Raw genomic sequence first — 144,179 nt, forward strand, 5'->3', positions numbered from 1 at the left:
TAAGGGTTTTTATACTCCCGTGTGATAGGTCACTGGAGGAGGATTTTCACAGAAGGAATATGAACTTGGGAAAAATAGTTTTCTTGAGCTGGGGCTTACAACTAAGACTTGTCAGTTGACAACATTATCTGTAGGTGGGGCATAACATCTTTATTCCAGAATAGAGATTTGGGTGGTATATTACAGTATCACCATGGTTACTTTTACTTATATTTTTTTTCCTATCAAATAAAAATACCTTAAAATTGATAGCCATAATTATTACAGATCTGGAAATTAAAATATTTATTTTTTTTGTATATAAATGTAAATTTACATATAAATGTAAATGCAAATGCAAATTTTGTATGTAAATGTAAAAAATATTTACATTTTTGTAGATTCCACAGAATCTACTGACTAATTGGGGTTAGATAAGTAAGCAGACAATAACTACTGTAGGGTGAGCATCTATAATATCATTTGGTTGGCACCTTTTGTTCTGAAAGTGTGCCTTCTGCCTTAGAAATAGGAGCACCTGTGTCAATATAACTTAAATATTTGTTCCAAGAAATCCTCACCCAGGAAGTTAAGACTGCAAACCAATAAATAACTTTACTGTTTGCTTCAGGAGATTGTTGCAACAAAAGTATCTGAGGAAACAGTTTGCTCATCTGAGCAAAGAGCTGTCAGACAATATTTTTCATATCTGAAGAAACAGCTTATTTATCATGACAATAGTTCCATCCAAAGTTACCTTAAAATCCTCACCCTGCTTTATCTACAGATCCTCTACTATTATGTAACTAATGAACAAACAAAAAACTTTTAATTCTAAAAGTTTGCCCATCTCAAAAGACCCAATTTAAAAGCACTTGAAGTAAGATTTATAATCTTAACTTATTCTGAGACTTTACTAAGACTGTGTCAAGGTACTGTTCTTGGTTACTACAGCATATTTAATCAATTAAGATTGATTTATTCAACAGGTTTTTAAATTTTATTTTGTTTGTTTTGTTTTGTTTTTGGTCTTTGGGGGGGAATATAATTGTCAGTTCTGAAGATCACACTAAGGGCTTCCCATTGTCTTCTTTCTGGCATATATTACTATATTCTACTTAGAATAATATTACTATAATATCACTATATTCTACTTAGAAACAGTGCCTTTCCCTAAGGCCTTATATCCCGTCTAAGGATCTCTATGACCACAGTAGTTAATTAAGCCCCACATTTGGTCTGAGTTCTGATTTCTGTTTGTCTTGATCAAGGATTATCAAGATATGGACCGCAGGCTATATTTGTTTATTTATGTCTATGACTTCTTCCCTGCTGCAATAGCAGAATTGTACAGCTGGGACTGAAACAATATAGTTCCCATAACTGAAAATATTTGCTATCTACTTTTTTTTTTTTTTTTTTTTTTTTTTTTTTTTTAAAGATTTTATTTATTTATTTGTCAGAGAGAGTGAGCACAGGCAGACAGAGAGGCAGGCAGAGGCAGAGGGAGAAGCAGGCTCCCCGCCGAGCAAGGAGCCCGATGTGGGACTCGACCCCAGGACCCTGGGATCATGACCCGAGCCGAAGGCAGCCGCCCAACCAACTGAGCCACCCAGACGTCCCAACTATCTACTTTTTTAATGAACAAGATTATTGATTTATTGTTTAGATCCCAAATGCTAAATTTATCTCCTGAGAATGGGGATCCCTTTTTTATAAGCCATTTAATTATGTGTTCATGAATTGATACCACATATATACTATATGTACATTGTATATAGTTATGTATAGTGTATGTGTATAACATACAGCTATACATATAGTATATAGTTATATATATAGTATATAGGTATATATATATATATAGTGTGTATATATATAGTGTATATATATGACCGTATATTATTATACAGCTAGAGTTATTTCTCTAGCTGTTCTTTTCATCTTTGTATTGAATCTGTAGAAAGAGTTCATAAGACAGAGTGGGCATAGGTCCAAGAATTATTTTTTCAAGATAGATCCAAAGGCTGCAAATATCAGAAAGTCTTATTATATCTGTATTGTAGGATAAACTTTCCCATGGTCAACTTTTCAAAACATTATAAGAAATTCCCTGTCTTGTCTTTGTCTGTTTTCTGTTTGTCTAGATACATTATCACCAAATGATGTTCTGCTGGCCCCACTCTATTTTTGTGAATAGCTGGGAATTGCTTTATTTGGTTGCTTCTATCTAACACTGGGTATTTTTTGCTTTACAGTTGGCAGTAGTAGTCTTTGGCCAGGTTATGGAGACATTTGGTTTTATAAGCACCATTTTTACCAGCCCATTGAAGTTCTTTTAAGGCCTTATCATTTCTGTTGGACCTTTGACCAAATACAACTTTATGTTTTAATTCATATGTGTATCTAACTGGCATAATAGTGAAAATTCACTAGCATTTCATGAATCTTTTGATCCAAAGATAGTTATTCAATTTAGAACACAAAGGAAAGAATCTCCTTGAGGAAATTCTCTTTTTTGTCTGTCTAAAGGGAGATTCCTTGGAGTAACATAGGCAACACCCTTTTTTGTTTCCATGCTTCAGAGATTAATAATCTATCACACTTTAATCTGTATGTCTTTATTTTTCCATCTGTTTTATTTCCTCTTTGCTGGATTAATTTTCTAGTCTGTGGACAGATATCTCTTAACTATAATACCCATAAAATCCCTATCATTTCTTGGTAATAATATAATACCTGACTAAATTAACTTTTGATTTTGCAAAAGTATGGAATGAAAATGACTGTTGGGTTTATTTTCACTTTGTTTTGGGTGAACCCAGCTCCCTCTGATACCACTTTAGTGGATCATATGATTTGTGGAGTAATTGCCTTCAATCACTAAACATCTTTTATAATGTAAAATCCACTACAGGTCAGGAATCTCTAATCCACTATAGTGTTATATCTACATTGAGAGATTCCTGTCCCCATCCTCCTAAAAAAAGGACCCAAGAAATCTTACATAGGAACTAGGCTTGTAACTAAATGTTTATAGAATTAGACCACAAAAAAAGATCAAAGAAGAGAGATTAAATATATAGAAATATCTTTTATAGATCTTATAGGAAAGGGTCACTGTAAGTCAATATTCTATTCATTTATATTCCTATCTCTACCTAATAATCTCTTTCCTTAATAAATATAGCTATTTAGTATTTGATTATTCTTATTAAATAGCACTGAAAAAGATGGTATTCAACAAACGGAAAGAATGTTTGGGCCCAAAAAGATCCCTGGATTGTCCGTAATGACTGCATTGATGAGTGGATTATATGGGAGAGCCCATGTTTGGAAAATTAGTTTGAAAGCTTTCTGTATTAAACCAGAAAGTTATGAAGTTTTGAACAAAATACTGAAAGAATAGGGATATAAGAGGGTGGATGAATCACCAGAATTTAACTGAAAATATGGAAAATATGTAAGTACTTTATCTGTGATCATCTTTTCAAACTAATTTGTTCATGAACCGACACTGGATGATTGAAAATATTGTGAGTGGTTATCCTTCATATCATAATTCAGGGCCATGTGCTTACAGAGATTCTTCCATCTTCAAAACTCTTTTTTCTAAATTAACTCACTGAAAAGAAGGGAGTGACAGTTATTGTAGTGGTGACAAGACATAGGGAAATATCTATAGGAAGATTTTATGGGTTAACTTTGTGTATGTCACGTATCATTTTTATTAACTTTGCAGGCTAGAAATCAGTCCCAGAAAAGGAAAATATAATGTATTTTGATGAGTACATAGTAACCACTTCCAAAGTTATTAACAAAATTTAATCTTAGAAATCTTTGGAATTACGGAGAAAGGACACTCACTATATGCAGTACTATAAATCTAGTCATAGGAAATATTACACTGATCACTAAAATGAGGAAATATTAACACACACAAAAAAAGAATTTGTACCTGAAACTGATTCCTAAATATATTGTGGGATAGATTTTTTAAAAGGTAGTTTGTGAATTTTATAAAGAAATTAATGACCACTAAGTACAATTCGTGTTCTTCAACAAAAAGTCAGGCCAAATTAAAATAAGAACATAAAATGTTGGTATTTTTTTTTTTTTTTTACTATGACATTACCATCAGCACTGTATACTTAGACTTCAGCTTACTTTTAACATGAGAAAAAGAATTGAATAAGCAATGGGCTAAGATATATGCCAGAGAACTCAAAACTAGACACACACCATGAAAGGGCAGATCTCAGCAACAGATACAGTGAAGTTCCCTCAGAGATAGATAACTGTAAGTGAAAATGGGGTACATCTTAAAAGGTATACAATATGAAGTATAAGGTAGAGGTCCAGGCAAACAGAAAGTCGGTGTAGAATCTGAAATCAGGCTGTATGTACCTAAGAGTGGGGGCTGGGTTAGAATGCACTTCAATATTCCTGGTAAGAGTTGGAGAGAATCATAATCCTATTGTATCTTTGGTATTAGAGAACTCCCCCAAATACCTTTCTCATGGCAAGCAAGAGAGAGCCATTTTTAGCCATGTCAGGCTAAAAATGGCTCTCTCTTGCTGCAGGTTCTTTACTTGATGGATAAATGGTTTATTCACATGATTCCTTGGGGTTCTGCTACCATGAAGATGGGCTGCAGATTAGGATACAAACTCCCAATTTATCTTGTATTTAGTGGCTGCTGTAGTGTCCACTTAGACCCTTCATAATGACTGAGGGCACTCATTCCACATCTGCTAAGATCATCGGAAGCTGATGGCTCAAATCTAAGCCTGTTTTGGGGAATTGCTCTCAGCCAAAGAGAGATGCTACACCCCAAATCCTAAGCTTTCCCTAAGTTCAGGCCATATCCAATAAAGTCTAAAAACTTGGTTTCCTTGCATCAAAGATGGAACATCTCTAAAGGGCTAGTCAATGCTTAGCATTCCAGTGGGATTAGCTGAGTTGTTTGTTGCCACTGTATCACAGCTCACCCTCTGCTTCTTCCAGATTTTCTTTGTAAATATTGATCCCAAGAGTCATTCCTAACACATGTCCTACACAGCAATATGCATCTCAGGGTCTCTTTCCCATGAAATGTGGTTTAAGATATTAGTCTTACCAAAAATAAATCCAAATCCTTTTATTTTAAAAGATTAACTTATATTTAAAAATGTGAAAGATTTAAAAGATTAAAAAATTTAAAATATTATATTTAAAAGATTAATTTGCATGGGGAAGAAGGGAAAAAGCATGAGATTTATAAAGATTCTGGTATCTTACTCATAATGTATATTATGTATACTCATAATGCACATTAGGTAATGTATATTGTGAATCATAGTATTCTATAGTAGTCACTATAATGTGAATCATAGTATTTTAGCAGCTCACTTTTATTAAGCTCATAACATAAGCTACATAGGCTCTTTACTTTTATATACACATATAAAGTAATTTAATCTGACCAACCCTTGAAGTCCTGGTTTCCTAAACTGTGTGTCAAGCAACTCATAGTGGGTACTTTGCTATATTTTATAATTTTTGAAAAAAAATTATCACCAGGATGCTTTATATCTGTTGGATACCTTGTGAACTACTGGCTTAAGAGAGAGCAGTTTCAATTTTGGAATACACTGCATTCCTTTCAGTTATATCATACGTATACAAAAAATGATTTGTACATCTGTTGTGTTAAGAATCAAATGCCTTCTTGGATGCCTGGGTGGCTCAGTTGTGGTTAAGTATCTAACCTTGATTTCAGCTCAGGACCTGATCTCAGGGTCCTGAGATGAAGCCCTGGGTCCTGTTCTATGTTCAGCGAGGAGTCTGCTTCTCTACTTCTCCCTCTCTCTCTGCCCCTCCCCACCACTCATGCTCACATGCTCTCTTTCTCTTTCTTTCTCAAACTAATAAATCCTAAAAAAAAATCAAATGCCTTCTGAAAAATCACTATGGAACAGAAAATGAATGTGGCAGTGTCGAATCTTAATATAAGATTTGAGAAGGGCATGGTAATCAACAGGCACACATCAGAATAGTAAGTAATTTTGGTTAAGAATTAAATACTCTTTTTTTTCCCAATTTTTGTGTTTTTTTTTCATGGCTATTAATTTATTAGAACATTAATATGTATTAAATTGTTTGGACCTAACTACTTAATAAGTTAAAATCTAACTACTTAATAAAAAAATTTATTTTGACTTCTGGGTCATCTACATTAAGTAAACATACAATCAGATCCTTATTGAATCTGTTGAACATTACTAGCAAATGTCTAGAAAAGTATGATGATTTGACTAATATTATTTTTTGATCTTTTTTAACAACTGGCAGTTTAAATTCTAAGCATTGCATATGTTTCTCTTGATTTCTTTTCTTTTTTCTTTTTAGTGGTAGAATTATAGTTGAAATTCTTTCTTTTGTTAAAGGTTGCAAAGAAAACTATGTGAGAAGAGCAATTTGTAAAATTATAATTTAAAGAAGAAAGTAACTTCCAAAAGTTTTAAGATTCTCACAAATTAGATTTTTTTTTTCCCTTTAGCCAGTAGAACAGATTAAACCTAAGAGTTTCTGTGATGGGTTAATGAAAGTATCAAATGTGTGAATCCTTTTTTAGAAAAAATATAAATAGCAAAATTGATACAGAAAATGAATAAAAGTCTCAGATCATGGCAGCAGCCATTCTACTTGAAGTAACTCTCTTTCAATGCTATAAATGTTATTGATTAATTTCTTGCTTACTTTTTTCTTTAGCAGCCATATCTCTTTGGTTATCTCTTATGTCACTAGTATATTCTCTGATCTTATATTAAAGCCAGATATATTCTGGTCTTGTGAAAGATAAAATTATCTTTCAGCTTTGTTTTTTGTGGAAAATATACAGATAACTTTTTTAGGGGAATGCTTTCCTTATAGGCCTGCTAAGACCTGATTATGGATTGAATTTATAGAAAAGACCTTGGGAAAAAAAAGAACAAATAGGCAGCTTTATCTTAATGGAATATTTTATACTATTATTTAGCAATTTTAGACAACTTTGACAAAGAAATTATTTACATCCAAAATGCCAATGCATCCTGAAAATACGTAACTTTATGTGGAGATGATTTTTTTTCATTTAAAAGATTATTCCTTCTGAATATAGAAATAATCATAAAATACTACTTTTAATTTTTATTGGGGTAGGTCTATGCAGCCAAAACTCAACTGGAGAATTTCTTTGTAAAGAAATTTTTTTTAGGGGCGCCTGGATGGCTCAGTGGGTTGAAGCCTCTGCCTTTGGCTCAGGTCATGATCCCAGGGTCCTGGAATCGAGCCCCGCATCAGGCTCTCTGCTCAGCAGGGAGCCTGCTTCCTCCCTCTCTCTCTGCCTGCCTCTCTGCCTTCTTGTGATCTCTGCCTGTCAAATAAATAAATAAAATCTTAAAAAAACAAAAAACAAAAAAAATCCCTCTGGTTTTAGTTTCTACTCAGTGAAGAAATTCAGGACCTGCTATCCAAAAATATACCACTTTGGCATCTTGATTGTCTTGAACAAAAACACTTGAAAGACAGGAGGTATAAGAAGAGCATACCGACCTCTCCTTTTCTTCCTGAATGCAGAGGATGAAACTCCCATGTAAAGGGTGCCCTCTCTATTCCAGGAGGAAAGAAACATTTCTATCAACAGAGATGGGGAGTCAAGAGCAAAAGAAATCTGTACTGACTTTGTTACAATAACTCTCATCTTTCTTTCCTCTCCTCATATATTTTTGTTACTTTTGTTACTTTTCCATAATTGTCACTTGTTCAATCTAGTCTATAGGCACTTTAGTTTAGCCACTTCTATCAGTGTTCATTCCCTTGTGGTGACTCTCATATATGTAAACAAATTCTGTATGCTTTTCTCTTGCTAATCTCTGTTTAACAGTTAGGTCAGTCACAGAACCCTGAAAGTAGATGGAAATTGTTTCCTTGTTTGTTTTCTTGCTTATGTCAGTTTTGATGTTCTTTTATTATGGGAACTTCCAGTAATACATGATATTTTCTATCACAATGTGTGAGTTATTGTTTGAAAATGAATTGAAATATGTTTCATAAAATAGTTGCTTCAAAAATTTTCATGATTTTAAAAGACTCTATGAATGGTCAAAACTTAGGTTTAAAAGTTTTTAGTGACCCACTAATCAAAGAAAAATCGGTCCTTGTTGATTTTTAATGTTTATAGTTTTGAAATGAAAATGTCTGAAAGTTCTGAAAATAATTTAGAAAAATAAGTTAACAATTGAAAAATTTATAAATTACACTATATGGTGCTATGTCTGGGTCTCTTTAGTAAAAAAAGAGTGTGTGTCTTAAAAAGTTTCATTAAATGCCTCCTGTTTGTTAGGTTCCTAAATTTACTTAGACAATAATCTTTACAGAATTCATTGATAGGACAGCCTGAAAATCAGGTCTGTTTTGTATTCTGCTCATTTCAAAAGATATATAGCTCAAGTGCAAGCATTCTATTGCAGATGAAAGTGTTCGGTAAAGTACAGAGATATTTAATAAGCTCAACAAGCTTACATTTCAACTCATTAATAACTATAAAAATGGAAAAGAATATTCTGCTGTCTGTCTACCATTTTCATTCTGCAATTTTCCAACCATCTGAGATTACTAAAAATGAAGAAAGAAATTTCAGTGAAAGAAATTTCTAAAATTTTGCATTTTATTGAGCATCTTGCCTTAGTGCTCCATCAAATTATGAGGAGGCCATTTTACCTGATATTTTGGCATAGTTGGAAGATGAATTTGTGATATGCCACTTGTCATATTTCACTTACTGGCCATATTGTCATATACAGATCAGTTGATCTCGCCTCTAGAATAAAAGTTTTAAAATAATTTTTAATGTAGCAATTTGATGGATTTTGCTGCATTGTCTCAAAAAAGAATACTACATTATTTTAAGAGTGGTGGTAGATAACTTTAGTAGGATTTCATAAGTATTTTTAAATTATTTACTAAGATAAAATGAAAATTTACTCTGGGTATGCAAAATCATATGAATTTTATTATGCTTTACTTCCACACAAAGTCATGCATATATTTTAAATAAATAGGTAGAGGTGCTGCACAACTCTTTCTCCATTAATTCTAGTGAAATGTACCTCTTTGAAAATAATTTACAAATAGTTGAGAACCGGCCTTTTGTGTTGATGGAAAATAAATAAAACATGGGAAGACAAGAGCTTCAGTAATGTGATGATTGAGTTAAATCTGTATCTTCAAAATCAAATTTAAGGTTGCCAAAGAGTATGGGAGGCTATGAATAGGTTATAAATAATTAAGAGAAATTAAGGGAGATAGTATCTGTCCTCAGGAATGAAGTACGTTGACCTTTGAACAACACGGGTTTAAACTATGTGCCTCCACTTATATGTGGGTTTTTCCAATAAATACAATAATGTAATGTATTTTCCTTATGATTTTCTTAGTATTTTATTTCTTCTCACTTATTTTATTGTAAGAATATAGTATAGAATGTATAGAACATGAAAAATATTTGACATTGTTCATGTTATCACCACGGTTTCTGGCCAACAGTAGGCAAATAATAGTTAAGTTTTGGGAGAGTCAAAAGTTATACACAGGTTTTCCGTTGCATTGAGTTTGGCATACCTAACCCACCACTTTATTCAAATATCAGCTACATACTGACATAGTCAAAAATATGTAGAATATGACAAAAATTAAAAGACTATCTGAGCCATTATGCAATTAGTTAACAAATAAAAATTTAAAGTAATACTTCCCTGAGTTCAGTGGATATAAATGGCTTAAGTCACTGAACAGTTTTGGGATGACTTCATGGAAAGTAGCAGGACTTGAATTAAGCCTTGAAAGGATCTATAGAATTTGAAGTATGAAATGAAATGGTGGTAACTTGACTTGAAAAAGTGACTAAAAGAGCAGAAGTGCAAAATCAAAAGTGTGGGAAATATTTTGGGGGTTCCAAAAAAAAAAAAAAAGTCGCTGGTTAAGTCAGATGTTTCATGGGAGAGTAGTACAGGATATAGCTTAAAAATAAGTTGGGGCAAAATTCTAGTGTGTTTTTTTTAAAGACTTTATTTGACAGATTGAGAGAGAGAAAGAGAGAGAGAGAGAGAGAGACAGCACATAAGCATGGGGAGATGCAGAGGCAGAAGGAGAAGCAGGCTCCCCTATGAGCAATGGAGCCCGATGCGGAGCTTGATTCCAGGACCATGGGATCATGACCTGAGCTGAAGGCAGATGCTTAACTGACTGAGCCACCCAGGTACCCGAATTCCAGTGTTTTGAATAATTAACTCATTTAGATATGACATTTGAAGTAAAAAACAATAATTAAAAATATTTGAGTAGGTAAATGGCATGATAAAGAAACATACTTCTTTAGGAGCATTGGAAAACAATCAGTTGCATAGGACGAATTGAGTGTTACAATCATCATATACTGTTTTACACTGTTGTGAATTCTATTTCATTGATTGTTATTCTCTAGAGACATGGCAAAGTTATTTATCTTTGAACATCTACTATTTAGTATTGGTATTTTTATATCCTGGAAGTCTAGCCTAAGAATATTAAACTATTGGCAAAAACCCAGCACAAATATGACATGATTAATTAATTAAATTTGTAATTTTTATCCCATCTTTTTCTAGATATTTTTAAACAGCTATAAAAATTTTATTTTCTTTTATTATTATTTTTTTACTTTCCAGCTTCTTTTTTATAAAATATGAATCTTAAATGAGATTCCCCGTCCATTGGTTGGATGGGGAACAAAGTAATACTGGTCAGAAAACTGTGGAAGCATCTCTGAAGAGATAGGCAAGATAAGTGAGTGTTCATTAGATTGGTGGTAGCACTGGGGTGGGGAGCACAGAACTGAAATATGTTGTGGAGTCAAAGAGGGCAGGCTTTTGTATTCAATATATGTGGCAAGAAAGGAAGAAGTGTAGTTAAAGGTGAACTGAAGTATTTCAGTTTGAGTAGCAGATTGAATGGTCTGACACCAAATGACAGGTCAGTCAATAAAAGAAGTTTAGTTTTAGGAAAAATGATGACATTTTCTGAATTTTCTGTGCTTGGAGAGAAGTAAAGTGAGGGGAAAATTATGGGGGCCCTGAAAGAGGTGGCTAAGGAAAAGCCAGGAGGAAGACTGAGGAGAAAAGTTTAGAAAGTTTTGAGGAAAAAAAGAAGAGTGAAGATGTCCTGCAAGCCAAAAGGAGGCGTGTTTCAAAACGAAGTGAGTGATCAATGATGTCAAATGTGGCAGAGATGTCCCAAAACATAAAGTCTGCCAAGATAATGAAGCATTCTAGTAAAGTATTAATCTAATGAGGCCCTTAGGTACAGTTTATAACGAATTGGTGAATGGCTTTCTTTACGGAAAAAAAAAAAAAATCCTTGATTTATATTCATTACAATGCACTGCAAGGATAAGATGCTCTATTTATTGTAATAAATTGTCTCTAGAGCACATTGAACTTCCCAGTTAATTAAATAATGCCATAATTTATTTCTATTTATGTTTTATTATTTTTCCCTGGTGGAATCTAAAGCATTCTTAACATCTTGGGCCAGAATATATAGTGCATTTTTGGAGCTACATTAACTCTTTCCTTTTCATTCAATGCATTGAAGACAATAATATATTAGTATACCCATACAAATATAGGCAAATTGGCTTCATTCATCTGTGTGATCTGGGACAGTTTCACATTAATCCTAGAAATGATCTCTTAATGTAGGCAACCTCTTAATGTGTAAATTACTTTCTGTGAGAAGTGAATCATTTTTGAGTCAATACTAATGTTTGCAGATCATGATTAGTTACTGACATAGTAAGTTTACATAACAGTTTACATAACAGCTACAAAAGCAATGTTGAGAAGGAAATTGTGGACCTTTAATTTATATGGGCACATAAAATGTATAAATGCACATACACATAGACAGACAGATATAATCAGAATATAAGATAACAGCCTTCTAACTTATCTTGTTCTTTCTTCTGAACAAGGTCCTTCCTTCCTCATTAGCTGATTGAATGGTAGATACATTGATTTAACAAATATTCACTGATTGTTTACCATGAGCCAACACTAACATCTAGGGACATAGCAGGGAACATTGCATATATTTTCCTTCTTGTTATGAGGCTTATGGTACTTATTTTATGATAGATAAAATAAGTAAGTGAATAAAAGTAAGTGGTGTGAAGAACCTATAATGAAGGGATTCAATAGAAAGTGAAAGGTTTGGAGAGTCTAACATAAATTGGATGATAGCATTTTTGGTTGTCCATGCAACATCCATTCTTCTCTTACTCCATTTCTCCATAACCACAGTCACTATGTATCCAACCTCCTGAAATCATACAAAAAACTGGTCTTAAGATGATTCCATTCAGAATCTTAAGAGTCTTAACCATAGTCAGTCAGAGCATGCATACCTTTGCTAACTGTAGACATCCTGTGGTGGCTACATAACCTAACTTTCTGCAATCAAGTGGAAATAAAGGACTTTATTTCATGGATGAATGAAAGGTTGAAAGATTCTTTGTCTTACAGGTAGTGATGTGAACAGGAAAACATTTCCCTTAAAAAGCCATTCTGTAGCCACAAAGGAAACAAATCAAGATAAAGCTAGTTGGTCGATGGTGGAGTGGAGAGAAAGACTGAGTGTAGATTTTTACTGATATCATTAAGCCATTCAATCAACCAATTCTGAAACCTATCTGTATCTGAAGATTTGCTTTTAAGTAAAATACATTTTTTTTATTAGTTAGGCCAGTCTGATTTTAAGTGAATGTTACTTGTATCTCATACATGCTAGTACAATACATCCAGCATACTAACTAATAGAGAGATATCCCCTCTGAGGAACATAAATTTAATTTGAATAGTAAATTCAGGAATGAGAAAACCATGCAGACATCAGCAGAAGGAACATTCCAAATAGTAGGAGCAGTGCAAAAATATATGGAATAAATAAATCCAAAATAGTAGAGCACGATAGAAAGAATCCTAATGTGGATGCAGTTCATTGAATGAAGGGAACAGATTTTTGAAGATGTTGTAAAAGTAAGTGGGCCAAATCATTTATAGCCTTGTGATGGTAGTTCATCATATATAGAAGTCATGGATATATACACGGTGTGTGTTAAGTATTCTATATCTTATATAAAACTCAAGGAAGAAGGATAATGCATCAAACATTCTGTGAGACTTGCTGTATTTCATTTTTAAATAGAGAAGCATTACATAAAGAATCGATGCCATTTTTTGCCACTTTTAAAAAATTTTGAATTAATGAAACATCAAGCTACTTGCATAGCTAAAATTATATGAGATCCTTGAAAGAGAGAAAGAATCCAGAGTATGTCAGTTTGACTCTTCACTGCAGATACAGATTCATAAATATGTGGTAGGAAATTATAAGTAAGAACCTAACCAGTTCATTGCATATCTCTGTGAGAATAAGTCCTTATTTCTATAGGAAGTAAGTGAATTTTCTTTATTTTGTTCTTTCTTCCTTTATTCACATTCTCACAATCAAAATCTCCATATTATTGTTAATAATGATGTTATTAATTTTGACTATCATTTAATTCTTGTAATTCACCAAGTACCTTGTATTAGGCCTTCATTAATATTTTAAGAATATTCTTTCTACATTTTTACACATTTTATTGAGAAAATATGTATTGACTACCTACTATTTGTCATTCATAGAAATAGTGAGGTCACAGTTGATTAAAACTCATTCTACTATATTATCAGAGTTTCTTTCCCACAAGAAAGACTAAAACTAACAATGATTGAAGGATGACATTTTATCTACCCATTTTTGTGAGAAGGCAGCTTTCTACCCATTCTTTTTTGTTCCTGTGTGTTTTTCTGAAAGCCCTATAGTAGAAAGATTATACTACTTCTTTTTTAGTGAGAAAGGTAATTTCCACTTGTTAGCTGGATAAATATATTAACCTTATAGTACTTTCTGGGTAATATTTTCTAATATTCTCTCTGCCTGCAGAGAGTTGTGAATTTGCTATTGATTCATCTTGAGTACCACAGAGTATACTAAGGTCTAGAAGAAAGTGGAGGTAACTGGAGAATGAGGCAGCTGTGAACCACTGTACACATCAACAGAGAAAGTGCCTGTCTTTAAAGATTTCATATGAATGTTTCTAAATCTTTAAATCTGTCTGTAAAACTAACAGAGAGGGGTGTGTGTGTGTGTGTGTGTGTGTGTGTGTGTGTGTGTATCTGTGATCTGGCATTTGTAGAGTTAGTATTACAGAGTTAGTATTAACTCTACACACTCCTCTTGCTTCTACTGATAATACATTCTACTTCCAAGACTGCAGGGGTGAGCATGAATCTCAGGGAAGACATTTATTGTCCCCTTCCATAGATGGCATTACTGGCTTCAATGTTTTTAGTTCTTTCTGGTCTGTATTTTTTGCCTTGTGATCTGTGTTACAAAGGGATCTTGAAGAACTATGGGATTTTTACTTATTTGTTTCTTAACTTAGGGATTGACCATGTGAACTGCTTTGATCAATAATAAGACAGAAGGTATAGCGTGTATCTAAACCTAGGCCCAAAGAAGGTTGCATGTGTCCTCTTGCCATCTTGTGCTTCTGCCATCATGATTAAAAACACATTTAGGCTAAGAAACATGGAGCAGAGTTGATCTGACCAGACCTGATAGTGGCCTTCAGACTTGCAAGCTAAATAAAAGTTATTGTTTATTAAGATATTAGGGGGCTTTGTTTTATTTTATGCAGCATTATTTAGGCTACAGTTAAATTATATATGTCTTCTATATACCAGGTCTCAATGAAAAATGAACGTGTAAACGATAGACCCGAACTAGGTAAATTGGAGTCCTTCCCAGGCATTTGCTATTCTAATACATGGGAAAATAAACCTTTATCATCTAGGATAACCACATGTATGGATAAATTCCAAAACTGCACATTTTCTTGTTTGTTGGCAGAAAGAAAAAGAGACCCGCAGTAAAAGAAAATGATGTTGACACAAAAAGATAAGCAGACATTAGAGACAGGAAAAAAGGGATAACTAACAGTGCTTTAGTACCTGGAGTCTGTTGTTCTTAGTATCATCATCTCCACTTTTATTTCAGTGGTGTTAAATCTTGAGTAATATTGCGAGTGGCAGACTTTAAAATGTGAGACTGGTTGGGTTGAGGCACCGAGAGGGGCAAGATCCTGAGGTGGGAAGATGGACTCCTTGCTATGCACTAGCAGGTGTTCTGTTTTTGGGGGTTTTGTTTTGTTTTGTTTTTCCTAAGGGGATTAAAGCAGAGACTACCCAGGCTTAAACTTTGCCCCCTTCCTTTATACTATTTTAATAATATATTATTTCTAGTTCTTAAGAGCAATTAGAATTATATTTGTTTTATTTATATTCATATTGTACTTTCATACAGAAGGTAAAATTTTATTTTCAACACTAGATAGACAATTATCCTAACATCACTTGTTAGTCTGTCCTATCTTTGAAATGTCAACTTTGTTATATATTAAATATCACATATGCTTGGATCTTTTTGGTTTTTTAATATTCTGATTTATTTATCTCTTTACCTTCCCTTCAACTGATACCAGTTGTTTTAATTACTGTATATTTTAAATTGATATATATGTTTACATATTTCACATATATATATATTTATACCCAGTATGACTATTCCACCACCATTCTTCTTATCCATGATTTCTTAAATATTCTTAACATTTTTTCTTTCAGCTGAATTTTAGAGCCAGTAACAATTTATTTAAATGCATTTTAGATTGGATTTGTAAATTAACATGGTTTGGAAATAGATGCCTTATGACATTAAATATTCTCAACCAGGAATATGGTTTTTCTCTCCATTTCATCAGTTCCTCTTATATTTACTTTGGTAGAGCTTTACAGATTTATTTACGTCATTATTACACATCTTTTTTTTAAAGAATATATGTTTAGAAGACTTAGTAGGAAAGTGTCTGGTTGTTGAATCTTGTTTGCTATTCTTTGTGAACTGCAGTAATGTGCTACAGGAATGTAACAAACTTCAACTTGTTATTTTCTGCTTAAAAAGAGTGAGGGATGGAAAAGTAAATATTTGTTTTTTAAGCAGAAAATAACAAGTTGGCCATCTAAAAGCAAAAATAAGGGACACCTTGGTGGTTCAGTGGGTTAAACGCCTGCTTTCAGCTCAGGTCATGGTCTCGGGGTCCTGGGATGGAGCCCCGTATCGGGCTGTCTGCTCGGCGTTCCCCTCTCTCTCACTACCTTCTTGTGATCTCTGTCTGTCAAATAAATAAATAAATAAATAAATCTTTAAAAAAAAAAAACAAAAATAAGAGAGTTATGTAGTTTTTTCTAATAAAGATTCTTTATGCCTCTGGTTAATGCTTCTAGACAGCTGACAAGTGGGCAGACAGAAATGGTGATATTTGAGAAAGCCAGAGGGGTGGAAGGAAACTATTCTTACAGACTTATTTTTAAACCTTCCTCTTGTGAATTTCTCTCCCAATAAAGAAAATCAACTTTGATGGGCTTTGGGAATCAGAAAGCCAATTAGCACTGCTGTTCAAAGGAATATGTTTTTCCACGTTGTCCAAGGTAGAGAGACCAAGGCAGAAGCCTTTGTTCGAGGGCTGGATAGTTGACTAGAAAGAAGGAAATGACAAGTTCAGTATGTAGACTCAAATATTACTGCCTTAACAAGTCTAATACTGACTATGTGGCAGTAGACTTGTTGGAGGAGGGAGAGAGGACATGACAGCTGGTTGACCCCTGGCTGGACCCAGGCAATCAGAGACTCCTCAGCCCCTCCCTTTCCTTGGAATGTGCATTCCTCTTCTCTTCCCTGCTCCAAGGTGCCCCAAGGATACAACTTTGAGATAGAAAGATGGTGTTAAGACTGTTTGGACAGTATATGTAGCTGAACCCAGTTAAGGCCTCTATATAAACTTTTAAGATTTGTTGGGCAGGTATGGAAATCTACTCATTTTGTAGTTGCCCAAAACAAGCCACTGCCTTCAGTATATGGGAAAGGGGTGTGTGTGTGTGTTTGCACCCGGGGTGGTGGGAGGGGAGAGGGGGCTGCTTTCAGGTTAAACAGAAGCTCCTAAAGAGGTTGTAAACCAATAAGAGTCCTTCAAATTGAAAATGATAGATGGCCACCAAGAGTGTTAAGAGACTGATTGAGAAACCCCACTTTGGCAAAAAGGAGCCCGATATTTCTCAACATTTAAAGCATTCTCTACCTGCTTATAAACAGTCCAATAGGAAATATGCATCTAATTGGAACCACCTTCAAAATAAAAATCCGCTGTTCTATTTACTGTCGTTTGGACCGTGCATAAAAGAACACCATAACCAATAAAAACAGCAAAACTGGAATCCTTAGTGTAGGTGTTTTCTCCACCTTCAGGAACATAATTGAAAAAAAACTGATTCACTTGGTGACATCTTTGTCAGTGTATGCAATATGCTTCTCGCTGGTGACCACTCTGCACTGCTTCCTATTTCTCCGTCTTAAATACAGAATTTTTATTGTGATTATGATTGCATTTGGTTGTGAGGTGGACATTTTTGTCATTTATTGGATAGTTTGTCATGTCTAAAGAAACCAAGGTTGTGGGTCCAAAAACAGAATGCTGAGAAAAAATTTTACTATTAAGCAGAAAATCAAGGTTAGGCTATGTAAACAAAGAGTGAGGGATGGAAAAGTAAATATTTGTTTTTTAAGCAGAAAATAACAATCTCTGTTTCATATTTAGGAATAAAGTTTCTGAATCTTTCTAATCGGTTGATAATATCTAGACCAAATGGTGAGCATTGGATAGGTTCTTACTTGATTGTGATTTTTCCAGAAAATCAGCTTTGCTGCTTACATGAAGTAACCAATCTAGGTTTATGTAACTCTGCTTGTGATTTTAGTAGATGATAGGTTTGTACTGTTACCAGTAGATTAGGTAGCTATGTCAAGATTCGTCGGATATATAACAAGTTAACACATCTAAGTCTAATTGAATGGAAGGCTCTTCATCTAGAGCTTCTCTACTCATAGTTATACATATTAGTAGACATGGGTATATCTTTATATCCTTTTATGTGGGGCTGTTATTTTATGTGAGATTTTGGGATTTTTTTGGGAAATGTATAAGAATTCTATTCTGAAATTCAATTCCAAAGAGACAACTAGAGCGATAATTTTTGGGGGGGGGGAGTAGTGTTAGTTTTGTTTGTTGTTTCTTGCTTGCTTGTTTTTATGAATTTTTCTCTTTCACTTACTTCACCTTTACTTTCAATAATAGCACTTGGTTTCATCCTGATCATAGGGAAAGATAAAAAACCTAACCTGAGATAATAATATTTTCCTACTTCTCTGGGCATGAATATTGGGCTAAGAATAACATGTGTCCAGTGACACTGGGATTTTATAAGAGAATGTACTCATTTATTCAATAAATATATATTTTTTATTCAATAAATATTTTTGAGTTTCAACTATATTATAGTGTTTTTGCTATGCTATAACACTATATATGTGTTATGAAAAAAATTAGCCAGGAAATAGGGGTAGGGATTTTGAAGAGGAATAGAAAGTTACAAATTTAAAGGGATTGTCTGCCATATTGAGAAGGTGAAGTATGAGCAAAACTTTGAAGAAGAAAAAGGGCAAGAAATTTTTGGATATTTGAATTTAGGTGAAGTACATCATTCTCCCTTAGTATTCAATGTCAAGAAATGTGATAGGTCTGAGATTTTACCCTATTCGTAAGCTAATGCAGCAGCCTCCCATGATTTTATGAACACTGGTTCAAGATACAGGATTCCTAAGTCAGGAATGAAGGACAATTTGTTATTCCTAGCACTAGCAATAGGCAGAGAATCATTTTTGCACCCTTTCTTAACATTCCAGTCCCTATATGGTAACAGAAATGGGCCAGATTACATATACATGCAAGTAGGCTGTGTTATATGAATGGAACCATGACATCAGGGAAACCACTGATTTTATGATGGTAGGAAGCATGCTTGATGTTTGTTATGGAGGAAGACATGATTTCTGTCTCCCAAGTCTATTTACTATGAAAATACCCTTGAAAAGATTGTCCAAACAAAGAGTAGCTAGTACTTTACTTTGCAAGACATGCAGAAACAGAAGGACAGATTCATACCTGACCTTACATGATTTTAAGGCATGAAAGGATAAAGTGTCCTCCTTTTCTCAAACTCATTGAAACAATCTGCCTTACACTTTCAAATGAATTAGCTTTGACTAATATATACATGCATATACACTTACACATGTGTCTTGAGCAGATGTGTTGAGACTCTTTTTTAGTGTGAAGTTGTGATACTCCCTCATTTCCTATGACATATCACTGGACATCTTTCTATCATTTTAAAAATATCAATTGGATTATTATGTTAATTGTTAATAGTGTATTAAAACTTCCCTGATTCATATTTTATATAATAAATCCTAACATTAAGCTTTTTAGGAAAATACTAGTAACTGAAATGTAAGCTTTAGTTACTGCTTTGATCACATATTAAGTGACTCAAATCTTATAAAGCTAGTAAGTTCACATTATAGTCAACTCCTTTTAGGTACATGAAGTTGAAACTGATTGTATAATTCTAATAAATTACATTTCTCATTTATTTTTCAAATAACAACATTGAGAGATATTTTTATTTTATTCGTTTTATATACTTTAAGGTATTAATAAATACTTAAAACGTCAAATTGATGTAAAAGTCATTATATACATTTATTTATATACTGGTCTTCATATAGAAGCTTCATGGGCATCATTATTAGAGCATATGCTAAATACATGTTTTGCACTATCTTAGCAAAACTGCTTGGGTTAAAATCCCAATTGTGCAACTTACTAGCCATATGACCTAAGACAGTTTATTTAACTTCTCTGTTTCTCAATTTTTTAAAAAAGTTCTATTTATGTATTTATTTATTTATTTATTTTTATTTGAGAGAGAGAGAGAGAGGAGGGGTAGAGGGAGAGGAGAGAGAAAATCTCAAGCAGACTTCCCACTGAGTGTGGAGCCTGTCACAGGGCTCAGTCCCACAACCATAAGATCATGACCTGAGCTGAAATCAAGAGTGGGATGCTCAACAGACTGAGCCGCCAAGGTGCCCCACACTCCATTTCTGTGTGTATCTAAAAGGGATAATTATATTACCTACCTCCTACAGCTACTGTAAGGACTATATGAGCTCCTTTTTTTTTTTTTTTCTGTAAATCAGAACAGAGCTTGGCACATAGCAGTAATGCAGTGTTTTAGTTGTAATTCTCCTATTTTAGCCCATTTCCTTGTGACCATGTGCATGTATCTATAAGATGGTTGACTGCTGTTATAATAACTTATGGGTATTGAAGGCTTTCTCTGGGCATAGCTAAGTAGCCCATATGGAAATCAAATATGCCATTCACTTTATTTGAACCAGGCTAAAACCAGATGAGCAAATTAGCCTGGATACAGAGTTGGCTGCAGTGGGCAAGTCATAAAATAAGGGAATTGATTTGGAACTAGAGTCTCATCCATTCCTGAGCTCAAAGTAAACACATGCATACTACTCTGTGTCACTGTTTTATCCCAGGTATTTCTATGTAGAATTCTTAGTATTCTAGGGAGGTCTTTTCTGTGTAAGAACAGATTTATTTATGTTGCAAAGATAATAGGCCTATAATGGGAAGGGTAATGTAGATCTGTATTGAGGGCATAATGCTGGGATTGTTGTGGCTTGTTAAGATCAGTGGGTGCACACAGAGACAATAGCACTAAGAAAATGATGAGATGATCATTATGTGTTTTAAACCACAGTTAATTACACAAATTACACATATTAAGTGAAAGAGAATTAACCACTCACTTTGTACGTGCCTATTTGTAACAATAGGTGGCCTGATGAATATAAGAAAACAAAAAGTCAAAAAAATACCCATTCTCTCAAAAAACTATCAGAAGAACCAGAACGGTATTGTTTGATTCCTGCTACTATTAGGTATACTCACTGTCTAAAGTTCACTGTAAAAAAAAAAAAAAAAAAAAAAAGGGAAAACCAGTGGGTGTCTAAAATACAGCAAGAGGGGTGCCTGGGTGGTTCAGTGGGTTAAAGCCTCTGCCTTCAGCTCAGGTTGTGATCTCAGGGTCCTGGGAGCCCCGCATCGGGCTCTGCTTAGCGGGAAGCCTGCTTCCTCCTCTCTCTCTCTGCCTGCCTCTCTGCCTACTTGTGATCTCTATCTGTCAAATAAATAAATAAAATCTTTTTAAAAAATAAATAAATAAAAAACAAAAATATAAAATACAAAGTACAGCAAGATAAAAGTTAGTTAATATAATACAGTTACACACACCCACACACACACACGCATACACCTTCAAGTCTTCAAAGTCCCAGAATTTAATACTGACTGGATTGTTCTCCCACACTTATAAATGCTGCTAAAACAATTCTAGAATTAAGTTCTGGACTCTACAGCATATGTAATAAGATGGACTAAAGAGAAATATTGCAAAAATAATCAAAAGTTTCAAAGCTTGAGTTAGAATTTTTAGGGAGAAGGGTATGGAGAATTTGTGCTTCTTAGCCAGGGAAAAAAGGGGGGATTAAATAACAGATTTCAACTATGGAAACTATTACTTTCCACACATATTTTCTATACTTTATGGACTGTGAGAATTTTGAGATATTAGATTAACTACCATTTTGGGTAATTTTTTTTCTAACCTGGAACCAGAATGTAGAAATGTTCAGATACCATATATGTGCAAAATAGTCAATCTTATCACAAGTATTGTGTCACTATCCTCAAAATTTCAACTTTTCTGTATCTTGGAAGTTAGCAAACTTTATTCACAAATTCCATGAGTAAAAGATGCTGAACTCAAGAAAGCTGAAAGTTTTAGACAAATGGGTGCTATGGAGGAATAATCATGGGATTTTAGAGAGGGTAAACGTGCATTAACTAATTTGCTCATATTTTAAGTCCAATTTTATCTGTGTCTTGATAGTGATAGCATAAACTATTTTCCCTGAGTGGCTTGAGGCTTTTTTCCCTTTGGGTTACTCATGGCTTTATATCTTCCCCATAGCTGTGCCAACCTCTTTTCCAAGTGCACCATTAAAGAAAGAGTTATCCTTTCAAAGCAAAAATTAAGTCTCATTGTGACTGTTCTCGGAATCATCCAGTATTCTCATTTATATCAGTGAAAAGATTGGGCTGCCTGGGTGGCTCAGTCAGTTGAGCCTCAGGCTCTTGGTTTTGGCTCAGGTCATGATCTCATGGTCATGGCTCCCAGGGGGGAGTGGGGATTGAGCCCCCAGTTCAGGTCCTGTGCTCAGTGGGGGGTCTGCTTGAAGATTCTCTTCCTCCGTCCCTCCCCCCACTTGGGCATGCTCTATCCCTTTCTCTCAAATAAATAAATAAATCTTAAAAAAATCAGTGAAAAAGTCAAATTTTTAAATTGTCTATTACTATCTATATATTCAGTTAGCCCCATTACATTTCTGAAGTCATCTATTAGTCACCCCAGCCCCTGTTCTCTAGCCAGAGATCTTCTAGATACTAAACAAGCCAAATACATTTCCAGTCACCTTTGCAGGTGCTTTCTCAATACCTAGAATGCTCTTCCTTCTCAAATCCACACAACTCATTCCCTTTATTTTCTAAGCTATTAATCAATGTTTCCCATAAGTAAGACCTTTGCAGATCAGCCTACATGAAATATGAAGATATCACCTTTGTGCGTTCAATACCTTGACCTTCTATACCTTTCTCTACAGAGCTTACCATCATTTGAGTTATGTATTTAAGTTCTGTTTTTTTCTGCTGTACGCTGTACAAGTACAAGCATTTTGTATGTATTTTTTTAATTCTATCATTCTATCTATCTGCCTCTGTATCTCTAGAACTTAAAATAATGTTGGACATAGTATGTCTTCAATATTTATCTGTTAAATGAATGAAGAATTGGAAGCATGAATGAATGGCATCGTCACTATTGATGTACTTGCCCCATTTTCCTTACTAAAATTTAACTCTGAGAGGGCAGTTCCTTCTGTAGTTAGTTAAAAAGATAATCACTGAATTAGCAGTGACTGTTGACATTTAATAGCTAACAGAAAATGGTGGTAATTCATTAAGGAACAGCATGAAAGAAGAAATGGTTTGATTGCATTTTAAGATGTTTCAGATGAGAATAACTCTGGTCCTAATAAATAGACTGAAGAGCACATTAAGATGGTTGTGAGTCAATGTTTGCATCATAGTGTAATCATTCAACAATTAACAAATGGTTATTGAGTACCTATGTTATACCAGACTTTGTGCCAAGACTTGAGGATATAACAAGAAGAAAGACACTATGTTTATTCTCCAAGAACTTGGAATCAGCTGGGGAAACAGAGAAGCAACCAGATGGTGAATACAGTCTGATAAGATACTGTGTAGGATGACACCTAATTCAGTCATGGTATAAAAAGAATATTACTGAAGCATGTTTATACAACTTACCACACAATTTAAGAATGAATAGCATGGCTTTAATTAAGCATAGCCTTAATTAAGCATGGAAGATTAATATATACATATATATTATATTATATATATTATATCATTATATTATATTATATAAATATCACTTTACTAAAATGAAGTTTAAAATACCAATGTGATGGGAGAATACAGTGAGAAAAATATTGAAAAACTGTAAGGCTAGAAAAAGGGTAATAGATGAAGGAGATCAGATAAAGCTAAAAATTAAGCCGGGAACTGGGAGAAATTCTCAAGCAGTCTAACTTGAACAATAGAAGTCCAGAAGGACAGGAATCAGAAGTAATAGGAATCTGTAAAAGTAGTAGTATAGTTAAAATGGAAAATAGGATACTTGGCTAAAGTCTCTATACAAAGCAGTTAGACTTTCTTATTCTCTCCCCAGCCTGAAAAGTTGGAAAACTTCCCCTCCTCCAGTCCAAAGAACAGGATGGAATTGAAACTCAGGAAAACTAGACTTAGCTGAAGAAAGTATGGGTACTCTACTAAAGAAAAGATGGATTGAATTAGTCTATTTAGAAAGTGATGAAACTATTAATTCTTTCCCCTAGTTGACTCTGAGAACATTACCAATTGGACCTATACATTCTATGATGGATTTAATGACTTTCTCTTTGGGTCTATGACAAGATTAAAACAAACAAACCAGCAAAAAACTGTATTTATAATAAATTGAGCCATTCATAATAACCAAGAGTAAAGCATTGACTCAGAAAGGCTTTCTTAACAGCAATCAGATAACAATCACAAAAATGTCTTCAAAATTCAAAATAAAAACTGTTTCTACATAAAATTATACCAAGACAAACTATTATTCATGGGTGAGATTAGAAGGGCATTTTCAGGCATGCAGGTTGTGAGAAACTAACATTCCATTGCATGACTGGCACCTGTGGAATGTGTTCCACCAAACTCAGGGAGACATCTAATAAAGAAGAAGATCTGTGATCCATGAAAAAGGGGATTCAATGCAAAAAACAGATAAAGAAAATCCTCAGGATGATTGAGAATAAAGAGAAGTATGAGAATAATATCCATATATCAGGCTGGTAGAGAACATAGCAAAGATTGGAGCAGGAAGACAGAACTTCAGAAGGGACATTTTGAAGAAGATAAAACTGAGATTATCTTAGAGGCTTGGGTGTATTTCAAGGAGAAGCATAATTCTGGGGGAGAATTAATTCATAGAGACAATGAAAAATATGCAAATGAATAAATATAACAGATATATTAACATAATCTTTATCAGTTTACTTCCCTTCCTGCTTTATTCTACAATCCTCTACATTTGTTTTTTTGTTTGTTTTGGTAAAACCAGCCCATTAAGTTACTTGCATTAAGTTACTTATTTCAGGTTATTTAAGTTACTTATTTCAGGTTCCATAAGTTACTTATTTCAAGTTCTGTTTTGGGAGAATCCAAAGTAAGCAAAAATATATATACATATTGAAATATTGCATTAGGATAGAGTGACAATTTGATATTTTATAAAAATTATTCCTTAATTTGGCAAAAGTTTTGAAAGAGATGCATGGAGAAGACCAAGTACAAAACTTTTGTAGTAATCCAGATGAGAAAGGGAGATGTACTAAAACAAAATAATGAGATTGTGGAAGGAGATAAGCAGATAAATATGAAAGCTAAGTCAAAGGTAAAATAAAAAGGAATTAGCATTTATTTTGGATGTTGTTGGTAAGTGAAAGTAAAAAGTCAAGGGAATCATCCTTCCTTAGGCAACTGAATAAATGGGTAGGGAATACAGGAAGAAGGTCAGATTTAGGATGTAATTTCATAAATTGAATTTTTTCAGGATTGAATATATTCAGTTGAATTGCCTTGTGATGCCCAGTAGGCACTTGTACATATGTGATTTTTAGGACTGGGGTTACAGAGTGTGATACAATGGAAGTAATCAATTAAAGATTATGAGAATTTAAATGGTAATTGGGTACTGATTTAGTATAAGATATCTTAGTATAATAATAATAATAATAATTAATGTTGTATAGTAACATAACTTGCATAGTACTTTCCCATATCAATTTTAGTTATAAATTGCTGAATATAATGCATAAAGAATGTCATTAGAACTCCTTTCAGATTGTGTGGTAGGATGTCAGCAGCTAACACTGTTAGGCTATGGAAACTCTCTGAGTTAAATTTGAATTATCTCAATGATCCTGCTACTTCTGGTTTGGTTCAAAGTGACTATTTTTTTTTAGTATTGCTGAGTAAGCAAAACCTATATGATTGAATAGAAAAAACATACAAATTAAAAGCTTATAAAAGCAGATAACAAAAATTAATTTCAACTATACTTAAAACATACCATGATTATAAATTTGAAGACTGAAGATTTGAAACTTATAGCAGTTTGATAATTTGGCTTAAGAGTGCTATTTCAGCTTGGAGGTGACCTAGAACTACCTAAGCAAATTCACTTTCTTTTGGAAGACTGATTAGAGTCCATGTTACACCACTTCCAACTACAGATTTCTCTGAAAGAAGCCTCTACTTAGGATGAAAGTCACCAGTGGAAACAAAGATTCCTGAACTGCCATCTCCCATTCCTGTCTTTCAAATCGGCAAATCGAGACACTTATCTAGAGCAGGTCTAGCTAGCTCAAATCAGTTCGGACGTAGACTGATTCTGTAGATCATGACCCTAATTTTGTATAGTTACTTTGAAAAGAATGGACTCTCCCTGAATTTGACTGAGCAACTTCTTTTCATTGAACTGCTTTGAAAGCTACTTCTGTGTATAGCACATTTTCCACAATAGAAATTCAAGGATTTTTCTATCTCAATACTGTCAGCCCAAATGACTTCAAGTGGTTTCAGTTCTGCCATCTGTAAGAGATGAATTTGTTCAATCAAGTTAAATCACTGTACCAGCTCAGTCACTGCACCAGAAAACATTCTAGTTTTGTCTAACTGTTCTTACTCCAAGGTTAAAATAATGTCTAAAGTTACACATTTTTGCCCCAAACTAGTCACTTATATATTAGTAAAAATATATTTATAAAAAATCATTTAGGTAATTTAATGAGTGTCATGGAATGAAATATGTCTGGGTTTCTACTAAAAACTTTAAGATTCATTTTTAATTAAAAATATTTCTCTATTAGGGGCGCCTGGGTGGCTCAGTGGGTTGAAGCCTCTGCTTTCCGCTCAGGTCATGATCCCAGGGTCCTGGGATCGAGCCCCGCATCAGGCTCCCTGCTCCGCAGGGAGCCTGCTTCCTCCTCTCTCTGCCTGCCTCTCTGCCTACTTGTGATCTTTGTCTGTCGAATAAATAAATAAAATATTAAAAAAATATTTCTCTATTAGCTGTATTTTAACCTATATACTTTATAACTTTATATATAGCGTGTTCTACCTTCTTAATACATGTACCCACAGATATGAACACTTATAGGCTCATTGGTAGAAAGCCTCAAGTTAGCTTACCTTTACAATTTCCTAATCTTCTTTGTCCTATTCAGGTTGTATCAAATCATTTTACACATCCAACATTCATCATCTTTATTTCTCTTTTCTCACCTACAACTACCTTCACCTGTCTTGAATCCTTATCTAAAGATAGGAGCTCATTTATTTCTCGTTTTATTTTTTTCTCAGGGGCTGTACTAAAATTATTTATCAAGGCACTGATAATACAGTAAGAAGACTTGTTTTAAAATTGCAGAACAGAGTATTTAATGTAGCTATAGTACTCATCTTTGGCACCTCCGAGTATGCACTATGCAAAAGCAACCACCTTACTTTTCCAAGGCCCCAACTTATGGTCTTGCTAATTCTAGCACTCTCAGTTGCCTTCAGTCCTTTACACATGCTCTTCCCACTAGCTGTTATAAATCTTTCTTCTCCCTCCATTCCCTTGATTTATTCCTAAATAGGTTTCTATTCTCAGTTTAGAAACTATTTCTTTGGTTTAGAATCCCCAAACTGGTTAAGTATCTATAATATGTGATCTCAGAGCATGTTTCGTACAGAACTAAGAATAAGCAAGCAGCTTAGTGTTTTGTTTTTTTTTTTCTTATTCTTCTGGATTATTTTGCCATTTGTTCTTAATACTTTCTTTCATTAATTTTGAAATGCTGCATTTTTTAAAGGAAGTTTTTTTTTTTCTTGTAAGTGTAATATACATCCCCTGTGCAAACTTTGGAAAATTATACAAAATAAAATAATTCACTTCTGTGAATGTTTTTAGTCTCAAAAGTGATTTGTCATCAGCATGCACAGGAATAGACATAAAGTGACATAATTAAATGATTATCATTTTGAAATTACAAATATATTCCTATGTATTACCTCATTTAGACTTCAGAACCCTCCCATGAGGTGACCTATCCTGATAGTGTGATCTAAACTTAGACATGAGGGTTTTAGCAGTCATTACATTGCTTTATAGGAATCATTGCTAATCTCTGTAAGTGTCCTTTGCATTTCCTACCCAGAGCTGCTCACTGAAGGGTAACATGAGTTTGACAAGTATGTGTATAAGGGTTTTATTCCCATTTTACATATGAGGACATTATGTTGCAGAGAAATTCAATTGCACAGCTATTGAAGGAGTCAGTAATACAACACTAGTTTTCACATTCAGATTCCTGAATTATTTACATTAATTGCTAAGTAACATAACAAATGGAAGTTTTAGTACCCTGCCTGGAAAAGAGCAGGTATTCATTTATTATAAGCAATTATCATTAGTTTCTTTATTTTAAAAAGTGAAAGAGACTTTGTACTATTCATGAAACTTCTTTTAAAATTTGGCATTATGTGCTTGCTTCGGCAGCACATATACTAAAATTTGGCATTATATTAAAGTAAAAAGTTACCCAAAATGTCCCTATTTTTGTAGATACCAACCAAAGTATTTATAAACATAAAGGTATGTAAAAATTATGATGTCTGGATTTACTTTAAAAAAACGGCGAAACACAACAATGGTAAGTAAAGGTGGTTAGAAAAAGCAACGGTAATAAAAGGTGCAATGTGAATACATTTTGACCTGGGAAATTATTACCTGGAAGTCTATTATACTTTCTTTCTACTATGTATATGTTCATACTTAAGCAAAATAAAAAGTTAAATATACATAAATATGCTAGAACCACCTATATAAATTGCCAAGGTAAAGAATAAAGATGTATGTGCTAACATTAACAAAAAGGAAGAAGAAGGGCTATTTTAAAAATATTTGCATGTAAATACATTGAATATTTGTGATACAACTACAGGAAACCTATAAGATAAATTGTCTCCTGAGAGGAAAACTGAATGTCCGGGTACCTGGCATGAGTGAGGGGCTATTCATTGCACCAAATAAAATATTAAGAATCATGTAAATGTATTGCCTATTCAAAAACACATCAAAAATTAATAGTTTCTGATAAAATAGACATAGGGAATTCTTTGAAGTGCCTATGAAAGTCTGTTCCTTAATGTAATAGGTAGTTAAAACATAAATAGAATACTTAGGTAAAAAGTCATTGATTGGCCTAACAACCTTCTTTATCTTAAGCAGTTATGTAATGCAAATACAAAACAAAACGCTGAAAATTGTTGCTAATTTAGTCAAATTTTTTGTTGTTTCGGAATATCTTATAGACATAAGGTATTAAATTAATTAAATATTGTCTCTGACCCCATACCCCATTAAACTGGTGGGGAAAAACATTGAGTTAAAAAACATAAAATCAAATTCATAATTATCAGTTATTAATGCTACATTAAAATGAGATTCTAAGAGAAAATTATAATAACAGGAGAGAGCTAGTGAAGATCTGATGAAATTACATTTGGTTTCATAAAAACTAGGCAAAGAAGGGGAAAAGAATGTTCAATAACCAATCAAAGGGGCAAACTTAAAAATGCAGATTGAAAGCGAGTGATGCTGGACCTTGTAAATCAGGCTATAGATGATCTATGTTTTCTTAAATGCAGAGGAAATTCCTAAAAGAGTTTTGGAAGCCAACTGATTTTGACAGATGCACATTAAAACTATGCTTCCAAGTAATAAGAAGAGTAGTCCAGCTCTGTGTAATATATATTAAGGCAATAATCGACATGATACATCAGAGTGCAGGGAGTAACGCTAACTAAATATATTTGTAGGTAAAATCAGTAGGATCTAGTGATGATTGACACAGTGTTAAAATAAAATAGAGTTAGGAGGCTATGGCAGTGACTGTTTTGTAGCTTGGGCAATCACCCAATTGCCTGAAGGAAGCCTACCCAAAAGAAGTAGTCTTGTTATTAGAAATAAGGAGGACTAGAAGAGAAACAGATTGGGGGAGGGGAGAACTCAAATTATAACTAACTTTTGAAGGTGCTGTCATCAGTATGGGTGTTTTGGTACAAAATGAAGCCTGTGCTTAACACTAGGAACAAATCCAACTGCAAAGAATGTTCCTACACTTTTTTATTCTCTCCTGCAGGAGCAGTAGATCTTGGTTTCATTACTGTCTGGCACGGACCTCTCTTTTCATTTAGAATTATCTGATATGAAAATAAGCTCAGTGCACAGAAGGAGAGATTCAGACTAGGAAAATTGCCTCCCATATGGCAGGGTAGTGAATACTGTTAAGGAAAAAATGAGGAATATTATCACCTTTATCAGAAAATGACACACAAAATGTCTCAAATTCCCAATGTCAATTAACCTGTTTGTTCAATGTCATTAGCAATTATAATTTACTAAGCAATTCTCATTGTTCATTTGGAACATTTCTTTATTTAGCCCTTTAGAAGTCAATTTTGAATTGGCATGTCACTTTGCCCCAGTAGATACCATGGAAACTGGAATAGACAGGCTAAAAGAAGATTATTTTAAAATTACCTCTAAACATAATTCTCTTTTATAAAAGTATATATGTATTTCTCCTTTAAACTGACACAAGACTGCTGACTGTTTTCCAAATTATTTTGTAAAAATAACATTTTCATTTCATATGACTTTAACACTTTAATAAGGTCGCATAAGAAATTTGTGGTAATGATTTAACATTAATATTTAAATTGATTCTAGCCTCAGATCAAGTTTTGACTTACGTTTAACTTTTTAAATGATAAAAACTTCAACTTATTCTCATACTTCTTGCTGCAGTTTATTTGTAGATATTCTGTGTCAACCACTCAAAGAAGAAAAAGGGAAGTTACAGTGTCACTAAGTCCTGAGCTAAACTGTAGAACTTTATTTTTAGTTTTCATTTCTCAGACCTCCAGAAATGGGATATCTCAGGACTCTGTTGGAAATTTTATGTTCAGAGACAATCCCTTTTACCCATTCTAGGCAGCTATGGTTAGAACCCTAACCACTATCCTTATAGAAATATGGTCTGCTTTTATAAATGCTGGATTTATCTGTACAGTTAAGCTTGTTATTAATAATTATGGGTTGAAATTCTGAAAGGAAATTGTTCTTCAGACTTGGGAAAAGGATCTCTTAGGAATAATGACAAATGAGCTGTTGCGGATCAAAACTATGCCAGCCAATTTGAAAATACTCAAATCATTCTGTGATTTTCATGTATTTCTAAGTGTGCTATGCAAGTGTGTGTGTGTGTGAGAGAGAGAAAGAGAGAGAGTATGTATTACAAATGAAAACTACTTTTAATCTGGAATCATATTGTATAATATGTATGTATTCTTTTGTATTAGAGGATGGAAATAGTGGATATCAAGGCCAAATATTCCTGGCCAAATTCATGAGATACTAGAACAATGAAATGAATTATTAATGCAAGTTAATTATCTACTTTCTGCTTCTCTTGGCTAATATCTGGTAATCTTGTGTGTCTTACCTTAGATGTCTTTTATTTTAAGAAGCTATCCCTATACACACATATACATTAAAAGTTATAACCTTTTAGTGAATACAGCTATTACAGAACTCTGTATTTATAATAGCCTGTTTTATTTTTTGATTCTTCCTTCCTCATTAAGACTATTATAATATAGAAGACAAGAAATATATCTTCTTCCCATTCAAAATATAGTATGATGCTATGGGTATACCAAATCTTTTTCTATATTTTCTTCCTGGACACACAAAAAATTTTAGCTCTCATGTTGTAAAATGCAGCCATGAGAACATTTCTGGGCAAGGATAGCTAGGTGACATTTTCACTTATGGGTTGGATCAGCAAATACCCCCCACCTTCTTTGAAACAGCCACCATGAGAGACATGTTGAGAAAACAGAACATTTATTAATCTAGGTTACTAAGTAAACATGTAGAATGAGGGATATATTACTTTTTTTTGCTAGTCACTGATATTTGGGGTTAATTTGTTTACTATAGCTCATTTTTACCTATCCTGAGTAATATAGTGTCCTGAAATCCTAGAAGAATTCTTGGCTTACAATATATTAAAAAAAAAACATGAATTGCCTGAATAAATGAACATATAACTTCTCAGCTAAAAATCCAAATGTCACTAACTTTAAAAGTAGATATTCGTGTTGTGTTGTTCCCATGGATCAAAGAAGCATCATTTTCATTCATATTCTTCATGATTTACTACACATGGCTCATACTGATGTCAAGAATCTTGAAGGATCTTAAATGTTACCCTAGGAAAAAGCTAACAACTTAGGCTGCTACCGTTTCATAAATGCTGGCAGAAGACATGAGTCTTCTGGGTCAGAGACAAATGGCTTATTAATCACAACAGCAAGCAGCATGTGTCTCATGTTTGCCTTGGTTCTACTTAATCCTAGTCCCCACAGAGTGATGCAGAGTGACTCAAGGGTTGCTGCAGAAACAGTCAAATTGCATTACTTAGAGCTAAGAATAACCTAACCCTTTAAAATGGCTGCGAGCAAATCTGCTTGGATGTTGTTCTGGTCAACAAACAAATCTGTCCTCTGCTTTGGAAGGAGACATTGTAGCTGTCTTCTAAGGATGTACAGTATGCAAGCATCCTTGAAAATATAACTTGGAACAAGAGTTATCAAAATGCCTCTGCATGGAAGACACATAGAAAAAACACAAGAGAATCATAGAAATTTGTCTGCCAGTAATTGAGTATACAGATGCTTATAGAGTTAATCTTTTGTAGGGATTGGTAGACTAGGTATTCCCATCAACATATATTTCACATTCTCATTTAGTTGTTCAACGGTTGTTTCTTGAGACACTTTTATATGAACAAGTACAGGGTTTGGTGTTTAATACAATTTTAACTACTCAAAGTGTGTAACACTTTCATAGATGATATCCTTAGAAGAAAGTTTAAGAATTCCAAGTATGTCAGATTGAGGGCAGGCAAATATAGGCAGGATTGAGATAGTTATCGAAAGAAAAACAAAATAATAATATCTAATGTTTTTGAAACTTTCTGGGTTCCACGTGAACTTTAATAGATCATGCCTTTGATAAACAACAGGTTAGTGATGAACAAACTGATATTCTCTATATTTTATTTGTGATGGATTTAGTTAGTTTGACTTAGGGATGGAATTAGGCTGATACGAGTGAGGCAGGGTCACCAAGCAGAGGCTGGATTCTGTCTTCAATTAAAAATTTAATATTTTGTCCATGTTGAATTCTTGTTGGCCCTGTTCTGTCAGATGTCAAAGAACACTAACATATTTTGGTTGAGAGTTATTTATTTGGATTCTGATGGAAGAGGTATTTGATTAACATTTTTATCCACTTTATCCTAAGCTTGTATGTATATATAGTAATCTTCATAACTGGATTTTATGGATGATCCTGTGAAGTATAACATGTATTTGAAAATACTTACTATACTTAAATTTTTGCTAAATAGTAAATTTCCAATGATCCTTATATTGACCTATACATTTAAAATTTTTTTCTACACAGTCATAACTAAGGATACTCTCCTTGCTGAATAAGAAATTACTGCAGAAAGAAAACAGCCAGGTGGCGTAGAGAGGCTACCTAGCAGGCAGTATGATTGCGCTGGCGCTCAGGATTAATTGGATGTTTCATTCTATTCCTTTATTAAGGCCATGCCCTGGAAAGTTTTTTAAAGTATTTAAGTGGCTTAATATCCTCACAGCTTCCAAAGTTTAACAATGGACCTCTCTCCCCAAGATGGAGGAGGACAGTTCTTTCTAATAGCAATCGATGCCTGCATTTAGGGAGTTAAAGTCATATTAATGTAGCCTCTGATTCTATAAGGAAAAAAAATGAAAGAGTCTTGAAGAAAGTTCATACCACTTAAAATTTTTCTACTTTGAAAGACTACTCACTTTCTTAATAACTTCTTCTACTTTAATCCAATACTTGGTCATTCTGTTAAAGCTTGGGGGCAGGATCAGAATGAAGAAGGAGGAGAAAGGTTGATACTGGGAAGATGCTGGAAAAAAAACAGGAATCCATACAAGAGCAGGCTTAAGAGCAGAGGAGAGGAGAGCAGAAATGACTGTAATGTCTTTTCTTTCATTTATAATTTGTGTACTCTTTTTATTTTTTTAAAGGTTTTGTTTATTTATTTGACAGACAGAGACCACAAGTAGGCAGAGAGGCAGAGAGATAGGAAGTAAAGCAGGCCCCCTGCCGAGCAGAGAGCCCGATATGGGGGCTCCATCCCAGGATGCTGGGACCATGACCTGAGCTGAAGGCAGAGGCTTTTAACCCACTGAGCCACCCAGGCGCCCCAAGTTTACTCTTTTTTTTTTTTTATTAAGTCTATGTTTCATTGATCTTTTTCATAGTTTTTCTATTGTCTATTTATTTATTTGTGCTCTTGCCTTTGTTATTGCCTTCTTTCTGCTAACTTTGGACTTAGTTGTTTATCTTTTTTCTAGTTTCTTGAGATGTAGAGTTAGATTGTTTACTTAAGATCTTTTTTTTTTAAACATAGCCATTTAGTGCTATAATCTTTCTTTTTAGAATTTCATTGCTGCATCCCATAAGTTTTCATATGTTGTTTTTCTGTTTTCATTTGTTTCAAGATATTTTTTGATGTCCACCTTGATTTTTTCTTTAAATCATTGGCTGTTACTTAATTTCCACACATTTGGGAATTTTCCAGTTTTCCTCCAGTTACTGATTTCTAGTTTCATATTATTGGGGTCAGAAAATATATTTGGTATAATTTCAATATTTTCAAAGTTTCTAATATTTGTTTTGTGACCTGGAAAAGTTCTATCCTGGTGAATATTTACTGTGTGTTTGAGAAGAATGTATATTCTGCTGCTATTTGATGGAATATTCTACTTATATCTATTAAATCCATTAGGCCCATTTGGGCTAAACTATAGTTCAAGTCCAATGTGATACAACTGATACCACAAAAATATAAGGATTATGAGATAACTATAAATAAATATATGCAAACAAACTGGACAACCCAGAAGTGAATGTATTCCTAGAAACATACAATTTACTAAGGCTGAATCATGAATAAATAGAAAATATGAATAGGTTATTAACAAGGAGATTGAAGCAATAATCAAAAACCTCCCAACTAAGAAAAACCTAGCACTAGGTGGCTTCATAAGTGAGTTCTACCAAGCATTTAAAAAAAAAAATAATGCCAATATTTCTCAATTCTTCTAAAAAATTAACTCATTTCATGAGTCTGGCATTACTCTGATACCAAAACCAGATAAGGACATTATAAGAAAAGAAAATTATAGGCCAATGTCTCCAATGATTGTAAATGAAAAATTCTTTACAAAATGCTAGCAAGTTAAATTTAGAAACACATTAGCATGAATTATACACCATAATCAAGTGTATCTGTTCCTGGGCTGTGAAGATGGTTTAACATAAGCAAATTAATAAATGTGATATGCCATAGTAGCAGAATAAAATATAAAAATTATATAATCATATGACTATACACAGAAAAAAAATATAAGACTCAACATCCTTTGGTGATAAAAATGTTCAACAAAGTCAGTATTGAAAGAACATACCTCAACATAACAAAGGGCATATATACTAAGCCCATAGCTAACATACTCAATGGTGAAAGATTGAAAGATTTCCTTCTAAGATCAGGAACAAGACAAATGTGCCCACTATCACCACTACCGTTCAATAGAGTAATGTAAGTCCTAGTCACAACAATAGGCAAGACAAAGAAATAAAATGCATCCATCTTAGAAAGAAAGAAGCAAAATAGCCTCAGCTTTCTCACAACATGATTTTGTATTTGGAAAACTCTGAAGACCACCAAAAACTGTTAGAACTAGTCAGTGAATTCAGTAAAGTTGCAATATATAAAATCAATATGCAAAAATCAGTTGTGTTTCTACACATTAACACTGAACTCTCTGAAAAAGAAAGAAAGCAATTGCATTTATAAGCACATTAATTTAAAAAATTAAAACATAAATTAATAATAAACTTAATCAGTAAGTGAAAACTTTAAGCTACAAGATTATCATTGATAAAAAAAAAAAAATTGAAGAAGATGCAAATAAATAGATACCTAATGTTCATGGAACATAAGAGTTAACATTGTTAAAACATCCATACTACCCAAAGTTACTTATAGATTCAATGTAATCCCTATCAAAATTTCAATGACATTTTTCACAGAAATAGAAAAATAAATAAATAATTCTAATATTTGTATGAAACTACAACTCTAGATAGACAAAGCAATCTTAAGAAAAAGCAAAGTATAGGAGGCATCATACTTCCTGATTTCAGACTATACTTGCAAAGCTGTAGTTACCAGATCAGTATGGTGTTGGCGTAAAAAGAGACACATAGACCAATAGGACAGAATAGAGACTCTATAAATAACCACCCAAACTGTCAACTAATATGTGACAATGAAGCCAAGAATACTTAATGGAGAAAGGAAAGTCTATTCATAAGTGGTATCGCAAAAACTAGATATTTGCACGCAAAAGAATGAAATTCTTAAACCACTAATGATTCTGCACCCAATTCTCATCACCAGCATATTTTTTTTTTCTTCCTCAAACCACTGAGCAATTTTCACACACCAGGTGGGTATCCTACAATTCAACTCAATTCTGACCTTTTTAAACTGGATATAGCATCACATTGCACAAGTTCTCAGTGCCATAAGACTGCCCTGACTTTAGGTGACAATTTCAGGTTCAGGTTGTTATCTATGTTTCTGATTGATGACCTATAAATCAGCAGTTCCTGTGACCCCCCTCCTCCTTGGGTTTAATTAATTTGCTAGAGTGCCACAGAACTCAGGAAATGATTTTACTCACCAGATTACCAGTTTATTACAAAGGATATTAAAGGATGAGTCAATAGCCAGTTTAAGAGATAGAGATAGGATGAAGTCCTAAACAAAGGAGCTTCTGTCCCCATTGAGTCTGGACCTCGCACAGTAGCATGTGGAAACATACTGGTTGACTGACCAGGAAGCTCTCCAAATCCCCTCCTTTTGGGTTTTTCTGGAGACTTCATTACATAAGCATGATTGATTAAATCACTAGCCATTTGTTATTGATTCAGACTCCAGCCTCTTTCACCTGGAAATCAGGGATGGGACTAAAATTTCCAACTCTCTATAAATGGGTTCCCACTGGCAACCAGACCCCACTCCTTTCAAGGATTTCCAAAAGCTACCTCATTAGTATAAAGTCTTTTGTGGTTGAAAGGTACTTGTTATAAATATCAAGATATCCATCTCACCTTATAATTCTGAAATGATTTCAGTAGCTGAGGACAGGAGACTAAATATTTTAATGAAGGATATTTTCATTTCTCTTATCACTTAAGAAATTCCAAGGGTTTAGAGAGCTGTGAGCTACGAACTATGAACAAAGACCAAAATATGTAATTATTATAAATCACTAATTTACATTATGGAAAAAAAAATGAAGTGGATTAGCATTTAAATGTAAGACCAGAAAATGTAAAACTCCTAGAAGAAAACAGAAAAATTCCATTGACATTGGTCATGACATGGATTTTTTTGGTTAGGACACCAAAAGAACAAGCAACAAAGAGCAAAAATCAATAAACAAGACTACGTCAAGCTAAAAAAGCTTCTGTACAGCAAAGGAAACAATCAGTTAAGTGAAAGACAGTCTCTGGAATGGAATGAAATATTTGAAAACCATGTATAGGATAAAGCATTAATTTCCAAAAAATATAAAGAACTACAACTCAATAGCACATATATACATATTTGACATATATATACTAAAACACATATATGTCATAAATATATAACATACACTACCACGTTAAAAATGGGGCAAAATACCTGAATTATTTTCCCCCACCAAGGGAGATGAATAAATGACCAACATGAAAAAGTGCTCAACATTGCTAATCATCAGGAAAATGCACCATGATATAACACCTCACATCTTTAAGGATGGATGTTATCAAAAAGGCAAGAAATAACAAATGCTGGTGAAGATGCAGAGAAAAAGAAATACTCACGCATTGTTGATAGGAATGTAAATTGGTATAACCCCTGGGGAAAAGATTCCTCAGAAAGTTCGAAATGGAACTACCATATGATCTTGTAATTCCACTTCTGGATATATAGCCAGAGGAAAGGAAATCAGGATCTAGAAGAGATATCTGCATTCCTATGGCCACTACACCATTATTAACATTAGGTAAGACATGGAAACTACCAACTGTCCATTGACAGTTGAGTAGATTAAAAAATGTGATATATATATGTATCTCACATTATACACACACACACGTATGCATATACACATACAAGTAGATGATAGGTAAGATATAGATATATAGATACAGATATAGTTTATATATACCACACATGCATGCATGCACGCACACATACACACACATCATCCAGCTGAGAAGAGGAAGAAAATCTGTCTTTTTTGACAATGAAGTTGGACCTTGTGGCATCATACGAAGTAAAACCAGTCAGATATAGAAGAGAAATACTATATGATCTCACTTATATGTCAAATCTAAAGAAGCTGAACTCATAGAAGCACAGAATGGAACAGTAGTCACCAGCAGGAAGGGCATGAAGCAATTGAGATGTGGTCAAAGAATACAAACATCTTTTTATATGAGGAATAAGTTCCAGGGATCTAATGTGTAGCACAGTAACTATAATTAACAAAACTCATATTGTATATTTTAAAGTTGCTATAAAAGTATATTTTAAATGTTCAACCATAATAACAACAAAATGGTGACCATGTGACATGATATGTTAAATATCCTATTATAATAATCTATATCAATGTATCTAATCATCACATCGTACACCTTAATCTTATACAATGCTTTTGATTGGTTACAGCTCAGTAAATATGGAAAAAAGATGAAAAATAAAGAGAGAGAGAGCAGCCCATTAGTTACATTTCAACTTGGAGCATTCCAATGTGGAAAACACAAATCTGAGAACCCAGCTGGACTAGGAATCCTTGCAAAAGCTATTGCAGAGCAGCTGCACCTATGGTGATTTTAACTGAGGGGAGAAAAAAAAAATCCAATAATTTGGTGAAAGCTCATTTGGTAAATCATTTGGGAAACTTTCCTTTGACAAATTGGCTTTGAGTAAATTGGTCCTTTGGTGATTTTTGCTAATTGGCCAGTACTAGAACAAAATCAAGATATTGTTTGGTCAGGATTTAGTTTTGATGAACTCTACACAGTGTTAGGTTGCTTCTGTTTGTGGAGAAAAAGTATACGAAGTAAAGGTTACTACCATGTTTGAGGAGGGAATAAAAATAAATAAATATTAAAGACGTTTTTCAAAAAGCTATTACTTTTTAAAAGTCAGCTTAAGTTGAATAGAGTAGCTAGGAATGGGCCTGGATGGATTAGTAAATGGTCTAAGTAACCCTTAAAAAAAAATTCCATGCAAAAATATATTTTTTAGTTTTTAGGAAGATTAAAATAAGGAATACATAGCTAGAATTATTTAAATTATAGAGCTGAAGGCTTTGTTTATATACTTTTCTGAATGAGAAAACAGTAAATTATCTTTAACTTTTCTTTGTATATCACTATTATTCTGAGAACCAAACTAAAATGAATACTGGAGACATCTGAATTTGAATCCTTATACATTAGAATTTTCTTAACATTTTTATTATTCACCATTTTAATGTTGATGATATTATGCTTCTATTTTTTCCTTATTTCTCTGGATACACTGTGATTTTATTTTTAGCCTTACTTAATTTTGTTTCTATATTACTTAGTATTCCTCTATATTTTTGAACAATGTAATTTAATACAGGATTGATCAAATTCCAGTTTTGCTTATGATGAACTAGGAAGTCTTATTGCCATGTCATTTGTTTGTATATTTTGTAATGTTTATTTATTTTTTAACGAGACAATATCAAACATAACGTGCATTGATCACATAGCTTTATTGACACAAAAACGGAGATCATCAAAAGATATATGGGACAAATAACATTGACAATAAGTCAATTTGGAGATTAATTAAGATTTTGTCTGCTGTCCTGCTTTTTGTGACTATAGTGTTTACTATTTTCTTTTATTTTTTAGTGCAAGTTTTTCAGTAACCTTCAGCATTTCCTTTTTTTTTTTTCCCCCTTCAAGTTTTCATTTAAATTCCATGTAGTTAACATACAGTGTAATTTTAGTTTCAGGCATAGAATTTAATGATTCATCACTTATATACAACATCCAGTGTTTATCACAAGTGCCCTCCCTAATAACTGTCACCCATTTAACCTATCCCCATACCCATCTTTCCTTCAGCAACCCTTAGTTTGTTCTCCTACTGTTAAGAATCTGTTTTGTGGTTTGACTCTCTCTCTTTGCTTTCCCCCTATGTTTATCTCTTTTATTTCTTAAAATTCATTTGTGGGTGAAATCATACAGTCATTTTCAGACTGATTTATTTCACTTAGCATAGTACACTCTAGCTCCATCCACAATGTTGCAAATAGCAAGATTTCATTCTTTTTGATTGCTGGGTAATATTCCATTTTATACACACACACACACACACACACACACACACACACACACCACATCATCATTTTGTGAACATTTGGGCTTTTCCATAATTTGGGTGTTGTTACTAATGCTGCTATAAACATCGGGATGCATGTATTCCTTCGAATCAGCATTTTTGTACCCTTTGTGTAAATACCTAGTAGTGTAATTATTTAAATGTGGGATAGTTCTATTTTTAACTTTTTGAGGAACTTCCATACTGTTTTCCAGAGTGGCTAAACCAGTTTGCATTCCCACCCATAGTGTAAGAGGGTTCCCCATTCTCTGCATCATTTCCTTTCATAAGTGGTTCCCATATGATTTTATTTTATTTTATTTTATTTTTTTTATTTATTTGCCAGAGAGAGGGAGAGAGAGAGTACACACAAGCAGGCAGAGAGGCAGGCAGAGGCAGCGAGAGAAGCAGGCTCCCTGCCGAGCAAGGAACCCGATGCAGGACTCGATCCCAGGACCTTGGGATCATGACCTGAGCCGAAGGCAGCGGCTTAACCAACTGAGCCACCCAGGCGTCCCTCCCATATGATTTTAAGACTTTAGTTTGACTTCAAATTTTCCAGGGAATGTGACAGTCTTCGTAAAATAGTGTGCTATTGCTGTCTTTCCATGCTCTTTTTTTTCTTTCCAGGGAATAATATTTAGTATAAACTTTATTAAAGGGAAGATTTTATTGGGCTCAAAACTTGAGCAAATTCATATTTTCTGTTGATATGGTATAACAAACACCAATGTCAAAATGTTAATTTTTTTCTAGTTCTATACCTTAACTTTTATTTGTGTATTTAGTTGTCTTTTTTCCTTTAAAACAAAATGGCATAATGTAGAAGACAAAATCTGTGGATCCTTGTGTGGACTTCAAAGGGTGCACTAATCTCTAAAATTCTTTACATTTTTTGTCCATGCATACATGGGTGAGAGCATTTTTTTTTCTTAGAGAAGGAGCCTATATCTTTCACTAGTTTTCTAGTATATGATTAGAAGACATTTTAAAAAGCTACAGATTAAAATTATTTCAGAAGTATTTAAGTCATTTACCATTTGGCATACAAGTATCCCATGTAAAATTTGGTGGAAGAGTGGGATTTTCATGTTTTCCCATTTTTTAAATTAATTTATTTATTTTAATAAACATATAATGTATTTTTATCCCCAGGGGTACAGGTCTGTGAATCGCCAGGTTTACACATTTCACAGCACTCATCATAACACATAACCTCGCCAATGGCCATATCCCCACCACCCTCTCCCATCACCCCTCCCCCCAGCAACTCTCAGTCTGTTTTTTGAGATTGAGTCTTTTATGGTTTGTCTCTCTCCTGATCCCATCTTCTTTCATTTTTTCTTTTCCTACCTCCCCCCAAACCCCCCACATTGTATCTCCACTTCCTCATATCAAAGAGATTATATGATAATTGTCTTTCTCTGATTGACTTATTTCGCTAAGCATAATACCCTCTAGTTCCATCCATGTCATCGCAAATGGCAAGATTTCATTTCTTTTGATGGCTGCATAGTATTCCATTGTGTATATATACCACTTCTTCTTTATCCATTCATCTGTTGATGGACATCTAGGTTCTTTCCATAGTTTGGCTATTGTGGACATTGCTGCTATAAACATTTGGGTGCACGTGCCCCTTCGGAGCACCACGTTTGTATCTTTAGGATATATACCCAGTAGTGCAATTGCTGGGTCATAGGGTAGCTCTATTTTCAGTTTTTTGAGGAACTTCCACACTGTTTTCCAGAGTGGTTGCACCAGCTTGCATTCCCACCAACAGTGTAGGAGGGATCCCCTCTCTCCGCATCCTCGCCAGCATCTGTCATTTCCTGACTTGTTATTTTAACCATTCTGACTGGTGTGAGGTGGTATCTCATTGTGGTTTTGACTTGTATTTCCCTGATGCCAAGTGATGTGGAGCACTTTTTCACGTGTCTGTTGGCCATCTGGATGTCTTCTTTGCAGAAATGTCTGTTCATGTCCTCTGCCCATTTCTTGATTGGATTATTTGTTCTTTGGGTGTTGAGTTTGATAAGCCCTTTATAGATTTTTGGATACTAGCCCTTTATCTGATATGTCGTTTGCAAATATCTTCTCCCATTCTGTCAGTTGTCTTTTGGTTTTGTTAACTGTTTCCTTTGCTGTGCAAAAGCTTTTGATCTTGATGAAGTCCCAAGAGTTCATTTTTGCCCTTGCTTCCCTTGCCTTTGGCGATGTTCCTAGGAAGAAGTTGCTGCGGCTGAGGTCGAAGAGGTTGCTGCCTGTGTTCTCCTCAAGGATTTTGATGGATTCCTTTCTCGCATCGAGGTCCTTCATCCATTTTGAGTCTATTTTCATCTGTGGTGTAAGGAAATGGTCCAGGTTCATTCTTCTGCATGTGGCTGTCCAATTTTCCCAGCACCATTTGTTGAAGAGGCTGTCTTTTTTCCATTGCACATTCCTTCCTGCTTTGTCGAAGATTAGTTGACCATAGAGTTGAGGGTCTATTTCTGGGCTCTCTATTCTGTTCCATTGATCTATGTGTCTGTTTTTGTGCCAGTACCATACTGTTTTGAGGATGACAGCTTTGTAATAGAGCTTGACGTCTGGAATTGTGATGCCACCAACTTTGGCTTTCTTTTTCAATATTCCTTTGGCTATTCGAGGTCTTTTCTGGTTCCATACAAATTTTAGGATTATTTGTTCCGTTTCTTTGAAAAAAATGGATGGGATTTTGATAAGGATTGCATTTAATGCATAGATTGCTTTAGGTAGAATAGACATTTTCACAGTATTTGTTCTTCCAATCCAGGAGCATGGAACATTTTTCCATTTCTTTGTGTCTTCCTCAATTTCTTTCATGAGTACTTTATAGTTTTCTGAGTATAGATTCTTTGCCTCTTTGGTTAGATTTATTCCTAGGTATCTTATGGTTTTGGGTACAATTGTAAATGGGACTGACTCTTCAATTTCTCTTTCTTCTGTCTTATTGTTAGTGTAAAGAAATGCGACTGATTTCTGTGTATTAACTTTATATCCTGACACTTTACTGAATTCCTGTACAAGTTCTAGCATGTTTTCCTATTTTTGAGAGCTAGTTTGCTTTCTTTATTTCTTTCTTTCTCATCATAACAATGCAAATATTCTCAAGATATAAATTTCTACTTAAGATAAACAAGTATTATGCTACCTAAAGCAATCTATGCATTTAATGCAATCCTCATCAAAATCCCATCCATTTTTTTTTCAAAGAAACGGAACAAATAATCCTAAAATTTATATGGAACCAGAAAAGACCTCGAATAGCCAAAGGAATATTGAAAAAGAAAGCCAAAGTTGGTGGCATCACAATTCCAGACGTCAAGCTCTATTACAAAGCTGTCATCCTCAAAACAGTATGGTACTGGCACAAAAACAGACACATAGATCAATGGAACAGAATAGAGAGCCCAGAAATAGACCCTCAACTCTATGGTCAACTAATCTTCGACAAAGCAGGAAGGAATGTGCAATGGAAAAAAGACAGCCTCTTCAACAAATGGTGCTGGGAAAATTGGACAGCCACATGCAGAAGAATGAACCTGGACCATTTCCTTACACCACAGATGAAAATAGACTCAAAATGGATGAAGGACCTCGATGTGAGAAAGGAATCCATCAAAATCCTTGAGGAGAACACAGGCAGCAACCTCTTCGACCTCAGCCGCAGCAACTTCTTCCTAGGAACATCGCCAAAGGCAAGGGAAGCAAGGGCAAAAATGAACTCTTGGGACTTCATCAAGATCAAAAGCTTTTGCACAGCAAAGGAAACAGTTAACAAAACCAAAAGACAACTGACAGAATGGGAGAAGATATTTGCAAACGACATATCAGATAAAGGGCTAGTATCCAAAAATCTATAAAGGGCTTATCAAACTCAACACCCAAAGAACAAATAATCCAATCAAGAAATGGGCAGAGGACATGAACAGACATTTCTGCAAAGAAGACATCCAGATGGCCAACAGACACGTGAAAAAGTGCTCCACATCACTTGGCATCAGGGAAATACAAGTCAAAACCACAATGAGATACCACCTCACACCAGTCAGAATGGTTAAAATTAACAAGTCAGGAAATGACAGATGCTGGCGAGGATGCAGAGAGAGGGGACCCCTCCTACACTGTTGGTGGGAATGCAAGCTGGTGCAACCACTCTGGAAAACAGTGTGGAAGTTCCTCAAAAAACTGAAAATAGAGCTACCCTATGACCCAGCAATTGCACTACTGGGTATATATCCTAAAGATACAAACGTGGTGCTCCGAAGGGGCACGTGCACCCGAATGTTTATAGCAGCAATGTCCACAATAGCCAAACTATGGAAAGAACCTAGCTGTCCATCAACAGATGAATGGATAAAGAAGAAGTGATACACACACACACACACACACACACACAATAGAATAGTATGTAGCCATCAAAAGAAATGAAATCTTGCCATTTGCAGTGATGCAGATGGAACTAGAGGGTATTGTGCTTAGCAAAATAAGTCAATCACAGAAAGACAACTATCATATGATCTCCCTGATATGAAGAAGTGGAGATGATACGTGGGGGTTTGGGGGTAGGAAAAGAATAAATGAGTCAAGATAGGATCAGGAAGGAGACAAACCATAAGAGATACTTAATCTCACAAAACAAACTGAGGGTTTCTGGGTGGAGGGGGGCAGGGGAAGGTATGTGCTATGATGAGTGCTGTGAAGTGTGTAAACCTGGCGATTCACAGACCTGTACCCCTGGGGCTAATAATGCATTATATGGTAATAAAAAATAAAAAAAAAATAAAAAAAGATACACTAATATTTATCAAGCAAATATGATCCATGGCTAAATTTCCAATGATAACTTCTTAAATTTGGTTGCTCTTTCACTTAAAGTAATTGTTTTATACTTTTTATTTATTTATTTTTTAATTTTGTATTTCATAGACATGTTACTGGATTATTCATGTAAGCATATAGCAAAATATATATATTATAAAAAATATAATGGTCAGCATTTGGGACAAATTACAGCCAATGGAGAGTAGTTCATATGTATGTGTGTGTGTGTGTGTGTGTGTGTGTATACACACACACACACATACTTACATGAGAACAGATAACTCTAAAATCAAGCACATCTTACCAAAGCCATTTATATTTTTGCCCTTTAACTTAATTGACAGTAAAACTGATAAACTTTAAGCACCTACTGGGCTAGGCTTCTCCAACTTTGGAGAACAGAGGGCTTTTCTGTGCAGACCGGATTCAGAATAGGTCTTTACCTTTCATACAGAGTGACAACCAGACCAAAACTCCAAGACAAAATAAATAAATTTTATACACACACACACACACACACACACACAAACACACACACTCTAGGTCCCAAGTATTCCAAGTTTTAGAAAGGCTTTTCAATAGATGACCTGTTAGAAGCAGGGACAAAATACATGTTCATTGTTTGTAATTTTTGACAATAATTCAAAGAATCATTATAGGCCAGGACAATTATATAAACAATGCACACGCTGTACTTGGTAGTATGAAATCAATAAAGTGGTATCTGTGCTGAGTTTCTCTGTCAGAAGTTTGTTTAGTCTATGAATATAAAGACATCATGCTTATAAAGAAAACACATATTTAATAGGTTATTTTGAATGCAGTCATCTTCTACTCCTTGTAATATGTTCCAAATCTTATATTTTAATTGTTAGATATGACATTTTGTAAAATTATGGAAAAGAAGAATAATCATTTGTTCACTTTTGGCTTTCCTATCTCCACTGTGATACTGGGAATGACACTAAATATTTCTAGGAGTAACTGGAGGAGAAAATGTTCTGAAAGTGGATGTCATCCACTTTATGCATTTCAATGCATATTCTGCTTATTTTTGGATGATTATGTACCTTTTCCCAACTTGCATTCATTTAACAATCTGTGTTGCCTCAGGATTGTGTTAATTTGATATTTTATGGCAAAACAGCAAGTTAAAAACAAATATAGTGTAAATAAGCAAATATCAAAATTTATTTTAGGTAGAACAATTTCCTATTTAATTAGACAAATAAGTGATCAAGAATATTACATTATAAGATATTACTTAATTTAAATTTCTGTAACTGAAGTTTTGAAGAAAGAAGGAAACTGTATTTGAAGATTTTTGACAAAATAACATGGCTGATATTTGATTATTTAGTTAAGGATGTTTTGTAAATATTTTTATTATATGTATTAGCCATAATTAATGTAATAAACAGTGGAAATGATATATTCATGGTATATTTGACAAAAATTAATTACAGTTTTGTTTCAGTATCTATTACTAACTAGATAATAGCAGAAATTAGCTGACATAAAGTATGTATAGGAAGTATCTTTAAAAATACTAGTGGATTATAACCAATTCTTATTGGCAAATGAATAATAGAAATGAAATTATAGAAAGTATGTAAAAAGATCCTATACTTTGAATATTGCCATATTCAAAGAATACTAGTCATTATAGCCCCCCAAGTAAAATAAATATCCATGAGTCCATACTGATACTCATTAGGAATGATTAACTGTACAAATAAATTGTGTGGAAACAGAAAATTTCCAATAAAGAATTGTTCAAGTAAGGAGGGAAATAGATCAATATTATAAAACTAATATAATAATTACTATAGGCAAGATCCACTGATGAGTATTAAAATTAGTGGGTAAAATATAAAGATATATTTGCATATCCTAAAGTGTCCCCCCTGAATATTTATGAATTACTATGGTTGTTTTAACATGTATCCAAATATTCCTTTATTTTCCTTGCTCCAGGAGGTTGAGCTGAATTCTCTTCTTCTTGAATGTGCTTTAGATGTAGCAACTTGCCTCTAATGAATAGGGTACAGAAAGGGGAAAGTAGTTAAATTTCCACTTCAGTAGCTTGGTGGACATTATCTTAATTAGGTGATCAAAATGAACATCACCGGTAATGACACATATTAGTATCATGTATCCCCATATATAATGCCATGAGAAAGGTGTATCACCTCAAGGTATTTTCCCAAAATGTCATAATTTAAGTGTAATGAAAAGTATCAAAGAAAAACACCCAAGTTGAGAGACATTCTAAAAAATACCTGATCAGTACTCTTCAAAAGTGTCCTGGTTGTGAAATGCAAGAAAAGACTGAGTAACTTTCACAGACAGAAGGACACTAAGGAGATGGGATGACTAAATGCAATGCAGGATCCTAGATTGAATACTCAAAAAGAAATAAGTAATGTAAAATACATAGATTCTATTGATCTAGTATACAGTAAAGTGTCTATAGCTAACAATACTGTATTGTATGCTTAGAATTTGCTAAGAAGGGAGATCTTATGTTAAATGTTCTACCATACACTTAAGAAATACATACATACATACCTAAAAACAATAACAATAACAATAATAACGGGGGTGGGAGGTAACTTTGGGAGATGGTAGATATGTCCAAGACCTTGATGATGGTGATGGTTTTATGGGTATATATTATATCCAAACTAATTAAATTGTATATATTATAATTATGTACAATTTTTTTACATGTAATCATACCTCAATAAAGTGGTCTATTAAAAAATGGGAAAATCTTAATAAATTATGTAGTTTGGCTGATAGTATTATACCCATAATAACTATTTATTTTTGCTTATTATACCATGGTTATGTAAGATTTTAGTACTAGGGAAACTCAGTGAAGGATATTTGAAACTCTGTGCTAACTTGCTAGTCTTCTGGAAGATCAACATTATTTTAAAATAAGTACTATTCAGAATTAATGCTATATTAAATATGACATGAATCTCTATTGCTTCACTGATACCATTACCTTACTTCATACCTTGAAAAGATACCCTTGCTCAATGTTCCTATATCCTATCTGCTTTATGCCATCTGAATGCTTATAATAATTATCTGTTATGTTTTCTCCAAAGTGGTATACAGTATCTTGGGCAATTACTGTATCCTGAAAGCACCTAATATATAATGAATTTATATATATTAATTATGAAATCCATTTTTAACTATTTAAAAAGAGCTCTAATTTGTTTATCACACTTTATCTTTTACTTGATATCAAATCTGTTTTATTTGGTTCCAATGTATGAAAGGACTATACCAAAATCAAAATGACTTCATTTAATTACTAATTGACTTGAATTAATTTTCCATACATTACTTCATTTACAAAACAACCTGAGAAAGTTTTTCTTTGTATCTTAATAAAGTAGGATCTTTGATTTTCACAATCTCAAATAATTTATTGGAGATACATAATATCTTCTGTATTTTTAAAATTTGCATCTTAAACTCATTACTATTTCAAAAGCATAATAAACTTTTATACATCTACCTTTTTTCCTCAGTTCCAGGAAAACTAATCAAAGTCTTTCAATATAGATCCCTAATCCTCTAGGTACTTCTAACAACTCACTATATTGTAACATGGAAATAATACAGCCATTTTAATTATTTCTAAACCTACTGAGTACTATTACAATTATTTTTAAATAAGCCACATGACAGTGCGCCAATTGTCCTGAGAAATTCAGGTTCAGTAATTTGAGTGAATGAAGTTGTTTAACAATGGACTCATTCTTGCCTCACAGGGAATCTCAGGAAGTAGATATAGAAATTACTCATAGATTCTAGAAGTATTCATAAATCTATATATAATTATACAAGTTTGGTTTTGCAAATATTAAATGATAAACTTCATTATTAGCTATATTCTCTGAAGACTTGATTTGTATGTTTTTAAGTGCAAATAAGTTCTCCATCATTTCTTTCAGATTTTTCTATGTTGAGGAACTATACTTCCCTCATGTATTAAGTTATGGTATTTAGATACATTAATTTTATATATATATATATATATATACACACACACACACACATATATATGATTTTTTATATATGTATATATATATGACTTGTTTATAATGGAAGCAAATTTCTACATAATGTAAAGAATCAAGTTTATGGAAAGGAAATATTTTAATTTGTAGGAAATATACAGATGATAATTTATTAGAAGGAAAGTGATACTAATTTCCCAGTACTTGAAACATGCTATAAGGTTGGTCATGATGCTGATACTGATGCTGATGTCTTGAAGAACATGATGATAACATGTGCACTTTGCCTGATACCCCACTTTTGGACAATAATTTGTACCATAGATAATGATGCTCTCTGTCTACACAGAGTATGTATTCAATATTTGCTGTAGAACCACTGATTTAGTGACTATTGGATAGAGAACAACCTTATTATTAAGGTTTAAATGTGTCTAAGGTTTGTTATTGGTTTTATGACATTTTCAATTAGGCTAATTGTAGCAAATCTAAGGTAAGATTTTTAAAAAGTGATTTCTGATGAATAATACAAATCTGAATGCTGGAATTTGTTGTTAAGGCTGCAAAAATGAGGTATAACTGACATATCATCCAATGGCAGGGTTATTTATTCAATGATATCTGCATGCTAGAGAGAATTATCTGTGTGACAAAGACGCTAAAGATTATAAAAACAGGACCGTGTCATGAGCTTAAGCTATTTCATTATCAGAACTAGTTACTACCTTGGTATGTTTTGGACTTTACTTTCTTCTTAATGAAAGAAAACATGAAGACCTGTTTTGTATGAGGAACTGCGTAAGAACTTTTGCATATTTTATCAATAGGTTGGGAAGGTTCTTTTATTTTATTTGAAGTACTCATGGCCTAGTAAAATTATGATGTCAACACTGTGCCCCATCCAGGGTTAACTACCCTGATATTTTCTAAAGATATCAAGCCTTTTTTTGTATCTTTGGAAACAGGTTCTTGGTCAGATACCCTTTCAAAGTATATCCAGTAAACTTTCCAGATGCTATGATCATGGAATTTAATACATCATTCCCTTAGTAACCTTCCCCAATCATTTTCTGCTTAGACTTTCACAGAATGTAGCAACTTAAAAAGAAGGAAAGAAAGAAAAAGAAAAAGAAAAAGAAAAAGAAAAAAATAATAATTAGTAATAAATCTTGTAAGAGCAAGATCATAAATTCTGAGTGACCATTTTCTTATCATATATTATGATCAATTTCTCTGCTACAACAGTCTTCTATAATTCTGTTTTCATCTCTCCTTCTCAGGAACAAAGCCTAGGAGAAATGCAGAGGAGAGTAGAAGTTTAATAACCCTTTATCTTATCAGTGTGCTGAAGCAGCATGATTCCGTGGGAAGAGCTCAAGCATTGGGAATCAGATATACCTGTCTGTGAATCCTAATTCAGGTCAGTTCCTTAAACAAAATTTTCAATTGTAAGCTTCTGAATGGTATTGCAAACCAGTCTCATCATGCAAACATGCATGCATACATTGAGGTCAAATTTATGGAAAGGATACTGGAGTATATCAAATACCTTAGAAAATATTGATCAGTAAAGATTCAAGAAGCAAGGCAGATGGAACTTGTGAACCTTTATTTATCCACCTGACATTGAGCTAACTTAGATTTTACTTCTTCTTTCAGTGTCTCTCAGATTTTTGAACAAGAGGATATATCTGATTCTTCTTATATGTACATTTATCTATTCATGCATAGTTAGGTGTGTGTGTAATGCAGAAGTTAGATGTGTGTAATCAGAAATGTGTAGGGGTGCCTGGGTGGCTCAGCGGGTTAAGCCTCTGCCTTCGGCTCAGGTCACGATCTCAGGGTCCTGGGATCGAGTCCCACATGGGGCTCTCTGCTCAGCAGGGAGCCTGCTTCCTCCTCTCACTCTCTGCCTGCCTCTCTGCCTACTTGTGATCTCTCTCTGTCAAATAAATAAATAAAATCTTAAAAAAAAAAAGAAATGTGTAATAGAAAAGGGCTTCTTTTTTCTTGTAAAGCATATTAGTGTTTTATTAAAGCCAGTGAATATGGAAAATCATCTAAAGAATCATAAAACAAATATAAACCTGTGAGAGAAAGAGGGAGAGAGAAAAGAAAAGTTAGCATCTTCAAGTTCTGGATACACTGCACTGTTTCAGGTAATTGCGATAATCAAAGAGGGGACTGTACTGGCCTGCAAAAGGGGTTCTTTTACAAAGAAGTACATAGTCCATGGAAATTCTCTAAAAGAAATCCACTACATTTGACTTATTAGCTGCACATCAAACAAGTGTCTCTTCGTGTGTGTGAAGTTCAAAAAGGACTCAAGTTTAACGTGTTCTGACTATTGCAACTGTTTTAGATTATTTCAGGAATGACTACCAATTTGTTCCTGCCTCTTTGTATTTATATCCCTATACAACATGAAGATGACTCTTTTCTCATTAAAAGGTAGAGTCTGATTCTCTACCACTTGAATAGAAATTAGCTTTCGATTTGATTTTTCCAACTGCAAATAGCAAATATGATACATACCAGGACTTGCAATGTTGTTTTGCACTGGTATAACCGTAACTTGATGATGGAATCTCTTCTCAAGTCTGAGCTAGGAGGAAGAGAGATGGCTCTTAAGTCTTCTCAGATATCCCAGCCTCCAACTCCCACAGACGTGATTGAAGTACCCTCACTATTCAGCCTCAGCTGACTTGGATCCGGGTTGAGGAACCACCAAAGCCTACAGATCATGAGAAAATAATAAATGTTTGTGTTTTAAATTTCTTAGTATTGGAGTATTTTTTTTTAATGTAGTATATGTTGACTGATACAGAAGTTGGAAGTGGGATGTTGTGTAATAAAAATTTTCTTAAAAAGTTTGGAAAAGGTAATTGGCGGAAGCTTGAAAAGCAATAAAGAAACATTAAAACCTGGAAAATGGTACAAAATCTGTCAGTAGATGGAAAATTAGTGAGGAAACTTCTATAGCAGGCTAAAAGTAGTGTCTCAGGTTGTGTAATGGTGAAACAACTAGAAAATCATCTCTGTTAATAATACGGACAATGGAAAATCATATCTAATAGGGCTATGGATTTGGGTATGGCTATTTCTAGGCATAAAATTGAAATTTTCAATTGTCTTCTGTTTGACATTTATAATAAGGTATAAGAATAGAGAGATGAACTAAAGAATACCATTTGCAAGCTGCCTTTAGAGAATATATAGAGGATCCAGAATTTACCTGCTCAGAGAGTAAAACCCTTTTACATCTTTGTTCTTTTGAAAACAAAATATTCTTAAAGAATTATAAGATACAGATCAAATCAAGAGAATGGCTCTAGGTCCCTTTTCAAGTATCTTTGAAAGATTTAAAGGAGTAAGTTGTAGACCTTTTAAGCTAGACAAAAGAGTTTTCAGGATTAAGGGTTGTCTCATAGCAACCTGGTATATGAATTGATATATATATATTAATAAAAAATATATGTATATATACATATATAAATCATTTGGAGGAAACAAAAAAGAAATATGTGAGATAAGATAGATGATAGAAAGACAATAGATAGAGCTATACAATTTTTTACTTTAAAAGGGAGAAAACTAAAATGGAAAAAGGATGATCACTAAATCTTAGAATAATGCTAGAGCAAGTTATTAAATACAGACTATATCCCAGCTATCTTTTTTAAAACATAAAAAAAAAAAATAGCCTAAAGCTTTAAAGTTTAAAGTAACCATTTCAGTTAGTTCACCATTTTGTGGGATATAGATTTAGGGAGGGTCTGACTGGAAGTTCTCACTTAGAGTCTCTCATGCAATTAAAGCCAGATGTTGACTGTATAAAAGCTCAACCCGTTTGTGCAATCAAGATAGCCCTCACTCTTGCCATTTACAGTGGTTTTCAACTATAAGTTCAACTGGAACTGTCTACTGAAACACCTACATATGGCTTATTCAGCATGGAGATCTCAGGGTTATCAGTCATGTTACACAGACATTTGCTATTTCAAAATAGAATGTTCTGAAAGAAGTAGGGAGAAGACAAGTGACATTTTATGACCTATTTTCAGCATATATTACTTCAGCCATCACAGTGTGAGTTTTGTGGTCTGGCTTGCTAATCATGAACAGGTTTAAAAAAATCCAGATCAGGGATACTATTCTTGTGTATCACATGGAAACAGTTGGTCATATATATAGGAGTGTATTCTGCAATTCTATTTTGCACTGATGAACATTAACCTAATCTTTATACAAATATCACCCTACCTTATTTAATACAGTCTTATTAAAGCTAATTTTTCCTAAAATCAGAAAATATAAGGCATCTAACTTTGTTCTTTTTTTATTTTTATTTTGTTTTGGTGTGTGTGTGTGTGTGTGTGTGTGCGCGCGCAGTTTTCGTTCTTTATTTTGTTTTTAAACAATTGTTTTGGTATTCTAAATATTTTGCGTTTCTGTATGGATATTTGAATCATCTTGTCATTTTCTGCAAGAAAAGCCTGATTCTGGGGTGCCTGGATGGCTCAGTCAGTTAAGCAGCTTTCTTTGGCTCAGGTCATGATCCCAGAGTCCTGGGATTGAGCCCCACATCTGGCTCCTTGTTTGCTGGGGAGCCTGCTTCTCCTTCTCCCTCTCCCTCTCCCTCTCTCTGCTACTTTGCTCCTGCTTTCTCTCTCTCAATCTGTGTCAAATAAATAAATAAATAAATACATAAATAAATAAAAGCCTGCTTCCATTTTGATTGAAATTGTATGAATCCATAGATCAACTATCAGAGATCTGGATTTTTAACAATATTGAATCTCCAACAATATTGAACAAAATTTAATTTTTAACAATATTGAATAACCAATGAATACAATATCTCTCCACTTATTTAGATCTTCTTAAAATTTGTCTCAACATTAGTCTGTATATTTCAATGCACAGATAGTGTATGTGGTTTGTCAGATATGTGCTGTAGTATTTCATATTTTTGATGCTTTCTAAATATTTTAATTAATTGAATTTTTATATTGACCTAGTTGACTATAATTTTGCTAAATTTGCTAAATGTGAATTTATTAGTTTTAATGACTTTTTTGAAGATTTTGTAAAATATTTTAGTATATATTATCTCCACAGAGACAGTTTTAACTCTTCCTTCTAATATAGATGTTTTTACTTCTTTTCCTTGATCTGGATGTCAAATGTTAAACCAATTTTTCATTTTATGAATGAACTCCACTTCATTGCAACTTATTATCCTTTTTATATGTGGCTAGATTCAATTTGTTAGAATTTGTTGAAAAATTTACATCTATGTTCATAATGGATATTGACCTGTAGTTTGCTTGTTTTGTAATGCCATTGTTTTATTTTGGTATTAGTACAGGTAATTCTGGTCTTAGAGAATGAGTGGGGAAGTATTTTCTTCTCTTTAGATTTCTGGAAGTGTTTGTGCAGAGTTTGTATTATTTTATCCGTATGTATTTGATTGTATTTACCCATGAAACTGTCTTGCCCTGAAGTTTTGTTAGTTAGCTTTAGTAATTTTTATCTTTTGAGGGATTGGTTTATTTTATCTAAATTGTTGAATTTATTGGTATAAACCAGTATATGACATTCTTTTAATATCCTATACCCTTAGAATATTTAGTGAAGTCATCTCTCTTATTCCTACACTTGGTTATCTGTGTATTCTTCATCTTTTCTTGATCACTCTACCTAGAGGTTTGTCAGTTTTATTGTTCTCTATAAACTGTGTTCTTGTTTAATTGATAACTCTATTCTGACAGGTGTGAGATGATATCTTATTGTGGTTTTGACTTATATTTCTCTGATGACAAATGATATGGAGCATCTTTTCATGTACCTTTTGGCCACCTATCTGTCTTTGCAAAAATGTCTATTCAGGTCTTCTCATTTTTAATCAAATTATTTGTTTGTTTGTTTTTCTTTTCTGCTTACTTAATTTCTATTCTCATCTTTTTTTTTTTCTTCCTAGTTTCATAGTTTTAAATGTTTCATTATGTTCTAATTTGAATTGTTTCTAGTGAGAAATCAGCTGTCATTTTGCCTTTGTTTTTCTGAATATACTATATTTTGCACATTCTGGCTGCTTTGAAAAGTTTTTCTTTTATCACCAAATTTAAACAAATTGATAGTTACATGCCATGATATAATTTTTGTCATTATTTTTTGTGTTTGGAATTCAGTGAGATTCTTGGATTTGTGGTTTGTACTTTTTTTTTTTAATTTTTGGATAAACATATAATGTATTTTTATCCCCAGGGGTACAGGTCTGTGAATCGCCAGGTTTACACACTTCACAGCACTCACCATAGCACATACCCTGCCCAATGTCCATAATCCCACCCCACTCTCTCTACTCCACCCCCCAGCAACCCTCAGTTTGTTTGGGGAGATTAAGAGTCACTTATGGTTTGTCTCCCTCCCAATCCCATCTTGTGTCATTTATTCTTTTCCTACCCCCCAAGCCCCCCACATTGCATCTCCACTTCCTCATCTCAGGGAGCTCATATGATAGTTGTCTTTCTCCAATTGACTTATTTCGTTAATCATAATACCCTCTAGTTCCATCCACATCGTTGCAAATAGCAAGATTTCATTTCTTTTGATGGCTGCATACTATTCCATTGTGTATGTATACCACTTCTTCTTTATCCATTCATCTGTTGATGGACATCTAGGTTCTTTCCATAGTTTGGCTATTGTGGCCATTCCTGCTATAAACATTCAGGTGCACGTGCCACTTCGGATCACTACGTTTGTATCTTTAGGGTAAATACACAGTAGTGCAATTGCTGGGTCATAGGGTAGCTCTATTTTCACTTTTTGATGAACCTCCATGCTGTTTTCCAGAGTGGTTGTACCAGTTTGCATTCCCACCAACAGGGTAGGATGATTCCCCTTTCCCCGCATCCTCACCAGCATCTGTCATTTCCTGACTTGTTAATTTTAGCCATTCTGCCTGGTGTGAGGTGGTATCTCATTGTGGTTTTGATTTGTATTTCTCTGATGCCGAGTGATGTGGAGCATTATTTTTATGTGTCTGTTGGCCATCTGGATGTCTTCTTTGCAAAAATGTCTGTTCATGTCCTCCGACCATTCCTTTTTTTTTTTTTTTTTTAATTTAATTATTTGACATAATGAGATCACAAGTAAGGAGAGAGGCAGGCAGAGAGAGAGGAAGGGAAGCAGTTTCCCTGCTGAGCAGAGAGCCCCATGTGGGGCTCAATCCCAGGACCCTGGGATCATGACCTGAGCCAAAGGCAGAGGCTTTAACTCACTGAGCCACCCAGGCGCCCCCTCTGCCCATTTCTTGATTGGATTATTTGTTCTTTGGGTGTTGAGTTTGATAAGCTCTTTATAGATTTTGGATACTAGTCCTTTATCTGATATGTCGTTTGCAAATATCTTCTCCCATTCTGTCAGTTGTCTTTTGGTTTTGTTAACTGTTTCCTTTGCTGTGCAAAAGCTTTTGATCTTGATGGAGTCCCAAGAGTTCATTTTTGCCCTTGCATCCCTTGCCTTTGGTGATGTTACCAGGAAGAAGTTGCTGCGGCTGAGGTCAAAGAGGTTGCTGCCTGTGTTCTCCTCAAGGATTTTGATGGATTCCTTTCTCACATTGAGGTCCTTCATCTATTTTGAGTCTATTTTCATGTGTGGTGTAAGGAAATGGTCCAGGTTCATTCTTCTGCATGTGGCTGTCCAATTTTCCCAGCACCATTTGTTGAAGAGGCTGTCTTTTTACCATTGGACAGTCTTTCCTGCTTTGTCAAAGATGAGTTGACCATAGAGTTGAGGGTCTATTTCTGGGCTTTCTATTCTGTTCCATTGATCTATGTGTCTGTTTTTGTGCCAGTACCATACTGTCTTGATGATGACAGCTTTGTAATAGAGCTTAAGGTCTGGAATTGTGATGCCACCGACTTTGGCTTTCTTTTTCAATATTCCTTTGGCTATTTGAGGTCTTTTCTGGTTACATATAAATTTTAGGATTATTTGTTCCATTTCTTTGAAAAAAAATGGATGGTATTTTGATAGGGATTGGATTAAATGTGTAGATTGCTTTAGGTAGCATAGACATTTTCACAATAGTTCTTCTTCCCATCCATGAGCATGGAAGGTTTTTCCATTTCTTTGTGTCTTCCTCAATTTCTTTCATGAGTACTTTATAGTTTTCTGAGTATAGATTCTTTGCCTCTTTGGTTAGGTTTATTCCTAGGTATCTTATGGTTTGGGGTGCAACTGTAAATGGGATTGACTCCTTAATTTCTCTTTCTTCTGTCTTGTTGTTGGTGTATAGAAATGCAACTGATTTCTGTGCATTGATTTTATATCCTGAAACTTTACTGAACTCTTGTACAAGTTCTAGCAGTTTTGGAGTTGAGCCTTTTGGGTTTTCCACATATAGTATCATATCATCTGCAAAAAGTGGTAGTTTGACTTCTTCTTTGCCAATTTGGATGCCTTTAATTTCTTTTTGTTGTCTGATTGCTGAGGCTAGGACTTCTAGTACTATGTTGAATAGCAGTGGTGATAATGGACATCCCTGCCGTGTTCCTGACCTTAGCGGAAAATCTTTCAGTTTTTCTACATTGAGAATGATATTTGCGGTGGGTTTTTCATAGATGATTTTGAGAATATTGAGGTATGTGCCTTCTATCCCTACACACTGAAGAGTTTTAATCAGGAAGGGATGCTGCACTTTGTCAAATGCTTTTTCAGCATCTATTAAGAGTATCATATGGTTCTTGTTCTTTCTTTTATTAATGTATTGTATCACATTGATGGATTTGCGGATGTTGAACCAAGCTTGCAGCCCTGAAATAAATCCCACTTGGTCATGGTGAATAATCCTTTTAATGTACTGTTGGATCCTATTGGCCAGTATTTTGCTGAGAATTTTCGCATCTGTGTTCATCAAGGATATTGGTCTGTAATTCTCTTTTTTGATGGGATCCTTGTCTGGTTTTGGGATCAAGGTGATGCTGGCCTCATAGAATGATTTTGGAACTTTTCCTTCCATTTCTATTTTTTGGAACAGTTTCAGAAGAATAGGTATTAGTTCTTCTTTAAATGTTTGGTAGAATTCCCCTGGGAAGCTGTATGGCCCTGGGCTTTTGTTTGTTTGGAGATTTTTGATGACTGTTTCAATCTCCTTACTGGTTATGGGTCCGTTCAGGTTATCTATTTCTTCCTGGTTCAGTTGTGGTAGTTTATATGTCTCTAGAAATGTATGCATTTCTTCCAGATTGTCAAATTTGTTGGCGTAGAGTTGCTCGTAGTATGTTCTTATAATTGTTTGTATTTCTTTGTGTTGGTTGTGATCTCTCCTCTTTCATTCATGGTTTTATTTATTTGGGTCCTTTCTCTTTTCTTTTTGATAAGTCTGGCCAGGGGTTTGTCAATCTTATTATTTCTTTGAAAGAACCAGCTCCTAGTTTCGTTGATTTGTTCTATTGATTTTTAGTTTCTATTTCATTGATTTCTGCTCTGATCTTTATGATTTCTCTTCTCCTGCTTGGTTTAGGCTTTCTTTGTTGTTCTCTCTCCAGCTCCTTTAGGTGTAGGGTTAGGTTGTGTATTTGAGACCTTTCTTGTTTCTTGAGAAAGGCTTGCACTGCTATATATTTTCCTCTCTGGACTGCCTTTGTTGAGTCCCACAGATTTTGAACTGTTGTGTTTTCATTATCATTGGTTTCCATGAATTTTTTCAATTCTTCTTTAATTTCCTGGTTGACCCATTCATTTTTTAGAAGGATGCTGTTTAGTCTCCATGTATTTGGGTTCTTTCCAAATTTCCTCTTGTGATTGAGTTTTAGCTTCAGACCATTGTGGTCTGAAAATATGCAGGGAATGATCTCAATCTTTTGGTACCGATTGAGACCTGATTTATGACCCAGGAAGTGGTCTATTCTTGAGAATGTTCCATGCACACTAGAGAAGAAAGTGTATTCTGTTGCTTTGGGATGAAATGTTCTGAATATATCTGTGATGTCCATCTGATCCAGTGTGTCATTTAAGGCCTTTATTTCCTTGTTGATCTTTTGCTTAGATGATCTGTCCATTTCAGTGAGGGGAGTGTTAAAGTCCCCTACTATTATTGCATTATAGTTGATGTGTTTCTTTGATTTTGTTATTAATTGGTTTATATAGTTGGCTGCTCCCATGTTAGGGGCATAGATATTTAAGATTGTTAGGTCTTCTTGTTGGACAGACCCTTTGAGTATGATATAGTGTCCTTCCTCATCTCTTATTATAGTCTTTGGCTTAAAATCTAATTGATCTGATATAAGGATTGCCACCCCAGCTTTCTTCTGATGTCCATTAGCATGGTACATTGTTTTCCACCCCCTTACTTTAAATCTGGAGGTGTCTTCAGGTCTAAAATGAGATTCTTGTAGGCAGAACATTGGTGGGTTTTGTTTTTTTATCCATTCTGATCCCCTGTGTCTTTTGATTGGGACATTTAGCCCATTAACATTCAGGGTAACTATGGAGAGATATGAATTTAGTGCCATTGTATTGCCTGTAAGGTGACTGTTACTGTATATTGTCTCTGTTCCTTTCTGATCTACTACTTTTAGGGTCTCTCTTTGCTTAGAGGACCCCTTTCAATATTTCCTGTAGAGCTGGTTTGGTGTTTGCAAATTCTTTTAGTTTTTGTTTTTCCTGGAAGCTCTTTATCTCTCCTTCTATTTTCAATGATAGCCTAGCCAGATATAGTATTCTTGGCTGCATGTTTTTCTCATTTAGTGCTCTGAATATATCATGCCAGTTCTTTCTGGCCTGCCAGGTCTCTGTGGATAGATGCGCTGCCAATCTAATGTTTTTAACCTTGTATGTATGCTTTCAGGATTTTCTCTTTGTCATTAAGACTGGTAAATTTTATTATCAGGTGACGAGGTGTGGACCTTTTTTTATTGATTTTGAGGGGCATTCTTAGCATCTCCTGGATTTTGATGTTTGTTCCCTTTGCCATATTAGGGAAATTCTCTCCAATAATTGTCTCCAATATACCTTCTGCTCCCCTCTCTCTTTCTTCTTCTTCTGGAATCCCAATTATTCTAATGTTGTGTCATCTTATGGTGTCACTTATCTCTCAAATTCTCTCCTCATGGTCCAGTATTTGTTTGTCTCTCTTTTGCTCAGCTTCTTTATTCTCTGTCATTTGGTCTTCTATGTCTCTAATTCTTTCTTCTGCCTCATTTATCCTAGCAGTGAGAGCTTCCATTTTTGATTGCGCCTCATTAATAGCTTTTTTTATTTCAACTTGGTCAGATTTTAGTTCTTTTATTTCTCCAGAAAGGGCTTTTATCTCTCTGGTGAGGGTTTCTCTAATATCTTCTATGCCTTTTTCGAGTCTGGCTAGAACCTTGAGAATCATCAATTTGAACTCTAGATCTGTCATATTGCCAATGTGTGTATTGATTAGGTCCCCAGCCTTCAGTACTGCCTCTTGTTCCTTTTTTTGTTGTGAGTTTTTCCACCTTGTCATTTTGTCCAGATAAGATTTGCTTTCTCCTCCTCTAGAATTCTGCTGTTCTTGGTGAGTGAAGTTGGTCTTGGCTGCGTTTCCTGTTGATCTTCTGTGGGAGGGGCCTGTTGTAGTGATTCTCAAGTGTCTTTGCTGCAGGCGGAATTGCACCGCCCTTGCCAGGGGCCGGGCTAAGTAATCCGCTCGGATTTGTTTTCGGGAGCTTTTGTTCCCTGAGCGCTTTCCGTAGAGTTCCGGAGAATGAGAATGAAGATGGTGGCCTCCCAATCTCTCAGCCAGGAGGATCCGAGAGCTTGGGGTTCCACTCCTCAGTGCGCCCTCAGAGAAGAGCGCTCAACCGCCCCACCTCCCTGGCCTGTGGTCACGCCAGTAGGAATGTGGTCAATTGCTGGCACTTGGAGAAAAGCGCCCTGGCGCTTCCGTCTCCGTGGCCTCAGGTCGTGCTCTGAGCCCACCCAGCCTGTGACCGGTTCAAGGTAACCCCGGGCTGAGAGCTCACTCCTCGGCTTTGTTGCTGTAGCCGGCTTCCCTGCTCTAATACCTGTGAGCTCTGCGGCACTCAGACACCCCCGGTCCTTCTGTGACCCCGCGGGACCTGGGGTTACACTGACCTCGCCTGGGCTTCCCCCCGGTTTAGCCTCTGGAGCGATTTCCCTCCATGGAGCAGACTTTTAAAAGTCCCGATTTTGTGCTCCATTGTTCCGCTGGTTGCCAGTAGCCGGCCCCTCCCCCTGCCTTCTGTCTTCCTGTCGCTTTGGATTCACTTCTCTGCAGGTTCTACCTTTCAGAAAGTGGTCAGTTTTCTGTTTCTAGAATTGTGGTCTTCTTCTCTTCGATTTCCCATTGGATTTGTAGGTGTTCACAATGGTTAGATAAGCTCTCTAGCTGATCTCCTGCTACCCGATGTCATCTCAGCCTGCTACTTCTCCGCCATCTTGACTCCAACTCCTATGATTTTTTAATATAATTTAATTTTCTAAAAATCAAACAGCAATCTATTAAAGTATATAATTTTTTATTTTTTTATTTATTTGACAGACAGAGATCAGAAGTAGGCAGAGAGGCAGGCAGAGAGAGAGGAGGAAGCAGACTTCCTGCTGAGCAGAGAGCCCAATGTGGGGCTTGATCCCAGGATCCTAGGATCATGACCTGAGCTGAAGGCAGAGGCTTTAACCCACTGAGCCACCCAGGTGCCCAATGTCGGGTTCGATCCCAGGACCCTGAGTCATGACCCGAACTGAAGGCAGAGGCTTTAACCTACTGAGCCACCCAGGTGCCCCTAAAATATATTTTTCTATAGCAATGACTTCTGAAGACTTTTTCCTCTATAGCAAAATCATATGTTCAGTTTCCTTTTTTAAGGATGTAGTTAATCTAATTAAAGTGTATTGATTATTTTTATACTATATATTATTATTATTAATTGAAATTTAATGTAGTAATGCTTTATTATTTTGATGAAATATAGTAGAAAATTATATTTAATTTTAAAATATTTCTTTTTTTTTAAAGATTTTATTTATCTATTTGAGAGACAGAGATCACAAGTAGGCAGAGAGGCAGGCAGAGAGAGAGGAGGAAGCAGACTTCCTGCTGAGCAGAGAGCCCAATGTGGGGCTTGATCCCAGGATCCTAGGATCATGACCTGAGCTGAAGGCAGAGGCTTTAACCCACTGAGCCACCCAGGTGCCCCAAATTTTAAAATATTTCTATCCTCAAATTGCATCTTTTGTCTTTACAAAGAATTTGGGGTCAGATAATAAGCAATTATAAAGAAACAAGCCAATTCCCTGATGAAAATTTGATTTGTACCTCCAAAATCAATCAGAAATAGTAAAGACTTCTGTTCATGTGCTTTTTGATGTTCATGATTGTCACTTCAGTCATTATTGATTTGATTGACAAGATTAATGTTCAGTCAAGTCTGACTGTTATCATGGATAGCATCCAAGAATCTCAGGATCACAATGTGTTTAAATATCATATACACCTATTATCAACACAGATATTGGTTCTATGCTGTATGCTTTATATAGATTAGTTTAAATTCTTTGGAGGAAATAATAAACTTTCCTGTTGTCATTTTTTTTTTTTTAATTTTACATGCTCTAACAGATGAACTAACTGATTTCCTTGACCAAGGTCTTTTTTTTTTTTTCCTTAGAAAATTTTAGACTTACTAAGAATATATATTAAAGATAATTTTTGTCATCCCTTATTTCATTAAAATTCCCTGTACTAAAAAAAATTATGACTTCCTGATTTATATCAGTATGTTTCCTAAAATTCTGGGAGGCATAGATGGATGGGATACTGTTCCTACAATTAAATTCCTATGTATAATTTAAATTTCTTCATTTGTTTTAGCTTTTCTTGTGTCTGGCCCTTGCTCAGAAGATCACATATTTCATGGTTAATTTTATGAACTTTAAACTATAAACAGTCCCCAACTTAAGATGGTTTGACTTCTGATCTTTTTTATCCTACCATGGTGCATAAGTGATATACATTCAATAGAAACTGTATTTCAAATTTTGAATTTTGATATTTTCCTGGTATAGCAATATGTGGGAGGATACTCTCTTGTGATGCTGGGTAGTGTCACTGTGCTGTAGTTCCCAGCCAACCGTATGGTAAGGGTAAACAACTGATATCCTTAAAACCATTTTGTATCCATACAATCATGCTGTGTTTCACTTTCAATATGCTATTCAATAAATTACATGAGATAGTCAACATTTTATTATAAAATAGGCTTTGTGTTAGATGATTTTGCCCAATTGGAAGCTAATGTATTTTGAACATATTTAAGATAGAGTATGCTAAGCTATGATGTTTGGTGGGTTAGGTATAATGAATGAATTTTTGGTTCATGATATATTTTCAACTTACAATTGGTTTATCAGAATGTAACCCCACTGTAAATTGAGAATGATCTGTACTCTTCTAATAGCATGTCTCATGGCTTATTCTCTCTATTTTCCAGAGAGAAAATATACTCATGGTGTTCTGCTTTTCTTTTATTTAGATAATTTCTGCATAGGCCTTTTTTGCTGTTGTTTTTCCTTTTAGTTGAATTTGTTTCTCTAGAGCAGTAGTTCAAAATCTAATTCAAAGATCCCAGTAGTACTCAAAACTCTTTCTATAGGTCTCCAAGAGCAAACTATTTTTGTGTTCATAGTGACTCTTGAACAGCACAAGGATTAAGGGCACTGATCCCCTTGCAGTTCAAAATCTGTATATAACTTTTTGACTCCCCAAAAGCTTTACTAATAGTCTACTGTTGACCGGAAGCCTTCCTGATAATATAAGCAGTCAACTAACACATATTGTGCATGTTATATGTAGTGTATATTGTATTCTTATAATAAAGCAAGCTAGAGAAAATAAAATATTAAGAAAATCATAAAGGAGGGGATCCTGGGTGGCTCAGTTGGTTAAGCATCTGCCTTCAGTTCAGGTCATGGTCCTGAAGTCCTGGGACTGAGCCCTGTGTCAGACTCCCTGTCTACCTTCTCTTCAAGGAGCCTGGTTCTCCCTTTCCCTGTCCCCCCATGCTCTCTCTTGCTCTCTCTCTCTCTCTAATAAATAAATAAAGTATTAAAAAATCATAAAGGTGAAAAATACATTTACAGCAGTATGCTGTATTTTTTATTGAAAAAAAAATCTGTGTATAAGTGGATAAAGACAGTTCAGACATATGTTACTCCAAGATCAACTGTATTTGTCTTTTTGCTTCAATTTTTCACTGACTATGTAGGGTGTGATGTTGCAACAGATTGTATACTCTATCAGATATGAGAATCCAGTTTTCTGGATGCTAAAGAATTATGAGAAAATATAAAACAATGAGAAAATATAAAAACAATCTACTATCCCTGTAATATTTTTATTTTTTTGGAAAATAGAACTATTTTTCATAAAGATTCTGTTATTTATGTGAATAGATAATGGATTGATTATTCTTTTAAAATGAATTTATGAATATTTTTAAAAATTCTATTTTCACTTCTAGTATGGTAAATACATATCTACCTAGATGTAGATCTAGAACTGTGCTAGAACTGGTTTGCACAGACTTGTGAGAGTTGATTTTGCACATTTCTTTCCAATTGCCTTTTCAGTGATACCACATTGGTAGCTTGAAATTGAACATGATAGAAGTATTAACACCATGGAAATCAACAAATGCTGCAAATCAGGGTTTGCTCACACCATCCACTTCCCATGCCTGAGAGTCCATTATTAAATATTTATCATATCAGTGGAAAAACCCACATGATCAAAGGATTTTGGGGTTCTTAAGACCAAAAAGTTTGGAAACCATGGCTCCATTGAACACTTTAATACATTGCTACCTAAAATCAGTTTGGGGAAAAAAAAATGTTTTAGTAAAAAAAATTCTGATTTCCAACTTCCAAACCTCTTTAACAATGTTGTAAAAGTTTATAGAGTACAAGCGTGCACTCTTCCTGATTGTGCTCCAATTTCTTTATATGGGATTGATCAGATTACTGGGGAAATTTGACAATTAAAACTGTGGCTCTTTCAATAAAAGTTTTAGGTCCTTAATTTTTTTTTTAAAGATTTTATTTATTTGAGAGAGAGAGAGAGCATGAAAGGGGCGAGGGGCAGAGGGAGAAGCTGGCTCCCTGATGAGCAGAGGGCCTGATGTGGGACTTGATCCTGGGACTCCAGGATCATGACCTGAGCCGAAGGCAGTTGCTTAACCAACTGAGCCACCCAGGTGCCCCAGGTCCTTAATTCTTGATAGGACAAAAAGAGAAAACCATAAAACTATTAAGATATCACTTTTTTTTTAAAAGGAAGTTTATCTTATTTAACCTTTTCAAAGAATATAGAGATTGTATTTTGTTTGTTCCAATACAATGGTATGCTCTCAGTGCATTATGTTAGTTTGGCCAAGTGTTCCACTAGAAATTAGAGAACTATAAGTCTTAGTTGTGGTCTCATTGCCTACTGGAAATTTGAACTATTTGATGTTTAGTAGTTAAATGCTCTTGTCCAATTTATATTCGCTGGTTGAAAGGTAGGATAATTATATCAGTACTGTCCAAATTATAGAGCTATTTTAAACATCAAATGAGAAGACTAACATTAAAATACTCTCTATATAGAACAGCTCTCAGCAAATATAAAATAAACAAGCATATGTATAATAATATTATAGAAACATAATGGAAAATTAGAAATTATGTAAATGTACCTTTAAAGATCTATGAAAACAGTATTACTCATAGGTGTTTGTTACTACATGTAAGGTCACTTTTTATTAACATAAAATTAACTTAGTATATTCAGCACAAAATACCTCTTTTTCCTTTGTAAATAAAATATGAAATTCTGAATATTTCCTATTTCTATTACAAAATACTAAAATGCGAGTGATTATACAGCTCTCTATCTGCAGGTATTAATAGAAAATAATTATGGACATAAAATAGTTCATATGTAATTTATACATTTATAAACTTACTATAAAATAGTATTTCATTACAAAAGTAGTCAAATAGTTAAGATAAAATTGCAATCAAATTGTCCTATTGTACATTTTAATAACTAGTTTTTAAATATTCTATATTTAAATGGACATATAGACATAAGGTTTGAAATATTCTTTGAAACTAATTCAATTTTATTATCAGAAACTAGCACAGTGGGAAATCGGGAAAGTGGAAAATTGTAGATTCAACAAATTGTAGATTTGTTGAATTCAGGAATGGATCTGGTTATACTAACGTCTTATTTTTAAAATGAATATTTTGAAGTATGGAAACTATATTTTTAGGATGCCAAATAAACACACATTTTGAAATGGTAAGCTAAGGTTTACAACACTTTCCATAATAAACCTCATTTTTCAGGGAATGACAGGGGAGGAAATTGAAATCTGCTGCTCATTTTATAGCTGAGCAAACTTCTAAGAGGTAAACTTATTCATGTATTTCATGTGATTCTCTTTATGAATAACTTCTTTGGGACTTACAGGATTTAGCAATTTGTATCAATGAATATGCATCCTTTATGAAGTGATTTTATTTTATTGTGTCCCACTTAAATATTGCTTAACTTTAAACTCCGTTTTTCTTCTGTGTTCATGTTGTGGCTCATTCAGGTGATTTTTCTAGTCTTGGACAAATCATTAAAATGTCACCAAAATTATAGTTCCAAATATTTATTATTAAGCATCAAACACACAAATTGCCTTTGCTTCATAAACATATCACACTATGACAAACTATGTATTGATAATCTTTTTACCCTAGCCCTTTATCTTTGTTTTATTTTTATATGAGAACTAACTAATTTAATTTAAAATGTCTTGGAAGACTACTGGGTGGCTCCGTATGTTAAGTAACTGCCTTCAGCACGGGTCATGTTCCCGGAGTCCTGGGATCGAGTCCTTCTTTGGGCTTCTTGTGCAGCAGGGAAACTGCTTCTCCCTGTGCCTGCTGCTCCTTCTGCTTGTGCTTTCACTCTCTCTTTGACAAATAAATAAATAAAATCTTTAAAAAATAAAAAAAAGTAAAAAAATAAAATATCTTGGGGAAAGAAGGAAAAAATGTTTTGGAATTCTAATGATATAGAATTCCCATTATATAAGTCAAAGTAATTCTTTAGAAACAGTTTCAATATAACACAACTATATATACAAAATATATATTCATATACAGATATGAATATATATTAAAATCAAATTTATATTAAAATTATAAAACATTACTTACTTGCTTATTTGTTTTTACTACCAATTTTCAAAAACAACTGTTTTCCTAAATCTAGTCTTTATTTTTTTTTAAGATTTTTAAAAATTTATTTGGCAGAGAGAGAGACACACACCGAGAGTGAGAACACAAGCAGGGGGAGTGGGAGAGGAAGGAGCAGACTTTCTGCTAAGCAGGGAGCCCGACTTAGGGCTCCATCCCTGGAGCCTGGGATCATGGTTGGAGCTGAAGGCAGATGCTCAATGACTGAGCCACCCAGGCACCCCAAATCTAGTCTTTAATGTAAGATTATAACATTATTATCTTTTACTGGTGGTATTTATTTATTTGTTTATTTTTAAAGATTTTATTTATTTATTTGATAGAGATAGGGAGAGAGGGAACACAAGCAGGGGGAGTGGGAGAGGGAGAAGCAGACTCCCCAGTGAGCAAGGATCCTGATGTGGGGCTTGATCCCAGGACCCTGGGATCATGAGCTGAAGGCAGAGGCTTAATGACTGAGCCACCCAGGTGCCCCACTTACTGGTGATATTTAAATTGATTTTTTTTTTTTTTTACATTAGGAAAATCACTGGTGAGACTAATACAAGTGAACCACAACAACTTATTTGTCATATGTGGTTTACATTTCATGAGTCAAATTTTAATTTTCATTCTATTAATTGATTTATACTTTCACAAGTAAATCTTATAACAGTCAAAAACATTTACTTGAATCAGATTACAGCAGCATTTGTCTCCCAACATACTTGTTATTTTTATTACAGTTTTACAGTCATCATTATTTATACTACATTGATTGCAGCCTCTGTCCTGCCATATTATTGCTGTCAATTACTCCTACACTTCAGTTTACTAATTAGTCTACTCAACCCATTCATCTCTTTCTCACCGTCCTGTCCAATTGCTATTTTGTGGAGTGCACATTAATGATCTGTATCCATTATAGATTGCACATCACAGTATTACTTTTTGTACTTGCTAATCTTGCTGCTGACTAAAGGACATAAACAAATTTATTAAAAAATATTGATCATCGATTTATCTAATTTTTCCAACACGAATTTATCTGATAGTGTAAAATGCCTATAATTCTACATTTGAGTTTGTGTTTCATTATTTTTGAAGTGTTTGTTAGAAAGTAAAGTCCTTAATGGATTTGTGTCTGTGTGTGTATGTATAGGTTCAGATCCAGACTCCTTTAGTTTCTAAGTTTATGATCTTGGACAAATTAACCAATAAACTACAGTCCCTCTTTCTAACTCAAGAATGCCACTTCTTTGAGTTTATTGGAGTGATATATTATATCACTTATATACTAATATATATATAATATATATAATATATAATATATATATATATAATATATGTATTATATACTATATACTAAAGCTTTATACTATCCAGGTTGGCAAATTTCAAATTCAAAATATGCTATTAATTATTTTTATTGTAAGTAGTCAAAACAACAAAAAATTTTCTTTTGTTTATATGGTAAAATATAGTGTCTTTAGCTCTTGTTGAGTGACGTTAAAAGATTTTTTGATAAAACATCTAAGGAAAATTTATACCTTTTTTTTTCTAAGTTAGATAACAATACAAATCAAGTTAATAAGCTTAATCTTTATGTATTCATTAATTTATTAACTTCAAAAACAATTATTGGATTTCTGCCACATGTCAGATATACTCTGTACTGTGAAGACAAAGACATCATTAGGGCCCTAAGAAGTCTACTGGGAAGAGCACCTGGGTGGCTCATTCAGTTAAGTATCCAACTCTTAGTTTAGGTTTAGGTCCTGATCTCAGGGTTGTGAGACTGAGCCCTACGACCAACTACACACTCAGTGAGGATGCAAATATTTTGTTTTCCTTTTAGAAAATCCTGATTCAATTGCAAGGAATTATACCTTTTCTTTTTTTTTTTTTTTTAATGTGCATCATTTCTTGCATTGGAGACTAGTATTTATTAAGTTTACATTTCAGTTTGAAGGAACCCATGTTAAAATTTAACTACCATTTGGTGTAACATAGGTTAGCCTCTAATAATGTCCCAAAATTTTAATCATTTGAAATACTAGAGTTTCCTTATTGAAATTCTATTTTCTAGTAACAATGTTCCCAAATGATAACTGAAAACCAAGTTATAGTATTATGCTTTTTATCCTGTTGATCTAAGATAACATAACAAGTTCATTGAACAGGGATGCACATTATACTTCATTTTACATAGTACTGAGTGAATTATCAGAAGCCATGAAAAGCCTGTGTTGGAGACATATGAGGTAGAGGCTAGAGTCACTAACAACATTGCTCTAGGCAATTAGTGCTGTTGGCCGCATTGCTGGGTATAACTTAGAGATGTACAACTTTTGCCAATTCTGGCACGCATCTTTTAATTCTTTATTACAAAAACTTAAAACCAAATAGCAGAGATTAATTAACACCCATGTACTCATCATCCATTTCAACAATTATCAACTCAGGACCAATCTTTTGAATCTTACTTCATCTCCTTCTTTTCTCTGTATATCTTAGAACAAATCTTAAATATAATTTCATTACATTTCAGCTTACATCTGAAAATAACTCATACTAGTTACCTTAGAAGTCTGCAAAACAGAAGATACAAAAGACACCACAGTTCAGTTAAATTAAGGATAACCATCAAACATATATCCAATGTACTCCCATATTTTACTGTAATTTTCTGACTTTATATATAGGTATAAATAAAAGCCAATGATGGCATCAAATTTTTATGGAAGGATAACAACATATAACAATATGCTTCAGTTCTACAACATAATGATTCAATATTTGTGTATATTGCAAAATGATCATCACAATAAATCTAGTAAATATTCATCACCACACATCAACTGTGGTATTTATTTTTTACATTTTTTCTATACTGTTATTCACTCACAAAAATGATACATATACACATATGTGCAAACATACACAGACACTATCACATACATAAACACTCCTTTTAACACTTCAGATACTGTAGAACAGTATCAGAAACCATAATAGATACTCTATCAGATCAGATACTATGAAACTATAACACTAAAACATATACTAAAAAAACTAAACTAAACTAAAACATTTCTTAGATTCCTCTTCTCTTGGAGCACTGGATAACAATTAAATTGAGATAATTAGCTGTACTTTAAGGAGATTTGGGGGACAAAAGACTGCTTTGTCTTTTTCCAGTCCTACTGACATCCATAGCCCCTTTCTTTCTTCCCCTGAAAGAATATTTTAATGTTCTGGTGTCTCCTCTATGAAGATCAAGATGATATTGTGGTAGTTTAGTACCTTTCTATACCCTGGATTTTTCTTGAAGTCATCAATGCTCAGGGTAGACTTCTGTTTTCCTGGCTTCCTCACTGTGTGGTATGATTGGGAGTCAAAAAACAACCCAAAGTCTACTCCTTAAAGTTTCTAAATCTCAGTTGCTAAAGTAGATAAAATGATTTGGAACTTCCACAACTAAATCCTTACTGATGAGCAAATTGTTGTAAAGAAAAAAAATAAACAAACTTCTAAGAACATAGTGCATATTATATTACAACACACCTATTATACAGAAACCAAGGCACTAAAAAGTACAGTATTAGAAAACTAATTACAGACATTGGCTATCAAGGATTTTAAAGTTTCTAAACTTCTCTTCTTGAGCTCCACCCTCTATTTGAATGTGTTCCCTTTCTAGTTCTGATTTTTATTCTTCTAGTTTTATATCAAATTTTACACTTTTCTTAAGAGGTTTTATTTATTTTCTTTTGCTGATTTTTTTTTTAATTTTAATCCCAGTACAGTTAAACACAGTGTTACATTAGTTTCAGGTGTTAATAGTGATGGTGATCCAACAGTTCCATACATTCCCCCAGTGCTCATTCAACAAGTACATTCCTTAATCTCCATCACTGATTTCGCCCATCCCTTCAACCACCTCTCCTCTGGTAACTGTCAGTTTGTCCTCTAAAGTTAAGAGTCTGATTCTTGGTTTGCCTCTGTCCCTCTTTCTTTTCCCTTGTACTTGATTGTTTTGTTCCTTGAATTCCACATGAGTGAAATCATATGGTATTTGTCTTTCTCTGACTTATTTCACTTAGCATTATACTCTCCAGCTCCATCTATATCATTGCAAATGACAAGATTTCATTCTTTTTTATGGCTGAATAATATTCCTGTGTGTGTGTGTGTGTGTGTGTTTTCTTTATATATTCATCTATCTATTGATGGACACTTGGGCTACTTCCATAATTTAGCTATTATAGATAATGCTGCTATAAACATTGGGGCACATGTATCCCTTTGAATTACTGTTTTTTGTATTTTGGAGGTAGATACCCAGTAGTGTGATTACTGGATTGTAAGGTAGTTCTATTTTTTAATTCTTGAGGAAACTTCATACTGTTTCCCACAGTGGCTGCACTACTTTCCCTTCCCACCAACAGTGCATGAGAGTTCCTTTTCCTTCACATCCTTGCCAACGCCTTTTTTTGTTGTTGTGTTGCTGATTTTAGCCATTCTGACAGGTATGAGGTAATATCTCATTGTGGTTTTGATTTGCATTTCCCTGATGATGAATGATGTTGAGATTCTTTTCATATGTCTGTTGGCCATCTGTATGTCTTTGGAGAAATATCTGTTCATGTCTTCTGCCCATTTTTAAATAGGATTATTTGTTTTTTTGGTGTTGACTTGCATCGGATCTTCATATATTTTGGATACTAAGCCTTTATCAGATATACCATTTGCAAATATCTTCTCCCATTTGACATGTTGCCTTTTAGTTTTGTTGATTGTTCCCTTTGCTGTGCAGAAACTTTTTATTTTGATGTAGTCTCAATAGTCAATTTTTGCATTTATTTCCCTTGCCATACGGCTGATGTCAGAGACATTACTGCCTGTGCTCTCTTCTAGGATTGTTAAAGGTCTTAGGTCTCACATTTAGGTATTTAATCAATTTTGAGTTTATTTTTTGTGTATGGTGTAATAGAAAATTTCAAAAGACCAATTACCAACAAGGAGATTGAATTAAAAACTCCCAACAAACAAAAGTCCAGAACCAAATGACTTCACAGGCTAGTTGTACCAAACATTTCAAGAAGTTAATAACTATTCTTTTCAAACTTTTAGAAAAAATAGAAGAGGGAGAAAAATTTCCAGATTCATTCTGTGAGTCAAGTATTACCTTGACAGGGAAACCAGGTAAGGTCACCACAAAACAAACAAACAAACAAACAAACAGAAAGAACTACAACCCAATATTTCAAATGAACATAGATGCAAAAATCCTCAACAAAAGACTTGCAAGCTGAATTCAACAATACGTTTAAAAAATCATTCACCACAATCAAGTGGGATTTATTCCTAAGATCCAGGTGTAGTTCAGTATTCTCAAATCAGTCGATGTGATATATCACATCAATAAGAGAGAGAATAAAAAACCATTTGACAAAGTACAACATCCATTCATGATAAAGGCCCTCAACAAAGTAGGTTTTTTTTTTTTTCTTAATTTTTGCTAGTTATAATCCAATTTTTAAATTTAGTCATAGAAAATTTTTGTGTTAAACCTTAAATTCTCAAAGGCATGGAGGTATATAACCTTTAGTTAGTTTTGTGCCATTAAAGTTACACAAAATCAACCAAAATATTTCCAAATTAATACACAAAATTAGGCAAAGAATATGTAAATACTATAGTTTGGAAACCACCCCCAAAATGTTCATAGTATATACAGAAAACTGCCATCCCCTCTATTAATTCTACTCTTTCTCCCATCAGCTATATGATTCATCTACTAAGCCCCATTAATGCATTTATAGATGAGGAAGGGAAGTCCCTAATGGACAAGGACAGGCATGAAAGTGGATTGCTGCTGAAGTGAGAAAGAAAGAAAGAAAGAAAAGAAAGAAAAGGAAAGGAAACGATAGTGTTAATGTGCTATATCCCAAGGAGGATTTTTAACTCAACTTTAAGGATCTGAGGACTAGAAAGAGAAATGAAATAGACAACACATTTTGATACCATGCAAGGGACTTTTGGCACTTCAGTCATGAGAAACAGTACCTTTCAAAAAAGATATCTACAATTTAGTATTGAAAATAGTATTTGACATACCATTTGAACACTTGCAGAGTTAAATGGGTTAAATAGAGTATGGACACAAATATTCTGAAAATGATAAAAGAAATAAATATAAATATTAGTTTAAAGAGAAATGTATGGTGTCTGTCATGGCTTCATTTTTTTCTTTTGTCTGGGCATTTATCCATCTATTTTTCTTTGTTATCAGACTATCAGTATATAATGTAGTGGTAAAATGCTTTTCTACTTCTTTTTTTTTGTTTTCTTTTTCCCTTTTTTCCCCTCAGAGATGTGAAATTATCCTTTACTAAATAAACTAACTTGGTTTAAAGAATATTTTTAGAACTTTTTAAAAAATTTCTTTAGTTGAAACAAACAAAAAAAATGCTGATTTCTCTTTTTCTTCTTATACTCTTCACTCTTGTTTTTTAATTTTTTTTCCAACCCTTAGGAATGTGGGGAAAAAACAACAGCAAAACAAAAACATTCCTTCCTTTTGAAAGACAGTTTGGCTCTCCTTCCCTTTGAGATCTGGGAGGAAAGCTCCGTCTCCTCCCAGTTTCCACCTACAACATGACTTCTTCTCACTACATTTGAATACAGAAACCTGTAAAACACAGAGTCTTTTTTTGCCAACCACATACATTAATTTTTATATCCTTTGATTGAAAGGACTTAATGGAAAGACAAACTTCCATAAATTGACTAATATTTTAAATGATCTAACACACCTTATATATAACAGCATTAGCATGTACCTAAAAACAAAGCAAAAGAAACTTTGCATTGATACATGATCATCAACCATCTAGCATTCACTATATAGAACCACAGAAGATTTCTGACAAAGGAATGTTTTAGATCTACTTTCTAAGTAAGAATGGAGGAAAATAAATGCATAATTATCGCATTGGGCCATTTTACTACCTACTGCATTTACTGTTTTGGTAGTTTTTTTTTTAATTATTAATTTTCTAAACTTCACTAAATGATAAGTTAAACAACAATGTCAGATTTAGAGAATATACAGTTTCCCTTGTAATCCTCAATGGAATTTAATATATAGCTCTATGTGTCCTAAAACTGGTTGCTCTAAACTAAGAATGTCAGGGAAGCTCTGGTTTTTGGAATGTTGGAAGCCAATGGGAAAAAGAGTGACATTTGCTAACACAAAAGAGAGCATAAACAAAGTTCAGTGACTGCTAAACAGTAGGATACTTCTCTCTCTAACAGAATGGCAAAGAGGCACACAAAACCCCTTCTGCACAGCAGAATAGCACAGGTCACAGGCAGAAGGATGGAATCCCTGAGTCACATGGGCAAAGCACCAAAGAGTAGAAATCATTATGGATACAGTAAACTTATGTCCAACATATCTGCCAAAACAATAAAGGAATGACAATAATTATGCTTCAGATTTAGATAGATTTCTTATTCATAAATTGAGAATAAGAGTTGCATAGACTAAAAAATTGCTTCAATAGATATGAAATCACAGATTCAAAAAGCAATCCAATGAGTCCATTCTATTGCAGACTGCCTGAAACTTGGAAGAATATGGAGATTATCAGGGAGACATAAGGAGGTAAGAATAACTTTAGAATCACTCTATTCCCTCTTAAAAATTCCTTAAGCAAGGTTATCTGCTTTTGTCCAGTAAAATCTAGAAGAAATAGCTAAATGATTCTTATAGTATTTATAGTTTTATACATACATGTGTATGTGTTCCATATACATGGAACAATTTTATATATTTTCAATTAATACAATATTGATTTAATAACAACATTTTATATTTACATCCCATTTTGGAAAAGTAAATGTACTTATTCAAATATGTACTTATTCAAATTCAAATATGACCCAGGGTCACCTAAAAAAGACTTTTCACAAGATGGTTCCTTACAAGAATTATTATTATCTGAGTATACTAATATATACTTTGATAAAAGACATAGCAGAAAGCATTGGGTCAAATAGATTGAAACATGGGTTTAATGAGTCAGTGGATGACTGAATGAAAAAAAAGACAAGAGAAAACATAATTTGGCACAACAAAAAAATCATTGCATTGATTTCATTTATTCTTTGAGGAATATTTGAGTTCACAGTTATTAGCCTTAAAAAAATCACCCTCAATATTTCTTTCAAGGTAAAATGAACATTTTAATAATAAATGTGAAAGTCATAATTGTTCAAAGGAAACTCTGACTTTAAAAAATGCCATTAAAGAGAAATACTTAGGATGCCTGAGTGGCTGTGTTGGTTAAGTGTCTGCCTTCTGCTGGGGTCATGATCCCAGGGTCCTGGGATGGGGTCCTGAGTCCGGCTTCTTGCTTAGCAGGGAGCCTGTGTCTCCCTCTGTCTGCCTCTCCTCTTGCTTGTGCTTGTACTCTCTCTTTTTCTCTCTCTGACAAATAAATGGATAAAGTCTTTTTAAAAAAAAACAATAAAAAGTTTGTTACCTTTAAAAAAAGAAAAAAAGAAGAAGAAATACTTGTGGGTGCTTGGGTGACTCGGTCATTTAGGCCTCCAACTCTTGGTTTTGACTCCAGTCATGATCTCAGGGTCATGGGATCAAGTCCCATGTTAGGCTCCACAGTGTTCAGTGTGGAGCCTGCTTGTCCCTCCCTCTCTGCTCCTCCTCCTCTCTCTCTCAAATAAATAAATAAAATCTTTAAACAAAAAAGATGTATTTAGGCCGTGTCTCTATTGTTACATGATTTTGTAGAAACATTTATTTTTGCATATATAAAAAATACCATTGGATATTCATCCTTTCTAATGGAGGTGTAATATTCCATTGTATATATGGACCACATCTTCTCTATCCCTTCATCTGTTGAAGGACATCTTGGCTCTTTCCACAGTTTGGCAATTGTGACCATTGTTGCTATGAACACTGGGGTACATATGACCCTCCTTTTCACTACATCTGTATCTTTGGGGTAAATACCCAGTAGTGCAATTGCAGGGTCATAGGGTAACTCTATTTTTAATTTCTTAAGGAATCTCCACACTGTTTTCCAATGTGGCTGCACCAACTTGCATTCCGACCAACAGTGTAAGAGGGTTCCCCTTTCTCCACATTGTCTCCAACACTTTTTGTTTACTATCTATGAATACCCAACTTTTGTATCAAGAGGGACAGGACTGGAGGAGATTATGCTGAGTGAAATAAGTCAAGCAGAGAGAGTCAGTTATCCTATGGTTTCACTTACTTGTGGAGCATAAGGAATAACATGGAGGATATTAGGAGTAGGAAAGGAAAAGTGAATTGGGGTAAATTGGAGGGGGAGACAAAGTATGAGAGACTGTGGACTCTGAGAAACAAACAGGGTTTTGGAGGGGAGCAGAGTAGGGGGATAGGTGAGCCTGGTGGTGGGTATTACGGAGGGCATGTATTGCATGGAGCACTGGGTGTGGTGCATAAACAATGAATCTTAGAACACTGAAAAAATAAAATAAAAATACAATTGGAGACAGAAATTTCTACCTCTTTTTTTCCTTAACATACTGATTAATAATTTTTTTGGTCTGTAATTGAACCATTTGTTAAAAATAGAAACATCCTATATCTTCTATTTTTCAACAATAACTGATTGATTTTTAAGTGGATGGAAATTTGCTACTAAATTATGTCATAACTTTTCCATTATTGGTAGATATTATTGAAAGATAATTGTAAATGTCTATTATGACATTTATAGCAAACAGGGCATTTCTTTCATATGGCCTTTATATTGTTCTCAACCATGACATCTATTGAAACCATGTATTTAAACCAACTCAATAGACATTATTTTTCTTAGTATAATTATTATTCCAACTACAAATATTTTCTAATAAAGGCAAATTGGAATTATTATTCCAACTACAAATATCTCTAATACAAGCAAAGACAGGAATCTTGAATTATAAAATAAGAAATTACATCTACTGTTTATAATATTCTCTTCATTTAGTTTTTAGGCATGTTGTACAATGTGTATAATGTTTGTGTACATGTATATATATAATAGAATTATATAAATAAACATATATTTGGATTCATGCTAGAAAATGAATTTATTGATGGGGTAAGTAACCAAAAACTTTGGTGATTACAGGACTAATATGTAACCTAAGTCTTTTTAGGAGTCAAATTCATGTAAGTTGTGTATTAATTCCTATACAGTGAAAAAGTGGGATGTTTTCAACAACCAAATATCCTAAGTACCTTCGATAAACTAATTGAGGAAACAGAATAGGAGGTCAAATAAAATGCTTCAAGGACACTGTGTCAGCCAGCCTGAAGCAATGGGATATCAGGCAGACAGCTGGGAAACAATGGTAGCTGACAGTACCAGCTGGCATTTAACAACCGGGAAAAGAATGGTTTATACATTCTAAGGAGCAAACAAACTGAAAGTATTAACATGGAGAGCAAATGAAAGGCATATAGGCAAGGTCTGGCCTCTGATGCAGTCTCCCTGAGTAGGGAAAGATTAAAAATTACATAGATTCAGTTTTTGGTCTTTAAACTCAGTTTAAATAAGAAACCTGTAATGTATACTAATAGTTTTAATTTAACTTGCAGTAAGAGAAGAGTTGTCAATAGCTTCTTAGAAATATGGTCTAATAGTAAAAAGACAAATTAAATAAAACATTCCCTTGTTCCCTTTATATAAAAATACGGACTATTTCCTATCATAGCAAATTCAATACTGTTTCATAGAAATCCATTTTGATTAAAAAAATCAGTAACTGGGGTGCCTGGGTGGCTCAGTGGGTTAAGCCTCTACCTTCAGCTCAGGTCATGATCCCAGGACCTGGGATCAGGCTCTGCATCAGGCTGTCTGCTCAGCAGGGAGCCTGCTTCCTCCTCTCTCTCTCTGCCTGCCTCTCTGCCTACTTGTGGTCTCTATCTGTCAAATAAATAAATAAATAAATTTAAAGAAAAAAATCAGTAACTATCAAATAGTATCAACAACTATTTGTCATCTCTTTTATCTGATGCTGCATAGTTTGTGGAGAAAATACTTGAGATGTTCTCAATCCCAGGTTTGGATTATTGAAAAGAAACGTGATTTTATTACAATATGAAATAATAGAGATAATACTAAATGCTAAACTTTCTAATCTCAATAGATTTCAAAAAGAAGGTTTATGTATTGTGCAGGCAAGAGGCCGGTGTGGGTATTCCTTGTTGGATGGTTCTCCTTCAGGTAATGATATGGGAACACAGATTGCTGCCATTTAAGGTTTACAATATTCGACACATATCTCCAAATATTAGTCAGGGAAGAGTAATCCATTAAGTCAGAAAGAAGTGAAAAAACAAATGGAGAAATGTGTTTGAGAATGTTTCTGGGACAGTCTTGAAATGGAGTTCATTATTTCTAGCCACACTTCTCCGGCTAAAAATCAACAATTTTACCATATCTAACTTAAGGTAACTAGAACATGTCTAGATTATGCACAGGCAAAACAAAACAAAACAAAACAAAAAAACTTGTCTACCATTTAGCTCTCTTTTCTTCATATTTTTAGAATTTCTTATTTCAAACAGATTTATTTTCCTATAATTTATTACATATTTTGATTCTTACTAAATAGTTAAATCTGTGGTAAGGACTCTGAAGATCCAGGGTTTTCTTATCCAGTAAGTTTTAATTTAATTTTTAATATTTGAATTGTGTTCTGCCATTTTAACTGCAGACTTACTTAATTGTTTTCACTCCATGAACTTCTTTGTTTTTGCAAACTTGTAAAATATATCTTAATCATCTTAAAATATGTATTTCTTACATAACTTTTTATATTGAAACAATACATATGGCCTTGGATTTTTACAAACCTAAAAAGTTCTTGTATTAGTCTATTTGAACTGGTTATCAAAATACCTCAGACCAAGGTTTACATAACAGAAATTTATCTTGTCACAGTTACGGAGGATAGACATCTATGACCAAGTTTCTAGCCAATTCAGTTTCTGATGAGAATTCTCTTGCTGGCTTTTAGATGGCTTCTTTCTTCCTGTGTCCTCACATGACCTTTCCTATGTAAATAAAAAGCATTAAAAGAGAGGGAGACAGAGAGGGTTGGGGGCATTCTGGTGTCTCTTCTTATAAAGACACTGGTCCTAATGGATAAGGGCCCTTCTTCATTTAACTTTAATTACTTCCCTATACCAAATGCCAGCCCCACTCACTGGGAGCTAGGGCTTCAACACTTAAATTTGGGGGAGACAGTCAGTCATTCCATAACAGTCCTGAATTCATATAAAATGAACTTCTTAAATACTTACATGTATTCTTATTTTTCTTAAAACGAACTTAAATGGGAAACCATTTTATATATCATAGTGTGAATTACTGGATGTTTTAAAATGAGAAAAACACATTATGGTCTTGATACCTTTATAACATTTACCTTAACTTTTGGAATTATTTTATTACATCTTAATAATTTTCTATATTTAAAAATGTATAAAAATGTATAAATTACTTCCTCATTTCTCTAGAATCACCAATGCACTATTTCTAGTGAAAAAGGAAAGATTGTTGTTTTATTTTCAAATTTCTTTTAAAATGTACATTTTCTTTGCTGCTTTTGGAAAAATAAAGTGCTTGAAAAGAATAGGCAAATATTATATTCACTGATTTTTGTATTATAGTCACCACACCTTACTTAATCTTTTAGAAGCTGTGTTTTCTCGTTTTAAAATTGGGGTTTTGCTTACATGGTCTCTGATGCACTACCAACTCTTAAAGTACTGGTTAAGGGCAGGACTTTTTGTACCATAGTCCCATATCGAACCAATACTAAAATTAAAATAAATAATTTATCAGTGAAATACTTTAAGGAGGTATGTATAAAGATAAGGAAACTTATTGAAATACTTCAATTTAATATTAAGTCTCTAATTAAGCTTCTGAAGGTTTAGAGCTTCATGCTAATGCATTGGCCAGTATCTTTTTCTGCAAGCAGGGGATGCATGTCTCTCCAAAGAGGTTAGAGACAGAGCTAATAAAAGAGGCAGAACATGGTTGCGTGTTATTATCCAAGGAGTACTTTCTCAGAACATTCTGATAGACCATGTCCACGACAGAAATTCACCTTTTTTTTTTTCCTCAAAAAATTGGAGTAAGGGTTTTCTTTTTTTCTCACCGGTAGTCCCCATTCCTCCAAAAGTAACATTTACCTAATTCTTTTAGGAAATAAAATTGGGGCACCTGGGTGGCTCAGTTGGTTAAGCCTCTCATTCTTGATTCTGGCTCAGATCATGACTTCAGTGTCCTGGGATGGAGCCTTGCATCAGGCTACATCAGTCTGCTTGGGATCCTTACCCTCTCCCTCTGCCCTGCATCCTCTCTAAAATAAATAAATAAATAAATAAATAAATAAATCAATCTTTAAAAAAATAAAGAAAATAAATAAAACTAATACCTGCAATTTGTGTAAAATTTTCTCATGTAATTGGTAAACTGCAAGGTAAGAAAAGCATCAGAGCTTATAGATAAATGAAACTTTAATGTGAAATATTAGTTAAACTAAATCACAATAAAACTATAGATGATTAACAGAAATATACTGTATAAGTTAAATTATTTAGTTTTCCAGTCTGAATTAACAAAAAAAAAAAAAAAGAAAATTTAAAATAATTTCCTTGTGAAGTAATACCTGGTTTAGTTGGAATCATTTAACCACTAAACCAAAGCTTTGAACAATTAAAAGACTTTCCCATGAGTTGTCTGAACAGTGACCCTAACTCTTTCTTCTATTTGACTGTGAGAGGGGGAAAAAAAAAAAAAAGAAGAAGAAGAAAGAGAAGAAAAGAAAAGATAAAAAGGAACAAAAGTTTTATATTGTGATGGATATTTCCTGATGCCAAATTGGCTGCCTGGGGAAATACATGGGAGTATATTGCTTTTAACTAGAATGGATTTCTGTCTATTTTTAGGTGATTTTAGGTTAATGAGAGCTTGTTCTCTATAGCAGTAACCATATGAGCTTTTGAGGTAAATGTGATGGTCGCCTGTGAGCATTTGAGCAAGTTTTACCAACTGATCATAGAGGGGTTTAGCAGCTTTTGTTGGTAGCTGTCGTGATTGTTATGGATAGTGATATAGAGCCTTTTGAATTTTTAGAAAACTGTTAGTAAATCAGGAACCACATTACAGTGTTTGTGTGTGTTAATTATGTCTTCAGGGATATCAAAGCGCCAGCGAAATTTAACTGTGTGGTTCAAGACAGAATTCTATTCTCAGATCCTTATCCAGGACTATACAGCTATATTCTGATCTTTAGAAAAGAGAAAGAAAAATACATACGGTAAATTAAAAAAATGGTTATTTCTGTTCTATAGAATATCCTATAACCTGTACATATCTATTATAGTAAGGCTTAATCTTTGGTATGTCAACAGGCATATGTGAAAAATAGAATACTTGAATAAATAAGAATAAGTTACCTGATAATTTTGTGTATAACAATATGAATTCTGCTTCCTAAATTTAACTTTTTTTACATAATTTCACTATCTAATTAAAAAGGAAATTATGATGGTGGTTTCTGTACCATATCCAGGGATGTAATTTTTCCCCTACAAAGCCTTAATTAGCTGTCCTACACATTTACCTACATATACTATCCCTCTAGACAGAATAACATTGGATTTTTAAAATGTCTGTTAGCATCAGGTTATGAACGGTGGTTGATTTAAGCCAACTGAAGCCTTTATTTTCAAATATAATCAATAAGACTGAATCAGAAACAAAGGGTCATTTTATAATATAGTAAGTGTAATGATATATAAAATTAGAAAGGGGTTCCATTTAGTCCTAAAAAAGTAACTAATCACATGAACTTAGATAAGTCTTTTATCATTTTAAATGATATTAAAATGTTTAAAATTATGTTACCTATTTTTTATTGATTGTTGTCATTACTGCTTTTATTATCATGATCTTTTATCATCGCCATCTTCGTCATAATGGTCACTACCAAATATTTTATTGTGCTCTTTCTGTGAAATTAGAACAGAGACAGGTTCTTTGTGTATGGTAAGTCATGAATTGTTCCAACCACCTTCAAATGTGTATTATGTACAGGGTAGAGACCATGAAAATAATACTCACAAAGAAGGAATAGTTTATTAATTCATGGAAGACCTTGGATGTAAACTGTTTTTCTTAATCCAGTATCAAATTACTTTTTACTACATCATGCTGCAAGTTAATGATATTAATGCAATACTACTTGGAGTTCTAAAGAAATGCAACATGTCAAAATTAAATTTAATGTTTTTGTTTCTTTATGATATTTTATTTCTGTCAGTGCCTTCAGCAGTCTCCTTATCTCCTTATTCCTTTTGACTTTCCTATGCCACAGCCTACTTTGTAAAATTTTGACCACACATCTTATCTGACTAAATTGTCCACAGAAAAACTTTAAGGTCCAGGGGCACCTGGGTGGCTCAGTTGGTTAAGTGTCTGACTCTCAATTTTGGCTCAGGTCATGATCTCAGAGTTATGAGATCCAGTCCCACCTTGGGCATGGAGTCTGCTTAAGATTCTCGGTCTCCCTCTCCCCTTCTCTACCCTGCTTGCTTGCTCACTCTCTCTCAAATAAATAAATACATCTTCCAAAAAAAAAAAAAAAGGAAAGCTTTAAGGTCTAGTTTTTAGTCTTTTGTTACTTCTCTAATTGTTGTGTAATCTTGGGCAAATAATTAATATTGCCAAGCTTTGGTTTCCTCATTATTAAAGTGCTATCTGCTCTGTACCACTCATAGCAGCCACAATTCCTTCTCTTGCTTCCCATTGGAGAGACTGGATTGGTAGGATGAAATTGAAGGAACTGTGAGGATATCTTTGCCTTCAGTTTCACCCTTGTACCTTCTCAAGAATTTTAGCTTTCTCCTTATGTAGCTAATGCTCTATGTCAACCCCATTTTAATGTTTAAGCATGTAAAAATCACTAAAATTCAAAAACAATATAAATTCATTATTGACTAGGTGCCTTGCAGAGGATGCAACTATGATTGCTTCTTGGTTGTACTAATGAAGTGAGTAGTGAATGAAATGATGCATATAAAATATATAGAGAGAGATTATAAATTTAAAAATTTATAAATTAAAATGACTAGTGAAGGACAGAATGTTGTATTTTATAATAGTATATATTAATAAAGTCATTATTGTATGATTTATTAATACATTAATATTTATCTAATATATATTATACATTATCTATGTTATGTATTGAGAACTTGGAGGATGTAGATTCCTTAGCTGAGCTTGGATATGATACATTAAAGTTTTTTTTTTTTTATTTGTGTTCAAATTCCAGTTAGTTAGCATACAATGTAATACTAGTTTCTAGTGTACAATATAGTGATTCAACACTTCCATGCAACACCCAGTGTTCATCATAACAATTGCACTCCTTAATCTCCTCACCTATTTATTTTTTTAAAGATTGTATTTATTTATTGAGATTTGCTGCATGTTTGTTGAGTTCTTAGAAAACACAAGTTCTCAGCAAATGCAGGGCTGGGGAGGGAGGATCAGTTGATCAATGATGCAGGTTATAAATTATCCATTTAGTAAAAAAACAGTCATGTGGAACTTATATTAAGAAAGAGCTTTCTAACTGCAGAAGTTATTTTATTTCATTGTAAAGTAATAAAATCACATTTCCTTTAAAAAAAGAATTTATTTGAGAGAGAGAAAGAGAGAGAGAGAGTGAGCAGGGGGAGGAGCAGAGGGAAAAGACAAGCAGACTCCATGCAGAGTGCAGAGCCTGATTTGGGGCTCCATTTCATGACCCCAAGATCATGACCTAAGCATGACCTTAAGCAACTGAACCACCCAGGCGCCCTCCATCCCCGCCCCATCTTTAAACCGTCTCAAGTCTACTTCCTTTCTGGTAACCATTAGTTTGTTTTCTATAGTTAGGAGTCTGTTTCTAGGTTTGCCTTTATCTCCTTTTTTTTTCTTTGCTCATTTATTTTGTTTCTTAAATTGTATCAGATAAGTGAAATCATATGGTATTTGTCTTTCTCTGACTGACTTGTTTCACTTAGAATAATACTCTAGCTCCATCCATGTCGTCGGAACTGGCAAGATTTAATTCTTTTTGATAGCTGAGTAATAATATTCCATCTTCTTTATCTATTCATCAGTCAATGGACACCTGCATTGTTTCCATAATTTGGCTATTGCAGATAATGCTATAAACACTGGGGTGCATGTATGCATTTAAATTAGTATTTTTGTATTTGGGGGTTAAGTACCTAGTAGTGCAATTGCTGGATGGTAGATAGTTCTATTTTTAACTTTTTGAGGACACTCCATACTGTTTTCTACAGTGGCTGCATGGGTTTGCATTCCCACCAACAGTGCAAGAGGGTTCCTCTTTCCACATGCTTACAAACAGCTGTTGTTTCTTGTGTTACTGATTTTAGTCATTCTAACATTGACGTTTCAATCAGTTTGATTCCATTTGGGTAAATTTTGCAAATTGACTAAACTTATAAATTTATTTAATATCAGAAGTAATACGAACATTTAGGGGTGTCTGGATGGCTCAGTCAGTTAAGCAGACTGCTCTTGATTTCAGCTCAGCTCATGATCTCAGGGTCATAAGATGGAGCCCCTGGCAGGCTCCAGGCTCAGCAGGGAGTCTGCTTGAGGTTCTGTCTCCCTCTTTCTCTGCCCCTTCCCCTGCTCTCACATGCTCTCTTTCTCTCTAAAATAAATAAATCTTTGAATAAGTAGTAATATAAGTATTTTGAGAAACTACTTCAAGAACATAATGGAAAAAAAAAAAGAAAAGAAAAAAGACCATAATGTACATGAGTCAAAAATCCAGATCTTTAGAGAAGTCTGGAAAATTCAAGTAAAAGTATGGTAGAAGTTTAGATTTTATCAAATGAGCTCAGACATGAAATGTAGCTAATGGCATTATTTGCATGCCATGTCCGTCTTGCAAGAAGACACAATACTTATGTACTTGTGCTTATGGTATTTTATATTGCCACCAACAGTGTCAAGGTTCTAATTTTCTCCAAAACTTTCACCCATTTTTAAATTAGGTTATGTGTTTCTTTGCTGTTGGGTTGTAGGTGTTCTTTGTGTGTTTTGGATATTAACTTGGTCTTAGTTTGGGCTACTATAACAGAAGAGAGTAGATTGGGTGGTTTATAAACAACAGAAATTTACTTCTCACAGTTCTGGAGGCTGGAGTCCAATATCAGAGTTCTAGTGAACTATGGATTATATAATGTCCTCTTCTCATTGTATCTTCCCATGGTAGACTGCAGAAAGGGCCAAGCTCTCTGTGGACTCTTAAAAGCATCAAATCCATTAATAAGGGCTCAAATAAGCATCAAATCCATTAATAAGGGCTCCCCCTTCATGAACTCATCTAATCCTAATTACCTCTTAAAGGTCCCACCTCCTAGTACTCCTAGTACTATCACATCGGGGATTGGTTTTCAACATACAAATCTTGTGGGGATATATTCAAGATATATGGTTTGCAAATATTTTTTTCTCATTCTGTAGGTCATTTTTTTCACTCCAATGATTATTTGCTTTGCTGTGCAGAAACCGTTTAGTTTAATGGAGTCCTATTTGTCGAATTTTTCTTTTTGTGCCTGATTTTGGTGTCTTATCCAAGAAATCATTGCCAAGTCCAATGTCATGAATCTTATCACCTGTTTTCCTGTAAGAGTTTCACAGTTCCAGATCTTGCATTGAAATATTTAATTCATTTTTAAGTTGACTTTTTGTATGGTGTAAGAAAAAGGTTCTCATTTCATTCTTTTGCATGTGGGTATCTAGTTTTCCCAGCACCACTTGCTGAAGGAACTATTCTTTTCCTGTTGTCTTCTTGGTTCCATTTTCAAAAGTCAATTGACTGTATGTGTGGGGGTTTATTTTTAGGCTCTCTAGTCTGCCCTGTTGGTCTGTATGTCTGTTTTTATGTCAGTACCTTACTGTTTTAATTACAATGACTATATATTATATTTTGAAATCAAGAAATGTCATGCCTTCAGCTTTGTTATTCTTTCTTAAGATTGCCTTGGCTATTTGGGGTCTTTGTGATTCCATATTAATTTTAGGATTTTTTTTCTATTTTTGTAGAATAAATGTTATTGGAATTTTGATAGGGATTACATTGACTCTGTAGATTATTTTGGGTAATATAGACATTTTAACAAACTTAAGTCTTCCAGTCCATGAATATGGAATGTCTTTTCATTTATTTTTGTCATTAATTTCTTTTATTGATGATTTGTTGTTATCATTGTGCAAGTCTTTCATCTCCTTGGTTAAATTTATTGCTGAGTATTTTATTCTTTGTGATGCTATTGTAAATGGGGTTCTCCTAATTTCCTTCTCAGGAAGGGCATTATTAGTATATACAAATATGACTGATTTTTATATGTTTTTGTATCTATTAGTTTTAATGGCTTTTCTTCCTATGTCTAAGTTAATCTTAGATTGAGAAAATACCTAGGGTGGGATAGGTTTTATATTTTGTGAGATTATATTTTTTCAGAATTGATTTTCTTAAGAAAGGACAAGATATTTCTGTTTTCTAAATTGTATTATTTTCTGAAGCTGGTTGTGTTTGGCTGATTAATACAACTGGGCTTCCACCTCAGTAATCTAATTGAATTTCAGATCTGAATCACAGCTGAGTTAGTTCTAAATCAGAGCTCTTTTTATTACAATGCTAATACACAGACTAAATCTTTACAATCCCCACTTCACTGATTTCAGTCCTGTTCTACATGGATAAGCATCGTACAAACAATACATGGTGATCTGTCTGAAGCGAAGGCTTGCCATTGTCTGGAAAGTGCTTTTTAAATATCCTATCTATTGAACATGAAAGTTGTATTTGAATGTCAACATTGAATCCACTGGCTACCCCTTCCTCTAATGCACATACCTAAATTTCAGCATTTCTAAAACCTGAGTCCCCTCACCACAGTTTCCTTCCCTATCCAGGTATTGCTGCATCCCAATCTGCTCAGTATTTAGGTCTGAACGCCCATGTTCAATATGTATAAAATGAATCTTTTTCATAGTTAACTTTCATATTGTATGTATCACATATTTATTACATCTATAAATTTTAAAATAGTACATCAGAGGAATCAACAGAATTTTAATGTGACTGAAATATTGTTATTTTGATATTTATTCGACGTATTTAAAGATAATGTAGGATAGATACTCTTTAATAGTTTTTGAAAAAAAATTTAATGGGCAAAAAGAACAGCAGTTTTTGAAAACCATAGCAATTTAAAAAAGTCTTGCTACACTATATGGTGCAAAGGATATTTATTCTTGTTGTGAGAAGCCAACTTATTAAGATTAGGAAATAGTATTTATAGTTAGAAATGGAAATTTCACTTGAATAGCTGTCCTTAAACATTTTGACCATAACCATCAAATCATATTTAATAAATGTTACTGTTGAACATATGGCATTATACAGTGGCTTAAATGGAATCACTGTTTTTTATGTCCATTCTGTCAATAGTCATTTTTTTCCCAAATGCTCTATGTAAAACACTAGGCTAGATACTATTGGAAACAAAGACAAATAGGATTAAATATGTAAGAACAGTTATTATCTAAGTTTACCCATAATACCATTCAAAAATACAAGCTCAAAACTGAAACATAAAGTACTTTGGGGAATGGGAAGAAAAAGAACTCATTCGCAACCCTAGGATCAGGAAAGGCTCTGTGCAGGACAAGACACTGAAGATGCCTTGAGAAATAGATAGGGTTTGAATATGCAGAGATCATAGGAAGTTATGGGGATTTTCCTTAATAAGAAGAGATGAGAAAAGACAGTAAATGTAAGGTAAGCATATTGAAAATAATTCATTTTGGCAGAAGCATGAGATAAAAGTTTTTATATATATAGCACTGGTAAAATAGTGTGAGACTATTCCATGGAAAACTTAATGTGCTGTTCCATAGATCATTTTTTGTAAAAGCAGTAATCATAAACCTTGAGATTTTTTTCTATTTTTTTTATCATAAGTGCACAAGTGGCAGATTATTCAAACTCTTGGATATGCTCTTTCATTTACAGTTCTGTTTTGTTTTGTTAACTTCTCCCCTCAGTGATAACCTTCCCTGGTTCTGCTTTTTAGTTTGTCAAAGCTTATGTGTGATTCCCTGGGTAGAAATAAACATATCTCTCTCAGTTCTGGCTATGGCAAGAAGAAATTTAAAGTGAGGAAAATATGTATAGTAAATGTAACCATTTGTTTGGTGTGTTTTCTTGGGGTAAGGAAGGTGAAAGAGAGAATAATCTTTCCAGTAGCACTTTTCCAGGAAACCAGGAATATGCATGTGCATTAGTGAAGTTTCAAATGCATAGTTTCCTAATCCCTCATCATGCAAAGAGGTCTGGTTATGCAGAGATCATAGATTGACAGTTATGACCCTAAGGAACCTATATTATTACAGCCTGGGTAGAGACACCAGGAATTCCAGAGGCTCCTAGCAGGCAATGAACATAGTATATATAGTTTTAGCTCCCAAGAGGGACCCAGTGAAGGGTCAGGGAAAATAAAGGTGAGTATGAGTGAGTTCAGTGTAATCAGGAGTAGAAACAATGGAATGATAAGTATATAACATAATATTGCTAAAGAGAAATGCATAGGTATAAGACAATGTATAAAATGTATAAAACCAAGAGTGAGTGATCTTATAAGAGTTTATAATCAGGATAAGGATAATTCTAGTAATATAACAAAATAACTAAATACTGAATGCATACAACTTAAAATAATGATGAGGGTGAGAATATGTAATCAAAGAAGCAATTTGCAATGTCCTTGCTTTTCTGCCTTTTTTCCCTTCTCTCCAGGTAGAGAAATATTAAATTTAGATCAGTCCTAAAATCAAATCCACACAGTTAAAGCATATCAGTAATTAGTCATTTATATTAAACTTAGTAAATATAGTTTAAAATAATAATTCTGGTAAAGGATGAGATTAGGAGTAATACTACCTTAGATTTCCATAGTATACACCAAATTTATATATAGTGTTCACAGATTTCTTAGTTTTATTAAAATTATTTATGATGTATATTTGTTCTCACAAGTGCATAAAGAAAACAAGAGTTACTATCATTCTTATTTTTCAGATGAAATTCAGGAGGCAGAACCAGCACATTAGCATTGACATTTGGGACTTCTATGCTGTCAGTATGCTCATCATCTATGGTTAGATTAGTCTTTAAAAACAAATTCTCACCTATCCCATGCAACTATTTTTGTATTTCTTAAAGTTAGGAACATCAGTAGAATTTTGATTATGTTAACATTACAGGTAAATTTTATAAGCCATTTGTCCAGGAACTGAATCAGAAGTAGATAATCAACCCAGAGCTCCTTTGGGAGGGTATACAGATTGAGAAAGTGTTTGGAATAGATTGGTAAAGCATGAGTTGCTTTATTTTATTGGCAGGTTTTTATAGTTCTTTACTCACTGAACTCAACCTGGATCTTTTGCCATTCTTATGAAACAAAGTAGATGGAGATATTTGTTAACAAAAGGATCTACAATTGTGACAACAATTTTAAGTCAAAAGGATATATCTCTCAATATCAGGAATGGGTACACAAACAAGTCACCAAAAAAAAAAAAAAAAAGAAAGAAAGAAAGAAAAGAAAATTTGTATAAAAATATTTTTCAATTTATGAATTTTTATATGGAATTATTTATTTTTGGTTTTAAAGTTAGTATTAAAATTACCTGGGAAACTATTTTCAGTATAGTAATGACAAAGTCCATTTGTTATTATTACAATAAGCAAATAAAAGTTTCATATGTTCTTTATCCTTAAATGTCACCTCCTATAAAAAATGCCATAAATTTAATTGTAGCTCTTCAAGAAAATAAAAGTTACCTTAAATGTACACATCCATTTTAATATATAGTCCAATTTCAGAAATACTAAAATGTGAGCAAATGAGAATATGATACTTGAAGAAATAAAATAATTTTCTACAATTATGGCATAGTTTTTAAAAATTTGAATTACCAGCAAGACATAGTTTTATTTTTTGACTCTAAGAATTTGAACTTTGAGGATATACTTTTTTTTTCTTATTACTTACTTCTACCACTTTTTTCCTCTATAGCCCTCAGAAGATATTTATTCCTTCTCTATCTTTGTTTCCTCATCTATAAAATGAAAGTCTTAATAATATCTATTTCATTAGGATAGTTTGGGGAATATTAGTTTAATACTTACTGAGTTATGCTAGAAGACAACATATAGTAAGAATCAATTAGTGTTAATTAGCTTCCATTATTATTATCTTTCTTATTATTTTGTTTCAATTATTGTTCAGTGACTGTGTTTTGGAATAAAGAAATCAATATATTAGCTAAAATTAGTGATAGGCAGAGTTTCTTAAATTAATCCAATATGCTAAATTTAACCAAAAAATGTATTCTTTCAGAAAATATCTTATGTGTTGAAATTTTCAAATGTGGATTTTTACCAGACTTGACATCTTTGATTTTAATGCTTAAGAAAATTCTTTTCCCCCTTATATTTATTTACTCTTTATTTTTTATTTTATTTTATATTTTTTAGGCTGAGGTTTTCTTTGTGCTTGGAAAAGTAAGATCTTGCTTCTGGACACCATTCTTCCCTTGTTCTAAAAAAAAACAAAGGTCATGAGTTTACCATTTCTTCTCTTTTATCTCAATTCCCAATCCTCTCTCCCCCCAAAATGTTTATCTAGTTTTATTATAGAATTGATTTATCTCTATTTTTTGGAAAAATTTCATCTCCTAATAAGCATTAGTGCTAAATTTTGGGGAATGTTTTGGATGGAATGTGGGTGTTCAGGTTCATTTCTAAAAGCCACCTATTTTACTTATAGATGACATTTAATCCATCACTAAATATTAAAAGTTCTAACTCTGAAATGTATTGGAAATAATCTACTCTTCTTTGTCCATCTCCACTGTATTACCCTTATGAGCATATGCATGTCACGTTCATCTCTCATTTTTATTCCTTCAATAATGAGAACACTCATTGATCTCCTGTATTTCACTCTTTCTTCACTTATTTTTTCAGATAGCAGCCACACATTGCATTTTAAAATACAAATCAATCATACCATTACATTTATTAAGTTTGGAAGGGAATTCTTATTATAGTACAATAAAGATAAACTTTTTAAAATTATGAAACAAAACTATCAGAGAAAAGTATAAAATACATATAATAAAATGAATGATGATACAATACTACCAGCTCTTAGTTTTGGAGTTAATTAAGCTTAAGATAAAGCTTAAAATGGCACTTAGATTCAAATAGTATGTTTGGAAGCTCTTAGGGAGCAGGCCAAGATAACAAAGTGTGAGATAAGAAGAAAGGCAAATATGGGGATGCTGGGGATACTCTATTGAGGTTGTTCCTGTAAAAAAAAAAAAAAAAAAAAAAAAAAAAAAAAAAAAAAAAAAACCACAAACAACAACAACAACAAAAACTAAAGAATCATTCCTGTGGTTGTCTTTTCAAAAGACAGAAGTGGGACACTTATTTTTTACCAGACTTTATTCACAGTATCTGAAGATTATCCCTGGGGGAATCAACTTACCCAAAGTTACCTATTGCTCTTTTCTCCAAGCTTAGTGGACCCCCACTGCTGCAAAGAAAGTCCTGTGGCAGAAATCTGAAATCTGTGAAGAACAATTGAACTAAAACGTTATCTTAGTTCATGCACTCATGGAACTGTCTGATACATTTTTTAAAGATTTTATTTATTTGTTTGACAGAGAGAGATCACAAGTAGGCAGAGAGGCAGGCAGAGAGAGAGGGGGAAGCAGGCTCCCCGCTGAGCAGAAAGCCCAATGTGGGGCTTGATCCCAGGACCCTGAGATCATGACCTAAGCTGAAGGCAGAGGCTTAACCCACTGAGCCACTCAGGTGCCCCTATCTAATATGATAAAGGCCAAAATTATTGGTAGTCAAAAGGAAGAAATGCTGAGTAGCCAGAATCCTCAACCACAATTCATCCCATTTATCACTTGGATTTTTTTGAGCCCCAAATTAAATCTACTCTGTAGGAAATTTTGAAACAATGGCCAGACACAATGTGTATATTTCATTCCTTTACTACCTTCACCAGCTTCCCTTCACCCTCAGCTAATACTTCAGCTGATCTGGGATGCTGACCAGAGGGGAGACCCAGACCATCGTCCCTGAAAGATCTGAGCCTTTCATTGCATTGTCTCTGTTGTTTGCGGTTGTTGCTACAGATACCCATTTAGGATTATCACAGGCCATAAAGTAAGAGATGCCACAGTGAATCCTCTGAGTTTAAGAAATACGCTACTCTTTTCCTCTATTCTGTTGCAGAATCCCTATTTCTTCATGGTAATCAGGATCAAATACATTCTCGTTTATGGTATTTTCTGGTGCACTGGACTGCTGGACTTTTGACAGGAAAAGTAATCTTTCAGAGAAGTAACTTCTGACAGGAAAAGTGGCAGGATTGCTCCTTGAAGAGGTTTATCTTCAGCTGTTCGGCATTGAGGTTTATCTTCAATGATGTAGAGGTACATACTTCAGAAGATATAGAGTATACTACTCTATTTTCTATTCTTCAGTACTGAATAGCATTATATAAATAATAAAAGACCAATGTGAAAAAGGCTAAGGAATACTAACATGATCAAAGACCCCTGGGATTATATTATGTATGAAAACAAAGGAGTCATCATGTTTCTGAAGCAAAGATGGGTAAAAATGTACTACAGTTTTTCCCACATAAAAGTTAATTATTTTTTAACTTCTTTAAAGATAGAGATTGAGGGGCACCTGGGTGGCTCAGTGGGTTAAAGCCTCTGCCTTTGGCTCAGGTCGTGATCCCAGGGTCCTGGAATCGAGCCCCACATCGGGCTCCCTGCTCAGCCGTGAGCCTGCTTCCCCCTCTCTCTTTCTGCTTGTCTCTCTGCCTCCTTGTGATCTCTGTCTGCCAAATAAATAAATAAAATCTTAAAAAAAAAAAAGAGATTGAAAGAACATTTTTTCTGGTTCAGTAGCTATATACCAAGTGCCAGAAGGCTTCTTTATCTTTGACTAAAGACAGTGTATAGGCACAAGTTCTAGGAGTACACCTCATCCACCATGACTTACTGTATTTGTGCAGGGACTGCACATGTGAATTAATTGTGGAAATATTGGAATCATCTCTCCTACGTCCTTTGTCTTTGAAGAAGGTGCTAATCTATGTAATTCCAGCAGGACCATAATGCTGTTCTAATTTAAAATCTGATATAGGGACAGAGAGGTAGTTAAAGAGATTTCTACTAGGCCACCTCTATGTCAATTATCCTTCAGTTAAAAAGCTGTTGTGTGGGTTCTGTCCAACCTGTTAAGTATCTCATTTCAGTTGAGGTTTAGGGAAATAACAAGGGGCAGGAACATAGACCTAATTGATGTACTGTGGGATAAGAATTTGGCCTCCCTAAGTTTATAATCTAACAAAGGGGAACATGTGGGAATATCGGGTAAGCAAAGATATTATATGTAACAGACCTCAGAATGTCTTGGTATTGTCTTTTCTCCAGTCTGCAGTTTCCAGTAATGGCAATTTTTTTTTTTTTTTTAGATAATTAGGTGAATATCTATTGTATTTATTTGAGATGGTTTTGCAGTATCCAACAAAAGCAGATCCAGTCTCCATTTCAAGTGGGTAGACTCTGGGTCTCAGAGTCCTCAGATACAGAAACTGTGAGGAAATTTCATTTCAGATTATAAAACTGACATAAGACTTTTATTCCTGATTTGGCTGTTCTATCTACCAGAATCCTATAAAATATATATGTACATGTACATAGACACCCAATGTTATTAAGATGTACTTCATATAGAATTCACCCTTTTAGGGGCGCCTGGGTGGCTCAGAGGGTTAAAGCCTCTGCCTTTAGCTCAGGACATGATCCCAGGGTCCTGGGATCGAGCCCCGCATCAGGCTCCCTGGAGCCTGCTTCCCCCTCTCTCTCTCTCTGCCTACCTTTCCCCCTACTTGTGATTTCTGTCAAATAAATTTAAAAAAAAAAAAATTCACCCTTTTAATGTATGAAATTCACTTTTTTTTTAGTATAGTCACAAAGTTGATGATCATCACCAGTATCTAATTTCCCAACATTTTTATTATACTCAAAAGGAACGCTATACCCATTAGCAGTTTTTTTTGTTGTTGTTGTTCTTCCCTTTCCCTCCCTCATTCCATGGCAATCACTAATCTTTCTCCATAGAATATTCCATATAAATAGAATCACATTGTATGTGGCTTATTATGACTAGCTTCTTTCACTTAGCATAATGTGAGCACAAACATACTCCTAAGCATAATTTAGTAAAGAAAACAAAAGATAATTTTTATGCCAGAAAATTAAGGATGAAGATGAGTTTTTGTTTGGATAAAATGGGAGGGTGGCCAAGATGAAAGTTGTAAAGTAAAAGATTCTTGAAATCAGGAAAAAAGAGGCAAATCCACTAAATTTAGAAGTAAAGATTTGAAATGAAATAAATTAAGCTGGTGAAATCAAAGGAAAGGTATTCCCATTTCTAAAAATGCAGTGAACCAGCCAGGTGCCCCATGTTTGCTTTCTTTTGTTAGCAGTTTCTAGTATTACTGCTTGCTTTCTTTTTTTTTTTTTTTTCCCCCAACTTTTTTTGCAATTTTATTTTACTTTTTCTCAGTGTTCCAAGATTCATTGTGCATTCATGCACCACACTGAGTGCTCCATGCGATATGTACTGTCTTTAATACCCACCACCAGGCTCACCCAACCCCCACCGCCCTCCCTCCACCCCCCTCCCCTCTGTTTGTTTCTCAGAGTCCACAGTCTCTCATGGTTCATCTCCCCCTCTGATTTCCCCCAATTCTTCTCCTCTCCATCTCCCCATGTCCTCCATGTTATTCCTTATGCTCCACAAGTAAGTGAAACCATATGATAACTGACTCTCTTTCCTTGACTTATTTCACTCAGCACAATCTCTTCCAGTCCAGTCCATGTTGATACAAAAGTTGGGTATTTGTCCTTTCTGATGGAGGTATAATATTCTGTAGTATATATGGACCACATCTTCCTTATCCATTCGTCCGTTGAAGGGCATCTTGGTTCTTTCCACAGTCTGTCAATTGTGGCCATTGTTGCTATGAACACTGGGGTACAGATGGCCCTTCTTTTCACTACATCTGTATCTTTGGGGTAAATACCAGTACTGCAATTGCAGGGTCATAGGGTAACTCTATTTTTAATTTCTTAAGGAATCTCCACACTATTTTCCAAAGTGGCTGCACCAACTTGCATTCCGACCAACAGTGTAAGAGGGTTCCCCTTTCTCCACATCCTCTCCAACACATGTTGTTTACTGTCTTGTTAATTTTGGTCATTCTAACTGGTGTAAGGTTGTATCTCAATGTGCTTTTGATTTGAATTTCCCTGATGGCTAGTGATGATGAACATTTTTTCATGTGTCTGTTAGCCATTTGTATGTCTTCTTTTGAGAAGTGTCTGTTCATGTCTACTGCCCATTTTTTGATGTGATTATCTGTTTTGTGTGTGTTGAGTTTGATTACTGCTATCTTACAGGACAACTTTGTACTATTTCTTTTTTGTGAAATGTGTGTGTGTGTGTGTGTGTGTGTGTTTGTGCATGTGACCTGTGGTCAATTTCTTAAATATTTTAAGGTATGTTGCCCATTATTATAGTTCTAAAATTTGATATGGCAATAGATATAAGTTATTGGTTTTGGTATTCACTCTCCTTATTTTGTCTTTGTTTAATTAATCTTTCTAGGCCAGAGAGTAGTATGTTTAATCTCATTGCTTCTGTGTTCCTTCTATTTTACCTTGCATCTATATGAAGATGGTGGCTGTGTAATAACCAAGAACGTACTATAAATGTTATAAGTTTCCCCTATGAATTTTCATCTTCTGAAACATAATTTTTTTAATACTTTAAAAAAATCAGTTTTAGGTTTACAGCAAAATTGAGAGAAAAATACAGAGATTTCCCATATACTCCCCCTGCTTCCTCCATTAACAGTATCACTTATCAGAATGAGACTTCTTATGAGGAATGGATCTGCATTGACACATCATAATCACCCAAAGTCCATAGTTTACGTTAGAGTTCACTCTTGGTTTTGTATATTCTATGTGTTTGGACAAATGTGTAATGACATATATCCATCATTATAGTACCATACAAAGTATTTTTCACTGCCCTAAAATTCCTTTGTGCTCTGCCTATTCACCTCTCTTCCCACATCCCACCATCCTGAATACACCTATGGCAACCACTGATTTTTTTTTTTTTTTAATTGTCTGCATAGGTTTTGCTTTTCCAAATATCGTATATCTGGAATCATACAGCATATGACATTTTCATGTTGACTTCTTTCATTTAGTAATATTCATTGAAGGATCCTTTATGCCTTTTCATGACTTGGTAGCTCATTTCTTTGTAATGAGGAATAATATTCCTTTGTCTGGATATACTAGCATTTATTTAACCATTCACCTACTGAATTGAAGGACATGTGTTGCTTCCAATCTCTGGTAATCATGAATAAAGCTGCTACCACATCCATGCATATAGGTTTTTATGCAGACATAAGTTTTCAGCTTCTTTGGGTAAACACAAAGGATTAAAATTATTGGATCATATAGTAATAGTATTTTTAGTGTTAGAAGCAACCACCAAACTGTCTTCTAAAATGGCTGTACTATTTTGCATTCCCACCAGCAACATATGAGACTCCCTGTTGCTCCACATCTTTGCCAGTCTTTTGTTTGTCACTGTTCTGGATATCTGCCATTCTAATAGGTGCGCAAATGGTAGCTTCTAATTTGCGTTTCCCTGATGACATAAAATATGGAGCATGTTTTCATATGCTTATTTGCCACCTATATATTTTCTTTGGTGAGGTGTCAGAGTCAGGCTTCCAGAGCCTCTGCTTGTCATCTCTGTTCTGGCTACTACCCCATAGGGCCCTGAATGCCATCTTTGTTCTTAATAGGCTGGAAGTAAATGGGATTAATAAACTGCTGTTGGATTTATCTGTTTAGTATTAGATTATGTGTCTGGTCAACCCCATACCGCTAGATTAGTAATCTCTCATTCCTCAAAGGGGTGATTAATACGATGTTTGTATACTAAACAGCTGTGAATGATAATGTGTCTGTTTCTAGAACAAAAGACTGGTGGGTTTACTGTCTAGTTTAATGAATATGTCTCTTTACAAGGCAAAGGCTAGACCCATTTGCTTGCAGCTCATGCTAACAGTCTCAGATTCCTCAATCCAGAGTCCATTGGCTATCATACATAGCCGCCGCATATGTGGCACCAAACCTGGAGAATCAGTGTAAAGTTAAGGAGAATCAGTGTAAAGTTAAGTTTGTGCTGCCTGCTGACTTGTGAATAATAATGTCCTTTGTGACCCAGGGGTATCACATCTTCTTCCAGCATGCATGAGACAGGCAAGATAATTTGTTAACGTTCAAATAGAGTAAAATTGAATTCTTCATATTTCTTGACAACCTTGCTTTTTAAAATTTGCATTTGCTAGTATACATTTGCCCATCCCTTTGTTTTTAGCTTTTCTCAATAACTTTGTTTCGATTTGTTTTCATACCTTGTATATAGCCTTGAGTTGTTCTGATTTGTGGTGTTTTAAAATTACTTTAGCAAGTGACTGTATCTATTTATATTTATTGATGTGATTACCATGTTTGGGCTTAGTTCTGTGGTATTATTTTAGATTATACTTACTGTGTAGGTTATAGTATCAGTATGACTCTGGTTTGTTGATTTTTAAAATTACTTTTATATTGCTTTTTTCATTACTTTCCATTCCACTTTTCTAGTGATTTCCTTAATAATTATACTTCTTATGATTTTTTATAGTAATTTATTTCTTTACTTAGGTTTCTCTTTATTTGTTTTAAATGCTAATAATTTATTCCATGTCCCACTTATTTTCTTAGCATTTTATCAACAAGCTTCTTCTGCTTCATCTTCTCTTCTCCAATTTATTTCATTGTGTTATTTCTACTTTGGTAGAGCAAAAAATGTTGACATACTATTCTTGCACTTACTTTTAATTTTGATTTAGCTTTAGCTGTACAGTTAAATATGTCTGATGCTCATTATGAGACCTTCTGCAAAAGTCTCACCAGCATATTTTATTTGGGTAAAGTTTTCTAGTAGATTTTTCTGAAAGATCTGTGTATATGATATCCTGAATTCTTAAGTTTTTGTAATTCTAGTGCAATAGCTTTTGCACCTAAGGATAGCTTTACTTGGTATAAAACTCTTGGCTCAAAATTTATTTCCTTGAGATTTTTGAAATCTCAAATTGTTCTCCTGTTGTCTCATTTATATGCTGTTTTGAGTATTTGGGTACACTGTGGTTTTCTCTCCATTTCAATTTTTTGATCTTTTTGCCCAGATCCAAGAAATTTTATAAGAATATGTCTTACTATTGGTATTTGCAATCAGGATTTTCAGTTTCATTATGGGTCTGTTTTATTGGTAAATTCAAGTGTTATATTTATTTCTGAAAATTTCTCATGTTATAGTTTAAATACCATTTCTGTCTTTTTTTTTTTTTTCTTTTCCAGGGATGTTAACTGTACATATGTTGGAATTTCTTCAATCATTTAAATCCACCACTAATGCTCTAATTTTTATACGTCTTAATTCCAATATTTCTGACATTTTCTTTTTTGGTTTGTGGCTATTTTCTTTCATCAGTACTCTTTATTGCATTTTTAGTGGGAACACTTCTCCCTTATGCATTTTGAATTTAATCTCAGTTCTGGGATGAGTTTCTTCTGCTGTCCATGCCCTAATTTCTTTTATGAATTTTGTCAACTCCTGTTTTCATATAGTACTGTATTTTGTCCATTCCTACCTTGATATTGAGTCTCTGTTTTTTATTCTGTAAATTAAGTGTTTTGTTTCACTATTGGTCCTCTTAATGATTACTTTTTAAAAAATATTTAATTAATAATTTTAGAGAGAGAGAAAGAGGGGGGTGGGCAGAAGGAGAGGGAGAGAGAATCTCAAGCAGACTCCATACTGACCATGGAGCCTGATGTGAGTCTTGACCTCAAATTCTGAGATCATGACCTGAGCCAAAATCAAGAATCTGATGTTCAACTAATTGAGCCAGCCAGGTGCTCCAATGATTGCTTTTCTTTCTTTCTTTCTTTCTTTCTTTTTTTTTTTTTTGCACTTTTTTTTTTAATTTATTTTAATAAACATATAATGTATTTTTATCCCCAGGGGTACAGGTCTGTGAATCGCCAGGTTTACACATTTCACAGCACCCATTATAGCACATACCCTCCCCAATGTCCATATCCCCACCACCCTCTCCCGTCCCCTCCTGATTGCTATTCTAATGAGTATTTTTGTCAGCTGAAATGTTTTGATCTTAATTTTTTTTTCATTTAGTATCTTCTTATAAACATTGCCTAATATGTCCTCTTTACTGTGAAATGTCATATTCTTTCCTTAATCAACAGTAGTTGGTATTGGCAAGTAAAATGATGACCATTTCAACTAATAAATTATTAATTTTGGAGAATGAGGGTTTAGCCTTTCCTTATTTTCTGATTTTCTTTGATTACTTTGAGATTCTTAATTTTCACTCATTTCTTCCTTTTCATCCTTTACCAGCAAACCTGCAGAGGATGTCATCTCCTCCTCCCCAGGCATCTCCCTTCTGTCCAGAAGATAGTGCTTTTCTTAAAATTACTATTCCTCAGCATTTGGTGTTTTAACCACCATATCTCAGACCTGTTTTTAACAATTATCCATTCAGGGACATTTTGGGATTATTTTCGTGTGTGTTCTGCATTGTTGATCCCACTGGTCTTTCCTCTTTTTTATGAAACCTACACAAGGCTTTCTGCTCCTGTAATGCCTATTAAATGGCTCTGCCTTGTTTCCAATGTTTTATTACCTTTGAATTGAAGGTAATAATTATTTCTGTCTTCTCTTTAATTTGTAAAAATGGGCAATGGTGGTTCATTTATTCTCCTTTATAATATCTGTGATATTTGTAGGATGTGTGTAGTAACTGAGATTTAGACAAAAAAGAATTCATTATATCATTCTATACTATTTTCTCAAAAAATACATTACCAGAACTGATTTAATGACTTTAAAGAAAACAAACCTAACAGGATAATAATTAGGGAGAGAGAAATTAGAGAAAATGTTTTAAAAAGCTAATATGTTGTGTCTATATTTAGATGAATTTTTGATTCTCTAAAATTCTAAAAGAACTGTTACTGAAAATTATTACTCATCGCTGATAATGATGAAAAATTTCTCCAAGCATTTTGTACTGTTGGCCTAACACTGAAACTCAAAGATTAAAAAATTTAATATAAAAATTTTATATTTTATATTAATGACATATGACATAGTAATATGAATATGAATATAAAAATTTCTTAAGTCTAACTGGGAAATATACTATAGAAATATTGTGATGCAATAGATTTTAGAAAAGCAAGGTTTAATTCAAGAATACAGGAATATGACTGACCTAAGAAATGACATGAATATATCAAGCAGAAATCAGTATAAACAATTCAGTATGTTTTTAAAAGGTAGTATTCGCATGTAGATTTAAGAAACAAAACAGATGAACATAGAATGGGAAAAATTAAAAAAAGAGAGAGGCAAACCATAAAGCAGACCCTTAACTATAGAGAACAACCTGAGGGTTGATAATGGGGAGGTGGCTGAGGGGATGGGATAAATGGGTGATGGGTATTAAGAAGGGCACTTGTGACAAGCACTGGATGTTGTATATAAGTGACAAATCATCAAATCCTACACCTGAAACAACGACAAACACAAGCAAACAAAAAAAGACAGTAGATAAAACACATCTGTATCTGTCTTTAAGGCTATTAATATTTTTAAAATGTTTTATTTTCATCCCTTTGAACCGCCATAACAAAATACTATATTCTGGGTTATTTATAAACACCAGAAATTTATTTCTTCACAATTCTAGAAATTGGCAAGTCCAAGATCATAGTGCCGGAAGATTCAGTGTTTGGTATGCCCATGTCCTAGATGGCACCTTTCACCAGGTCCTTACAGGGTACTCAGCCCATTCATGAGGGCTCTACCATCATTTCCTAATCCTATTACCTTTGGCATCAGGATTTTAACATATGACTTTTGCAGGGATGCAAAAGTACAGACCAGGGCCACCTCTTAACAACTTGAAAATGGAATATTTTCTCAACATCAAAATTAATACCAGGGGGAAAAATTCAACCTCATATTAAAGAATGATTTTTAGTTTCAAGAAATGTTGTAGCTCTCTTAGAAAATCTGCTCTCTTAGGATTGTTGAAGCATCATTCTAACCTCTTTTACTATCAAAATTCACGGTAGTATAATTAGAATACTAGAGTATCAATTTCCAATTTTATAATAAATATTGAGGAAAATAAATGCATGTTCCCTGGTGAAGATACACAATTGCTAGCATCAAGATAACTCTGAAAAGGTTTGAGTGAGGGTATTAGGATAGAATTAGGCAATATTTTCTTTAAACTCTAGATCATTGTTTCTTTTTTATGGAAAATTAAGAAACGCAGTCATTATTCAATAGGTTCCCCCAAGGGAAAGGTCATATTTTGTTTCCAAAGTAATCCAGAGTATAAGCAGTAAATTCAGGCAGTACCTTCACCAGAAATCTTCCCTGATTCCTAGTCTACTCCTCTGCCTATGACAGATTGAAACTCTCTTCTTGGTTCTGTCAAAGAAAAATTGCACTGGATAAGTTAAACAGGCAAGGAAGACTATTGCAGTTGTAATCAGAGAGAGATGTTAAACTCAGTGCTACTGAAACAAAGGATAGGAATGTTTTCAGTGCTGAGGAGAACAGTGAAAAAGTACCAGAGGAAGTTAAAGGGAAGGTAGCTTGGTTAATGTCCTTAGGTCATTTGTGTTATGCTAATTGATGCTTATGTAATTTAGGCTCCTATCCTTCCATAGAGACCAGAAGATAGGAGCACTACTTTTTTTTTCTTTTTTTTAATGATTACATTTCAAAGAGATGTCCTTGAGAAAGACATTACTGTGTTGTAAAACTGGCAAGACACTGAGAGAAGATTGATACCTGAAAGGATCAGAGAAAGAATTTACAACTGCATGTGTTCTAAAGTAAACGCTCTAAGGAAAGGGAGGTCAGGAACCTATAGTTGGAAAGAAACCTGTCTAAAGTTTAGTCAAGCTAAAGAGAATGATATGGCCATCTTGATCAGTTTCAATAATTTTACTATGACATAACTTTTGGAAGTTATGTTTTGTTCATCTCTCTTTCCCCTCTACTAAACTGTGAGCTTCTTGAGAAAGGTATTTTACTGAACTCTATAGTATGGTATTTTATAATATTTTATTCCTTTCTTGCTATTCATCCCCTTTATTCACACCATCTCACACTGATGTTGGGCTGGCTTTGTGATTTGTTTTGTTCTATAGAACATTAGCAATTATGACATAAGCTGCAGCTTGGAAAGTCTGTATGAATTGGGACTTTCTCTCTTGGTTTTTGGAACATTGATGCTATGAAGTAAAGAGCATGGATTATATATTATAGGCAATATATATATTTACATATAAATATATATGCTTATATATTTATATTTTTAATTTTCTATATATTTATATTTAATGTATATATATAATATATATAGTTTACCTGAAATTAATATAACACTATATTAATTACAACTGAATAAAAAAGAAATTTAAAAAACCTACTATAGTTAGCAATGTAGATATGTACTAGAAAAAAATCTTGATGTATTCAAAAAATTAACATTGATTATCTCATCACAGTATTATATACACACTTTTCTGACTTTCTTATCTCTACTTTCTAGTCTTTGTGAAGAAAACACAATTATTATTCTGTTATTTTAATAAAATGTATATGACCTTGGGGTGCCCAGGTGGCTCCGTTGGTTAACAGCATCTGACTTTCGATTTCAGCTTAGGTCATGATCTCAAGGTCATGAGACTGAGCCCCATGTTGGGCTCTGTGCTGGACATGGAGCCTGCTTAAAATTCTCTCTCTCCCTCTCTCCATGACCCTTCCTCTCCCCACCACACATGCACACTCTCTCTCTTAAAAAAAAAAAAAGAAAGAAAGAAAGAAAGAAAGAAAGAAAGAAAGGGACACCTGGGTGGCTCAGTGGATTAAGCCGCTGCCTTTGGCTCAGGTCATGATCTCAGGGTCCTGGGATCGAGCCCCGCATCAGGCTCTCTGCTCAGCAGGGAGCCTGCTTCCCCCTCTTTCTGCCTACTTGTGATCTCTCTCTCTGTCAAATAAATAAATAAAATCTTAAAAAAAGAGAGAAAAAAATAAATGAAATGTGTATGATCTTAAGTTCTTTGAGTAATGAAACTTTTCATCAAACTCAGTTTTTGAAATATGTAGTATTAAATTAAAATTACCTTGAATGACTTTTATATTTTAAAATACTTGGGTGATTAAAAAATATTTATAGCAGATGCAATCAGTGCTGTAGCAGTAGCGTCTAACTACTTCCATGTATGTCAGCCTGACTTCCAAGAGCCAGCATCTACACCTTTTCCATTGACCTGTCCTCAGAATGCTGGATGTGTTTGGAAATATTGCCAATGTGGTAAAGCCTTAATTACTGTGCAGTCAGTAAATGAATGTAAATACACCAGGTTCCTTTACTTCTTGGTTAGTAATACTGAGGCTTGTATTTGTGGCAATGTTCTCCATATTCCACTATGTAGCCAACCATTATCACTGCCTTTCATTCCCTGTATTTTGGTTCCTCACATGCTCTGGCATCTCCTATAAATTGCTTGAACTGAATCCTTGATTTCAAGTCTAGTTCTGAGGGTACCCAAACTAACAAAAGGTATTCAAAAATGTTATCAATATGAATAACTTCTGTTTGCCCTCAAATTACTACTAGGTGGCATATATAACAAATAAAATAATTTTGTTGTGAATTGCTTCACTAGCATAAAGAAATACATATTTGTCTATTCTAAATAATTTTTTTCCTTTCTGAATAAAATTTTCAATTGAAGAATAAATAGTTAAAATAATTTAATGAGATATTAGGAATTCTTTATTTTCAGAACTAAAGGAAAATTCTATGCATCAGTTCTATTAGAGTGAAAATTACAGACTAGAATTCTAAAAGGTGCTTCTTGAGTAAATGAATGTTAATACATAAATGGAAGAAAAACATGTAGTTAATGAGCATACATTGTCAGAGACACAGTTATCTTATTTAATATTTGCCACAGCTTTATGATAAGATATAGGTGGATACTGAGGCTTAACAATGGCTACATGATTAGATCTTCAGCTGTCTTGAAACTTAAAATTCTGTTATATGCTGTTCTACATAAATTGAAATTAGAATGAAACCATGCTGAGAATATTCTACTATATATTTATAGAATTCATATTCTAGTTATCTAAAGATATGTCTATATATGTAAACACAAAAATTGTAGAAAAATTATATATATGAAAATTTATAGAAATATAGCATCAAACATTTTTGTTTTTATATGAGCTAGTTTTTCAAACACTACTTATAAGTTTTTCAAACTGTAATGCCTAAAAATGCCTTCCTTCAAAGAAATTATCCTTAGACATCTAATATTTTAATTACTTCTTTATACACTATAAATTATAAATACAAAATCACTACTTTTTTCATTGTTGTTATATCCAGAAGTAAAGTTTTTACCCAAGTAACATTTTAGATGGTTTTATAACAAAGTAGAGTTTATTTCAGTTATAAAATAGGAAGAACAGGTACTATCAAAACATTTTATATCTTTGCTTGACATAAAAGCTCTATTCCATGAATAAAACTTCAATTTCTCTTCAAACACTAAAATAGTGGAGAATTTTTAGAATGATATTTCCAAGGCTTAAGAAAGCATGATGTTTTACTAGAAAAACAGAGGTAAAAGATATCAATTGCTAAATGGAAAAAAGAAGCACAAAGTTGTTGTTGTTGTTTTTTAATTCTATCAACTTAGGGAATATTAAAAGGTGACATCAGTATGATTACATTGAATTACAAAACTACAGCTAAAATGTTACTCTGATGTTTAAATTAGATTTAAAAAAACACAGATATTAGACATATTATGTAATTTGAGCCAAACTATAGCATATCCTTTCTTTACACATGGCTATTTTTTCTGCTTTAATGGAGGATTTTTTATGGGTCTTGTGATTAAGCACCTAATATTAATTCAAATTATGAAACATGGCTCTTCAGAGCCCCTGTTGGAAATGTAAAAATCGTGTGTCTTGAGTTTGAGCACTTTATTCATTACTACAAAAAATGCTATTGTTGATTAGTTTATAATTTAAAAATAGCTATATAATTTAGCAACTCCTGATTCTGGAAAATTTTGGTTTCTTTTGAGAACTTTTGTTAAGTAAGACAACTTAAAAAAGAATTTTAAAGAATTTTAGAAGAATTTTTTTTAAATTAAGAAACAACCACTCAAGCAAACTAAATAAAATCCTAACATAGAATCAACTGGATTTATAGCTCATAAAAACATAAATCCAAGTATTAATTTGATTGGGGTTGGGTGGAAGCTTAGCCACTATAGCACCACCTTGCATCTTATGTAAGGTTCCCTTTATTCTAGTGATGAGGACACTGAGGACCCTAATTTTCCATTTAGTACTTCCAATCCCTATACAATTTCTGTCCCCTTTTTCATGCCACTCATAGCCCTCCATTTCTCAAGGCAATGTATTTAAGGAGTTTAGGGTGTTGTGACAGTGATGATTCTTTAGATTGTATTGTTTGATCCAAAGATAGGCACTTTATTGCACAAGCAAGGGTAACTGTGTGCTGTAGCCCCAAGGTTTAATTAAAGATGATATTTCAAATCTAGGTCATTTTAACTTTAAATACCTGAGAAATAGAAATCTCTTTACACAGAAGTCTTTCTTTTGATAAGTGTATTTATACTCTCTGTCATATCCCTCAGTCCTTCAGTGAGTTTCTGCTAATATGATTGAAATCACAGTCTCCGTAACATTGTGAGTGTACATTGTATGGGGACTACTTCTTAATATTTTTTTTTTGTTGTTGTTGTCAGTGTTCTGTAACAAAAAAGGGGTGAGGAATATACAACTTCTTCATTAAGTTTCTTTCTCTTAAAAATTGATTAGACTCTAGCTTAGAGTATGCACACAAACACATTCATTACACACACAATACAAAGTGCATTCTCAAAATCATAAAAGATGATGTTTACATTTGAATAAAAGCATTCTTATTAAATGACAAATTTAACTCTGAGTTTACACACTTGGAATTTTAATTCTGGAGGGTACTCAGTAAATTTGGAAACTGAAATTTAAAAAAATAAGGGAAACTACTTTTATATGTATCTCTTCCATATTACAAAAGTGATAGCAGGTAGTTCAAACCACAAAAAGATTCATTTAAAATCAGATAAACTTAAAAATAGGTTAAAAAATAAGACAAAAACATGCCAGAAAGCATTATAAACCTGTCAAACTTAGGTTAATACAAATACATGTTTTCAGTTCTTTTATACTTTCTATTTCTGGGGACAAAATTTTGATTATGTTTGCATTAGCCAGTGTGAAGCAAGAAATAAAGTCAGTTATAGATTCCATAACGTTCACAAGAAAAACAGATGATCAAGAGAATAATTATTCTCAGGAATGAGGCCAGGGCAATGTTTCATTCAAAGGTCCTAAACATGAGCAGTGCATGACTGCATCAGTCAGAGGAAATGTCACTTGATCTCAGGGTTGTGAGTTCAAGTCCCACATTGGGTGTAGAGATTACTAAAAATCAATCAATCAATCAATCAATCAATAAAATAAAAAGTCCTAAACATGAAAATACTATGTAACATATCGAATGGTTTTCCTTAAAATAACCCATCCAGTAAAAATAACAGGGAGGTTTATAAGGTTATTTCTTGTAAATTAAATGGTTTGTCCAGCAAAATCTTATCAGGGTGAGTGAACAGTTTAATAATTAAAACCATACTCAGTGATGAGAGCAAGTTTTGTTTTTTTGTTTTTGTTTTTGTTTTTGTTTTTTTAAGATAGAGACAGTGCACTTGTGCACAAGTAGGGGGAGGGTCAGAGGGAGAGAGAAGCAGATGCCCCACTGTGCAGGGATCCCCGTGTGGGAGGGCTCAATCCCAAGATCCCTGAGATCATGACCTGAGCCAAAGGTAGATGCATACCCTACTGAGTCACCCAGGCACCCCGGAGCAAGTGAATTCTTCAAGTTATGATTCCATATACTCCTCAAGAGTTTAGTTGTTTAGATTATTTAGGATTAAGCATTTATTAGAATACTGTTTTCCCCCTTCCTTTTGCATTATTGCTCCCCACTGAAATTTTTAATTACACAGATGTGCTGTATATCTCTTTATGTACTATATGTATATCTTTTATATATAAAATATTAAGTTGTTTTCTGTTTTTGGGGTTTTTTTTTTGCCTCTCTTCCCCCAGAATAAATTTTCACCCCTTTTGGGACAATAGCACTTCCATTGTGAAATCATATATTATAGAAATAGAATTTCCTCCTGCCAGAAGTAATGATTCCTACTACTATAATTTGTATTATTTGTATAATTTGTACTATAATTTTTATACTATATTAGCTCTTGTCCCAGATCTATATAGTCTAAAGGTAAGGAGGTTAAAGGTGCTCCCTTCTACCATACCTAGGAACAAATTTCCAAAACACAGTTCGGTAAAGACTATCCAATAGCTGACCAACAAAGCACCAATTTTCCATGTCCATATTTCTCCGATTTAATTCTAGAAGGGTATTTTAGAATATTTTAAAACAAACAAACAAAAACAAAACAAAACAAAAAAACAATTCTACATTCTTTTCAGCTGGCTTTTGAAGTATATTAGCGATAGTTTTCAATACTGTGCTAGTGAATTATTGGTGTGCAACTAAATATTCTGTATTAAAGTAAAATGTGAGATTTTGTACACAGTTATTAAAAGTGAAAAGCGAGATAGAGCTTTTTTTGCATGAAAACTGAGAATGTAACAATAGGATCCATGGAGAGGACTCAGGGCTTCTGCCAAATTTTCTTGATTCTTAAATTGTGAAACCTCTAAAACAGAAGGTCCTACGGAAGCCACTCATTTCTTGTACAATGAATACATCCTCTAAATGAAACGACGAGGCCGTTCATTTTATACTTTTCATAAAATTTTGCCTTTGAAACAAAGGATAACCTCATACCTCACATACACAGACTTTGTATTTATGGACATTTTATATTTTACTACTTAATTTTATATATTAAATTTAGAGGCAACACAAAGCAACTTTTTTCAAAATTAATTGTATGTTTTATACTTCCATTTCTGAGGATTTTATATTTTACTGCTTAATTCTATGAGTTGAAAGTCAAACCAAATAAACCCTCAGGTTGTCTGCCTATTCATCATGATGGGCATGGACTAGATGACCATTTTGTTTAAAAGAAATTAATTCTCCCCTAAGTTTTGAACATAGGAAGTGGCTCAGAACTGAATTCAGAAGGAGAGATTAGAAGGAAGTAAACTGATATGAACATTAGTAGTTCTCTGGGTGATTGCATTTTGAACAATGGGTGGGGACTAAGAAAGAGGAAGAAAGATTCTCAATAAGATTTAGAGATGGGGGTCCCTGGTTTGGTTAGTCCATTGAGCATGTGACTCTAAATCTCAGGTCCATGAGTTCAAGCCCTATGTTGGGTATGGAGCCTACTTAAAAAAAAAAAAAAAAAAAAAAAAAAATTTAGTGATGGACAAAAAGGTATTACAATATGTAAATAACATGTATACTCATATTTAATATATGCACAGAATCATTCATATCATTTTAATTAAATTTTGAAAGTTGGGAAAATTGATATGGTTCTTACCTGAGTAAAGTATGAACACAGGGAATTGCTATGTTCATTGTATCAGTCAAAATAATGGAAACCAGTCTGAGACAAGTTACTAATCTCTCCATATACCATATGGTGGTCAGAAAGGTCATGTTTTAAAGTTAAATTGATATTTTTGGCCAATATGGATGTCTCTCAGTAAATGTGTCGCATATTTTTCAAGGACCAATAGGTCTGACTTCTTCAGCAAATATAAGATGAAGCATAACATGTTGACATGATATCAATTTAATCTCTTCCTATAAGCACATAACCCATCATTCAGTAGATTATGAACCTGAAGCAAAGTTTTTTTTAAAAAATCTGTACCTCAGAAGGAACCTGTCTCAGGTTATAGCTATATCTCAGGTCTAAAAAGTATATTATTCCTATGACTTGATTACTCCTGAGGAAGAAAAGTATAATTATTTTATAATATTAAAATTAAAACTAAGAAAAATATATTTAAATATTTTAGAGTACATGGAAAATTAGGTGAAAGTGTAAAGTATATGGGCACTTTTAAGTTTGTCATTGTTTTGTAAGAACTGAAAAAAATGAGCTTAATCACTGCTTATCACTACTTTTTTTTTTTTTTAAAGATTTTGTTTATTTATTTGACAGACAGAGATCACAAGCAGGCAAAGAGGCAGGCAGAGAGAGAGGGGGAAGCAGGCTCCCTGCTGAGCAGAGAGCCCAATGTGGGGCTCAATCCCAGGACCCTGAGATCATGACATGAGCTGAAGGCAGAGGCTTAACCCACTGAGCCACCCAGGCGCCCCTGCTTATCGTTACTTAATGTTGTTTTTATGCATGAGTGGATTCTGTAATAAATGTAAAGCTCAATTACATATTTTTAAATGATTTTATTTATTTATTCATCAGAGAGAGAGAGAGAGCATAAGCAGGGGGAACAACAGGCAGAGAGAGAAACAAGCTCACCACTGAGCAAGGAGTTCTATGTGGGACTTGATCCCAGGATCCTGGGATCATGACCTGAGCAGAAGGCAGATAGTCAAATGACTGAGCCCCGTAGGCATCCCTCAATCATATTTTTTATATAAGCTTCTGAATAATGAAACTTTTAGCATGTTTCTGACAAAGTATTTTATTGTAGATTCTTTATAAACCCAAAAATATTGAATTGTGCACCTGGACAGGCAAGGCGGTTTCTGACTTTGAAAATATTGTGTTTGGCTGTTAAATTTTCTGAAACTCAGTTTGTTGAACTGAGTTTCTACTTCACTTACTGTGTTAAAAAAAAAAAAAAAGACTAGGTTATAATCATCTATAAAGTTTAGGGCATAATAATTCCCTGATTCTAAAATAATATTAAATAATGATCTCATGTGGAATTATTTTTTGTTGTATATAATTCATCATCACCATAGACTGCATTCTTTATTTTTTGGCCCATTGTGCTAATACTACTGACATTAATCATTTTTATTGGACATTATAGGCATGCTTTGATTTCATCCATGTTGCCATTATTTACTTGCAAACATACTGAGTGTGCTTAGAACCAAATGTTAACATAGCTTTCTCTATGTTCAGTTACACATGTATCAAGAAAAACATAGCCATAGCAACTGCTTTAGATTTTAAATCAGGAGATTTTGGGGTGCCTGGGTGGTTCAGTGGGTTAAGCCTCTGCCTTCTGCTCAGGTCATGATCCCAGGGTCCTGAGATCGAGCCGCGCATCAGGCTCTCTGCTCAGTGGTGAGCCTGCTTCCCCCTCTCTCTCTGCCTGCCTCTCTGCCTACTTGTGATCTCTGTCTGTTAAATAAATAAAATCTTTTAAAAAATCAGGAGATTTTGAGAGAAATTAAACACTTTTTCAGGTATTGTTATTTTTTTCCAGTCACCAGTTTTTTTTTGCTTACCTGAAATAAGTAAGGTAGCTTGCAAGCTGAAGGTTTCCACAGAGAAAAAAAATTCAATTATTTTTGAAAATGAAAACTATCACTGCCCACACCAACCAATTTAAAAGCACTAACAACTGAGAAAGTAAGCTTAACCAGAAGCATAAAGCAAACATTGGGACTATCAGGAAACTACACTGAGTTGCATATTTTTTTCTTTTCATACAAGAGAAAAATGCAATATTTTTAATAAATTAGAAATAAATATTTTCTGTTATTTTAACAGCATGAGGAACCTTATAAGAAATGTGAGGTTATACCATATCCTCTGCTATCCCCTGCATCAGAATCAATGTCCAGTAAAACAGGTGTACAGCAAGTCAGCTTTAGGTTCTTTGTCAATATGCCCGAGTATGACTTCACTTCTGCTTGAGCAATAATATGAAAATATGTCAGCATTGATTTGGATGCATGGAACTGATTCTAGAGGACTTATTAGCTCCCTTTTCACATATTCATGGTCAGAAATACAAAATTTGTGGAATTCACAATAAAAGAATTTATTCCATTTGTTCCAAATAATCAACTATTGCTTTATGAAGGAAATTAGAACCCTATACAATGTCTATATACCCTAACAAATTATGACCATAATAACCAAGAATCTTACATATTTTGCTGTATCAATTGAAGAAAGAGGGATAGAAGAAAAATAACATAAGTGAAGAGTAAAAGAGAAAAGGAAAAGAAGAGAGAAGGTGAAAGCTAGAAATGAAAATCTAAAGGCGATTAAAATGATATTTTCTTCATCTCAATAGTAAAAAACAGTATTAAAACTGTTAAATGAAAATTCAGCATGCTCTGAATTGATTCTTGAATCAATTCATCAATTTTACTCCCCTTAATTATGTATTCATATATTATCTAATTTCTTCTTTGATTATTAGTTACTCAATAATGATCTATCAAATTCCTGATTTATGCATTTGCTAATTTGTTAAGATGGAGTTGTAAATTTGGTAAGATGTAGAATTAGGGCTATGGGGGGAAAAAGAGAGTAATGTAGCAAAAAGATTAGTTAGAAACTAACAATCCAGAATCTGAGAAGAGAGAGACTTAACATAGTGTTCTAAAACCTAAAGCTAGAGAAAGGTTTAAAGAGCAGTGAGGTGATTTGGGGTAAAAATGTATTACCAGTAATTTACTTTTTTACTTGAATTACCAGGACCTATCCCTGGAGTATCCATGGCTCTCAGCATCTTGGGAACTTGAGCAAATCAAAACATTTCAGATGGAAAACAAAAACAAAAACAAAAACAAAAAAATTGAGATTTAGTTAAATATAGGGTGCTATCTACTTTGTGGAAAATAGGCAATAGCAAGGAAATGACTCTGTGTACAAACATGTGTCCATATCTTTTAAGTTCAAGTGTTACATTGTAGACATGGTGTTAAAGATGGTCCCTATTATTAATATAGCAACAGACATAGCACAGTTTGTGTAAGTTTTTGTTTTAATTTCCTGCAAGTTCCCTGAAGTCCATCACTGATATATGATTCCTTTTCTTTTTTCTTACTTATAAGTTTTGTCTTGTTTTAAAAATATGGAAAATACAGGGGATTGTTTTTTTTTTTTAAACCATTAGTAGAAAGAGTGCAAAGAAGAAAGGATTAACAGGCAAAACATCAAGTAAACAAAGCCTATTCAAAGTCATTCACAAAGATTTAGAAATAAAATGAGGGATAAATTCAAGTGTTCTATCTCAACTAAGCTCACTCTAATTCTACTTTAAATAAGCTTTTATTTATTTTTTTCAGGGTTCCAAAATCCATTGTTTATACACCACACTCAGTGCTCCATGCAATACACGCCCTCCTTAATACCCACCACTAGGCTCACCCAATCCTCACCGCCCTCCCCTCCAAACCCCTCAGTTTGTTTCTCAGAGTCCACAGTCTCTCATGTTTCATCTCCCCTTCCGATTTCCCCCAATTCACTTCTCCTCTCCTCCCAATGTCCTCTGTGTTATTCCCTATGCTCCACAAGTAAGTGAAACCATATGATAATTGACTTTCTCTGCTTGATTTATTTCACTCAGAATAATCTCCTCCAATCCTGTCTGTGTTGATACAAAAGTTGGGTATTCATCCCTTCTGATGGATGCATAATACTCCATTGTATATATGGACCATTTCTTCTTTATTCATTCATCTGTTGAAGGGCATCTTGACTCTCCATAGTTTGGTGACTGTGGCCATTGCTGCTATGAACATTATGGTACAGATCACCCCTTTTTAAACATTAAGTCTTTAATCTTCAGCAATTTATTTATTTATTTATTTGAGAGGGTGAAAGTGTGTGGGGGGAAGGGTGTTGGGGAAGGGGCAGAGGGAGAGAAAGAATCTTAAACAGATTCCATGCCTAGTGCAGAGCCCACTTGGGGCTCAATCTCAGGACCCTAAGATCATGATCTGAGCCAAAATTAAGAGTGGGACACTTAACTGACTTAGCCAACCAGGCACCTCTTCACCGATTCATTTATCTGACCAACCACAGGAAATAAATTTAAAAATAAATTTTATTGATGTTATAAATTTCAGATTTCTTTCCAAAAATCAGGTAAGTTTAGCGTTTTTGTTTGGTATCTATTTAACTGACACCATAAGAAAGTATATTTAAGGAATATCTAATGAATATGTTTTATTCTCAGTTTATATAAATTATAACACACTTGAGGAAAGACTACCTGATAAAGTAGGCTATCTGAGAACTTTTTAATAGAAAGACTTTTATCTAAAGATCTATAAACGTGGAGACCAGTAAAATGAAAATAAGCAAAAGCTATATATTCAGAGCTTGCTTAGCAAGGGAGTTAGTCACCATCCCTTGAGTTTGGTAGAGACTCAAAAGTAAGGCAGAGGAGTGGGAAAACTTTGTAGTAGAAGAAAGGGAAGCTTTCAGCTCTGTCTTGATTGGCAGATGTCGACATAGACAATTTGAGTCAGACTAACTAGAAGTGGGGCATTATATGGGATTGGCTTTCTCTAGCTGATCCTAAGTTTGAAGTGGAGGCAAAAATTAAGGAAGCTGACACTTATTAATTAAGTGCTGGTCATTTTGAGCTGATGGTAGCTGTGGATATTGTTTGTCTTCATAGATTGGTTCCTTGGGGTAATAGTCTGACTTCTAGGATTGGTTACTATAGTTAATAGTATCCTGAGATGTTAGATTCCTAGGCTGGTTGCTACAGGTTATAGTCTATTTTTACATATCATCTGGCAATTGTTCATTTGTATGTTCTGTCAGATCTTAGATATTTATCTGAAATCCTGATTTTTTTTATTACATTGTATTTTTCTACAGGAAAATTAAAACCATTAGACTATATGAAATTAATATAATCCTAAAATATTCCTAATATAATTATAAACACAAGATGCTTCCCTATGAGCTTCCAAACTATTCCAAATAATATGCATTTTGTCAATAGGTATAACTGAAAAAAATCTAATTATAAATTTAATTTCCACAGTTTAATCAGGTTTTGAGAGAGCTGAGTACTGTCTCTGTTCTTTTTTTTTTTTTTTTTTTTTTAAGATTTTTATTTATTTGAGAGAGAGAGTGAGACAGAGAACACAAGCAGGGACAGTGATAGAGGCAGAGGGAAAAGCAGGACCCCCTGAACAGGGATCCTGACCTGGGACTGGATCCTGATCTAGGATTAGATCTCAGGATGCCAGGATCATGACCTGAGCTGAAGGCAGACACTTAAACAACTGAACCACCTAAGCACTCCCAGTGTCTCCATTCTTAATATTTATTTATTTATTTATTTATTTATTTGTTTATTTAAATTTTGAATACATTCTTTTAAGATTTTACTTATTTATTTGACAGACAGAGATCACAAATTGGCAGAGAAGCAGGCAGAGAGAGAGATGAGGAAGCAGGCTCCCTGCTAAGCAGAGAGCCTGATGCGGGGCTCGATCCCAGGACTCTGGGATCATAACCTGAGCCGAAGGCAGAGGCTTTAAACCACTGAGCCACCCAGGCGCCCCTCTTAATAATAATTTAAGAAACAGTTATGAATTCCTTGAAAAAATGGTAAAGTATTTTTAAAATTGTTCAATTAACTTGAGTGTTTCTAACTTTGTTAAAATCACTTAAGATATTAGGAATCTATTCATATTATTGGATTCATTCACTCAGTCTTCCACACATCATCATCATTGTCATCTTATCATAAATGACAGGTACATTGTGAGCAGCTACAAAGTATTAGGCACTTAACCGAAAGCAAAGATGGAAGAATGAGAGACAGTTCCCATAATAGTTAAGAGCTCAGATCCTGGAACCAGATTGGTCTGACTAATTAGTAGTTAAAATCCTGGGCAATTATTTAAAAAGGTAAACAAAACGACTTTATATCTCAGTTTTGCTGTGAAATGAGGATACCTCATTGTGTGGCTTTGTTAAATTTGAAAATTTATATTAGGGGTGTGCTTGGGTGGCTCAGTTGGTTAAATCTGCCTTCAGCTCTGTTCATGATCTCAGGGTCCTGGAATCCAGCCTGTGTCTGGCTTCCAGCTCTATAGGGAGTCTGCTTCTCCTCCTCCTTCTTCCCCTACCTCCAGCCCAGCTCATGCTCTCTATCGCTCTCTCAAATAAATAAATGAATATTTTTTTAAAGAAAGAATAGTTTATATTAGGTGTTAGGTATTAGTACTATATTTAATCTTTACAAAACCCTATGAGGAATATAATTCATTATATAGAGTTCTTCATAACTTCAGAACTTCTTCATAAGGTTGAATTTTTATTAAATATCTTGACCAAGATCACATTGTTAGGAAGTAGTAGTGTAAATACTGAGTATACCTTGTTACAGCATGACTAAAGTACAAAACTTGGGTTAATTGCTGAGTAATTCAGGACCTTTGAATTGAAGGTAAGTTTGATTAGAATAAAGTTTAGCGAAACAAAGTGGTCATAATATTAGGAATACTTCTTGAAGCTAAAGTATTAAAAAACCTCAGAGATACTGAAACCTAAGGTTTAAGTATTTTTCAGTATCCCAGAAAGCCAGTGATGACATTATATATTAAAAGTTATTTTAAAAAGTTTTAAGGATATCAGTCTTCCTTATAAAATAGATTTTAGAAGAGCCTGATGGAGATGAGACTGTTTCATTCCTGAATAAAACAGTTGAAATGCTAATTGAAAAGAAACATTTCGGGACGCCTGGGTGGCTCAGTTGGTTAAGCGGCTGCCTTCGGCTCAGGTCATGATCCCGGCGTCCTGGGCTCGAGTCCCGCATCGGGCTCCTTGCTCGGCAGGGAGCCTGCTTCTCCCTCTGCCTCTGCCTGTCTCTCTGTCTGCCTGTGCTCACTCTCTCTGACAAATAAATAAATAAAATCTTTAAAAAAAAAAAAAAAAAGAAAAGAAACATTTCAATGGAAATAAAAAATGAGGGAGAGAAAAGAAGCTGAGAGATAACAATAAAAGGAATTAAGATTTTCAACCTAAGTTAAAATGAATATATTCATGTGTATATATATATATATGTATCAGTATTCAACTTTAGAGTAATTTATTTTTTAAAGTGGACAATTTATTTCAATTAATATTACATTTTCTTTCTGTAGATTGGTTTTTATAAATATTTATTTATTCACTTCACACAGCGATTTACTATTCCATCTCACTAAATTAAAGGCAGGTTTAGCATTCAAAAATCAATTAATGTAATCTATCACATCAACAGTTTAAAAAAGAAACATCACATGATCATCATATGGTTCATGTTAACCTCAAAGAGGGAGTGATTTGGATCTCTATCACTTTTCTCTTAGAACATTGCTTTGCCCCTCTACCAAACTATGCCACTTTCCGGAGAGAACAGCTTTTAAATTTTAAATGAAAGTTTCCCTCATTGGGGGGGGGGGGGGAGGGATGATGATAAGACAGAACTAAAAGAAATAAATCCATAGAACTTAAGCAGAAAGCAGATGGATGGATTGTGCACACCATATAGTATGTTTCTTTTACTGAACATTAGCATTATTAATATAGAGAAAGATTTTTCACATGAATTTTGTTGTTGTTGTTTTAGAAGCTTATATCCAGAAAATATGTGAAAGTTATCAAGGGGAACTCCTGAAGTTTATGATTATAGTATGGGAAGATTGATGTCTAAACTTCAAGATAGCACACCAAGGTAGCACACCAAGCTTGGAAAAGAGAAACATTATAATTATGTGTATATAGCTTTGTCTCCCTCTATTCAATATAGACATTTTAGACTATGTCATTATCAGGTAATTGAGCAATAACTTCATGTATTTAAGTTACTCAGGAAAGAAAAATGTATAACAAGTATATACCTGATAAACTTTTCTGGTTATTCCAACATACATTTATGATTATTTAGCATATCAAGGAAATCATTAGAATACTTTGGTTAACATCATAGGTCATAAACAGAATATGTACACTGTGTATATTAAATTATGATCTAATACCCGTAACATTGAAGTCAAGTAAGAGAATCGAAAAGTATTCTGCATTTTACACTTTAAAATAATCATATGTTTGCTTACCTAAGAGCTATTGTTTATAATTGACCATTATTAAATGAAGGTATGCTCTTATTTCCTAAGCATATTGAAATTTTATGTTCTACTTAAACATTTTATGTTTCTGCTTACATTCCTCACCAGGAAAACTCAGTCAGGGTTTTGAAATAGTGATGCATACAATTAAACCAAAATCATACTTTATAAGACTAAAATTTAGCATATCAAGGTAATTTAAAAATAAAATAATAATTATTTGCCAAGGTAAATTAAAATTTTACACAAAGCATTCATATTTTGTGGTTGTAGCTCTCTATCTATGCCTATTTAAATATAATGATCTGGAGTAATTGGTATCTATTTCTATAAAATATATGAAATGCTTGTAGCTTCATGACCTTGGCAATTTATTCAAGTCAGTCATTGCTATTAAATAAAGTTAGCTTAAGCTTTTCTTCAGCATTTGATTAGGTTTTCCGCAGCTGTTTTTCAGTCAAATATGAAATTTCATTACTATAAATCTTTGGTTCAATGACTTTCATTTATTTAAACCACTATTTTCTGTCAAAGAAATTTTACATCAATGGAGGGACATTTCTGATTTTAGATTGTAGTTGTTGCTTTGAAAGAATGTTTAAATGTTTGTTACACCATTTTTCAAAAATAAAATATAATTCACTCATACAAAATTCAATTTTAGGAGTGGATCTTCAACTATTTTAGTAGTATAAAATTTACATCTAAGATATTTTTAAAATGTTTAGCTTATTCTAAAACAATGTTTCAAAATAGACATTTTGCAAGTCTCTTGAAAATATGATCTTTTTTTTTTTGATATTTTTGTTTTTTAAAAGTCAGTTTCGGGGCACCTGGGTGGCTCAGTTGTTTAAGCCTCTGCCTTCGGCTCAGGTCATGATCTCAGGGTCCTGAGATCGAGCCCCGCGTCGGGGTCTCTGCTTGGCGGGGAGCCTGCTTCCCCCTCATTCTTTGCCTGCCTTTCTGCCTACTTGTGATCTCTCTCTGTCAAATAAATAAATAAATAAATAAATAAAATCTTTAAAAAAAAAAAGTCAGTTTCTATGTTATTAACAATGAATGAACTGGGATACTAAGAGCTACTACGATTCTGGTGATTCTCTCTCCTTGTTCGTTCTTAATTTAACACACAGAAATTTGGGGAAAAAATCAAACTCAAATTTTTATTAAAATTGCATTGTTTCAGTGTAAAGGATAGGCATGTTGTTGGACCTCGGTTCAGGTTCTGACTCTCCCATTGACCTAGGGCAAAACATTCAAGCTCATTCATGATTGCTCCTCATCATTCATAAATGATGTATTAAATTAGTATATTCATTAAAAAACTTTTCAAATAAAAGTCTAAAATGCTATTATTGTAAACATCTTTTGTATTTTCTGAAGCATTAATTTTTTTATCTTTAAGTATTTTTCATATATAAATAAATACTATTTAGAATTTTTTCTTCCTCATCTTTTACTCACTTAATCTTATTAATAGATTTAGAAAAAATGTTTTTTAAGAGTGGTTTTAGATTTATAATAAAATTGATTTTTTCATGCACACATGTGCACATACACATATACAATCAATTACCATGTATTTAGATACCACAATTATTATCAGTAACACCAGCAATAGTATTACTATATTTGCTCTTTGAGGACGTGGCTTGAAACTTGGCGAAAAGCTAAGTAAAGATTTCTTTTTAACCAACCAAAGCCTTTATCTTTATTATTTTTTCCATTTTTTTTTCATTATGATAGGTGTACTTTTAACTGACTGAGCCACCCAGGTGCCCCGGATAAGTGTACTTTTTAATCCCCATGCCCTATTTCCCTCAAACCCCACCCACCTTCTTTCTGGTAACTATCAGTTTAATCTCTCTAGTTGAATCTGTTTCTTAGTTTCTTTCTCTCGCTCTCTTTTCTCCCCTTGCTCACTTGTTTTGTTCTTAAATTCCACGTATGAGTGAGATCATATGGTATTGTCTGACTGACTTATTTTGTTTAGCATTATATGCTCTACCTCTCTCCATGTTACTACAAATGACAAGATTTCAATCTTTTTTAATAGCTAAATAATATTCCAATGTTTGTGTGTATGTGTGTGTGTGTGTGTGTGTTGTGTATGAAACCTCTTCTTTATCCACTCATCTATCAATGTCCATCTATCAATGGACACTTGGACTGCTTCCATAGTTTGACCTTCCTAAATAATGCTACAATAATACAATAAATAAAAAGGTACATGTATCCGTGTGAATCTGTGTTTTTATATTCTTTGGGTAGATACCCAGGGGTGTGATTCTGGATCATAGATTATTTCTATTTTTTAAGTTTTTGATGGACCTCCATAGTGTTTTCTACAATAGCTGCATCACTTTCCCTTCCCACCCACCGTGCATGAGAGTTCCTTTTCCTCCACAACTTTGCCAACACCTGTTTTTTCTTGGGTTGTTGATTTTAGCCATCTGACAGGTGTGTGGTGATAGTTCATTGTAGTTTTGATTTGCATTTCCCTGATAATGAGTGATATTGATCATGTGTTCATGTGTCTGTTGACCGTCTGGATGTCTTCTTTGGAGAAATGTCTGTTCATGTCTTCTGCCTATTTCTTAAACAGGATCATCTATGTTTGGGTGTTGAGTTGTATCACTTCTTCATATACTTAGGATATTAACCCTTTATCAGATATATCATTTTCAAAAATCTTCTCTCACTCAATAGTTTGTCTTTAAGTTTTGTGGATTGTTTCCTTTGTTGTGCAGAAACTATTTTGATGCAGTCTCAATAGCTTACTTTTGCTCTTATTTGTCTTCCTTCAGGAGAAATATTTTGAAAAATGTTAAAGCAGATGTTGGAGAGATTACTGGCTATGCTCTTTTTGAGGATTTTTATAGTTTCAGGTCTTACATATAGGTCTTTAATCTATTTGGGGTTTATTTTTGTGTATGGTGAAAGAAATAGTCTGGGGGCCTGGGTGTCTCAGTTGGTTAAACCTCTAACTCTTGGTTTCATCTCAGGTCATACTCTCAGGGTCCTGGATTAAGCCCCGAGTCAGGCTCTGTGCTCAGCATGGAGTCTGCTTCAGATTCTCTCTCCCTCTCCTTCCTGCACTCTCTGTCTCTCTCAAATAAATAAAATAAATCTTTAAAAAAAGAAAGAAAGTGGTCCAGTTTTGTGGTAATGAATTCACAGATTGAAGCCCTAAATTCAGTCACAGTTTAAAAATATTTCACATAGGGTGCCTGAGTGGTTCAGGCCATGATCTGTAGCCCACAAAACTTCATGATTTATTTAAAATAGATTTTTAAAAATGTTTCTACATGCATAATTATATCACCTATATGTATTAATGTTTTGCTTCTGTTTTTCTCACATCTCATTGCCTTTTACTGCTTTTCATTACCTTACTGCTGTGCTTAGGATCTAGAGTTAAACAGTAAATGGAAATGATGATGACGGAAACTCACTTTGGTGCTAAACTGTGAGGGAAATTTTAATATTTTATGATTCAGAATGATATTAGTTACAGGATGTTTTAGTCTTTATGAGAGTCAAGAATTTCCCTTTAGTATCTTGATTGCTGATTTTTTTTGTCATGAATATGTTCATGTAAAAAAAATTTGTTGTGACAGTGTGTGAGTGGTGTGATGTGTTTATATCTATTGAGCTGGTCATAGGATTTCTCTTTTCCTTTTAATCTGTTAATATGATGAATTAAATTGATATTTTTCCTGATTTCTATCACTTTAGATTAAATTTCCTAGTAATTGGACATCATATAAGTGGAATCACATCCTAAGTGGAATCATATAGTGAATAAGGACTTCAACTACCTCCATTTTGACCTCAGTCTATACTTTCTACTTGATTAAGGTCTTCTTTCCAGCTTATCTCTTAAGTCAGACAAAAGAGGCTGTGGGCAAAGCATTTCCTGACAGGAAACAAAACTACCCCCTAAAGCAAAATAGACTGCCCTGAGCTAGCAAGACGCACGTCAATGACCCAAAGACAATGATCAACATGACCTTTACTGCCCAAACGCCTTGTGCCCACTGACCTTTGTCCCGTTTTCCTTATATAAACCTAGAAGTATTTTCAGCACTTTGGGCATAGACTTTGATACATTAGTCCACTGTATTCCTAGTGTTGACCTTGCGGAAATAAATTCCTTTCTGATTTCACCACCACTTTTCTCTCTGCCTTCAGTTTTTGTCAATGGCAAGGAGCCAAACCTGATCTGATTGGATCCCAGGAGCCAGGTGCTTGTGCACCCCTTGGCCCCAGTTATAGTAGCAAATACTCTTTTATTTCTGCTTTAATTCCTGAGCATATGGTGAGACATTCATCCTTATTTTTGTGGTTATCAGTAGCTTGCTTCATTTGGTTGCTACTTGGTATAGTATTGTATAAATATTTCACACCCCCCCCAATATTTTATGGATATACATATATAGGCTTATTCTAATTTAAGGATATTAAGAATAAAACTCCCCTAAACATTCTTTAATGTGTCTTTTTTTCACATTTCACAAATAACTAAAGATGTTGATGATATTTTCATGTGCTTGTGAAGCCTTTACATGTGTTTTTTTTTTTTTTTAATGCAGCTGTTTGTCTTTTGTTATTGACTGTAAGAAGTTTTTGTTTTTTGTTTGCATTTTGGATATGATGACGTTGTTAAATGTGTTTGTTGCAAATAGTTTCTCCCAGTCTGTGGTTTCCCTTTTCCTCTTATAGTATTTGAGTATATTATAAAATATGAATCTATTTCTCAGTTACATTAATTTTTGATACTGGCCAGGCCACAGCATTGTTCCTTTGTCCCAGACCTGGCTACAGTGGGTTCCTTGATTTTGATTATGAGTATTTTCACTTTGGCCTACAGTTTCTTAGCTTCTGCCATTTTTAATCTGTATGAAAGATTTCCTAACATGGAAAAAGGAGAATATGGAATCCAGCAGATTAAAGGAAGCATGGGGACCAAAAGTTTGCTCCCTCATTACAAGCTATGGGAGTTGTAACATCTGTATATTTTATTTTATATGCTATTTTATATTATCCATGCTTTTGAAAGTTTTGATTTTAAAAAAGTGATGATCAATTTAAAATACACACTGTATAGATTTTTTTTTTTAATAAATATCCCTAAATTGTTCTCAGGTCCAAGACTTAAGGTGACACCTTAAAATAAGTTGCCTTTTGGTCTGCTTAAAACCAGTTTCTAAAATCTCAGAAGGATAACAGGTTGTAAGATCACTACCAAGAAAATCTGGTAAATCTAAATCCAAGGGTAATAGAGTACTCATACACTTTATACTATAAGAAAATTTCACATTCTACCACATAATTTTTAATTTAAAAATCTGCTAAGCATTACATTTCTTATTTAAAATTATATCTTTGGGGGCGCCTGGGTGGCTCAGTGGGTTAAAGACTCTGCCTTCGGCTCAGGTCATGATCCCAGGGTCCTGGGATCAAGCCCTGCATCGGGCTCTCTGCTCAGCAGGGAGCCTGCTTCCCTTCCTCTCTCTCTGCCTGCCTCTCTGCCTACTTGTGATCTCTGTCTGTCAAATAAATAAATAAAATCTTTATTAAAAAAATAAAATAAAATAAAATTTTATCTTTGAATTGCTGGGAAAAAAAAAGGATGGAAATTCTTTCCTGGGAAAAATTGATAATATCCATTCTAGATTCAATTTAAAATGAGCACAGACTTCTGATGTCAGTGAAGATACAGTAAGATCAGTATAACCTATTTTCCTAGCTTACAACTACAACTCTAAACAAAATATAAAAAGCAACTACATGAAGATTCTTTTGAAAAATAAAGTTGACAGATTTGGAGGTGAAGCAGGAGAGCTAGTTTCTTGTCTCATGGTGTGGAAGAATGATTCTTTTTTTTTTTTTTTTTAAAGATTTTATTTATTTATTTGACAGACAGAGATCACAAGTAGGCAGAGAAGCAGGTAGAGAGAGAGGAGGAAGCAGGCTCCCTGCAGGACCCTAGGATCATGACCTGAGCTGAAGGCAGAGGCTTTAACCCACTGAGACTCCCAGGCACCCCAGGAAGAATGATTCTTGAGGACAAAGAAGAGTGAGTAAAGCAATAGAAGTTTATTAAGCAAGGATACAGAAAAAGCTTTCAGGAGTGAAAGGGGTCTGGACAGGTTGCTCCTGGGGGTTTTTAGGGATGGTCTTTTACAGAAAACCAACCAGGGAACTTAAATCCTCTTAACATCTGTATTGATATAACCATTGAGTAAGGACTAGTGATAACACCTTCAATGGTTTATTTCCTTTTTAGGGTCCAGTAATTTTGTTGGTCACAAGTAGCTGTTATAACAATACCCTACTTATGACACCTAGGACAGGATCCTCTGGTTTGCTCCCTTATCTTTGGTTTCCTTTATCTCCCGCATTCTTAATTTTGTGATCCTGATCAATGAGCCTCCTATCTATCTCTCCCTACCTAGCCCCACCTGTCCCTCACTCAGAGGGAAAACAGAATTTCAATTTCAATTCAATTTTTTTTCAAAATTCCTTTGACTGCTTGCAGTCATGGAAAGAAAAGAAAGGTAGAGAGAAAGAGAAGGACAGAGAAAGAGAAAGAAAGAGAGAAAAGAAAGAAAAGAAAAGAGAAAAGAAGGAAGGAGCGAGAGGAAGGGAGAAATGGAGGGAGGAAGGAAGAAGGAAGGAAGGAAAGGAATGGAGGGAGAGAGGGAGGAAAGGAAACAGGGAGGAGAGAACAAAAAGAAACAGCAAAAAATAACAAGTTAGAACTTATGATTTCAAACTGGCTATGTTGTTTGACTGCTAAAACAAAAACATCAGAATTCTTCAGAGGATTTTAAAGAAAACTCAGTATCTACATAGTGTAATATTCAAATATCCAGGATGCAATTAAAAATTACTCAATGTACAAAGAATAAGAAAATTATGATCAATTCAAAAGAGAAAAAAATAATTAATAGATACATACCTCTAAACCACACAGATAAAGGAATTATCAAAGATTTTTAGATCTCTATTGCAACTATTATCTGTGAGGTAACAGATGGAATTAATAGAAAGATATGTTCTTAGTAGAGAAATAGAAATGGTGAAATAGAACTTAAATTAGACTTTAAGTTTAAATTAGAACTTTAAATTAGAAAATGTAAAAATTTTGGGGACACCTGGGTGGCTCAGTTGGTTTAGTGTCTGCCTTAGGCTAAGGTCATGATCCTAGGGTTCTGGGATCGAGTCCTTCATCAGGGCTCCTTGCTCAGCTGGGATCCTGCTTCTCCCTCTGTCTACTTCTCCCTCTGCTTGTGCTTTCTCTCTCCTCTCTCTGAAAAACAAATAAATAAAATCTAAAAAAAAAAAAAAAATTTAAAAATTAAAAGAAATCACTGTATAGCAGGATGGAAATGGCAGCGGCATCAATGAACTTAGATATATAAAATAAGATAAATGTTGAGATTTTTACAAATAAAAATTATTTCCTTTGAGGAAGTGAGGAAAAAAATGGTAAAGATAAATAGAGCCTTATTTCAAACATCTAATCTCTAATATTAGTATGTTAGAAACAGAAATAAAGGAAATAGAGCACCAAAATGCTTGCAGTAACTAAACAATGCACTGCAAAATAACCAATGTGTTTGTGGAGAAATTAGAAAATACTTTGAGATAAGTGAAAATAGGATACCATATACCAAAATATAAGAATATTACAAAAGCAGTTCTTTGAGGGGAGTTTATAACCTCAAAGGCTTACGCTAAAAAGTTAAAAAGATGTCAAACCAATAATATTACCTTACACCTGAAGAAAATAGGAAAAAAAGAAGATAGTAAACTAAACCCAAAGCAGAAGAAAGGACATCTTAGAAATGGATGTGGAAATAAATGAAATAGATAATAGTGAAATAATGGAGAAATCAGTCAAACCAAAAGTTAGTTCTTTGAAAGACCAACAAAATAGGTATATCTTTATCTAGAATGGTCAAGAAAAAAGAAATGACTCATTGTAATGTAAGTGCCTGACAGTAAGTTTTGATTGCCAAGGCATCCCTTTCAAAGACATCCATCTCATGTAAACATATTGCCAGCTGTATTGATGAGGGAACGGAAGGCAAGCTGAGGGCAATGCAGAAGCTGACACCCTGAAAACACCCCTGTCATGGGATATATGTAACATTCCTTAGGCACTCCTGGCTGCCCTAAAGGAAAAACAAATAGTTAACTGGTAGAGATTACAGTCCTGTAAGACCTGAGTCTCACTCAGTTTACAAATGTCCTTAGTGATTTACAAGGAAGAAGCTTTCTTATCAATAGCCTAATTTCCAGAGACCTATAACTCAGTTCTCAAAGCCCTAATATCATCCTCCCCTCCTTAAAATTGAGGTAGAAGGAAATGTAAATAAAGTTAAATTTCTTCTAAACCTAAAGCTCATTGACAAGGACTTGTGATAGGAGGGGTATGACATTGTTCCAAGAAACTCCAACTGTTTTCATTTTAGTGCCTTACTAGAGAGAATAACAGCCATAACCTGAAAATAACCAGGCCTCCAGTAACAAAAAGTCTTTGTTAGCATATGACAGTCCTTCTGGACACCCCCTTTGTCCTCACCTCCCCAACTCCAATGTATATAATCAGCCACTCCTCAAGACCCCAGCGCAGCAGCTCTTTCTGCACATGGGCTTTAACAAACCACTATTTTGCACCAAAGACATCTCAAGAATTCTTTCTTGGTCCTCAGCTCCAGTCTCCATCCCACTGAACCTCACCTATACTCCAAAATTTCATCAGTATGACACTGCTACTAGTAAAACCACTAGATAAGAAACAAGGCTACCTCCATCCATGAACGTTCCCTTTTAGAGTGCCCTGGATAGGCTTAATAAGTGATCCTTTCAGCAACCTTGCTTTTTACTTCCTCCCCTTATTTCCTGCTTTTAAGTTTTAAATTCACCAATAAGAGTGTATCAAGGAAACCCTGGGCACCCCACCTTCTACCGTTTATCCAGGATGGCACTCACTTCCTCTCTCTGCAGAGATCTCTCTGGCTTGCCCTGTACCCTCCAGGAGTTGTGAGTAATAAAACTTTTTTCTTTCAAAGTTCTGTGATCATTGTTGCTGAAGTGTGTCTTGCAATCATAAAGAACCACAGGCTGCTGGTCCAGCCACAGTACTGGCTGTGGTGAGGGAAATGTCTGTGGGAAGTCACCACAAGTGTTATGGGCCCAAGGGAGTGCCTTGGGCATTTTTAGCTAATACTGTTGCTATAAATAAGCTGAGACCAAGAAAACACCCATCTTATATAAATAATGAATTAAATAGGTGCAATCAATTCTGAAATTTTAGGTAAAAGGTATAAACAATGATATGCTAACAAATCAGATAACCTAGACAAAATTGACAAATTTCTTGATTTCTAAAATGTCATAGGCTTCCAGGACTCAAGATTCAGGAACATATAATAAAGCCAAATAGACCCATAGGAAGTAAAGAGATTTAAATAATAATAATAATAATTATTATTATAATAATAATAAATATCCCCAATAAAATCCAACATTAGATGGCTTCACTGGTGAATGTTACTAAAAATGTAAAGAAAAATTAAAAGCAGTCCTTCATAAACTCTTCCAAAAAAATAGAAGATAAGGGAATTTCCCTTAACTCATCCTATGAAAATAGGCTTATCCTGACATGCAAACTAGATAGACATAAGAAGATAATAAATAGGTAAAATAAATTAAATAAATAAAAATCTTTTTTAAATATAGACCCCCAAAATCCTTAAAATATTACTTTGTAAGAGGTGATAATGTATCAGTTACCTATATGAAAAACAATGAAACTTGACTTATAGTTCACATCAAATACAAGAACCAGTTCCAGGGAATTTCAGATCTAAATGTGAGAAGTATAGCAGTAAGATAGGGGAATATTTTCACAAATTTTTGTCAGAAAAAAGTTCAACAGATAGCACTAGAAGTTCTAGCCTAGCAATCAGACAACAAAAAGAAATAAAAGGCATCCAAATCAGCAAAGAAGTCAAACCCTCACTCTTTGCAGGTGACATGATACTCTTTGTGGAAAACAAAAAAGACTCTACCCCAAAATTGTAAGAACTCATACAGAAATTTAGCAAAGTAGCAGGATATAAAATCAATGCATAGAAATCAGTTTCATTTCTATACACTAACAATGAGACAGAAGAAAGAAATTAAGGAGTCAATCCCATGTACAGTTGTACTCAAAATCATGAAATACCTAGGATTAAATCTAACAGAAGAGACAAAGGATCTGTACTCAGAAGACTACAGAATATTCATGAAAGAAATCGAGGAAGCACAAAGAAGTGGAAAAGTGTTCCATGTTCATGGATTGAAAGAACAAATGTGAAAATGTCTATGCTACCTAGAGTAATCTACACATTCATTGGAATCCTTATCAAAATGTCATTAACTTTTTTCACAGAGATGGAACAAATAATCCTAAAACTTATATGGAAACAGAAAAGACCCTGAATAGCCAAAGTAATGTTGAAAAAAAAAAAAAACTGAAGCTGATGGCATCACAATTCCAGACTTCAAGCTCTATTACAAAGCTGTAATTGTCGAGACAGTATGGTACTGGCACAAAAACAGACACATAGATCAATGGAACAGAATAGGGAACTCAGAAATGAACCCTCAACTCTATGGTCAACTAATCTACAACAAAACAGGAAAGAATATCTGATGGAAAAAATACAGTCTCTTCAGCAAATGGGAAAGTTGGATGAAGAAGAATGAAACTGGACCATTACACCATACACAAAAATAGATTTAAAATGGATGAAAGACCTCAGTGTGAGACAGGAATCCATCAAAATCCTAGAATCACTCCGTGACCTCAGCTGCAGCAACTTGCTAGACACGCATCCAAAGGCAAGGGAAACAAAGGCAAAATGAGCTATTGTGACTTCATCAAGATAAAAAGCTTTTGCACAGCAAAGGAAGCCATCAACAAAACCAAAGGATAACCAACAGAATGGGAGAAGATATTTATACATGACATATCAAATAAAGGGCTAGTATCCAAAATCTATAAAGAACTTCTCAAACTCAGGACACCTGGGTGTCTCAGTGGGTTAAAGCCTCTGCCTTCAGCTCAGGTCATGATCCTAGGGTCCTGGGATCGAGCCCCACATCGGGCTCTCTCCTCTGCAGGGAGCCTGCTTCCTCCTCTCTCTGCCTGCCTCTCTGCCTACTTGTGATCTCTGTCAAATAAATAAATAAATAAAATCTTAAAAAAAAAAAAAAAAAAAGAAAGAAAGAAAGAACTTCTCAAACTCAGGGCACCTGGGTGGCTCAGTGGGTTAAGCCTCTACCTTCGGCTCAGGTCATGATCTCAGGGTCCTGGGATCAAGCCCCACATCGGGCTCTCTGCTCAGCAAGGAGCCTGTTTCCCCCTCCCTCTCTCTGCCTGCCTCTATGTCTACTTTTGATCTCTGTCTGCCAAATAAATAAATAAAATCTTAAAAAAAAAAGAACTTCTCAAACTCAACAACCAAAAAAAAAAAAAAAAGAAAGAAACAAACAAACAAAACAAATATCCAATCAATCAAGAAATGGGCAGAAAACATGATTTTCTGTGAAGAAGATATCCAAATGGTCAACAGACACATGAAAAAATGCTCAACATCACTCGGCATCAGGGAAATACAAATCAAAACCACAGTGAGATATCACCTCACACCAGTCAGAATGGCTAAAATTAACAAGTCAGGAAATGACAGATTTTGGCAAGGATGCAAAGAAAGGGGAACCCTCTCACACTGTTGGTGGGAATACAAGCTGGTGCAGTCACTCTGGAAAACAGTATGGAGGTTCCTCAGAAAGTTGAAAATAGAGTTACCCTACAACCCAACAATTGCACTACTAGGTATTTACCCCAAGGATACAAATGTAGTAACCCAAAGGGGCACCTGTACTCCAATATTTATAACAGCAATGTCCGCAATAGCCAAACTATGGAAAGAGCCCAGATGTCCACTGACAAATACATGAATAAAGAAGATGTGTGTGTGTGTGTGTGTGTATGTGTGATGGAATACTACTCAGCCATTAAAAAAAAAAAAAAGAAATCTTGCCATTTGCAGTGATGTGGATGAAACTATAGTGTATTATGTAAGCGAAATAAGTCAATCAGAGAAAGATAATTATCATATGATCTCACTCATATGTGGAATGTAAGAAACAAAACAGAGGATCATAGGAGAAAAAATGAAAAATAAAACAAGATGAAACCAGAGAGAGAGAGAAACCATAAGAGACTCTTAATCATAGGAAACAAACTGAGAGTTGCTGGAGGAGAGAGGGGGGGAATGGGGCAACTGGGTGATAGACATTAAGTAGGCCACATGATGTAATGAGCATTGGGTATGTAAGACTGATGAATCACTGACCTCTACCTCTGAAACCAATAGTACATTATATGTTAATTAATTGAATTTAAATTTTAAAAATGGGGAAGAAAAGAAAAAGTTCAACAGGACCAAAAATTGCTAGCTTAAAATAAATGGTTAATAAATTGTACTCTGATACACTCTGGAGTACTCTTTTTCCCTCAAAGACACTATTAAGACACAGTGTGCATGAAGGTATTCACAGCAAAAATCAACTAAAGTTTTGTATCCTGAATACATAAATAATTCTTAATAAATGCCCTTATCATTAAGATCCTATGTGAGTTCATGAACAAAAAGATAAATTGTCCAAATCTTCCTAGAACTCAGTTCGACCTGAATGATGAACAAAATCAACTATTACATCAATTAGAAAATTTTTCACTGGGGTACCTGTGTGGCTCAGTGGGTTAAGCCTCTGCCTTTGGCTCAGGTCATGATCCTGGGGTCCTGGGATTGAGCTCCGTGTCAGGCTTTCTGCTCAGCGGGGAGCCTGCTTCCCTCTCTCACTCTGCCTGCCTCTCTGCTTCCTTGTGATCTCCCTTTCTGTCAAATAAATAAATTTAAAAAAAAAAGAAAAATATTCATTATTAGTAGAGAGTAAGAGGAGCAGGACCTTGCAAGAATCTTTGTTTCCTTGAAGTCTTCTATTCAGTTTCTTTAACTTTGTTTTATATATCTTCTTTGCCACCATGTGAATCATAACATTTTTATGCTTTCAACAACTGCTTATTGAGTACCTTCTGTATGCTAACACTATGCCAGGAAATTGAGGGACATGATGACTAAGTGATACTGAATCCTTTTTCTATAAAGAGCCTACATTCCATAAACACATATATACATGTGTTTAAATTTAAAAATTAAAAAAAAAGTTCCATGACAAAAATGAAATACAATATGTAGTGTTTTGATAACCTCATTATCTGGCATTTTTGGATTCCTATTCCTCTGTCAATCCTCATTTTCTTTCCTTTCAGTTAATCTCTGAATTTGGATAAGGTATTCACCCTAACCACAGGATTCACTAAACATTGACATTATCCCAATCTGAAGGTTAAATCCCTATAAGTCCATTCCAATTATTATAGTCCTTTTAATTCCATTTCTCTTTTCAGTGAATGACATAGCTTTTTGACATAATTTCCTCATGAGGAAGGAGGTCACAGAAGTTTACATGTTTATTTAGAGGCTTTAGAATTTTTGTTTGTTTGTTTGTTTTATCAGTTTACTTGTGATTTTTCTTATAAAATGATACACACACTGGACAATGTCTCTTTAATTTTTGTGAACATTACATTTGCACATGCACTCTTAGAAGAGGGCAGCTTTCTGAGGAGAGACCTGAGGGCAAAATTAGTGCACTGAGGGAACACTGGAAGATAAAAAGAATCAGGGGTATTAATAATGCTGGTGAGCAGCTGGATTTTAGGTATACTCTGGAATCAAGGTTTCTTTTTAAGGGAAATAATTTTTTTCTCCATAACAGTGTTTATGCCAGCTCCCTTGGGGCTTATAATATTTACTTGAATGATGCAATTAAAATGCATCATTTTATGATTTTAATTTTAATGATTTTAATGCAATGATGCATTAAAAATGCAATCAATTTTTTTATTTTCTTAAATAGCACTGATTTCTCTGGAAGTAAAAGGTTCTTTGCAAACATAAACTTTCAAATAAACTGAATTTTTTTGAAATGTAGAATTCTGCTGGAGAACAAAAGCAGATATTAAATAATGATTTATGAAATGACAAATCATAGTATGATTAACTCAAACTTGAAATAGAAGAAATTTAATATGCTAAATAAATCAAAATTAGTCTCTACAGTTGATTTCAAAAGTAAAGATAAGATGTATTTATTTTTTAAAAGATTTTATTTATTTATTTGACACAGAGAGAGAGAGACAGTGAGAGAAGGAACACAAGTAGGGGGAGTGGGAGAGGGAGAAGCAGGGAGACAGAAGGCAGAGTCTGAATGACTAGGCCACCCAGGTTCACCTAAAGATATGATTTAAAGCAAAAGGAAGGCACCATCAATGGAGAAATAATTACTCATAATATAGGATTAGAATCTTTGGTAGACAGTTAAGAAAAAATTAGTTTGGAACCATTCTTCTTCATATACAACAGCCAAAATCTAGAGAGGCTAGAGTTAATTATTTTTAAAGAATTAAAGTTGTACTTAGAAGAAAATAGAAGTTGATATTATCAGATATCTGAAATGAACATGTGTCCATATATCAGCCAGTAAACACCTGGAGTAAAGGGACTGGAAGGATTAGTCTAGGTATGTAAAGAACCCAACCTGGAAATGTGTGGTAGATCAGCTTCCCTGAGTCATTTAGGAGGGGTGTGTATAGTACCAATACATCAAGGCTGTGCTGGAAAGAAAAAGTATCAAAGAAAAATGTTACTATATTATTAAAAATTTAAAATTATATGAAATATTTTAAAAGACAATGGAGAAATATATTTGCAAAGCATTTTTATATCAAATACTTAAACTGCAAAAAATCATTATATAAATCAAGTCATACAACATATCCTTTATCCAGAAACTTCCTTTGTGTCCCTTTCTAGTCAATGTACCAATTAAGATCCCAATAACTATTCAACAAAAGGTAATGATTACCAATTAAATGATTATATTTCAAACAAGAGAATATTTTAAATGCATTAGAAAATATTGTAAAGCTAAGTGGAAATATGGAGGGGAAGAGTCAAGATGGCGGAGAAGTAGCAGGCTGAGACAACATCGGGTAGCAGGAGATCAGCTAGATAGCTTATCTAACCATTGTGAACACCTACAAATCCAACGGGAAATAGAAGAGAAGAAGAGCAACAATTCTAGAAACAGAAAATCGATCACTTTCTGAAAGGTAGGACCTGCGGAGAAGTGAATCCAAAGTGACGGGATGACAGACCACTGGGGGAGGGGCCAGCTCCCGGCAAGCAGCGGAGCAACGGAGAACAAAACCGGGACTTTTAAAAGTCTGCTCCACTGGGAGACATCGCTCCAGAGGCTAAACTGGGGGGAAAACCAGGCGGAGTCAGCATAATCCCAGGTCCCATGAGGCCACAGAAGGACCGGGGGTGTATGAGTGCCACAGAGCTCTCAGGTATTAGAGCAGAGAAACCGGCTACAGTGACAAAGCTGAGGAGTGAGCTCTCAGCCCAGGGTTACCTTGTGCCAGTCACAGGCTGGGTGGGCTTGGAGTGCAGCTGGAGGCCACAGAGACGGAAATAACTGGGCGCTTTTCTCCAGGTTCCAGCAATTGACTGCTTTCCTCAAGGCGCGACAGCAGGCCAGGGAGGCAGGGCGGTTGAGCACTTTTCTCTGAGGGCGCACTGAGGAGTGGAACCCCAAGCTCTCGGCTCCTCTGGGCGGAGAGATTGGGAGGCCGCCATCTTCATTCCCGTCCTCTGGAACTCTACGGAAAGCGCTCAGGGAACAAAAGCTCCCGAAAGCAAACCCGAGTGGATTACTTAGCCCGGCCCCTGGCAAGGGCAGTGCAATTCTGCCTGCAGCAAAGACACTTGAGAATCACTACAACAGGCCCCTCCCCCAGAAGATCAACAAGAAACCCAGCCAAGACCAACTTCGCTCACCAAGAACAGCGGAATTCCACAGCAGGAGAAAGCAAATCTTATCTGGACAAAATGACAAGGCGGAAAAACTCACCTCAAAAAAAAGAACAAGAGACCGTACTGAAGGCTGGAGACCTAATCAATACAGACATTGGTAACATGACAGATCTAGAGTTCAGAATGATGATTCTCAAGGTTCTAGCCGGGCTTGAAAAAGGCATAGAAGATATTAGAGAAACCCTCTCTGGAGAGATAAAAGCCCTTTCTGGAGAAATAAAAGAACTAAACTCTAACCAAGTTGAAATCAAAAAAGCTATTAATGAGGTGCAATCAAAAATGGAAGCTCTCACTGCTAGGATAAATGAGGCAGAAGAAAGAATTAGTGACATAGAAGACCAAATGACAGAGAATAAAGAAGCTGAGCAAAAGAGAGACAAACAAATACTGGACCATGAGGAGAGAAGATAAGCGACAGAGAGATAAGCGACACCATAAGATGACACAACATTAGAAAAATTGGGATTCCAGAAGAAGAAGAAAGAGAGAGGGGAGCAGAAGGTATATTGGAGACAATTATTGGAGAGAATTTCCCTAATATGGCAAAGGGAACAAACATCAAAATCCAGGAGATGCTAAGAATGCCCCTCAAAATCAATAAAAATAGGTCCACACCTCGTCACCTGATAGTAAAATTTACAAGTCTTAGTGACAAAGAGAAAATCCTGAAAGCAGCCCGGGAAAAGAAGTCTGTAACATACAAGGGAAAAACATTAGATTGGCAGCGGACCTATCCACAGAGATCTGGCAGGCCAGAAAGAACTGGCATGATATATTCAGAGCACTAAATGAGAAAAACATGCAGCCAAGAATACTATATCCGGCTAGGCTATCATTGGAAATAGAAGGAGAGATAAAGAGCTTCCATAAAGATAAAGATAAAGAGCTGAAAGAATTTACAAACACCAAACCAGCTCTACAGGAAATATTGAAAGGGGTCCTCTAAGCAAAGAGAGACCCTAAAAGTAGTAGATCAGAAAGAAACAGAGACAATATACAGTAACAGTCACCTTACAGGCAATACAGTGGCACTAAATTCATATCTCTCCATAGTTACCCTGAATGTTAAGGGGCTAAATGTCCCAATCAAAAGACACAGGGGATCAGAGTGGATAAAAAAACAAAACCCATCAATGTGCTGCCTACAAGAAACTCATTTTAGACCCGAAGACACCTCCAGATTTAAAGTGAGGGGGTGGAAAACAATGTACCATGCTAATGGACATCAGAAGAAAGCTGGGGTGGCAATCCTTATATCAGATCAATTAGATTTTAAGCCAAAGACTATAATAAGAGATGAGGAAGGACACTATATCATACTCAAAGGGTCTGTCCAACAAGAAGACCTAACAATCTTAAATATCTATGCCCCCTTAGGGCAGCCAACTATATAAACCAATTAATAACAAAATCAAAGAAATACATCGACAGGAATACAATAATAGCAGGGGACTTTAACACTCCCCTCACTGAAATGGACAGATCATCTAAGCAAAAGATCAACAAGGAAATAAAGGCCTTAAATGACACACTGGGCCAGATGGACATCACAGATACATTCAGAACATTCCATTCCAAAGCAACAGAATACACATTCTTCTCTAGTGCACATGGAACATTCTCCAGAATAGACCACATCCTGGGACATAAATCAGGTCTCAATCGGTACCAAAAGATTGAGATCATTCCCTGCATATTTTCAGACCACAAGGCTCTGAAGCTAGAACTCAGTCACAAGAGGAAATTTGGAAAGAACGCAAATACATGGAGACTAAACAGCATCCTTCTAAAAAATGAATGGGTCCACCAGGAAATTAAAGAAGAATTGAAAAAAAATCATGGAAACAAATGATAATGAAAACACAACGGTTCAAAATCTGTGGGACACAACAAAGGCAGTCCTGAGAGGAAAATATATAGTGGTGCAAGCCTTTCTCAAGAAACAAGAAAGGTCTCAAATACACAACCTAACCCTACACCTAAAGGAGCTGGAGAGAGAACAACAAAGAAAGCCTAAACCCAGCAGGAGAAAAAATCATAAAGATCAGAGCAGAAATCAATGAAATAGAAACTAAAAAAACAATAGAACAAATTAACAAAACTAACTAGGAGCTGGTTCTTTGAAAGAATTAATAAGATTGACAAACCCCTGGCAAGACTTACCAAAAAGAAAAGAGAAAGGACGCAAATAAATAAAATCATGAATGAAAGAGGAGAGATCACAACCAACACCAAAGAAATACAAACAATTATAAGAACATACTACGAGCAACTCTACGCCAAAAAATTTGACAACCTGGAAGAAATGGATATATTTCTAGAGACATATAAACTACCACAACTGAACCAGGAAGAAATAGATAACCTGAACAGACCCATAACCAGTAAGGAGATTGAAACAGTCATCAAAAATCTCCATACAAACAAAAGTCCAGGACCAGACGGCTTCCCAGGGGAATTCTACCAAACATTTAAAAAAGAATTAATTCCTATTCTCCTGAAACTGTTCCAAAAAATAGAAATGGAACGGAAACTTCCAAACTCATTCTATGAGGCCAGCATCACCTTGATCCCAAAACCAGACAAGGATCCCACCAAAAAAGAGAATTACAGACCAATATCCTTGATGAACACAGATGCAAAAATTCTCACCAAAATACTGGCCAATAGGATCCAACAGTACATTAAAAGGATTATTCACCACGACCAAGTGGGATTTATTCCAGGGCTGCAAGGTTGGTTCAACATCCGCAAATCCATCAATGTGATACAATACATTAATAAAAGAAAGAACAAGAACCATATGATACTTTCAATAGATGCTGAAAAAGCATTTGACAAAGTGCAGCATCCCTTCCTGATTAAAACTCTTCAAAGTGTAGGGATAGAAGTCTACGTGGAAATATGGATGTCCATTATTTGTTAATTTTGAGTAAGCACCTGGTGTTCATTGAAAACAACTGAAAGAGAACATATACACATGCATACACAAACACATGTTAGTATTTGTGTGTAAGTGTTATGATCAATCTATCAAGCTGCTAACTTGGGAAATGAATGGATAAACCCTGGCATACTCTGCTCCCAACTTCTCTATCCAGGGAATCCTGAGGCGTCCAAATCAAAAGCTGAGTCTAACAATGCTATGTGGAACAACTCAGATAGATTCATTGAGAGAGAAGTGTTTGGAAAAAAAGAAAAGGATACATTTATTTTGGATACAGGCACCGGGGGGAGGTGGCAGACACAAAACTTAACAACCGACTTCTCCACTGATAACATGGACACCTAGAGTTTCATGAAGAGACACTGGGTGAGTTGGTTGGGCGGTATATGCAACAGAACAGGCAGAGAGCACATTATCATGGGTGGGTGCTGGTACATGATCAGTCTGTGATCATGAGCAATGAAAGGGACGTGTGGAGTGTGGTCTCCTAGGCATTCCACAGCTATGAGGGTTTTTGTGGTCTGGTAGTTGCAATATTCCATTCATCGCAAGACACCTTCATCAATGCCTCAAGAAAGTGTGCTTAGAAATAAGTACAATGGGTTTTAGTTATATCAGGAGTTAAGTGGTCTCTGTTTCTGGTTTTGATGTTGCATACTATAGTTGAGCAAGTGGGCTCACTAACAAAGTTTATAGAATTATAGATTGATTATTTTCTTCCTTCTTTCCTCCATCTCCTCCTCTCCCCCTTTCTTCTTCTTTCCTAACTTTCTGATATGTTGTTACATTATTTTATTAAAATATGCATGATTCCCAAACATGATATGTACACATCCATCAATACTATATAATCCATGGTTCCCTATGTAAAAAATAAAAGCAGAAACACATTTATATTTATCATACACTAGCTTCATTTCAGCAAAAGATTAACAATGATTTTTAAAAGTTTATTTTCCTTGAAGACCTAAAAGATATTTAAAGTGTTTAGTGAAATAATTTAAAAATTTCCACAATAATTTTCCACTTTAATTTACTTAACTTGATATATCTCTGAATGACAATTTCTGGTTACTACATAGACAAGAAAAGTTCCCCTAAATTTGTACTAATACTTACATGTAGTGAAATTGCACCAGACTACCACATGATCCCTCTACTACTACAATCCTCTTTTTTAACTGCTCCTGTGTCAGGATAATTGATGAGAAATCATCTGAATATATGACATAAATGCCTATGTAAAATATTTTTCAACTGTGACTGAGTTTAGGGCTTCAATCTGTGAATGCATTACTTTATCCCCACAACAAAATTACTCAGTGTATTCTTGGATCAATTTATATTCTAATCTACCCCAATCCCTGTGAAATGATAAAAATTTGCAATTTCTCATTGTAGTATGCATGGGAATATCTGTGATTCAGCTAAAAGAAGTTGAGCTGGAAGAATATTCAATTGAATTTAATGGGCTATATTTATGAGTTTTGTAAATCACTTTAGTGTAAAAACAAATTATCACTAGCTGTCCTATTAAAGAAATATTCATGCAAATAGACCAATTTGACCTTAATAATGTGAATGTCCATGATTTTATTCACTGCCTAAGAGTGCACATGTGGGTTTCCAAACTGCTTTTTTCTAGAAAAGCTAATAGATAATATATTTATCATGATATTATAACTTCTTAGAAATCATTCCTGAGAGAAGATGGAGATTGGAGTCTATTGTATTTATGCAGATTGTGGTTTTTTTTTATTTGTTGTAAGCAATAAAATAGAATATCAGATATCTTTTCTTGTTAGTGTTAATAATGTATTTCAGTAATCTGTCTTAATAATGGGAAGAATGTAAAGGAGGTGGATGGTATTGTTTTTTCTTACATTAGTATTTTGAGGTAGAAATTGTATAATGTCAATCTCCAAGATCTGAAGTATCCACTTCAATGAGTAGTTTTGACTATGGTACATATCCATAAAATTACCATTTAAATCAAGATATATACACCCCCATTACCCAGAAACTTGCCCCATGTCTTTTTCTGGACAATGTAGTACCTTTCCTGCCTCTGCCATTACTAGGGATTTATTTATTAATTTTAATATCCTAGATAGATTATTACTGCCTATTCTTAGAAGTAGAACTATGATGAACATTCGCTTTGCAACTTTTTTTTTTGCTTTTAACATAATGTCTGTGGGATCTAAGCTTGATAAGGTCACGTGCCGGTATTTTGTACATTTTTTGTTGTTGAGTTTTACACTCCATTGTATGAGTGTAAAACAGTGTTTATCCATTCTCCTGTTGATGGTTTTTGGCTTTTTTACATGGGGCTGTTGTGACTTAACAGTATTTTCTGGGGGAAGAGGCAGGGCAGGAAGGAATACCTAGGGTTGAAATTCATAGACGTTTGAGTTGCTTCCAGTTTGGTGTTATTATGAATAAAGTTTCTATGAATATCTTGAACTAGTATTTTGTGGATATGAGTGTGTTGTTGCTTTGCTGTTATCTTGGTAAATACCTAGGAGTGGAATTGTTCATTATAGTATAAGTAGTTGTATGTTTAATTTTACAAGAAAGTGCCAAACAATTATCCAAACCAACTGTAACATTATACATTTTTGCCACAAGGCATGAGAATTCCAGTTTCTCCACAACTGCACAAATATTTGCTTATAATAATATTAACAATTGTAGTAGTTATATGGTAGTGCCTAATTTGCATTTTTCTGAAATGTAAATGTATTTTGATCTTTTTTTCATATGATCATAGTTATCTCAATTTCTTCTGTGTAGGATTCAAGTCTTTTGTTTCATTTCAGTTATAAAAATTTTTATTCTGCTCTTGTTAAGGTATTTCATAAATGTCAATTAATGGATTGAAAGTGTTCCTTTAATCTTCCAAACACTTACAAGTTTCTGTCTAATTCCTTTACCAATTATGGGCAGAGTAATGTGAAAATTTCTAAATATAATTACAGATTTCTTATTTCTTTCTCCATTTCTGTCAATTTTGAACTTCTATTATATATTTACATCTTCTTGAAGAATTGAAACTTTTTTTGAAAAATGAAAATCTCTAGTATTCTGGTACTCAGAGAATGTCTTTTTTCTTAAAGTCTCCTTTTTAAAAATTTGAATATACTACTTCATATTTCTTTGTATTAGTGTTTTCTTAAAAATATCTTTTCCTTTTTTGTTTTTCTTAACTTTTAATATATCTATGAGTTTGTTTATTTTTCTTTCTAAAGGTTCTATTTATTTATGAGACAGAGCACAAAGGAGAGGGAGAGAGAGAATCTGAAGCAGGCTCTATGCTGAGTGAGTATGATGTGGGGCTAGATCTCACCCACAAGATCATGACCCGACCTGAAACCAAGAGTTGGATGCTCAACTGACTGAGCCACCCAGGCACCCCCATATCTATGAGTTTAACATGTAATTGTTTTAAACAGCAAATTTGGGGGTCCTATTTTTTAACCCAATCTAGTCTCTTCCTTTCTTTTTTCCCTAGAAAATTTAAGCAACTCATGTATAATTAATTATTAAAAATAGTGGTTTTGATTAATGTCCTCAATATTTGTTTTATAATTGTTGCATCTGTTGCTTTTACTTTTTTCTACCTTTTATTTTTTTTTAAGATTTTATTTATTTGACAGAGATCGCAAGTAGGCAGAGAGGCAGGCAGAGAGAGGAGGAAGCAGGCACCCTGTTGAGCAGAGAGCCCAATGTAGGGCTTGATCCCAGGACCCTGAGATCATGACCTGAGCTGAAGGCAGAGGCTTTAACCCACTGAGCCACCCAGGCACCCTTTTTTCTACCTTATTAGTATTAAAGTGTTCTTTCTTTGTTATTTTTTCCTTTTTTAATTTCATTTTCTCATCATGAATATTTTTATTCTTAACTATATATCTATGTTTAAGTTTTTAACTGTTGTGATAGGAATATAATATACATTTTCAAATTATCACAAATACCTGTGACTTAATACCATTTCATGTATAACATACGAATATTGCAACAGGATGCTTGGTGTGTCAGATAGTTAACTATCTGCCTTTGACTCAGATCGTGATCTCCATGTCCTGGGAATGAGTCTCACATTAGGCTCCCTGTTCAGCTGGGAGTCTGCTTCTCCCTCTTCTTCCCCTGCCACCGCCCCCCAGCTCTCATGCTCTCTCTCTCTAAATAAAATCTTAAACAAACAAATAAACAAAAAAACATTGCAACAGTATGCTCCCATTTACCATTTTGTTCTTTATGCAGTATTGTTTATTTCACTCTGTGTGAGTTCTCAGTTTCATAAGATACTGTTATTTTTTGCTTTGCATACTAATTATTCCTTAAATAAGTTGAAAAAATGTAAATAACTTGTTTTCTATACCTCTCCATATATTCATCATTTATCATGTTCTTCATTCCTTCTTAGATAAAGTTGACATGTCGTATTATTTCTTTAGCTTAAAGAAAAAATTTAAAGCTATTTTTGCAATATGAATCCACTGGTGACAAACTCACTGACTTTAATTTATGATTCATTTATTTTCTTTATTACTGAAGGGTATTTTATTAGCAATAGACTAATAGGTGGATGTTGTGGTTTTCCTCTCAGTTTTTAAACATCTAATTTTATTATCCTCTGGCTTCTGTTATCTTCTGGCTAATCTTAGTATTTGTTTATTATTACACACAAAACTGGTCACAAGACACTATCACATTTAAGAGGTAGAAAAATAGGCTCCCCTTGATAGAAGATCCTGCAAAATATTATGGCCATGATTTCCAGTCTAAAAAAGTCTATATACCCTCGATGTAATTGTTTATATTAATCCCATGCATAAATGTGCTCACTGTCTTCTCCAAAAGTTTTATCACAATACTGCACGAGAACATGATTAGGATTCATTATCTTGTTATCTAAAACACTTCCAAAAGTGTATGAGGCAACTTAAGTTTTGCTCAAAATTTACAGTTTCTCAGTAACTAAGAGACTTATAAAATATAAATACCGCTACACTCCAAAATCACAAGGGTGAGGCAGGGATAAGATAATAGCAAGAGCCATTTTCAATCAATAAAGAAAAGAATGAGAGCACATAGTAGTATTATTCCTCAGAAATTTTGAAATTTGGGCAGATTTCTCCAGAGCTCAAGGAATACAGAATAGGTCTTCCTAGTATCCAGTTTGGCAACCTGAGGTTGTCCATCCTCTTTGCTCTTGGGTCACCATCTGAGTCATCCATCCATGCTTCTTTTTTGTAAACTGTTTCATGTTTATAGCTGGGAAGATTTATCAGCCTGATTCCTGCTTGAAGGTATTTGGTGAATGTTGGTAAAAGTTTCCTGTTTGTTTGAAATGAATATATACTGAGTTTGGGTTGAAGTATGACTAAGTTTTCATTGTGTTGTTCAAAATGTTACATACTTACTAATTTTGCATTTGAGTTTGTGTGTGCGTGTGTGTCTGCAGATACTTAAAAGGTAACTTTTTTTAAAAAAGACATTTTCAAATTACTTTTAAAATCACCAACTATAGTTGACATTTTTTCTGTATCTTATGTTAATTTCCTCAACATTTTGTTGCAGAAATATGTAGACTATGTTACTGGGCAGTTAGTTTTATGATGGTTTACTTCCTGTTAAATTGGTTGTTTTATAGTTACAAACTGCCCCTTCTCACCTCTACTAGTGTTTCTTATCTTAAATATAGACTTTTTATGACATAAATGTTTGTTTTAGTTAGAATTTGACTAGAATTTTATTTCCATCCTTTTTCTTTTTTTTTTTTTTTAAGATTTTATTTATTTATTTATTTGACACAGAGAAAGAGATCACAAGTAGGCAGAGAGGCAGGCAGAGAGAGGTGGGGGAAGCAGGCTCCCTGCTGAGCAGAGAGCCCGATGTGGGGCTCAATCCCAGGACCCTGAGATCATGACCTGAGCCGAAGGCAGAGGCTTAACCCTCTGAGCCACCCAGGCGCCCCTCCATCCTTTTTATAACAATGCATTTGTCCATAGAGTCAGTGTTTCTTGTGAGCAGCAAGTTTTTAAAGGTCAATTCTGACATTCTCTTAATTATAAATGGAATATTATGTACATTGAATACAGTTACTTATATCTGTGGGTTTAATAATACCAATGTACTTTTTTGTTTTTGTTTATCTCTACGTTGATCTTTTTGCTTCCCTTATTAACCTATTTTTTTAATTTATTTTTCCTTTCACTAGCTCATTAATGTACATGCTTTTATTATTTATTTGATGGTTACTCCAGAATTTTTTATGTGTACCCAGTGAAAAATATACCTTCCTACTTTATTATTTTTGTCACTTCCTAGGCAATGCAAAAAAGTTTTCCACTTCATCTCTTTTTCACTCTTAACTTCTGTGAAATATTTGTCATATTTTTCAAATCTACAATGCTTTTATTTCTTTCTGACCTACATGCTTTCATACAGAATAATTATCATTCTACCTGAGTAGACACTTTTATAATTTTCTTATAGTGCATACACACTGATGTTAAATTCTCTCATTACTGTGAAAAAACATACATTATTTTTTTACCCTTTTTTACTGGAGGTTATTTTTACTGGATATAGAAGTCTTCATTGACAGTAATTTTCTTTCAACCTTTAAAGGTACTCTCTGACTGCTCTATGCTCTTATTATTATTATTATATTTTTCTGGTCAGAGGTTAGTTCACAGGCTTATTGTGAGGACTTTGAAATGAATATATAGAGAGATATGAATGTAATATATATATAATATACATTTGTTTTCCTACACACTTACTATGATAGTTTTCTTCAT

This window comes from Martes martes, assembly GCF_963455335.1.
Source record: "Martes martes genome assembly, chromosome: 6".
Taxonomy (NCBI): domain Eukaryota; kingdom Metazoa; phylum Chordata; class Mammalia; order Carnivora; family Mustelidae; genus Martes; species Martes martes.